This window comes from Ornithodoros turicata, chromosome 3 (genome assembly GCF_037126465.1).
Source record: "Ornithodoros turicata isolate Travis chromosome 3, ASM3712646v1, whole genome shotgun sequence".
In the NCBI taxonomy this organism is placed as follows: Eukaryota; Metazoa; Arthropoda; class Arachnida; order Ixodida; family Argasidae; genus Ornithodoros; species Ornithodoros turicata.
In genome coordinates this window covers 70568741-70712143 of record NC_088203.1, presented here as the reverse complement: position 1 = coordinate 70712143, position 143403 = coordinate 70568741, and the positions used below count along the sequence as shown (strand labels likewise).

Sequence of the window (143403 nt, the reverse complement as noted above, 5' to 3'; positions counted from 1 at the left end):
GAAAAGGATGGCATAGAGTTCCGCAGCTGTGGAGGATGTTGGATGTGAAAGGCGTCTTCCGTGCACTACGCCTACGGATGGTATGACGAATGCTGAGGCGGACTTGTTGTTTCGGGATGCGCCATCGGTATATGCTGCCGTAAACGTAGAAAACCTCTCGTCTGCCAGAGCATGAAAATGGGCTCGGAGGACTTGAGGGGGGACCTGATCTCTTCTTTCCAGAAGGTTTGGGAGGCGTACAAAAGTGGGTGGTACCGGTAGAGACCTGAGGACTTCCTGCGGTATAGTGTCCTTAGTTATGAAGCCAGTGAGAGTCTCGCGTGTCCTCTGCGCTACTCGATAGAAGTCGCTTTCAGGCCGGTATCGAATTTTCCTGAGGAGCGGGTGGCGGGGAATGTGAGCACGCAAACGGAGGTACTGCCGAGCCGTTTCCCGTTCACGGAGAACCTCAATCGGGAGCTCACCAGCTTCAGCCAGTACTTGCCGTGTTTCAGCCATTCTTGGAACTCCGAGGCATTCAGACGGCGTCATTATAGATTATAAAGATCCAAGTTGAAAAGCGTAATATATATGTGCCTTATGACTTGCGAAGTGCGCGCTTGGTGTGCCCCCCCCCCCCCCCGCCATATTACTTCTGTCATACTACCCTCACTCGTTCTGAGACCTTTGTCCTACATTTTGCAGTTGATCCGTTCACCGCATGTGCATCTGTTTGCATTTTCATCGCTTGTAGGCGTCCTGGGGTGGCCCCGACTCTGTCGCGACTCATATCCCCATTTTTTTCTGTTACCTCATCACCGCCATCATCAGGTTATATTAAAAAGGGTGTAACATAGTTACAAATGAAACCTATTGACATTGAACACGGTTAGGGATATAATGTCATGATTGTTGAGTATATGGTCCCATGTTGAAGTGTGAATTAGGAAACCCTAACCGGACTTCATAAATGAAAATGCACTACTTGATATTGCCTTTTGCTATGAGGTACACTAGAAGTCAAGAGTCTTGTGCTTCACTACTTGATCTGTTCGTGGTGCCTAACACCCTTTACTGGAAATGGGACTGCCAAGTACTTGGTTGACATTCAGATGACAAGATGGTTCTTGAGATGCACCATATAAAATTTAAGCATGACAGACCTTAAATCCAGATATTCCACGATATTCCTGGGGGAGTTCCTTGTACAATTTTAACTGGATCTGTACCATCTCGAGAAATGTTAATATGGCCTGAAATTTTTTCACGGCCACTGTACACATGTCCACAACAAAGTTCGTGTCCAAGAAGCCTTACATGGGGGGGGGGGGGGGGAGTTACAAAACTCGACGCTTTGCAACAGAATGGAAGAGACTTCGCATTTGCTTTATGTAATAACCTATGTAAGAGTTGTACATTTTAGAAACCCCGCGAATATTGTGCATTTCAAACTCAGTGCAATAGCCACCCGACAGAGACTCTGGGAGGGCACGTTGGACGGGGGACACTTGACGTCTCAGGGGGTCTTCGCGACCAGATGCTCGCTGGCAATAAATCAGTAGAGTGGGCCAAGGAAGATGCACTGTCCAAAGTTGCATGGTGCACGGGTTGACAGCTTGGTCCGTTACCCATAAATACCGAGTAGTGGGCGGACAATTAGGAGGTGCCTGGTTCGGTCTAAATTCAAACTAGGCCAACCATGAGTTGGAGATGTTTGTGTGGTGTCAGGACCACTAGGAAGAGACGACTGAGTCCGAAGAAGGTCGGGATGAGAATGAATGTTTAATTCCCGCGCTCTCGCGGTTGTCGAGCGGACGATACCGATGAGACTGCGGAGGATGAAGAAGATGAAGACTGTGCGCTACAGGTGTCCCCCCGCCGTCAGATGCGACGGAGGCGCATCGCTGGAGCTGGTCCCCAGGAAACGCGCTTGGGCTTAGGGGAAGGCGGCGAAATGTCGACGGTCTGGAGGGCAAGAGGGAAGTCTTCGTTCTCCACGAAGGCCGGCTTGACGCGGTCGACCGAAACTGTGTCCTGGCGGCCGCCTAGGTCAAGTACCATGGTCTTGTCGGACCGGGAGATGACACGGTAGGGTCCTGTGTAGGGGGGGGTCTAGGGACTTGCGAGGTGCTGGAGCCCGGAGAAAAACGTGTGTGGCCTCGGCGAGAGCGGCTGGAACGTAAGAGTTCCGGCCAGAAGGGAACCGTGGGGAAGCAGGCCTAAGGGTCCTGAAGACGTCACGGAGGAGCGAGACGTACTCAGAGTGGCTTGTGGCTTGCGGCTGGGTTTCAGAAGAGGCGGGAGGTTGCTGGGTGACGAGGTCGGCCGGAAGGCGTAGGGGCGTGCCGAAAACGAGCTCGGCGGCAGAGCAGCCCAGGTCCGGCTTGAGGCATGCTCGTACGTGGAGCAAAATGAGTGGGAGAGCGCTGGCCCACTTTTCGGGATGGCGAAGGGCACGGAAGCAGCTTTTCATCTGCCGGTGAAAACGTTCTACCAGACCATTGGCACAAGGATGGTAGGCGGTAGTGCGTGTGCGCGTCGTGCCAAGAAGACTGCAGAGCTCATGGAAGAGGGAAGACTCGAATTGAGCCCCGCGGTCGGTGACGATTTGGTCAGGGGTCCCGTATCGGCAGATCCAGGCGGCGAGAAGAGCGCGGGCAACGGTCTCGGCACGCATGTCGATGATGGGCACCGCTTCTGGCCACCTGGTGAAACGATCCACCATGGTGAGGATGTAGCGGAAACCCGATGAGTGAGGTAGAGGACCGACAAGGTCGATGTGGATGATCTGGAATCTGCGGTCCGGGGGAAGGAACTTGCCGGGCGGCGGGCGCGTGTGCCGGACGATCTTCGTTCGTTGGCAGGTGATACAGCGAGAGGTCCAGACCTGGATGTCCTTGGCCAAGCCCGGCCATACGTACCGGTCACCGATCAGGCGTCTGGTTGCGCGAATACCAGGATGGGAAACGTCATGCAGGGCGTGGAAGGTTTGGCGGCGGAGACTGGATGGAACGAACGGCCGCTGAACGCCGGTTGACACGTCGCATATGATGGTGGAGGCGGTGCCGGGAAGAGCGACCTCTTCCAACTGTAGCGATGTTTGCTTGGACGCACGAAGCGCCCTGAGCTCTTCGTCGGCGCGCTGTTCAGATGCGAGACGTTCAAGCGAAAAGATTTCGGGCGGAAAGGCGTTGATACGGCTGAATGCGTCAGCAGGTATGTTAGCCTGGCCGCTGATGTGGGCGAACGTCACTTGGAATTCCGCCAGGAAGGCTAGCTGCCGGATTTCCCGGAGTGAGTGGCTTTGACGGCTAGCTCGAAAGGCGTGGACGAGTGGCTTATGGTCCGTATAAAGTATAAAAGATCGGCCTTCCAGAAAGTAGCGGAAGTACTTCACGGCAGCGAACGCAGCGAGGAGTTCGCGACCGAAGGCACTGTAGCGTTGTTGGGCCGGCGAGAGTTTGACGGAAAAGAAGGAGATGGGTTGCCACTGCTGGTTGATGTGCTGCTGGAGCACGGCTCCGATGGCTGAGCCGGACGCATCCACCGCTAGTGAGGTGGGCGCATCATGCTGGGGGTAGATGAGCATGACGGCGTTGGCGAGTGCCTCTTTGGCAGCCAGGAAGGCGTCCTCGGCATGCGCCGTCCAAGCAAAACCGGCCGCATTGGGAGACTTCTTGGGAGAACGCAGGAGGGCTTCGAGCGGTGCCAACACACACGCGCAGTTCGGAATAAAGCGCCGGTAGAAATTGAGTACCCCAAGGTAGCGTCGAAGTTGGCGCAGTGTAGCCGGTCTTGGAAACTCGCGGACGGCCTGTACCTTCGAAGGAAGCGGTCTGATGCCGTTGCAATCGAGGTGATGGCCAAGGAATTCCAGGGACGCTGCTCCGAACTAGCACTTTTGCACATTGATTATGATGCCGTATTCTTCAAGGCGCGCGAAGAGCTGGCGTAAATGGAGGCGATGTTGTTCGGGGCTTTCGCTTGCGACGAGTAGATCATCCATATACGCAAAAACGAAGGGTAGTCCCCTTACCACCGAATCAATAAAACGCTGAAATGTTTGGGCTGCATTTTTCAATCCGAAAGGCATCCTAACGAACTCGAAGAGGCCGAATGGAGTCGTTACTGCTGTTTTATGGATGTCCTCTGGAGCCATGGGAATTTGATGGTACGCCTTTGCTAAATCGATTTTGGAGAAGGTGGTGGAGCCCTGGAGGTTAACGGCGAAGTCCTGAATGTTGGGGAGTGGATAGCGGTCAGGTAGTGTGGTAAGGTTTAGCGCGCGGTAATCACCACATGGTCTCCAGTCCCCGGTCTTCTTGGGGACCATGTGCAACGGTGACGCCCAGTTGCTCGATGATGGCCTGACTACGCCGATATCGATCATGTGTTGGAATTCGCTCTTGGCTATGGCCAGTTTTTCAGGGGCCAGTCGGCGGAACCGCGAGGAGACTGGTTGGCCAGAAGTTATGATCTTGTGGACGACATCATGCTTCACAGGCTTGGACCAATCGGTGGGCTGTGTAAGCGACGGGAAGTCCTTGAGGATGTCGGCGTACGGCGATGCAAGCGCAGACAGTGGCTCGGTGTGAAATTGAGGAGTCGCGAAAGTGCCGATTCCGTGCACTGCGAGCGATGTCGCAGAGTCCACGAGGCGACGCCGAGCAAGGTCCACCATAAGGCCAAACCGCTCGAGAAAATCTGCGCCTAGGATGGGCTGGCTGACGGAGGCGATGGTAAACAACCATGTGAACTGCCTTCGCAGGCCGAGATCGAGGGTCAGAGATTTTTGGCCGAAAACGGGAATTCCGGTGTTATTCACCGCCGTCAGGAACCAGATAGGAGCTTGACGCCTGTGAGCCCCTGTTGCAGGAAGGACGCTCACGGCTGCACCCGTGTCGACGAGCATCGTCAACTTGGAGTTTCGATCTGTTATGTAGAACAGGCGACTGGGTGCGTGGTTGAGGGTGTCGCCTGTCGCCGCTAGCGACGCCCCATGTCGTTTCCCGGCCATTGGCAAGGGGCGGTGCACTTGCGCGCCGAGGCACCGAAATTGTAATGGTAGAAACAATATGGGCAGCTCGCAGGTGGTGATGAAAGGCGACGCGTGCGAGGGGAGGACGGGCGGGGACTGCGCGGTCGAGGGCTTCGGAAGCGGGGTCGAGGTTGACGTCCTGCAGGTTGTGGAAAGGGAGACGGCTGCGAAACGCTGCATGCCAGACGGTCGTCAATAAGCTGTCGGAGTTCCTGAACTTCCGAACGAAGAAAGGCAACTGGATCTGCAGGCGAAGGAGGCACAGGGTAGGAGGGTCGCTCGGTCGCTTGGGAAACGTGGCCAGAAGTGGGGGGCGGCACAACCTCAAAAGCAGGAGATGGGGTGGGAACGTGGGCAATTGTGCCTCGTGAAACCTCAATTACCCGGTCGGCGACTTCAGCGAGTGCCTCCGCGGAAGAGTCGGGAAGTACCGCGAGTACCATTTGTGTCTGCTGAGGGAGCCGGCTCAGGAAAAGTTCTTTCAGGAGGGATCGGTCGAAGGCTGGAAGCCGAGAGTCGAGGAGGCTGTGCATACGTCGGAGCAGCTGACTGGGTCTGCGATCGCCGAGTTCTTCGGCTGCTAGCAGCTGGCGCAAGCGCTCGCGCTCCGACGTCATGATTCTGTCCGTGACGGCCTTCCGAAGGTCGTCTTGGCGTTGGGGGTGAGGGGTGCCGTCAGAATATCTGTGACTTCCACCGCGATTTCCGGAGGTAGGTTGCTGACTATGTGGTGAAACTTCGTAGCTTGCTGGGTGATGCCAGCCAGCGCGAACTGACTATCGGCCATTTTGAACCATAGGTCAGGATGGGCGGTGAAGAATGAGGGAAGCCGAACAGCAACACGGGCGATGCTTGAGGAAGAGGGAACCATGGACGTTGCCGCTGTGGCCGCCGTGGCAGGGGTGGATGCTTGGGAGCCGTCGCCTGGGAACATTGCGGTGTCCAGCTTGCGAAATTCGGGTCACCAGTTGTGGTGTCAGGACCACTAGGAAGAGACAACTGAGTCCGAAGAAGGTCGGGATGAGAATGAATGTTTAATTCCCGCGCTCTCGCGGTTGTCGAGCGGACGATACCGATGAGACTGCGGAGGATGAAGAAGATGAAGACGGTGCGCTACAGTTTGGACCGGGCTTCTGGGATTGGTGTTTGCTGGCGGGGTGTTGTGTCTCAAATCTCACCCTTTTAAGCGGAGGACACACGAAAATCCGTGTGTGGAAGCCGCAACGATTTGATGAAGACGATGCGAAAGCCCCGTGACTTCAGTCGCTATAGTATTGTCTTGTATATAGTTATGTAAATAACTATGTAAATGAAGCCCAGTTATTGTTCGAAAATACCGCCTGTCGGACGTCTCTTGGGAATATCTCCGATCTGTGAGCTACATCAACGGGCCATCTTCCAGCAACAACGGAAGAAACTTTACTGGCGCAGCCGACAGGATGCTCACCTACGGAGAGTTGAACCATCCGGACGGACGGACGATATTTCGAGCCGGAACAACAAGGGCATATCAGCGCAAGACAGCGGCAGACCATCGGAGTGTCCAGGAAACTGAAGGGACAGCTCCAGTCATCGCCAGGATCCCAGCTTTGCGAAGAAAACCAACGACCAGCAGCAACATGGAACAACTTCGAGGCAAGTTAGTCGGAGCATTGCCGGCTGCAGCCGTTGGAGCGGCTGTGACCAGAAAGCAGTGCTAGCCAAGCCCAGAAGCAGCTCCGCGACGGACAGCGGAAGCTAACTGCAACGGACTGCAGTGAAGGTGTCTGTGCCAGCGACGAGTAGCAAGGACAGCCCAGAGACCCAAGCAGCGATGACGCGACATTGTAGCGGCAGCATCACCGGGGCCAACTGTGTTCTTGGATTGTTGGACAGAATCTCAACGCATCCTCCGGAGTCAAGATACACGAGGTAGGTGTTTTGTTGCTGACATCCCGTGTGCACTATGATCGAGGCTAGTAACGAGCGTAGAGACAGGGAGATGAGGAGTAGGAAGGAGCTATAGAAGTAGATGCGGCGCTTACGGACGCCATTGTGTATGAGCGCCGCGTTCTCAGTTTCGGCGCACCAGTCGCCAAGAAGTGGAAGGTTTTGGATATGAAACTCAAGCTGGCGCAACTTAGGGCCTACAATTCTCGCCTGTCTCAGCATAACGAGCGACGGGAACAGGTCAGTGTATGTTCAAACGAAAAGTTTGTGGATATCAGGAACATGCTGAGCAGATTAAAGGAGCCGTAAACAGGCCATAAACATTTCTGAAATGATGATACCACATGAAAGAACGCATCTCATAATACCCAAATATACATTTCATTCGGCTCGTGCCAGCTCATTAACCCGTATAACTGCTTTCAAAGATGAGTAACCAGCGAGCCTCTCTCCACAACGCATACGTCACATGGCTACGTAGCGTTTTACCGTCCAATCGGGCGGCCCAGCTGCGCACATGACGTTTCAAATTACCAGCCAATAACATACTTCGTTATCAGCTGTGAGTCGGAGCGCTCAGTTTGTTTGTGTGAAACGACGTTTTGCGCTCAGTGGTTCCGAAATTCAACGACATGACATCTTCAGCATCTCCGGCTGGCGCAAATGTCAACAGCTGGGCTGCTATCACATGACGCGATTCGAACCCGGGTTCCTCCCAGTCACGACGTGACATGGCCAGCACGCTATCCACTGTAACACGCGAGCTGGTGACGCGATGCCGCGTGGATCAAATCAAAGTACGGCAGCCCAGTTGTCGGAACCATTCGAAGATGACGAAGATGTTCCACCGCGCACCTGCCTAAGATTCCGGAACTGTAGTCCGGGATATTCATTCGCGCAGGTGGTGTGCTGCGTGCTACTGCCCAGAAAACGTAGTGCGCGTATGATACCTAAATTAAACGCATTTCTTTCTCAGTTTGAGGCTGTAACTGTTTAGATTTTGAATAGAAGAGGATTCACGCTCATCTAGTCCAATTCCGCATTTGAAATAAAATCATATGTGGAACACTCAATCGTAATTGGTGGGGAAAGCGCTACGTCAAAATGACGTAAAGTTAGAGCGCGGGGCGGAGCTAAAATGCGAAAGAGTGCAGTGAATATTTCATCCGTATGCAAGCGCCTTTTGTTTTTGAGCGTTAGTAATTGCAAGGAGTTTTCACTGACTAAGTTCCAATAATATAACACAAAGAAATGTGCACCTTTTGTACCTGTTTACGGCCCCTTTAAGGGTGTCCCTTCCAAAAATGCCAGAAAATGAATCATTGGTAAGCCAATGGTTAGGAGACGTAGAAAGGACGTTTGACGACGAAGGCGTTCCTGCCCAGTGGAAAAGCGGGATTTCTGTACCCGCTTTCAAATAAACGGGCCGAGCAGCTGTTTGCGGGACTCTCATCAGACAAGGGAAGCAACTTTCCGGCATTGACACAGGCTGTAGTAAAGCGGTCGATGAACACTGATCTGGTTGTCGTTAGACAAGCCGAAAGGCGGGACACTAGTCAAAAAGAACCAGAGACAGTAGCAAAGGAAAGGCCTTGTCAAAAGCGCACTGATAGCAACGATTGTTCCGGCGCATGTAGGAGCATGCCAGAAGCAGAAACGAGGGCTGAATGCCCGGGGAATTCTGATGATCACTGTGCCTCTGTAGAGGCCAATGATCGGTACGACAACGTCACTATAAATCAGTCATCTAAAGACAACGACGTTGCGAGGACGTCCAGTGTAAACGGTACTGACAGAGTCGTCCCAATGGGAGATAATCACGGAACAGGAACCGCAGCGACACCAAAGGCAGAACATGGCATAGAATTGACCGTGGTTAACTTGGAAGGCGCTGAAGTGTCCCTAATCAGTGTGAGGAATCACAACGTGCCGCCCACAGGCCCTGAGTTTGGGAGAAGTCAGACACTGATTGACTTCGAATCACGGCCAGCTGGCGGGCGTGGCACGAGCGCATGTTGAGTTCCAAGTGGCAAACGTGCACGAGAAGTAGCTCCCTCGCGAGATTCGTGGGAGAGGAGTGTCAGTGATCATACATGTATATTACACAGGACAGTGTTCGACACAGTAGATTAGAAGCAAAGCATATATCGCCCGTGGTATTGTTGATCGTAGTGCACTTCGGGTTGGGCAATGAGGCACCTACACTGTTAAAAAAGACCGTAAATTTACGGAACGGCGCCCACGGAACCAGAGCTTCTCTTTTTCATTGCTGCTCCAATTCCGTAGCGGCGCATGAACCGTTGCTATCCCGTCGTCTTTTCCAGGAATGAGTAGAGCAATATCGCTGAAAATGAAATATTTTGTTCAGACCACGTCACGGTTATACTAGCAGAAATATGGAAGACGATACATGTCTTCAGCGAAGCACATATTTACAGTTTTTAAACGATCCAACAGTGATATCGCGATATTCGGGCGTAACTTTTTGCTCGGATGAATGTGGCAGGCTCAAGGACATGGAGGAAGGAAACACAGGAGCGGCCGTTTCGAGCAGATTTCCGTGGGACCCCTCTGGCGGTCGCTCCTGTCAAAACCGACATTACTTCCTGTCCACCACGTGATCCTCTCTAAAGTTTCGGTTTGGCAACGCTTTGTTGCTCGCGCTGCTTTTTGTGCTTTTATGCTTTTCCAAAGTCATTTACTCTTAAAATGTGAACACTACTGCAAAAACAACGTACTGTTAACGTGTTCTTACCGCGGTTGCGGCTGTGGTTCAACAGAAAACAGCTCTGCCACGGGAATAGGTTTCATTCGTAAGCACGTACTTGACCGGTTGTTTCGTACCCCTGTCTGTGAGAGAGTCATCTTGAATCGTTCCTTTGCAAGCTGCCGCTGTGCTACAGCTGCAGATTCGATTGATTTGCTCCATTGTTGTACAAATTTGATTACTGGCATGGTTTACCACTTCAGCAACAAACACACAAAACGTGCCCACGTCGCCACGCAAACATCGCTGCCACGAATGATGTTTCTAGTCCCACGTGGTTGTCCTGCAGACCCTGACACCGGTACCGGTCTTGTAGGTAAACCAAGAGTAAACCTCCGAACACACACAAATAAAGCGTGCGGCGTTCATCACAATGCAGATATCTGAGCTGCAAGACAATCATGACTCCCGTCGTCTGCTGTGACAGCTGGCCTGCGCATGCTCTTGGGGTCACGTGAGCGGTCACATGGTAGACAGGAGCATCCCAGAAAGCATTGCGAAGCTGGCACGCCCGTCTCGATGGCAAAAAGTTGGAAGGGCCGCTCCTGTGTTTCCTTCCTCCATGCTCAAGGACGCCGGCGTCTCGCCGTCAGCAAGTGCGCAACGCGGAGCAATACAGCATTGTCACCTGAGCCGCTAACTGGAAGCCCGCGAAATTCTTTCCTCGTAGACCATGTCGTAGACGCATGAGACGCTCCGTGAAGTTTTAAGTGTTTGGAAGTGCATCTAGTGTTTGGTCTTTGGCCGACTGTACCCCCCGCAAAGCAAAGGTGAGTTGAAACTCTGTTTCGTTGTTCCACTGCTATACCAGGTCAAATAAGCACCACTTGTAAGCATGGTTGAAAAAATTGTTTCGTTGCAGACGCGTTTCAGCAACGGTGTGCAACAGCAGGAGAGCAGTGTCTGTGTGCGTCACTGTGTGTGGATCATAAGTAGAAACGTAAAGAGTTGCCTAACGTTCAGTCGTTCAGGGGGAGGCTACTGAAATAATTTGTTTTGCTGTGATCTCGCACTAAAAATTGATCAATGTTGTGACTCTATTTTCCCCCTTGGAACTGGAGTAAACAGAATTCCTCTGTTGTGGAAGGTTCACCTGAAGGTGTCCCAATCTCCAAAGTGGATATCATTCCGATATGGCCTGTTATACTTTCCATTGAAATCTGTTGCATTTGCACTATAGGAAGGCCTCCTGTCTGCAAAATTGCAATCCTCTACAGTTTACAATTCATCAAAGAGGTCACATTTCACAGTCTTTCCAGACAAATGTACCTTTCACTAGTCAAAGCGGCGTCAAAATTTTCACCAGTAACAGTTTCCTGCTCGCACAGCTGAAGGCTGTACATAAATGGATCCCGTTTTTGCACTCTCTTGGTAGGTGATATACGGGTGCACTTTGTTCCTGCAGAAATTTTCATCTCGTCGAGCTCTTTTCGACCATCTGGTATCAGATGAAGATTTTGCAAGTGGTGTTCCTTGCACCATAGAGGGACGTAATGCTGCTTCTAAGGACTATAGAACCAATTCCTCCAGGTGTCATCCTGACGAAATGCCAACACATTCAACACAAAAAGTATTGTCTCAAAAGTTTTTCTCTCTGCCTTCTTGCAGCCAGCAGTGTGGACAGTGAGGAAGCACATATTGCACGCTGAAAACGTCACCTCATCACAGATGCATCGTGCACTGTGAGTTGACAGCCCCTTCTTGTGTGCTTCGACAGTCACTATTCATGGGACTCAACATACAACAGGACACTATCTTGTGGTCTATAGAGACGAGTACAACCTGTGCTATGGGAAACTGTTACACATCTTTGTGGAAACTGGCCCGGAGGTGATGCCAATTTTTCTTTTTCGCATGACGCCATCAAGCTTCCTACTAGACCTCAGGCTATACCATCTTGAATCTCAGGTACAAGTGAATATTGTTGTGTGTGACCCTCAGAATTAATGGACAGTCATCCATATTCAGCTTATGAAGTAATAAACTCTATTGTTGTCTCCCTCAGGATATCACTGCTCAACCATGATTATGGAGGTATATATAGTCTGTTTAACCAAATTTTTGCAAAATATATACGATACTTCTGGTTTCGCTTACTAAGTTCTAGTTTTCTGACACAGAAAGTGCCATATGAGAGGTACATATATTTCCCTATGCGTGCTACAGTGATTGCTCTATATGTGTGTGGTTTTCAGAGCTTGCTCAATGCTGCTGCTTTTTCTCTTTCTTTTTTTACTAGACGTTTCTGAAGATCAGGAGTAGAGAACATGTCTTCAGGAGCGAATCAGAGTCAGACTTGTACACGTTACCGAAAAAAAAGGAACTAAATACGTTACCCGTTACCAAAGTAACAAAAGGAACGCGTTCCCGTTACTCGACAGTAACGAGTTACTTTTACGTTACCATGCTATTACAGAGCCACAACCATGTCAAAATTGACACGTGCTTTATTTGGTCCGACAATTTCCATGGAATTCACTTTGAAGAATAGTTGGTACGCGAAATGGCCATCGGTTATTTTTGGTGCGTTTGCTCGAGAGAGCCTGTGTGGCAAGACTGAAAAATTGCTGTGGAAATGCATGGTTGCATCAAATACAGCCACATTTGTTTGATGCATGTGTTGGATGCGCCTGACTAGTAGCGAGGCTGACTTTCCTTCTTTTGTTGTTCTGTGAATTCAAGGTCAACAGCTGCTTTTATTCCCTTATTTTGGCACCACGGTTAGGAGGCTACACGACGTCAGCGCGATATTGTGCGTTTATGATCAGATAAATATGTGATATATACGATATGTTCTGATAAAACTGATAAATGCTACAGCAACGTCTACAAGCCGTTGTATAAGCTGGTACTTTGCATGGCTAACCTTTCTTTTCGTTCAGTAACAACACCCCCCCCCCTCCCTCCCGTTGTTAGCCACCAAATCAACAAAGGTTCTCTGGCCTCACAACACGGCATTGGCTCCACGAGGTATTCGATTGATTCATGGAAAGCAGTGCCTTTAACGTGTAATCCTCGATACGGTAACTGCTACAGCTAACTAAAATATTCAAGACGCTTACCTGAGCACGCTCCTCCAAATTCGAATACGACGAGTGGGATGCACTCGGCCATTTTAGTTTGGGAAGGCAAAGAAGACACTAAAATACTACATTCCCGTCACCTTTTGCCGCCTTCACCCTGAACGTCTCGTCCAACCCAGGCCACACTCACGTGATTATCGTCTGTGCCATCTTATAATCCAACGAGTGATCCTCAGTGGAGCCCACAAGTGTGGAGGTGGGAGCGAAAATACGGGGACTAAGGTTTCTTCCCGGGTTACGCTGCTAGGTCAATGACGCGCGTAAGCTGCATATCATAAATCCGGGATTTTGTGGTCCACGTCCGGTGGACCCACTTTACAACAACACGGCGAATTAGCAGAGATTGACAATGCCATCTCAGGATCCGAGTTTCGGCCAGCTTAGTTACTCTAGTATATCCATTGGCAGCTGCTTGGAGATAACACCCACACACCACACCCACAAACAAATCCAGGGTATTTTTCCAAGAATGCTTTCATTGTCAATGACACGACCCGGAAGTGTTGCTGCATTCGTCATGCCGGTCACCTCAGGACTCAACAAAAGAATGACTGTCGACCAGAGGCTCCCAGGAGCTGAACATCCAGGTCAGGTCACCTCGTGTTAGAAGCGTAGAGATTTCGGGAATTTCCACATACTAACTGACCATGTCGTCCATGTTGAAGCCGAGCATAAACGAAGGAAAGGAACGAGTAACGTGAGTAACGAGTTACCGATTTTTGTAACTGAATACGTTATTAGTTACAATTTTCAGAAAAGTAACTAGGTCGTTACTTCGTTACCGAAAAAAGTAACTGGTTACTGGGTAACGAGTTACTTGTAACGAGTTACGTACAACTCTGATCAGAGTTGCTGTGGGTCAGCGAATTTGTCAGGAAGGCGACATACAGGTATGGCACTTTTGTTATAACGTTTATAATGCTCGTATGAGCTTCAATTGCATTGTTGTTCTAAAAATCTTTGTAACACCAGTTATTTGTTTCTAGGTGCATTTAATGGATGAGCTATCACTTCGCTGTGTGGTTGCTGGTGCTGAGAAATGCCTCGATGACATTTTCATTGTTAAAAATGGACTATGGAAACAAGGTATAGTGCATACATCTCCAGATGCCACTTTGCCCTCTTGCTTGGGGCTTTAAGTGCCATTTTTTGTTTTGCTTTCCTGTTTAGATCAGTCAACATGTGTGAGTGCACCTTCACCAATCCCACAAATGCCTCTGCTCTCACGAATTTATTACCCTTGGGAGAGCCTCAGCAAGACAGTACTTGATGCATTGGAAGCAGACAATGTTCTGCTTCCCTCTCAACGACAGGAAGTGGCACACATGGCAGCGTCATGGCCCTGCATATCCATTGTAGGTAGGAGGCACTCCTGATATTTATTCACAGGTATATTTGCTGTTTGCATGGCTTACCTGGATAGAGTACAGCAGATATAAAAAAAATGTTGTGACATTCATTGAAATGTTGTAGGAGAGCATATCACATACTGGTAAAATATAGCATTTTGAAACTCACGTGATGTAGTAGAGTAACAAAAAACTGGTTTGGAAGGTTAGATATTGCTCTAGCTTAGATTATCTGCGGGCCTGTCTCGCAAGAACCCTCCTTATATTATACTACATATTTACTCGGCTGGTACGATACATACTGCAGTAAATACAGCAGGTGATGTAACACATACGTATAGCAGAGGCCATATCAACTGCTAACCTTTCAGAGACATTCATATGCTCCGCATATGGTGGTGTCTCTGGCATGCTGAACTATGCTCATAAGCATGTTTCACGGATGAAAAAAAAATCCTATCTATGTGCTCAGAAATTTGTTGTGCCACTTGCAGTGGTGGACGTGTAGTGTTCTTCATAAACTTATTTGGAATAGTTGGTAGAGAAATGGAGTGATTGTCCTGATCATTACACCATGTGAAACTAAGAATATTTCATGCAATTATTTTGAATACTCATAAGGAAATTTTATTAATTGGTTGTGATTTTAGGCACCTGGTTGGTATCATTGAGAACGAAGGGAGCCAGCAGGCATAAAAAAATCAAGAGGGCTCCATACATAAATGCGTGAGGCAGTGAGGGCAGCAGATGAATATAGCAAGAAGTGGGAACATGTAAGTTGTAAATGCTTCCTACGAGCATATTACATTTCTTTATTCATCAAATAATTTAATTTGTTGTGGAAGTATTATGACTAAGGAGGCTCAGTAATACTTTCTTTTCTTTTCAGCTCATGTGATACATAGCGGTCAAATGTTCCACCACCAAAGTCATGCACAAGTTATTTGTAGTCTTTCCAGTAATTTCAAAAATAAAGGGTTATTATTGAAAAGCTATCCTCTCTGGACACACAAAACATGAGAATTGAACAATTAACAATGAAACAAAATCTCTGGACATCTCGCATTGATCATAAGGACTGTAAAGGAAAACAACAGGAAACCAGTTAGCATCATGGTCGACAGCATTTATCCCTGTTTTAAAGCGGAATCATCGTTTCATTACTGCACAGGGCCCCGTCATTATAATTAGTGAATTGCTGTCGTAATGAAGAGGCACATCACGAGTACAGTTTCCTATACTTACTGATATATAGCAGTACCTTGCCCAAACGGCACTTCGGTGATGATGTACTATTTACTGAGTGGTAGCCGTTGGCAGTTCACAACAGACTCAACACCGTTTTTCTCAGTTACGGGTGCATTCCTGTACATTCGCCATCTACCATCAGAGCCGTAACGGAAGACTATGGGGACTTGGCTGGCATCAACGGATAGCAGCATTCGTTCCCGTTTTGAAACGGAATATTTTCTTACAGTGTATAGAGTGCAAGTGTAGTGGGACTTTGCTTGTGAACTCTACCTTCAGTTACGTTTGTACTGTACAGTGTCGACGCTTTGCAACAGAATGGAAGCGACTTCGCATTTGCTTTATGTAATAACCTATGTAAGAGTTGTACATTTTAGAAACCCCGCGAATATTGTGCATTTCAAACTCAGTGCAATAGCCACCCGACAGAGACTCGGGGAGGGCACGTTGGACGGGGGACACTTGACGTCTCAGGGGGTCTTCGCGACCAGATGCTCGCTGTTAATAAATCAGTAGAGTGGGCCAAGGAAGATGCACTGTCCAAAGTTGCATGGTGCACGGGTTGACAGCTTGGTCCGTTACCCATAAGTACCGAGTAGTGGGCGGACAATTAGGAGGTGAGTGGTTCGGTCTAAATTCAAACTAGGCCAACCATGAGTTGGAGATGTTTGGACCGGGCTTCTGGGATTGGTGTTTGCTGGCGGGGGGTTGTGTCTCAAATGTCACCCTTTTAAGCGGAGGACACACGAAAATCCGTGTGTGGAAGCCACAACGATTTGATGAAGACGAGGCGAAAGCCCCGTGACTTCAGTCGCTATAGTATTGTCACGAAGCGAAATGGGTCGGCGAGTCGTCGAATAAACAGCGAACGGTTTATTAGACTACTTGGTAGCAAAACACAAGAGTGATAGCTCTCTGAACACAAGTGAGTCCAAAGAATGAATGCTCCATCTTGGAGCGCACAAGCATTTAAGCGTCGCGCCGAAAAGTCTAGAAACAGCACGTGCGTTTGCCAGAGAGCAGGCGATGTGTCTGGAAGCTTCTTGCTTCTTCAGCATGCGCCGGGATGAGATGTACCGTTTCGTGCCTGCCCTGGAAGTTTCGCGATGATGATTCGTGGCATTGCCCCCTCCGTAGACGAGGCATCGTCTCGATGCCGTTTCTTCTCCTTTTTTTTCATGTTGTTTCCTTCCAGCCAGTCTTCAGCGCTACCTGCTGTAGTACGGCTTGAGTCGAACGACGTGAACTATTTCAGTCCTCGGGGGTCGTCGAGAGGGAACGCTGCCCTCAGGTACCACTTCGTAATCCAGGTCGCCAATGCGTCGAAGTACTTTGTATAGGGACCGAAGTACCGCTTCAGTAGCTTCTAGCTCAGGCCTCGTCGTCGAATCGGCGTCCAAACCCATACCAAGTCGTCTGGACTGAAGCGTACGTCTCGTCGGCGCAAATTGTATCTTCTTTCATCGACGCGTTGTTGTTGACCAATCCGTAGTCTGGCCAGCTGGCGGGCTTCTTCTTCTCGCTGTGTGAAGTCCAGAGCGTCGTTTTCCACATCACTGGGTTCGTGGGGCAGCATCGCGTCTAGCACAGTCGATGCGTCATGGCCGTGTGCAAGGCGGAACGGTGTGAATCCCGTTGTTTCCTGGACAGCCGTGTTATAGGCGAACGTGACGTAAGGCAGTATTTCGTCCCATGTCTTGTGCTCGACGTCGACGTACATCGAAATCATGTCTGCAAGGGTTTTGTTTAGGCGTTCGGTGAGTCCATTCGTCTGCGGATGGTACGCCGTTGTCCTCCGGTGAGCGGTGTGGCTGAGTCGAAGGATTTCTTGTGTTAGCCTGCTTGTAAATGCCGTTCCCCTAACAGTGATTAAGGCGGTCGGAGCTCCGTGCCGTAGTACGATGTTCTCTATGAAAAACTTCGCCACTTCTGTTGCTGTGCCCTGTGGAAGTGCCTTAGTCTCAGCATAGCGTGTCAGGTAGTCGGTGGCGACGATTATCCAACGATTTCCGGAAGACGAACGTGGGAAGGGCCCGAGTAGATCCATCCCAATCTGCTCGAACGGCGCCGACGGCGGTGCGATTGGCTGAAGGTACCCAGAAGGTCGTACCGGCGGCGTTTTTCGTCGTTGGCATTCCCGGCACGTCCTTACGTAGTGGTGTACGGTCTTGGCCAGTTTTGGCCAGTAGTACTTTTCCCTTATTCGGGCCAGTGTCCGGCTGTATCCCAAATGACCTGATGACGGTTCGTCGTGGCAGGATTCAAGAATCTCGGTGCGCATGTCCCCAGGCACAACGAGAAGCCACGTAGCGCCTTGTGGTGCGTGGTTTTCTTTGTAGAGAACACCATTACGTAGGGAAAAACTTGGGAGTGATCTTCTGAAGATGGGAGGAACATTGTCGGCGCGGCCCTGCAGATAGTCGACGAGTGTCTTCAATTCGGGGTCGTTATACTGCTTGGTAGACATGGTAGTCGCGTTCATTAGACCGAGGAAGGCGTCGTCGTCCTCGAGGCTGTTGTCCTGTCGCTGGAGTGGTGCTCGGGACAGGCAGTCGGCGTCGTTGTGTTTTCTTCCTGACTTGTAAGTGACGGTTACGTCATACTCCTGTAATCGGAGGCTCCATCTCGCTAGGCGTCCTGAGGGGTCCCTTATACCAGCCAGCACAGAGAATGGTGGTCTGTTACCACCTTGAACGGCCGTCCGTACAGGTAGGGGCGCAACTTTGTGATGGCCCATATGAGTGCAAGGCACTCTTTTTCGGTCGTCGAATAGTTCTGCTCTGCCTTGGTTAGCCTTCTGCTTGCGTAAACGGTGACACGTTCGACGCCGTCGTAAGGTTGAAGGAGCACGGCTCCTAGACCATCGTTGCTTGCGTCGGTGTGTATTTGTGTTTCGGCTTTGGATCGAAGTGGGCAAGCACGGGTGCGGTCTGTAGACGCGTCTTCAATTCATCAAACGCCTGTTGCTGGGCTTCACTCCAGATAAACGTGGATCCGTCCTTCGTGAGGGCATTCAGGGGTGACGCAATTCTTGAAAAGTTCGCAATGAACCGTCGGTAGTAGGCGCAAAGGCCAAGAAAGCTTCAAACGTCTTTCACGTTAGAAGGAACACGGTAATTTGCGATGACCGCCGTCTTCTCGGGGTCGGGGCGTACGCCGTCGCTGCTCACGAGATGGCCGAGAAATCTGAGTTCCTTGTAGCCGAATCGACACTTCTGAGGCTTCAACGTCAGCCCTGCAGTTCTGATAGCCTCGAGGACTTGCTTTAGCCGTTCAACATGTTCTTCGAATGTTCTTGCGAAGACGACAACATCGTCGAGGTACACCAGGCAGGTTTGCCACTTCAACCCGGCGAGAACTGTATCCATAACACGCTGGAACGTCGCTGGTGCTGTGCAAAGGCCGAAAGGCATAACCTTGAATTCGTAAAGTCCATCCGGAGTGACGAAGGCAGTCTTCTCACGGTCCCGTTCGTCGACTTCAATTTGCCAGTACCCCGTCTTGAGGTCCACGGAAGAGAAATATTTTGTGTTTTGAAGGCGATCGAGCGTGTCGTCGATGCGCGGTAACGGGTAGACGTCCTTCTTCGTTATCTCATTGAGTTTCCGGTAGTCGACGCAGAACCTGAGTGTTCCGTCCTTCTTCTTCACTAGTACCACCGGCGATGCCCACGGACTGGTCGATGGCTGGATAATGTCATCTCTTAGCATCTCTTCTACTTGCGTTCGGATCGTTTCTCGCTCTTTGCAGGAGACCCGGTACGGCATGCGATGAATTGGACGGGCCTTTTTGTCGGCGATGATGCGGTGCTTCGCAATGGGCGTTTGTCTTACTTTCGACGATGCAGCGAAGCAGTCACTGAAATCGTTGAATATCTGGAGAAGGGTTTGCTTTTGAGTTGTATTGAGTTGAGGGTTGACGTCGAAATGTTCGGCCTCGTGCTCCGTGGTGACCGCGATGCGAGCAGTGTCCATCAGGCAAACATCCGTGGTGGAGTATTGGTCTACGATGACGGCTATCTTCGTGCCGTTCGCCAGGTGTTGTGGCTCCGGGCGAAAATTTGTGACCAGGAGTTCGAATATTCCGTTTCTTACGGGCACAATTCCTCTTGCAATCCCAATTCCTCGTTCGAGGAGAAGTTGCGTGTTGCCTTCAGCCAACAAACAGCCAGTCGGTGCTCTCTCGCACGTAGCGGTCACAAGGACTGACGACAAGGGAGGCAGGTTGACGTGCTGAGTTGTCACGGCGGTTACGTCCGTGTTTGCGCGTTTCTCCGGGGTTATTCGTGCCCACCACTTGTCTTCTGCTGTTTCCGGCGTTTTAAAAGAGATAACTCCATTTGTGAAGTCGATGATTGCTTCGTTTTCGACTAGAAAGTCCATTCCGAGTATTACATCCCGTGGGCAGTTCGGCAAGACGGCAAAGCTGACGACGTACTGGATGTCACGCACTTGTATGACTGCCGTGCATCGGCCAGTCGGTGTTACGACGTGTCCACCAGCAGCTAGTGCCGATGCTAGGCTCATCCCACTTCGTTTGCACCTTGCGAAGCTTTTTAGCCAACCTACCACTTATAACAGAGTCGTCGGCTCCGGTATCGATTAACGCAATCATCTCATGGCCGTCGATGTGTATTTTCAGGTTATTGGTAACTTTTCGAGCGTCGTGTTGGTGCTGCGTTGCTGTTCGTCGAGTTGGAGGAATTGTAACTTGTCGTCAGTCCGCAGCTTCACCTCCCGGAGCTGCAGTCTTCAGTTTTCCCGGTTAGGGCTGCGCCACACAGGTCGTCTTGCCGGTGACGGTGAACGTGCTCTTCCTGGCGACCTGCTGCGGTGGGGGACGCTCGGGGACAAGTCGCGTCGCGAGCCAGCAGAAGCATTCTGCTGCCGTAGATAGTCTTCAATTGCGGCGGGGCGACTACCGCGCTGGGGGCGGGGGGCGTCGGATGAAAAACCGGGAAGGCCAAGTCGTCGGTAGGGACATCGGCTATAGACGTGGTTGGCCTCTCCGCAGTGGTAGCAGAGCGGTCTGAAGTCGGGAGTCCGCCAAACGTCCGTTTTGCGAAACGGCTGAGAATGTGGCGGGACGCTCGGAGTAGGTTGGATAGGCCGAGGAGGCGTCCAACGGTTTCCGTAGTACGACGGACGAGTAGGTGGCACCTGTCTCACAGCGGCGGCGTAGGTTGGTCTCGGTACTCCGGCGTGGAGGTTGGCGGTTGACGATGTCTGGATTGCCTGCTGAACCTCGTCCTTGATGATCGCACCGATCGAAGACAAAGGGTCTCGAGCCTTCTCAGGACAGAGGAGAGCTCGTACTTCTTCGCGTACCACCTCTCGAATCAGCTGTCTGAGCGATCCGACGTCGAGGCCAGCCGTCGTGGAGAAAGCCTCGTAGCCGTGGTGTCGTTCGTTGACGGTAGCGCGAGAGAGCAGGGTCCTCTCAATGCGGACGGCTTCGTCCAGAAAAGCGTCGGCCGTGGCGGGTGGATCCCGGGACAGGGCGCGAAAAATTTCTTCTTTTACGCCCCTCATGAGTCGCTGAACCTTCTTCTCCTCGGATGCTTCGGGGTCAGCTCGCCGGAAGAGCCGCAACACATCTTCGACGAAGCCTGTAACGCTTTCGTTTGGCAGCGGGATCCGTCTCTGGAGCAGATGTTCAGCGCGTTCAGCTCGTTGTTGAAAAGCGAACGCCTCGCGGAGTTTGCTTTTGAAGACGTCCCAGGACGTGAGCGAAGTCTGTCGGTTCTCGAATCATGTCTTCGCGGTGCCTTCCAGGGAGAAATAGACGTTGACGAGGTTCTGGTCGTCACTCCAGTTGTTGAACTTGGCGATCCGCTTATAGTGGTCGACCCAATCGTCCACGTCGTCGTGATACCCCCCCTGAATGTCTTCGGCGACCGTGCAGGGGCTATGGGCGTGGCAACAGGTTGCGCCTCTTGGGTACTGGTCTCCGCAGTCATCTTCTTCTTGCGTTTAGGGGGTTCTAATGGACCGAATTCTGCAGGCAGACCAAGCTGTCTTCTGCTTTGTCGCAGTTGGTCTTCCAGGCCGTTGGACAAGGAATGCCCCGCACCTCCACCAGAAATGTCACGAAGCGAAATGGGTCGGCGAGTCGTCGAATAAACAGCGAACGGTTTATTAGACTACTTGGTAGCAAAACACAAGAGTGATAGCTCTCTGAACACAACTGAGTCTTGTATATAGTTATGTAAATAACTAAATAAAGCCCAGTTATTGTTTGAAAATACCGCCTGTCGGACGTCTCTTGGGAATATCTCCGATCTGTGAGCTACATCAACGGACCATCTTCCAGCAACAACGGAAGAAACTTTACTACCTACAAATTGAAATATTGGTTTTGCATCTCTCCAAAGCATTTGACCGTGTACGTACCCTATAGAAAGCTGACACCTAATACCAAGATCATGGATTGGCTTCGGGACTGATTCCCTGTATGATCGAACCCCATACACCTGGGGTATACGACAGGAGTCCGTCTTGAGACTTTTGATGTTTCTTGTCTATACGCACGATATGTTAAGTACGGTAACATTAATTGTAAAGCATGTTTATTCGCTGATGACTGCGTAACATATCGCGCGATATATTCCGAAAAACATAGGGCTGTCTGAACGTGCGTCCTCAATATGCCGGTCGTTCTCTCTCTCTCTCTCTTTTTCTTTTTTTCGCTTATGGCTCGCCTTACTCTCCTCATATTACGCACCTTTGCAAAGCAGTTTAGAACACATCAACGAGTGGTGTTACAAATTGCAAATCAATTTGAACACTGACAAAACTGTGTCTATGCTGTTATACAGGGTGTCCCAGAAAACGAGTCATTGAATTATAATAAAAAAACTACACCAACTAGAGTCATGCGGTCAATGGCATTTGTTCTTACTTGGTTTTTGCCACCTCCTCATATGAATGTCGTATAACGTAAGTTTAATTATGTAAATTTTTGCGAGCTTAAGTCGGAAATTTGCCTAGTAAAGGTCACTTTTTTACCCCTCCAATGTGAAGAGCGTGTCTAATTTAGTCAAATTAATGATAATTGACAGGGATATTCAGGAGCTATCCCATCGGAAAAAATAGCCGAACATCATACTATACGGAGGTCGCACAGAATAACGCACTATGAATTTTTCAGCGCAATCTTTGTCAGTCCGACGAAAGGAGGTTGGAAACCCAGCCCTCTCCGACATCGCAGAAAGAGATAAAACGTCCGGCTTAAAAAAAACGGCTTATCGCGTCCGACTTTCGCTGGGATTTTGCTTTCCCTCTCCCAATTTTAGGAACTGTTACTTTTTCTACTATCACTCTGTGGGCTGGCTTCGGAACCTCCTTTCGTCGCACTAAGAGCGATTGCGCTCAAAAAGTCATCGCGCGCTATTGTCCGGTGCTCCAAAAAGCATGATATTCGGCTATTTTTTCCGATGGAATAGCTCGTGAATATTGCCACGAATCATCATCGCGAAACTTCCAGGGCAGGCACTAAACGGTACATCTCATCCCGGCGCATGCTGAAGAAGAAGCAAGAAGCTTCCAGACACATCGCCTGCTCTCTGGCAAACGCACGTGCTGTTTCTAGACTTTTCGGCGCGACGCTTAAATGCTTGTGCGCTCCAAGCTGGAGCATTCATTCTTTGACTCAGTTGTGTTCAGAGAGCTATCACTCTTGTGTTTTGCTACCAAGTAGTCTAATAAACCGTTCGCTGTTTATTCGACGACTCGCCGGCCCATTTCGCTTCGTGACAATATCACTGTGAATTATCATGAATTTGAGTGTATTCGGCACGCTCTTCATATTGGTGGGGTAAAAAAGTGACCTTTACTTGGCAAATTTCCGAGTTCAGTTCGCAAATATTGTTACATAATTAAACTTGGAGTACATGACATTCACATTAGGAGGTGGCAAAAACTAATAAGAACAAATGCTGTTGACCGCATGATTCTAGGTGGCGTAGTTTTTTTATTATAATTCAATGACACGTTTTCTGGGACACCCTGTATGTAGAACAAAGGCTTTGCCAACATCATAGTATACTTGCAAGGGAGCTTAGTACAAATATCTTGGGGTCGCCGTCCCGTCCGATTTTAGATGGAATTTTCACATGCGCTTAATAGGCATCACAGTCAAGAGAAATCCTCTGCTATCTCAGAAGAACACTTCATTATGCTACTGCTTAGGTCAGACTACCGGTATATAGAGCACTCGTGTTACCGATCGTCACGTTCGCGAAGGTAACTTGGGACCCCTTTGCTGCGTCTCTTTTGCGGGTTGCTTTCGAATTGTCGCCACTATACGAGTGTATTATGTGTATATATTATATAATTAATGTACGTTCCCTACTCCTTCCCAGGTCCCTTCTGGGACCAGTATTCTGAAATAAATGTATAAATCGTTATATTTTCGTGTCGTCCCCTTTGTCTCCGGATTCCTTCCCTCTACTGACTGCTCATATGCAGACTGTAATCAGCAATTCTATCGCTTCCGTTGGTTAGCTGCAGTTAACGTATATCTCACGCTTATAGCCCACCACCGACTTAAACATTTTTATCACAATCCCCCGCCCAAGCAGCACAATGTACTGAAAGTGGAGTGCAATAGGGGTGGACAGTATGTGTCTTATCAGTGTTCTTTAGTGTCAGGAGTCTGTTCAAGGCCTTCCACCTACCCGTCCACCCCTATTGCACTCGACTTTCAGTACATTGTGCTGCTTGGGCGTCACCGGACCTCGCAACCTGGAAGGTAAAGGTCGCTCAAATGAAGGGAACGATGAGCACATATCACGAATATCACTACCCAAAGGCAGAACCGGCTGCTCGAACACGTCTTTATCGTTATCAAAGTACACGTGTCCGAGACCCGAGTCCTGATAGGGACGCGCCGACGAACGTCAGCACTGATATCTGGGTGTGCCATTCGTTTGCTCCTGCAGGTGACACTCAAGGGGCATTTTGCATGCAGAGCAAAGAAAAGGCACGCTCATGGCTTAACGGCAGGTGTGTAATCACGTGACGAGTAGCGCTGAAATGAGCCGCGAGAGGCGATTCTGGCGCCGAGCAGAGCCGTATATTAAAAGGGAGTCTGGCCATTAATGGGTCATGCCTATACCTGAAGCTCCACCCACTTTTTCAGCTTTCCGACCAATGAAGTCTTGAAATATGGGGCGCTATCAATAAGCCTATCCTCACTATTTTCCCCCCTATCCAACATGGGCAGCGCCATTTTGGGTGGCAAGTGGATTGGATGGGATTGAAATGGATACCACTCGCAATCTGCAAAAGTAGTGAATTGTTGGTGCAAATTCGAAAAGCGCCACCTAGGGAGCGTAAGGCACGTCGGGAATTGTCGTCTGCTTCCGTCGTTGTACCGCTGCCGGCAGAACCACCTGCTGGGACACGTTCTGTTGTCGGTATGATTTTTAAACAAATCTACATGAATAGTTGGAATATAAGAGGCAAGAATGTTTATATCCATGAAATCCAGATGTTAAATATAAGATTGTACAGCACAGCACCGTTTTTGTTATGATTTCGTTGTGATCGCCGTGTTCACTAGGCCTAACACCGGTGACAAAGCGTATTATTTTCAGTTGGATAGCGATGGATGAGCATAAGTTGAAACTGATTTCCGATAAATTTATATTAGGATGTACATTTGCAGCGTAAAATCAGGTTAGTCTGTGAAATTTTTTTGTCACGAAATCCCCGCTTCACTGTGTTTGTTTTTGTCGCCATTTTGGGTGGCAGTATGGTGTCATGGCGACCCCCTTGGTAAAAAGCAAACCAATCAGAGGAACGAAACTGTGATTGACAGGTCGAACCTCTTTTTGTGACTCCTCCCAATGGCCAGACTCCCTTTTAATATATACGGAATATACGGCTCTGGCGCCGAGATACGCTTGGCGCCATCTCTCGGCAGGAACATCGGCGGGTACATATGACAACCGCCGAACGGCTCACCAGTACTTGTAGCCCACCATACTCTCCCCCATGCGCGATAGAGATCAGTGGGGCCGCTCCGGCTGGGAGACTCTTTCCGGCTGTAGTTCGAGTCACACAGGCTCCGCCTCATGGCGTGCGTCATATGTCACGTGAGGAGGGACAGAGAGAGGAAGGGAGAGGCGGGGAGGTAAGATTGGTATGTGCACGGCGGCAGAACTGTTTGCAAATAGGGCAATTTATGCGATTTTTTGGGAGTTCTAACTTCAAAAAAGGTATTAAGAGCGGTTATATGTACGTAGCCCGTCAGACTGAGAACACGATAAACATTCCGTTAAATTAACGATGAAAGATGAAAGTCACTGAAAAGGTTAGCCAGCTGTAGGACTCGAACCCACATCTTCTCTTCTCTTTCATATTCCGTTAAATGTTCCGTTGAAACAGTCAGCACTCTAGCACGTCATGAAATATTATTTACGCTGTTGCCTGTGTACTGCTGTCCGAGGCGTGTTACCCCATTACGGCTTCACGAATTCAGCATTATGTATTCGATGCACGGCGATTTTCACATTTATCTTACTTCACGAAACAGTATAGATTATCATGGCTATGTGTAACTTTTGTACGTGTAACATGTTTACTCTCATATTAGCCTCTGTTAAGTAGGGTAGGGTAGTGAGGCTACCAGGGGTAAACATCGCACATCATCATAACTTCTCTATAATTTATTATTGTTGTTGTACGTGCTTCCGAATTTCAAGATATAGATATTAACAAGAACAGATACAGAGTCACAGATACAAAAATCACATGTATATTGCTCTCAGTCTATTCTTTTGCTCTTTTATTTTATTTTATGTTTCCAGCGATTTGAGCACACATTTCAATCACACATCACAGAGACAACTGCTTGCTCATACCTGTCGCACTTAGTCTAAATTGTGTTATACTGCAGTTGTCCAGGTGTTGAGGTGACGTGACAGAAGACGAAAGTTCAGGGAGTTCAGAACAGTTCTCTTGCGATTTGTAGTTGTTGATTTCAAAATTTTCCGAAGTTCAGCAGCAGGCACTTGTGTTGCCGTTCGGCAAACACTGATCCCCATCTTGCGTTTCCTCCCCTTTTTTATTTGGTCTAATAAATATATCCCCCCACTCAAAGAACACACGCGGTCCTGAGGATGTCCCCAAAGTGTCATCGTGTCCTCGTCCTTCGATATGAATCCGCAGAGCGTCCCGAGGACGATACTCGCGGACTGTCCGCGAAGAGTCATTCAAGTACGTCCTGTGCGTGTCCCTGTGGGCAACTGACTGGATGAGAAATATTTTGTATAGTTTACCTGCGAAGATTCCCCAAATACTGAGTGATACATTTGTTTTGTTTTTGGGGTCGATCTCTGGGGCTGAATGGCATTTGTCATAAACGAAGTGCGGTCCTCTGTAAGATTCCTCATCCCAGAAAAATGTGACTGTCTACGACACATGGAGCATTTACCGCGAAAAAGACAAAAATGCGCGATTCTTTTGCACTGTTTTTGACCTCCCAAGGTCCCACCGAATGCCTCAAACCAAATGGAGTAAGAAACATAGGATTTGCATTGATGGGGAGTTAATACTCTAAGCAATTCCTCGTTTGTTGTATTATTTGTTTGCGTAATCGAATTCAACTTAGTAGTTCACCCTTCGTTTTTTGTTCGGAAGTGACTAAGGCTCTCAAATTTACGGGAGGACGCGTAACAAGCAATAAATAGTATCTGTTTCTGTTCGGAGGGAAAGTCCAGTACCTTTCGAAGTAAGTTTCTCGGACATAGTGCTCCTGGAAATCTTTGATATTTCTTTCTGCTTGCTTTTTAAACCGCCGCGCTCTTTGTCCGTTATGAGAAATACGCTAAACAAATAAAAAGCAGCAAACGGAAAGCTGGTGACTAAGGTTGAGCAAGTGCCGGAAAGAGAAGAACGGCCTTGTACTCAAAATGGGCCCCATTTCGCTAATAAATAAATACATAAATCAACACAATGAGATATCCTGTTTTGCTCCTAAAACCTTACTGGTGGTGTTTTGGGGACACTTCCTGAGGAGCTTCTGGGGATGGCCCGAGGCGTTGCATTTTAACGGTTTTCTGACAAACTGAGGACCATACGGGGATGTCCGAGGGATGTTATTCCTGTCCCAATTGAACATCCCTGGGATGACCTGAGAATATCATTGTGTTCTTGGGGTCTTGCCCGCGAAGACTAGTGAACGAGTTACTCTCCTTCTTGCAATCTGGAAAGATATGCTTGGTTTAATAAACGAACAAAAGCTTCCCTTGCCGTATGAATTATTTTGAGTGACAAATACCCAGCGCTGTCATCGTTCAGCTTTCCTACTTTACCCGGGGAAGCGGTGAAACTTCAGACACTTCCCCGTTTCGCTCGAGAGGAAGAACCACCTGTATGCACTCAGTGTAGCGAACCTCTGTCGGTTTCACACAAACTCATCTCATGTCCAGTAGTGCGCGTAAAACACATTTACCTTATAAAACTACGAGCACATGTCCACATTCCACATCTCTCCGCAGCTAGAAGAGTCCCCAGCGCGCGGGCAGAAGCAACCTTCTCACGTGACATATGACGTTCGCCGAGAGGCAGAGCCCGTGTGACTCGAACTACAGCCGAAAAGAGTCTCCCGCTACGGCTACGGCCGCTCCTGTGTTTCCTTCCTCATAGGGAGCCTCCACTCTCCAGCAGCAACCCATGGAGGCTCCCTACTTCCTCAGCCTTCCTCCATGGTATAGTATATATCTATATCACGCCGGATACTTCCAAGACCGCCACTGGCGGCGCTGTCTGTCGCGACGGAGCAGCGCGCCCCCTTTAGGTGTCGCACGGTCACAGGAAAGCGCGCTACCAATGCACAACGTTCTGGGTACCATTCTTCACACGCCCCTAATAAATACATACATTTTTCGGAATTTTAATTACACTCGTTTTAAATTTCGCCATTTAGGGGATTTAAAGGCATTGCCGACTTTGCCATTGCGAACCTTGTTCCCTCGCAATTTGAATCTCGTTTTCTGGAGCGAAAGAATATGATGGACCAAGCGACCAAGCCTTCCGGCCTTCGGGATAAAATTATGGCAGTGAGCAGCCAGAAGTCGCGGAACTATAGTGGAACTATGGCAGCCATAGTGGAACTCTATCGAAAGGATAGAAAGGAGAACATAAGATTGTCGCTCGCAGTGTGGAATATTCACGTGGTCAGTCATATGCAGTCCCGTCACAGCGCACGCGCGTTCCTGTTTGTGGTTTTGATCATTGCTCAAAGCCTATGGCTTACGTAATTTTTTTTAATTTGACGACAGAGCCAAAGTAGCTCCGTTTGCAGTTGTGAACTTCATGGAGAGCAAGGTGAGAAACTTTCCGGCAGGACGCCTCACACGTTCGGGCTACATATTTCCTTCTAATCCAGTTTGGGAACCTCGTGCAAATACATCGGTGTTTTGGTTCGGACAACTAGGAAAATTAACCATAATTTGCATACAAAGCTGACACACCGTTTCTGTAATGGTGCAGCACTGGCGACTATAGCAGAGCAGAGAGTTACAGGTGATGAAGCAGGGGCGTATGCAGACCGTCGGTTTGGGGGTTCATTTGTCCGTAGGGGGGGGGGGGGGTGCGCGGGGGAGAGAGGGGGAAATCCAATGTATAGACTGACGTTTTGATCGGGGGACGTTTCCCCCCCGGATCCGCCACTGTGCTGAGTGAAGGTGAAGATCTCCCAGTGCAAATACGCAGCTTCTCATACACAGTACCGAAAAGGTGTAACCAGTAAGACAATCATGATTATTAATGATGACGAATAGCAGCAAGAAGACAAGGACAGGGTAGAAGTAGACAGGACAACAGCAGACTCTCATCTGACATTTAATCAAGGAACACAGCATCTTAAACGCTAACATCTAGGTCACAGACTATCACCTAAAAATGTAGAGAGAGGACAAGGGCTGCCGGTTGGGAGATAGCACTCAACATCTTATCCATTCGTAGAAAATCTATTTCCATGTCTGCTGACATGACAGAAGGGGAGCTGACACATCTGTCATTACACGTGGCAATAAGAAATGCCTCCATTATCTCCCGCACCAACTGATCTTTATGAACTGCCAGCACCTCGGTCTGATTGAAAAACGGCATACACTTACAATCTCGGCAATGGACGCTCAAGTGACCGGTTCTTCCAAGTGAAGAGGCATGTTCCATAAGCCTAATGTTAAGGCATCTACATGATTGACCAACATAGCATCGGCCACACTGAAGCGGTATGCGGTAGACGATATCAAGCTTGCAATTCACGAATGGCTGTCGATGTTTCACATTACATTCTAAAGGCATTTCTGGTACATTCACTCTTGCGCAAAGAGACTGCACTTTCAACGGAGCCGTAAATACAACATTCACTCCACATCTCGTAGCCACTTTTTTCAAATTGTGAGATACCCTGTGGATATACGGGATGGCTACTGGCCTACCACTTAGCCGGTTTGCTCTAGCGGGTGACTGACGATTACTGAACTCCCTCAAGAGGACCTCCGCAGTTGACAGCAACACTTGCTCAGGGTAGCCCGCATTCCTCATTCTAGAAAGTTGCATCTGAAAACTGGAGGGGGCAGTGTGCACACAGGACTTAATGAGAGAAGATCTCGTAGCCGACTTAACTATTGCCCTCTTGACCACCTTGGAATGAGCTGACCCATAAGGAAGCAAGCCCTTTTTTTGTTCTAGGATTATACCTCCAGCATGTATGCTGTGGCATTTTCTCCAAGTGTAAGTCCCAAAACTGCAAGACATCCTCTCTAGGGAGCTCAGACGTCAACCTGAGCCCTTCGGCACAATTCCTGAACACATCCAGCACTGCCTCAGCTCCTACCTCAGCGGCTTCATCGTAAAACACTAAGAAATCATCCACGTACCTAAAGACATGGCACTGACATAAGTTGTTCAATTCTCCCTCAATGCGTTTGTCACATTTGCCAAGAAAGATTTCACAGAGTATGGGCGAAACACCTGAACCAATGGGAGTTCCGGTTTTTTGGATGTAAGACATGTCTTCATGTTTGATCACTGTGGCCACAAGGTAGGTAGACAGTAATTCAAGAAATTAACTCGCGGACATACCAGCAGCATTCTGAAAACCCACCAACCCATGTCTCTCAATTTGGGTTTCCACCGCTTGTAAAAGAGCTGCCTGTGGGATTGAATACAATAAATACTCGACATCTATAGACAAGAAGTCCCATCCTGTTGCACCATCCTGCTGAAGAAACTGCACAGCAGCGTCAGAGTTTTTTTACTACAAACGGATCTGTAAGCTTCAGGTTGTCAAGTTGTCTTTGTAAGAAGAACGACACTGACCTTTGCCACGTTTTCTTCTCAGACACTATAGTGCGGAAAGGTATACCCTCCTTGTGCGTCTTGGCAGTGAAGAATGCGGTGAGGGGCTTATCTTTCTTGCTCTTGATAGCCTTGGAGAGACGTTCTAAATTCTGAGTCTGGCAAATCCTACTAGTGGATTGAAACGCCGTTCTTTCTTGTAGCGGGCTTGTGGTCACAAAGTTCTTATGCAAAGCCTCCGTGGTCTTCTGAACATAAACCTGCTCCGGTATCACAACGAAGCCCCTTCCTTGTTGGATGTTATGAGTTTCTCCCCAGTGGACCTGAAGTATTGCGAAACCCGGGAGAGACTGTTTTGGCCCGACGTAGGGACACACATGGTTCCAACTGAACGAACCATCTGGTCAATGCATACTGCCTGCAACCTTCTTGACCACGGCAAGCAACTCGGGCTTAGTGAGTTTAGGTTGGACACAGAACTTGGGTCCAAGTCTCAGGATGTTTTCAACCCTTTCTAGTATGGTCGCGCCACCCAGGTTAAACACCTCCTGCTGGGGCGGGGGGGTTCTTTTCCGTTTTCCCGTTTGTTGTAGCAGGTGCGTCAACTTCAGGTTCCAAAAAAATTCATTCATCCGTCGACCCATGCTTGAATACATATTGTATCTTTCTGCATGAGTGTCCACTGATTCACCATCAACATGACACAACGCCCGCAGGTTGTACTGAAGGAACCTCAGGTGCTTCCAACACTCACCTCTAATCAATTTCGTAACCCTTCTCACATGATCGGTCAGTGTTAAGAACCCAAAGGCTAGTTGCACTTCATCCGGGACAATGTGTCTGTCTAGGGCAAAGGCCAAGGTCTTCGCTCGGGCGTGCGTGATAGCAGACATCATCAAACAAGAAACAATGCTTTGATGCATAGTATGTATGCTGTTAGTGACACAAAGAGGCCCCTTGATACTGGAAATATATTGCACAATAGGAACAATCCGGTGTAGTTTGTATAGCTCTTTTACAAGCGGTGGAAACCCAAATTGAGAGACAGGGGTTGGTGGGTTTTCAGAATGCTGCTGGTATGTCTGCGAGTTCATTTCTTGAATTACTGTCTGCCTACCTTGCAGCTACAGTGATCAAACATGAAGACATGTTTTGACATGAACGCATTGAGGGGGAACTGAACAACTTACATCAGTGCCATGTCTTTAGGTACGTGGATGATTTCTTAGTGTTTTACGATGAAGCCGCTGAGGTAGGAGCTGAGGCAGTGCTAGATGTGTTCAGGAATTGTGCCGAAGGGCTCAGGTTGACGTCTGAGCTCCCTAGAGAGGATGTCTTGCAGTTTTTGGACTTACACTTGGAGAAAATGCCACAGCATACATGCTGGAGGTATAATCCTAGAACAAAAAAAGGGCTTGCTTCCTTGTGGGTCAGCTCATTCCAAGGTGGTCAAGAGGGCAATAGTTAAGTCGGCTACGAGATCTTCTCTCATTAAGTCCTGTGTGCACACTGCCCCCTCCAGTTTTCAGATACAACTTTCTAGAATGAGGAATGCGGGCTACCCTGAGCAAGTGTTGCTGTCAACTGCGGAGGTCCTCTTGAGGGAGTTCAGTAATCGTCAGTCACCCACTAGAGCAAACCGGCTAAGTGGTAGGCTAGTAGCCATCCCGTATATCCACAGGGTATCTCACAATTTGAAAAAAGTGGCTACGAGATGTGGAGTGAATGTTGTATTTACGGCTCCGTTGAAAGTGCAGTCTCTTTGCGCAAGAGTGAATGTACCAAAAATGCCTTTAGAATGTAATGTGAAACATCGACAGCCATTCGTGAATTGCAAGCTTGATATCGTCTACCGCATACCGCTTCAGTGTGGCAGATGTTATGTTGGTCAATCATGTAGATACCTTAACATTAGGCTTATGGAACATGCCTCTTCACTTGGAAGAACCGGTCACTTGAGCGTCCATTGCCGAGATTGTAAGTGTATGCCGTTTTTCAATCAGACCGAGGTGCTGGCAGTTCATAAAGATCAGTTGGTGCGGGAGATAATGGAGGCATTTCTTATTGCCACGTGTAATGACAGATGTGTCAGCTCCCCTTCTGTCACGGTTGCAGACGTGGAAATAGATTTTCTACGAATGGATAAGATGTTGAGTGCTATCTCCCAGCCGGCAGCCCTTGTCCTCTCTGTACATTTTTAGGTGATAGTCGGTGACCTAGATGTTAGCGTTTAAGATGCTGTGTTCCTTGATTACATGTCAGTTGAGAGTCTGCAGTCGTCCTGTCTACTTCTACCCTGTCCTTGTCTTCTTGCTGCTATTCATCCTCATGAACCTATACCAACTACCCCGGATTGTTCCTATTGTGCTTGATTATTAAAGACGATCAGAGATATCTGGCAGCACCACCTGTTGATGCCCGTCCAACCTGACCCCACAGGTGAGATATCATATGAAAATGGTTTCTTAGCTTTTCATAAGTGCATCTCGCACTCACATTCAAACAAACTGCGAGTGCAAACAAATAAAGAAGTCGCTGCAGCAGATTTCAGAAGCAACTAGAAGATTTACTACATTAGAACCAACAGAATACCTAATGTGTAAATTTAGTCACAAGATGAGCGATTGTCGAATCATGGGACTTCGAATGCTTCACTGAGTAAAACGGATCACAACTTGGATGCAAATTTATGCAATAGTATGTGTCTTCTAAAAATGTTAGCTCTTAGCATTTTCCTGTTTCACAAACTGTACTCTTCAGCAAACGTGTGGTGATTTTGTAGGATTTACCTTCACCTGCTGGCAGTAAGAGTGGTACACCTGGTCAGGGAGGCACTGTCACTGAACAGGATTCTGTCAAAGTAAATGTAGAGGTAAAGTAAATATTGCCACTCGAAAGATAGTACTGTACACTGGAAGCAAAATGTGTCTGGGCCAGAAACTTTTTCAGGGGGGCTGAGACCTCTATGGGGGATCTGTTTCCTCACACATTAACGAGATAAAAAGGGTGGGTGAGCACCAGCCGGTGGTGATCACATTTCTTGAGCGCTTCAGTGAATCAGCACCACAGGCACCTGGGCACCACACATAACAAGTGGCCTAGGGAGGGAGGCTGTAGCCCCCTAAGTCTCCCCCTTGATACACCCCTGGTCTGGCATGTGAGTGAGAGTAGGTTGCAGATCTCTGATACCACAGATCACAAAAGGAGTTTAAAATAGCATATGGTAGAGCAGACTGGATATATGAGGGGCACTTCCTTAATTATTGATATATAATTGTTAAAGGCTGAAGCATTTGTATCGTGGTGCCAAAATCTTGAAAAAGTTGCCAATGCCTATGAGAAAATAGCCAGAAGTAGCCAGTTTCTTTCGTGTATAGCCATGTTTGTTTCGAGGTACATCCCACCGACATCAGGGCAGCTTCACTGTGGATGCAGAGCTGCTGTTTGTGCTAGACCAGTGGCTACACACAGTGAAGATTGAGTACTTAAATCTGGGTGGTAAGGCTATCTACAGTAGGTAACATGTTCTGAAACACATGACCCCTGGGAGCAGATATATTGCTGTGTTTTACTTTCGACAGGAAACATGACTAAGAAAAGGAAGTAATGAAAGGGAACATCATGTTTCTAGTTGTAACAACTTTATTTTGAGATGATGAATGGGGAGCTTGATGATCATGGGCGATACTCTACCCCATTGTCGGTGGTGATGGTGGGAATGTAGTTGTAGATGTTTGAATTCAGCTCACCAACTAGAGGAGGAGGAATATAGAAAGATGCCACAAGGACGTTGACCAAATTATATTCTGAGTAAGACATAGCGTTAAGTCAGCACAACTTGTGCTCTTGTGCCATAAAGCACCAAAGCAACATAAATGTAACTTCTGCACCATTATCTGTCACATGTCCAAGACGAAAGAGGTTTAGAGATGTAATACTACATGTTTCTCATGCCAAACAGCGTGCAGTGGACAAAAATAACCCCATGTGCTATATGGACATAAGTGCAATGGGCAGACCAGTGGGACGCATCGTGGTGGAGCTACGTGCAGACGCTGTACCTCGAACTGCGGAAAATTTCCGTCTGTTGTGCACTGGCGAGGTGGGCTTCGGCTACCACGGCTGCACCTTTCATCGTGTCGTCCGTAACTTCATCTGTCAGAGTGGGGCTTTTCTCTCGCCAACGGGCCAGAAGGGTGGCTGCTCCATCTACCACAACCATGGCTATTTTGAGGATGAAGATTTCTGCATCTTGCACTCCAAACCGGGCATCCTTTCCATGGCCAATGCAGGGCCCGATATGAATGGATCTCAGTTCTTCATCACCTTGGTGAGGGCACCATATTTGGATGGAAAGCACGTTGCTTTCGGCCATGTGTTGTCGGGCATGGAGGTAGTGAAAAAGATTGCCAGTTTTGGGACAGTTAGTGGTGTGCCTACGACGTTGGCTGTGATTGACCACTGTGGGCAGGTGGACAAGGGGTGAAGGGATGGATAGTATATGTTGATATATAGGAAGTTTCTGAACAGAGGAGCTAAAAATGCTTCTGAGAAGTGCACCGCCAGATTTTGCAAATTAAAACCTAAAAATTAGTATCAGAAACTGTTGGATGTAGGTTTCATAAGTTGGTAGAGTGAGGCAAGACAGGAAGTAGTGCATACCTCTTGGTCGTAGAAGGTGAATGGAACAGCCAAATCAAACTCAAATTCACTGAGCACCATTTCCTGACCAAGACGGCATGGAAAGCATGATGCACTTTCATGCAAAGAGGGGCAGTACACTGATATACACCTAGTCCATTTCAGTCAACTAGAATCCATATTTGTTCCACGGTCCAAACCTCCCTTGGTCCACGGTCCAAATCTTGCCAGGGCAGCCAAAAGTAAATACCAAGCTTGTTCAAGTTTCCTGCGGGGGCAGCAAAAACCGCCTCTTGGTTTAAGTTGGAACTGATTAGAAAATTTCATGCACATGCATAATTGTTGAGTTTCTCCGATTCTGTAAAATACTTGTTTCTTGTAGAAAATTTTTGATGATGATCAGATCAATCTCTTCAGTGACATCACCCCACTGTTGCACTTAGTAACAGTTCCAGTTTAGAAAACATGTTGTACGACAGTGATCGTTGATGCATGTTACGAGTACAGTTTGACGTATGTTCATCAGGAATTGTATGTCTGTTATGCAACATCAATTGATGAGGTTGAAATAATTAGGACAAATACAACACTTAAGTCTCACCAATGGCCAGGCAATGATCCAAGGGTGGCAGTTTGCATGCACCTCTGTGGTTGTAGATCAGCTGTTCTACCATTACGCTGCATTCCTCTTATCAACATACCGAGGCCTCGTCAAAGACACATCCTCACTTAGATTTTCTTCCATGTGCGATACGCGATTCCCACCACTGACTTTTCATCAACTGCTGTACTTGGATCCTCCGTAGACCACACTCTGTTGTTTATGGGCACGAATGCACACACACAAAAAAAAATCCTTCACAGCTAGTGTTTTACCACATTTACAGTTATTACCCACAAAGTTGAAGCACGGAAAAATAGGAGGACATCACCAGCCTAGCCCTATGTCTAAGGAATGAGACCCACTGTGCTGAATCTACGATTAAGTTTTGCAAAATGCCAATCATCCTAGAATATATGCACACTGCATTTGAAATGGCTCACTGTTGTTGCATACAGACACATTTTTCAAAATGAAGGGATAGTGCAGCAAAGGTGTAAAATTTGTTTGGAGCAACTTTTTGAGAAGCAGCAATTTGGCTTTCACCAGCGAACAAAGTTATGGTAAAATTATGGTATGTGAGTTCTTCATCTCGGAAACACTTATGTCCGGAGCGTATAACTGCCTGTCAACATGCAGGACACACGTATAATAAATGCCACTTTTGCCATTTGAAGTAATAGGTCCTCCTACGTGTTTTATATAACAAACATTTATTGTACAATATGCAGTTCATCAGCCACTGAGTTGTGACAGTGCAAAAAACACGCAGGAACATTAGAAATAGGTATAATCTGAAAATAAACCTAACCATTTGTGGAGCTGAGTAGAACGAAATAAATGCACAATAAACACATTACAACAAGTGCTCAATTGGTGTACTGTGCAGGGGTACTGACATCAAGTGTTCTGCAGTGATGACATTTAAGACACCCTCACAACCATGGTGGATATTCGTTCTGCACACCAGCCATTGGCTGCTTTGTCAAGCTTCACCACAGTGTCCGTAACAACTGAAGTATCGTGAACCCTTTCCAATAATGCAAATTGCTTTGCATAATTTGGAGCTGGGTGCACAGAACTCATCCAGTGCCAGATCCTTACAGTTAGTGCTCTTCAGTGACTCCAGCCTCAACATGTTCCAGCCCTGTATGTAAAGGTTTGCGAAGCTCCGTAGTGGTATGAACGTTTGATATTCTTGGCAAATGTTCTAGTTTCTCTTTGCATTGTTTCGATATGTGAAAGCTAGCTCAGCCACTAGCAAACGAAAAAATCCCAAAGAGGAGGCTAGTTTAGAACAATATTTGCAATATTTACTCTCATAATTGACTTACTTACTGGTAACTAATACGCCCCACACTTTATTTTTCCTCGTACATTTAATGCACCTTGGTTGGACGAGGGTACCGTACGGTACCACACCACATGCTCTGGAGCTGACAAGACCCCAGTCAAAGCACACAGACAGATCTGCAACAACAAACACCCTGGCATGGCACATGAACATTTTTACGTCATTTTCATTTCACCTTGGCATGACAGAACAGTATTGGTAGCACTCATCTGTGGTTGTGATCCTGGACTGCTTGCACCCATATAGAGTTGTTGAACTCGGTATTTCAGCACATTATGAAGACTCATTACTGCAGTTTTTCTTTTAAATACGGGAAGGTGCGCGACTTCACCGACGCAAAATTACTCTCGTAATATGGGTGCACAGAACTGAAAGGGGTGTTACCTCAATAGGAGCCATTTCACTAACAGAGATATAGTAACGCAAATGAAGCTGTAAGGCCAGCACCAGGAACTGAAATATTTGAGTAACGAAAATTAAAACTAATGCCGATGCTCCAGTTATCCTAACCTGCCCCTGGAAGAGCCTTTCAGAGAGTATGTTTGATCGCTGCATAGTGTGGATGGCTACCGCACAGTGCAATACCACAAGCTGTTCGTGAAGGAAGTGTTCCAAGTGTGGAGAGTGATATCTTCTGGTAGCATAATAAAAAGCTTTAAGATGACTAGGATCTCTTCAGCCCTTGACATAACAGGTGATGATCTCGTATGGGAAGATGCTGATTCGTTCCATAATGAGAAAATGCCCGTTAATTCAGGGAATGGAAACTCATATTTGGGAACAAAGTGTTTGTAATTAATGTGCTCTGTTAATGTTCAAATGGTGTGTCAATTATGTGGGAAAATACAGTAAACGTTTTGGCTCTCCTTGCCAGCGGCATACTTGCTATGGTGAAGGGCGAGCAGCAACTCACTCTCTTTTCTCACCTACATCACCATTTTTGTACCACTGCTAGTACAATACTAAGACATATGCAAAGATAGTGAAATAATGAAAATGGTTGGAGCAATTGCCAAAGTAGTCAAATCAAAAACCAGTCAAGTCCAACTGTGTAGATGTGTTCTGCTTTGGGTGTGTGTGAGCCCACTCACTCTGAAATGTTGAGGCTTATTCCCTTAATGTCCCCCATAAGTAGAGGTGTACACTTTGCGCAGTTGTATCCGCAGCATCCTCGTTTGCGGATAAGAATGGGTATAATATTTTGAAATCGGCGGGGACAAAATGCGGATAAAACTGGGCTCTTCGGAGGGCCCTGCAGATATATCCGCATTTTATCCACAAATAACCACTAATGTCTCTGCCAACATCCCCTGCTGGGAGCCATAATTGAGAGCAGGTAAAGAATACCCAAATGGCATTGAAATGTGCCATTCCTTGCCTTGCTCCTTCAACTGCGGATGACATAATGTTCATGAGAATGTTAAAAACTAAAATTGTTTGTAACATAACATTTTCATAGTAGAGAATTTTTCTTTGAAATGCGATAACCAGGGATGTGTATACATATATTCAATATCCACGCAGATGCGGTACCACTATTTCAACGAGCAGTGTTGTGGTCGCAGATCACACATGTGCAGGTATTGTGCGGATGCAAACACTGTCAATCTCATCCGGGCTCACCTCTACCCACAGCATATAACGTGTTTCTTAACCAGTTATTGTTCTCTTAGGGCTGCCTTTAAATCTTCCTTCGGCTGTTGAAATACATATTGCATGGCATAGAAAAGAGCAGTATATTTAAATGCATCATACAAAAGACTCCGTTTTTGAGCTAATCTTTGCACAAATGGGGATGACCAGGAAATGTTGATAAAGGCATCACTCCCAGCTTCGTCTACGTGCAAAAACGTGAGGCAAAATCATTCTTTATGACCTGAGCACAGAGCACGCGGCAGTAAACGCTGACCACAAAATATGAGCATGCTACACACCATTTGCGAGAAAAATGAGCTAGTATAAAGTAAAATAACACCTATTTCTTGCGGTGCATTACAATAATAAAGATAGATTTTTATGCTCCATAATAGAACCACTGAATTCATTTCTGGCAACACTAGTTACTGCCATTTCTGTGTCCTGCTTAACCACTTGTTCCACTTGCCTGCCATTGGCTCAATGTGGGCAATTTAAAATGACTTCCTTCACTCGCTGTGGTCTGCAATTTGCAACGTAAAGCGGAGTACAATTGGAGCGCAACGACAAGCGGAGTGTAATTAAATGAAGGCTCGCGGATAACTGAGCCAACTTGTTCCAGAAACTTGGTGCAAATATGCTTCATTGAAATGCTAATGTCTTGGCAGCTCTTGTGGCATCTGCTGCTAACAGGTGATAAACCTGTGCTCGCAGGTTTCCACATTTCATAGAATTTTTCTGCGTGAAATGCATAAACATTACAGCTTGTATGTTCCTTCTATCACCCGCTCTGGCTACGAAACTGGTAAAAGAATACACTGCAAAGGATTAGACATACAATGTGACACGTAAAGGAATGACAGCAGTGAAGACGAAACAACCTCTTCAAATGGAAAAACAAGGTGTACACAGGTAGTATGGTCCACACAATAGCTTGAAGAGAGACTCCGCTGGTGCTTATTCACACTGCTATCAAGTGGCAGGTTGACGGCGTACCACACACAGACACCCCGTACGAAGACATCGAGTAACTGCACTGCGGATCCGGCTGTACCAGGGCCCCGCGGCTTTGCTCAGTACGGCGTTATCTGTGAGTGCGGGAGGGTACAACAAATGATTTGAAAAAAAAACAAACAAAAAAAGAAACTGAAATTTATTATCATGGACGCTGCACCTCGAGAGAGTCAGTCTTCTGAAGCGCCAGAGCCCAGTACACATTTGGCGAGCCAGGTGATGCACCAATGTACTTGTAGTGAACGTGCATGTATACATGGTGGCAAGATGCAACATTTGTGGACATGACCATTTTCAGCAAATAGAACTGGCATGTCTTACTACTTTCTAGCAGCATTAAAATTAGAAACATTCTCCTAAGTGCATAGACAGTTAATGGGTATGTTCTATTAGAGGTGCTAATTATCTTATACATCTATCCAATGTGACTTTGGGTGTACTGGCATGACCCCAGTATTGTCTAAAAGAAAAGACTCTTTACAAACTGACTCTTGTGATACAAGACAGGTGACATATGATCGCACCAATCTAATTTAACCCTACACAAAACGTTACATGAAATTTCATATACGATACACCACATAAACGATAGCAAATATGCAAATTCTATGTTTAAAAAAGTGCATTATCGTAATTTCACGCGTATTAGCCGCGGCTTATGCACAATTTTTTTTTCTTCACAGGCGCTCTGCGGCTTATCTGATGACTACCTTTTCATGATATTTTCACCATGCCCCGGTTTTAACGAAAGGGCCGACAGTGTCTCATGTCTTCCGGATCAGCACCGCTCTGCCAATGCACAAACAATTCGTAGCAGTGTCGCGTCCACATTCGAGCAGATTGACCACCTTGGTGTTGGCAGATTCCGACTGACGAGGCTTACTGCTATGGAATTAACGACAAGTAAAACGCACGTTCAGAAGTGCTCGCCGCAAGTGACCTCGTGCCCCACTGGTGCATGCATTTATTAGCAACGTCTATGTTCACCCAAATCAAAACAACGATAACGACAACACCAACATTTTATCCGGTGCTACCAACATCCTCCCACTCGCGCTCGTGCACACGTTATGGAAAATCGAGGGTCCGAAATTTCCAGCACAAAAGAGTTCTTCATACGAGAAACGGACTTTGTCAACGAGTCCGCTACCATTTCTGTGGTTGGCACAAACGAGACATGAAAAGTTCCTTCGTGTATCTCGTGTCTTGCAAATAAATACTTAAGGCTTATATGCTTCAACCTCTGATGCTGACTTGGGTTTTTGGAGAGTCGTATTGCAGACTGGTTATCACAGCGCAGCTCTGTGGCTACACCACAGAAGTGATGTAGTCCCAGCTCTTCGAGAAACATTCTAAGCCATTTTCCTTCCTTCATGGCTTCACAAAGAGCCACGTACTCTGCCTCGCATGACGATAGTGCTATGATGTCTTGCTTCGTTGATTTCCAGAAGATTGCAGCTCCCGACATCACGAAAACGTATCCACTGTGTGACTTCCCGCTCTTCATGTCTGTGTTCCAACTTGCATCCGAGTAGCCAATAATGTGACTTCCATTTGCCTTGTAGGTCAGACATGCGTTCTTCGTTCCTTGAAGGTACCTCAACAGTCTCTTTGCCATTTTTCAGTGGTGGATGGAGAAACCTGAATTAAACTGGCTGAGGTGGTTTACTGCATACGCAATGTCTGGCCTTGTTCCTTGCACTAAGTACATAAGGCTACCAATCAAGTTTTGATAGGGAACGTCCGGTTTCTCCTGCAGTGCTTCACTGTTCTCCATGTCCTGGTGTTGGATTTCCAGCGGCATCTTCACGGGCTTACAATTATCCATGTGGTATTGATGCGATACTTCATTGATGTGTCACTCTTGGTCGATACTGATGCTCCTTTCTTTCTTGTTCCTCTGGACTTCAATTCCGACGATCCGATTTGGCTCTCCTAAGTCTCTCAAATCCACCTTAGCTTTCAGAAATTTCAAAGTCCTCCTCATGGACTTCTCGCTACTTGCTAAGAGTAGCATGTCATCGACGTAAATTCAGAGTATGATTTTTTCGCCGTCCTTTTCTTGAATGTAGACATACCTGTCCGTCTCGGGACGTCAGTAGCCAGCAGATATCAGTACGCTGTCTAAGGTTCTGTACCAAGTCCAACCTGCTTGTTTAAGCCCAAATATAGACTTGCAGAGTCGACATTCTTCCCGTTGACTTTGTTCCGGGTCAGTGCCTGGCGGTAACTCTATGTGCACCACTTCTTCAAGTTCTCCATGGAGATATGCTGCTTTTACATCGAGCCGTCTCGTTACCATATCTTCTTCGTTGGCAATCGCGAGCAGTGTTTAAAGACTGGTCAGCTTTAAAACGGGCAGAACGTCTCAAAATAGTCAATTTCTTGCTCCTGCGTGAATCCTTTAGCTACGAGTCTGCCCTTGTGCCTTTCCTTTCCTCCATTTTTTGCGTCTTTGATGCTGTAAACCCACTTGCTCTTGACTACTTTCGTGCCCTTTTCTCTTGGTACTGTGATCCAGTTTTCCATTTTTTCGTGCGATTGCAACTCTTCCTCCATTGCTGCCTTCCATTTTTCACATTCTGGTGATGACATAGCTTCCTCATAGTTTCTCGGTTCTCTGCTCTCACTAACTTGGTTACAATAGTCTGTTTTCTTCGTATCCACTTGCTGGCGTTTGGGTTGTATTCGCTCCCTCGTTGACCTTCGTGGTTTTACACTGTCGTCGGTGCTGTCACTGTCGCCAGGCTGACTATCTTCTGTGTTGATCTCGGCGTGTTCGGGCTGTTCATCGGTTGATGACGTCAGTGGAACCACACTTGACTCTCTATTTGCTTTATCTTGTTTGAGCAAATCAGACCCTCTCCTGTCCTCCAGAAACTTTGGCTTCTTGCTGTAGAAGACCTTATCATTCACAGGGCCATACAGCCTGTATCCCTTCCTGCAGTCGTTGTACCCAATGAAGGTAACTTCGCGTACATTTAAAATCCATCTTTGAACATAGCTGTGATGGAATCCATGCGTAGGCTGTGCAGCCAGACACTTTGAAGTACCGTGCGGACTGCTTTCTTCCAGTCCATATCTCTTCTGGCACCTTTCCTTGTAGAATTTTCTTGCTGCAACGATTCCGGATGTAAGCAGCAGTGTTCACTGCCTCGGCCCAGAATCTTCCCGGCAAACTAGCTTCATGTAACAGCATCCCTGCTGTTTCCACTAATGTCCTGTCTGCACGTTCGGCGATGCCATTCTGTTCGGGCGAGTAAGGTACTGTCCTCCAGTCTTGAGTAGTAACTAAGTTACTTTTTACTTGTAACTGTAACTAGTTACTTTTGGGGTTAACTAGTTACAATAACTAGTTACATTTCCAGAAAAGTAGCTTTTAACTGTAACTAGCTACTATTTCTGTGAATGTAACTGCAAAATGTAACTAGTTACTCGAACAAATGTCGACCCTTTTTTACGTACGTACACATGCCATATTTTTCCCTGTGGGAGAGCCACATATTGACTTGTACAGCTTCTGGTTAAGTGCAATAATACTTTTATCACACTTAAGTAAAATGCAAATAAATGTACGTTTTTAACGATTGTATCACTCTCTCATGGTCATTTTTATAAAAAGTAACTGCAATGTATCTAAGTTACTTTCTCTCAGTCATTGTAACTGTAACTAGTTACCTGACCAAGAAAGTAACTATAACTGAAACTCAGTTACTTTTTAGAAGTAATTTACCTAAGACTGCTGTCCCCTCATGTACGATCCTCTTCCTCTTGAAGAAATCTTGTATCTCCTGGCCAGTAAATTCCCCTCCATTGTCCGTACGCACTTTCCTTATTTTCTTCCTGGTTTGGGTTTCGGCCAGCTGTACGAAGTTGTTCACCTCTTCGGCAGCTTCATCTGTGTACTTGAGAAACCTGACTGATACCTTTCTGCTGTGGTCATCCACTATGACCAAAAAATATCTGCTTCCGCCAATTATAGTTTCCAGGAATGGCCCGCAAATGTCCATATGGATCAACTCCAGAAGCTGTTTTCGTCGCTCTTCTTTCATTTTTGGGAATGTACTTCGAGTCTGCTTTCCATGTATGCAGCTGGTATACGGGGCAGAGCTGCCGGAGAAGCTTGGCAGACCCTTTACTGCATTCTGCCGTAGCATTTCCAGCAATGTTGTATACTGTAGAAGTCGTTTTTTCTGTGCGGAAAATATTTTCGCGTTTTCGAACAAAGCTGGTTTGAGGAGTGCTTTGCTCTTGCATATCGTGCCGTCGTCAATATCGGGCATATTTCGGCATGTACTAAGACATCTGTTGTTCACGGGGATGGCGGCGTTCTAGGCCAATTCCTCACAGACATGGGAGGAAACGCCCTGTTTTTTTAATAATTGGGGGTTTACGTCACGGGACTGGAAACTCCCTGTACAATGGCCCTTGGGGACTCTGCAGGAGGCCATAGTACTGGCCGTGTGCAGGTCAGCCAGTTCATTTTAGCAGTTCTCATTCATTATCACTCAGGGCACTGGACAGTCCGGTTGAGATGTCGTTCTATCATACAAGCTGGTCTTGAGAACGCGGGGAAAGGCATGATGCGGCTTTGTGGTATAGTGGTATGCGTTTGTGGAGTAGCAAAAGCGTGATCAATTTTCATTTCTTTACATCTTGCCTGATGGGATAAAATAATCTTCTGTGGTTTGCTTAAACTGCCTACGCTGCATGGAGTAGAAAGGGTCAAGGTAGTCACGGTATAGCGTCAAACGCCGCACGATTTTCGCCCTCATATGGCCAGAGTTATTAGTGGAAACTTAAATTCGCGATTTTGGAGGAATGCGCGAAAAATGAAAAAAAAAATGTTCCCTGCAAAAAACACACTTCTACAGTAGTTGACGTGTCCCATTCTTCTGTGCCACAGACCAGCAGATTCGTCTTTGGATCGGATTGCATGTTCTGTTGTCGGAACGATGACGTTCGCAATCATCTTGTAAACTCCATACTCCGCCTGTGCTCTGAACATGAGCTCTCCCTTGCTGTAAACTTCGCAGACGTCATCTTCGAATAACACCCTTAGACCATTTTCTGTGAGCTTGGATACTGAAATTAGATTATCAGTCATCCCTGGGATGTATAGTACATTCTTCGCTGTCAGGAAGTTGATGCTCCTCCGACTTGCTGCTTCAAACTTGAAATTTCCAACTCCCACTGCCTTCAGTACTCTTTTGTCAGCCAAAGTGACATCCTTTCTTTCATCCTTATGGCTGAAAAGAACATCTGGACACCCGGTCATGTGGCTGTTCGCGCCCGAGTCAATGGTCCAACTTCCATGCGGTGGATGGTTTTCCGTTGTCCCAAATGTGTAATCCTTCGGATTCGACGAGCATTCTTTGATGTTGTCCTTGTTGGACCTGACTGTCCTTGCGCTTAGGCTTCCTCTGCCTCTGCTGGTGCCTCTTGTACCGGGCGATGCTCCTCTCCTGTCCAAGTTTTGACCGCAGCCTCTTGCAAAATGTCTTGGTTTTCCGCAATTATAGCACTTTCTTTCTGTTCCAGGACCTCCTTGATGTGCTCGTACCTTGTACCCTGTCTCGTCACTGGCGTCTGTTTGTCGACGTTGCTCCTCCTGCACAATGGCGTGCTTTACTCTCTCTCTGGTGTGAGGTCAGATGCGTTGCACACGTCGAAGCTTCTAGCCACGCCATAGTATGCCTTCGGGAGCTCTTGGATTGCTACAGAAGCGACTTCAGCATCTTCGATATTTTCTCCCAGCACACGTAGCTGCTCTGCAGGGTACTCAATTTGTTGCATGTATTCCGTGCCGCTCTCTTGAGTTTTCCATTTAGTATGCTTTAGTTCACATTTTAACGCTAGTTTTCTCTCTAGAACTCTTCCTCTATTCGTATCTTCAAGCTTTTGCCAGACTCCTCTCGCCGTGGTCTGATTAATGATGTTGCTTGTTTGAGCCGTCGCTAGTGATTGGACAATGACATTCAGGGCTTCAGAGTCCTTTTTGTCCCATTGCTGATTTAACTCCGTCGTTGCAGATGCTCCAGGAGGGTTATCTGTGATCACGTTCCACAGTCCCTTCGTATTCAGGCACACGGCCATCTTAAACTGCCACGTTGGGTTATTGTCCTTATCCAACTTCTCAAGATGGCTTACCGTTTGCATCATGCCCCTTGTAGCCGTTAACAGCGAGTCGGCGAACAACTTCTTGTAGCAGCTCGTTATGGCAATCCTGGGCCCATAACACTTTGTGTTGGCAGATTCCGACCAACAAGGCTTACTGCTATGGAATTAACGACAAGTAAAACGCACATTCAGAAGTGGTCGCCGCAAGTGACCTCGTGCCCCGCTGGCACATGCATTTATTAGCAACGTCTTTGTTTTTCACCCCAAATCAAAACGCAAACATTTTAACCGGTGCTAGAGCGCACCACCAACACTTGGTACCTTCCCCCATGCAGCTTTAACAAAGGGGTGACAGTGATTCATGTCTTCTGGAAGTGATTGGAAGTGATCTGGTTCAGTATTTCATGTCGGAGCTTGGAGGAGCATCTTATTGACACAGCTTTCAGGAAATGTTTTATGCGCCACTCTGTAATATTTCTGATGTTAGCCTCCCTTCTGTCGAATAAGTAATATCCATTTTCAGTGCATTAAAGACACTATTGATTTTGTATCTGCACCACTGGTTTACCGAACAAATGAGTCCCGTTGTATTGCCCATGGCTTATCTGCCGGAAATTTTCAAAATATTCCTAAAAATGGGTCTTGTAGCTTATCTGCGGTGCGACTTATACGTGTGAAATTACGATAACTATGTGGGTAAATGCCGTACCCTACAGTGACACCACAGTTACATGTATTACCTTGGTTGAGTGTCGCAGGCTTCACAGGTATCCTCTGCAAAAGGGGAGAAAATTGGATGAGTTGCATAATGCTGTATAGTGTACTGCATACAATTACAACGAAGGTTTCCTGTGTTTGTGTGAAATGGGCCTGGGCACTTACAAGAAAATATGAGCAGGAACCTCATGAGTCTGATTAACTAGGAGAAATGTTGCTTTGGCATAGCGGGTACAGCTTGGGACAAAAGTTTACGGAACACCGGGGTGTCGCATTTCTCCATTGGGGTGACACCCTAGCTGTAAACAAGAGCGGACACACATACAAGTAGATGGACATATGTGTAAAGACGACTTGCCTACTGATTGTTGATTGGTTGTCAACTTGCGTGAACTAATAATGGTGTCACACTGTTTGACGGACACAGTTACACATTCCTAAGGTTCTCGAATGAGGCAGATATCTGCAATGTACAACACTCTGCCCCTTGCCTCGCTGTGCCTTACGTTCCCTTACTTAGATCGTAAGACATTTCCCTCTCATTTTTAATATGGCATGGCTACTGTCGATGTTCAGCAGCACATGCATTTGCAAGCAGTTCTTTTTTCCCTCGTTAACCTCAGCAAGTCTATGTTGTAGTCGCAACCTATCTGATGTTCATCTCAGAGCACAGCTACGAATTGTCACGTCAGTGAATCTGAAACTGGACTTCAGAAGTTTGCAGAAGAAGAAGCCTCAAGTTTCATCATCCCGAAACTGGGAAAGAGTGCTTCCAGTTTGACATACCTTTATGATTGGTTCTCATTTGCAAATCCTGTAACCGAGAGTTTTGAATTTCAGTCTAGTCTCCCCATGATCATTCGTATTGTTTTGTTCATGTTCCAAATGGCCAATAACCGCATGAAACGGTAACTATAAAATGCAGAAATAACAGATGTGCAACAAATAAATTGGCAGTACCCTGAAAGCAGCTCTTCACTATGTTCACCGGGAACACAGGTTTCCTTTCTTCCTTTTGTTTCTTCGTGTCACTAATCTCCCCTGTGTGGCCCTTTCAGCCTGGCCAGAGGTAAATACGGCCCGTGATGCAATTTGAGTTTGAGGTAGCAGGGAAGAAGGGGATGTAGGTAATGTGGGTATATTTGCACTACATGCAGAGGCATTGCGGGTATACACCCACATTGTACCTGCAGTGACATTGGATTTCCACCCACACCTGCGCACATGACACGACATACCTGCGTATCTATGACACGCATGATGTCGACCACAAAATGACCTGATAGGAGTGCCAATTGCGTGTATAGGCTGCTTGCAATGCTGCTCCCATATTAAAGCAAATGCAGATGGGGCCTCTCCACAAAAGGCTCATATTTTGGGGCGTTTTCGTAAATTGAATTGCGCAGTGATAACACAGTGTTCTAACAAAAATATTTTACATTGTTTGTGATACTCCTCGATGACTAAAAGAGCGGTATGGGCTTGTTGGTAGTAATCCTGCAAATTTTCTAGCAATCCTAAATGTAATTTCCTTGCTCCTCTAAGCTTACAAGATTCTGATTTTTCCAGAATTTATCTTACTTTGATCATGCCTTACAAGCAAAGGCTATAAACATGGAACTCTAATCACACCTTGAAGGCTTACACAAATCCAAATGTTGCATGTGCTACGACAACAATGTAAGATGATCGATAAAAAAGAGCCATATCTCTAGCGAGCTAGTTGAACATCTTTGGCAATGCAGAAACTGTGAGCCCATTTTCAACGAAACCATAGTTGTGTCTAGGGAAAGGGATAAGTGGAAAAGACTTTTGAAAGAGACGGTGGCGATAACGCAATGTGGGAACAGTGTAAATAGGCCATCCTTTATCCCTCTCCCTCCCCTCCGGGAGTTGTTAGGTATTTAGGAGGCTCGGCGTTATTAAATCATTACTGTGTCTGAGAACTCTTGTGCTTGTCTTCGTGTCCCGTGTCTCTCGGTTATTCGTTCCTTCAACAACAATGTAAGCCGTGTGTAGGTGACATCTTAGTCAACATACCTCCTGAGCAAGTGCTGCAGCTTGTTCCACGATGCCCTTGATATAAGCAAAAGCGTATTCTCGTACCTGCGGATCATTTCGAAGGTCTGCGATCTGAAATGGATGGGGTAACCTTTAGCAAGATTGAAAAGCCTAGAGGAGTCAACTAGATCAGCTGGAAATGCCATGGGTTTCCTGTTCCATGCTTATATTCTGTATGTTTCCTTTTGTACATCTTGCTGCGTGAAAAGTGCACAATGTTTACAGTTAGAACATGAAGGGCATTCTTTGCAGCGGATCCAGCTTTTCCAACCTTTGACCTACAGGAATACAGTCTCTTTCAAATATTTTTACTGCAAAACCATTTAACAAAAAATGCTTGCACTCTGCTCAGTATACTGAAAATTCATTATCATCACCTTATTCTGTTCTAACTTCGGTATGAATGCGCAATGTACTTTCCCTTTGAAAGCCAGGATGCTCCTTGCGATATTTGTCTCATTTCTAAGTTCCTCCGGTTATCTATCCTCTAAGACTTGCAGTGACAGCTGAACTGGAATCGGAGAGTGTCGTCGAACAGTTTATGCTGCGCCAGAATCTAAACCCATCCATCGCAGCAGAAAGTGTTCTACAACAATGTACGACTGCAGTTCAGAACTTCAGCTTTCAGTTCCTGGGCTACAAATCACTCCTATAGCACACAAGAGACTACGTCCGTAGTGGGGCAGGCCCCCTCTGGGAAATCTACCCAGCGGACACTCAAGGTGAGCGTTTCGAGCATTATCTTAAGAACTGCATGCTTCATGCGAGTGAACATTGAAATCCTGTAAAAATAGCGCATGAATTCCAGGCCCTGTCCGATCTCTGTGCATGAGGGGTGCATGAGTTGCCGTTGTATTAGCGCTGCACATTATCTTTCTCAGCTTTTCTAACTAACCATAACTGTATTTATGTTTTGCATTCCATCTCGTGTTTGTTTTGGATATGAAACAGCAATAATGTACCTTAAACCCACAAAAGTAGCTGTAAGAAACAATTTAAATCAGTTCCAAGTTACTGAAACTCTCATAGAATTTGGATACATTTACCTACTTTACAACTAGATCCAGACAACAATTAACTAATTTAACGCAGTTTTATTTTGTTGACAGATATCAGCTGCGTGTCTCAAACCCACAGTGACAAATCATTTGTTCCTCTCACTCCTATTCAAGGAAAATGGCACTGCCAGAATTGGATCAAAGGTCCTGCTTGGTTTAGCAGTATTTTGCTGTCGAGCTGAAGTCATACTGCTCTGTACCAAATGGGAAATTGCTTTGGCTTCTTTCTTTTTCCAGCTGTACTACTACTACTACTACTACTACTACTACTACTACTGCTACTAGCATCTGACTTTTTCGGGGTAAATGCCTTCCCCAGACTCAAGTGGGAAAAATCGGGTGCTACCCTTAAACTTGCAATTCAGGATATTGGTATTGGTATTGGGATTGAGGATTCGGGTAGAATTGGAACATTTGGGTGTTATCAAGTTATTTTTGTTCTTTCTGCCCAGCAAGCAGCCTGTAGTTAAATGCACATTTATTGGTCAAATATTCTTTTCTTGTGAATTACAGTTACAAACACCTCATGTCGTAACATCAAATGTGCTTCGCATAGTTTATTGCTGCCCTAAAATAATATATACCTCAGACACACGTTTAGGTTCCCACTAAATAGTGGATGTCAGGCGTGATACATGATTGGAATTCGGGGAGAAATCAAGATTAACCCGAATTGCTCTGAAACTGATTCAGGGTACACATAGAAAACGGATTTCACTTACGTCAGCGCACGTGTCTTCTTCCGGTTCTTCTTGAATGAAGACCCTCTTTTTTGTGTATCCACTGCGAGGAGGGGGTACATAAGTGGCCACTTCCTCTGGGCTTGGGGTCCGTGACCCTACAAGGTCGATCTGGATCTCTGGTGGTGTCTGTTCAGAAAAATAGATGGCTGTTACGGCAATAGTGCAGAGAGTGAATGCCAGTAGAACAGGCTTATCACATATCTTTGCTTCATCCAGGAAACATGGACTGCATGCAAGAGAGCGCTGATGCGAGCAAGTTGGTTATTATCGAGGGACGACGGAACACAGGCAACACACACAACAGCCTGTTGTTGGTGTTGTGTCGTGTTGACTCTGTTTCGTGCCATATTGTCCCTCAACTGCATCCATTAAAAAATTGTTTTGAACAAGGGGATGCCACATCAGCTATATGCATGACAGAAGCAAAACAACTGGATGCTAGAGAGAGTACGAGAGGAAGATTGCTCAAACCCATGGAAGTTGCCCTGCAGAAACTCTACAAGGTCTGTCCAAAAAGTATTGGGACTACATTCATTTTAAAAAATTATTGGAGATATACGGAAAATGAGCTAAAATTCCTCAAAATAACATCCTTCTGCGTCAACACACCGTTGCCAGCGTTTCTGCCACGCATGGTACACCCCCTGGAGGTCTGCAACCGGAATCTTTTTCAGGCACTGCGTCGAAGCCGCTTGCACTCTTTCCACCATTCCATAATGGTATCCTTTCAGGCGTTGTTTCATCCGAGGGAAGAGAAGTGGTCTGGACCAGAGAATCAAACCAAACCTGATCGACCAAACTGGAACCGAACCGAACCGAACCGAAACAGTCGATGCCATCTTGGAGCTGAACCGGAACTGAACCGTTAAAAAAATACCGCTAACCAGTTCAAATAACGGTATGGAACGGAATAACATATGGAACTAAGGGCAGAATTTTGCACGTTGTGCATGAACGTAAAAACTATTTTTTCATCTTTTGTTCTTATTTAGCTTCATAGCCTTCCTCTTGCCAAATAAGTCGTGCCCTGCAGGAATGCTCTGCATTTTCTGGAGTCGGAAATAACAACAACAAAGATGGTAACTGAAAACTGTTATGACTACTAATGTCTAAGACATACACGTGAATATATATAAGAATTAGGGATCAACGACAGTTTTGGGTAGCATTCATTAAGTGATACATATTATAATAATATACTAATCAGCCTTAGCTATACAGGGTGCAGAAATGATCGCTGACATATAGCGCTGTCAAAGAAAAACTGACAGCTCTACTACCGTAATTTCACGCGTATAAGCCGCACCGCAGATAAGCCGCAGGACCCGTTTTTAGGAACATTCTGAAATTTTTTTTGCCGGATAAATCGCACTCTCAGACAAGCCGCGGTCAGTACGACACGACTGATTTGCGCGGTAAACCAGTGATGCAGATTCCAGGGTGGCCTGATGTATAACAAAGGAGGTCAGCTCTAGTGTCCTACTCAGATCGGATTGTGCCATTGTTGCGTGTTTTTCTTGTGGATTGACGGGTCAGTGGTCTTCCAGAAGACGTGAATCACTGTCACTCCTTTCGTTAAAGCTTCATGGGGGAAGGTACCAGGAAGGTCAGTCTACTCGAATGTGAACACGCCCCTGTTACGCATTGTTCATGCGTTGGCAGGGCGTAGCTGTTCCCGAAAACATGACACTGTCCGCCCTTTCATTAATACTGGGGTATGGGGAAAATACCACGGAAAAATAGTCATCAGATAAGCCACAGAATGCCAGTGAAAAAAAATTGCGCATAAGCCGCAGCTAATATGTGTGAAATTACAGTATATGATGCTTATGCATTGCAAGATCAACCCGTTTGTAACACAAACGTCATAGGAGAGCTGTCAGTTTTTCTTTGACAGCGCTATGTATTAGTTTCTACGGTTATCGTGGACATCACGTATATAAATGCGAGAACGCGGACCAACTGGTGGATATGTCGTCAGCTGGTGGTTTTTCTATTCTTCTTTCATTTCTTCTTCTTCTGTTCTTTTTTCTGCAGTGCATTGCGAAAGCAAACGATCTGAGCTCAACTACAATATGCGTCCTTCTGTACGACGCTGCAGGATAAACCCAACATGCGTGTGTGAACTTACATAAGCCCCTTAGAAAGTAAAGGGCCAGCCACCCTCATACTGGTCAGAATGAAAAGAACATACCAAGCTGGTTTTCTTTGTGCAACCATACTTACATCATATATGAAAATCGCTAATGGGTCGAAAATTAGTCAAACTTTCTGTTTGGTCTTGCCCGAGCTCTGTCTTAGATCCACGGACACTTCAGTGTAATGGTGACATTGTAGCATGGCTGCGGTCAGTGATGACACGATAACCGCCTTTTACATAAACTACCCGGGCTCAAGATCGCACCATTCCAATCCAACTACCATGAAGCGTCGTCTTCTGATTAATGTGTATTCGTGTCTCCTGACTGGTAATCAATAATTTCAATGACTTAAATGACTTGGGCCAAGCTAGCAGGCTTGGTTGACTGTTGTATTCCTGACGCGATTCTGCGAGCAACTCGGTGGGTTAGTTAACCATCGTGACATGAGCTACATGCGGGGACAGTCAACCCAAACCGGTAATTTATGGTTATGCTCCTTCCGTAACCACTACTAATCTTGTCTTTCATATCGTGCAAAATCTTTCAAAATATTGAACGACCGCTGATGCCTTCCTGTCCACTTCATGCACTGTACCAAACAAACGGAAGTGTGCTTTAACCTGCTTGTTGTACTTCATTTGCACCCATGGCCCCTCAACTGGTTCATGAACTGAACCGTTTGAAAAAAAAAAAAAAAAAAAACGGTTTGAACCATTATAGTTGCCTTCCGAAGCTGAACCGGAACTGAACCCTTATTGACGAACCTAAACCCGAGCCGAGCCGAGCCGAGCCGATAAACGTTTCTGTTCGACTCTTTGGTCTGGACTGCAGGGAGGCTGAGGTAGCGTTGCCACATTAGACTTCGCCAGGAACTCCCTTACGCATAGCGATGTGTCCCTGTCCAGGGAAGCCACCCTGCACCCCATCCCCTTCGCTAGCAAAAACCAGTCCCCATACTTTTTGGACAGACCCTGTATTTACAAAACTTGTCTACCTGTCTGCATTATCTTTACAAAACATACACTGCAAGAATGTACCTTGGCAGGACATAATTCTGGAATGTGTCTCAAAGGAGTGGGTGGAAGGTCCTCTTCTTCCTCATCCTCTTCATCAATACGCAACTGCTGCCTCTGTGCCATCTCCTTAGCCCGTATGATGAGGTCTGCCACAAACTGAGATGCTACGTCACGCAGTTCACCCTGAAATATGTGGAAGAGGACAGAATAATGTTCTTCGATCTGGCCGTGAATTCTTTAAAAATCCAAATTGTCTTCCAAATACTGTAACGTTGTTTTCACAAGTTTGGTTTCTTGCAATGGAGTGTATCACGTTGCATTTAGCTTGCTATTCAGTATCTGCCGTGTGGTGTGCGTGGCCGCACAGTATATTCTCAGCTAAAAAAGAATTAGAATAACACACATTGTGGTGTAATAATGTAAGCATTATTTTTGCATAGTAAAATGTTTTATGGAGATTTTTTGTGAAGTGCATGTTTCTGTATTTTTCAAAATAACGACACCTAATGACGGTCATTCAGGCGTCACATTGCAATTTTTAATATTTTATAATTTTTATCTTTTTTTTTCGTCTTATGGGCGATGTCAACAAAAAAGGATTTAACAGTTGACTGGTACTGCTCTATAATGATCCCCAGCAATATACGATTTTTTCTGGTATATTAGCAAACTGGTACGTACCGGAGAACAAGTGTGACCATTAGACCATGCTTCGTGGAAGTCTCTCTTGGTCAGTCCATCTTCTGAAGGTAAAAGAAAATTGTGTGTGTAGGTAAATCAAAAGTCGTAAATTCAACCCAGACCGCATCTTCGAAAAAGAACTTCAAAAATATTAATGCTGGTGCGTTCCTTGTTTTACGTTCTTGTTCTCTTTGCTTATAGAAATATGCATGTATATAATTAAGGGAGCACAGTTTAAGGGATTGGTTCTTCTATACAAGCTACCGAACTTCTGCACGAGGGGGTGGCTGACTGTGAAGCATGTCATGTTCCAGTGCTGTGCTGAGGAGCCCCAATTGGCGAAACAGCCATCAATAGCATAGAGGCATGCTTAATAAATAAACACATACGCGTAAATTTACACCGGCCTGGGTTGGTCGGTCGATAAGGTGTCCGCCTGTTCATTCCAAGGTTGCAGGCCAAGGACACCAACAACTTGGTGACAAGGTGCAGGTTGCTGAGGCACACTGTCTTCCTAGACGGACGTTAAATACTGTGTGCCTGGTGTGCCATGCACCGATAGTCCACATACCAACCACTGTGGTGCTGCTAATGAGTTGTCTCGCGCCATAAACCAACTATTTATCATAATCACGTAACTCGCACGTAGATGCAGCTGAGTGCAAATTGGTTGATGATGCGCAAGTAGGAGTTTGGACTGCCTGAGACAGAATTGAGCGAGTAGTCCTTCCCTGTGGAACCAGTGGGCTGCTCTCTCTCCCTCTGACTGACACAGTCACACGTCCTTCGGCTTCGGACAAGGCTTTTTGGTTCATCCTTTGCCACTGAACTGCAGTTACAAAGGCCATAGAACCACATCAGATGGCTGATGTGGACATAAGGCTAGGCGAATATAGGCAAATTGATTTCGTAATCACAACAAAAACATCAACCGCAAAGCATAGCTACTTCGTTAGAAATTGGTGAATCAAGTGAATTAACTGGTGTGTGGAGAGCTGGTGTATCCCACACCATCACAACTCTACTATCTGAAGTATTTGTCAAAACTGAAATGTGCATATTTGGGTGTTGCGCATGCACAAAAATTTTGAGCCTCCTCCGAATTTTTGGACCAACTTTTTGAATAAGTTTGATGTTCTTCAAACCCCCATGACTACTGTATTACTATTGTGTTGGCTGGACACGAATTCTTAGTTTGCATTGTAAATGTAGAATTGTTTGATATAGTTGTAGTTACGAAGTCGCATAGGCGGTTTCCACATGAGCTACACACGTCAACGACACGTGGAGAGTGGGCATGACATGCTGTGTATTCACACGATGGCATCCCCACAGAATATTCAAGTGGAAGAAAGAGCAATAAATTGCTCAGTGGAAATCGGGAAGGCATATCTTCAACACATAGCATACGACACCATCGGGCCTATAGGGTGCATTCCTAAACCTATTTGGAGTAGAATTCTACTCGAAGAGCCGCTTCAGAACTGTCAAGCCAGCCGCATGCCCTCTTTCTTCGCCCTCTTAGAAGGAACAAAACTGGGCAAAAGTACCGTGGGAATAGCTAAATCCCTTCAAGAGCACCAAGTCATGGGATGACCTATCATAACACTGTTTGAAAGCAAGCAAGCAAGCTGGCAAAGTTGCTTCAACGTGCATTATGCAGTGGCATAGCCAGTGGCGGGGGTTTCGGCGTGTCGGGGGGGATCGTCCGCCCCCCCTTCCCCCGAAATTGTACATTTGGAATGGGAAACAAGCCAGAAATCCTCCTTCTCCATGCTAAGCCCCCAAGAACCCCTCCCGAAATATTTTTCTGACTATGCGACTGGCGTCTCGTGACTTGGTTTTCACAAGCCAGACAAGCATCCCAAACTATCAGCGAAATTCACTTTCGCAGTAGCCAAAGTAATTTTTACCTTTTTTTTTCTAGTTCAGTTGTGCATTTTGTGCTTTGCCTGTTTCTTAGGTAATTCCTTCGCACAAGCTATGTAGTCGTCCAAGCAAACCTTGCGTGATACTGTGTTGTTCCTTTTTTCGTTAAACTTTCCTAAGCTGCTGGAAAAGAATCGCGATTGCTTATATTTTTACGTAATCTTGCTATGATCTTTTCAATTAAAAAAATATTGTTGTTGGCTTTATCGTGTTGTGCGATTTTTACACATGACGTAGCTATCCTGTTTGAGGCCCCTATCATCTTCCCAGCCATCAGCTACGCTAAGCTGCACGCCTCCATATTCAACTCGACCAGTTAGCTACATCTGGGTCACGTGGTACTTCCGTCACGTGAACTAGTGATTTCTCTAGCTGGAGCAGAGGTGGGTGCCTTCGCGATCAGGGGTAGAGCCCTGCACGGGCCGACTTTTCCGGACCCGACCCGGCCTGGGCGCATCGAAAAATGGCCCGGGCCCAGACCTTCATATTTTTATGCGGCCCGACCCGGCCCAGTGACTAGAGCCCGGCCCGGAATCTAAGGAATCTGACCCGGCGAGTAGATCCCGGCATAGTATTTCCAGCCGCGACGTACGCGATTCTAGCGATTATCAAACAAATTTATCAGTAAATCTATAAGGAGAGAAGACAAACATACAAGTGATGGCAGTTTAACACCATAACCGCACCAGACCAAATTAAATCCAGAACGTACACGGACATGGGCGTTATCGTTACACTGTCGAGATTTTGCGGAGGTAGAGGATGCTGTCGACAAACTCCTTCTCCTGGTCTATACCCTCTCACCAAGCTTTGCCAAGTGATTGTGAAATACGTGAGGAGTGACGAGCAATGTAAAGTGGCTTTCAGAATGTTCTAGAGGGTCGAATCATATGCCTAATGCAGTATCCCTTGCTCGTCTTTGCAAAATATGCACAGGAATGACGCAAGCGCATGATGATATGAACTAATGCATCTCCATTGTGTGGAATTAGCTGCGTGGCCCGGCCGAGCCTGACTCTCGGAAACATATTTGTCGGCCCGGGTCCCGCCCGCGGTGGTGGCGTATTTTAGCGGCCCGGGCTCGGCCCGGAGCACACAGCCAATAACAAGCCCGGCTCGGCCCGCGGGCCGGGTCGGGGGTCCGGGCCCGTGCAGGGCTCTAATCAGGGGTTCCTCCTAACGTCACCTCACCTCACCTCAATCGTTTCCTGCAAATTCTCCACACCTCAATCTTTTTCTGGAAATTTCTCCTCTCCTCACCTCACCTCAATGTCCGTGAGGTGAGGAGAAATTTGAAAGGGGGTCAGAATTAAGGTGAGGTAAAAAGTTAGGTTGAAGAAAAGGTGAGGAGAAATATCTTGTGCCTGCTCTTCAGGGTATTCCCCACAGTTAAATGAGCACGAAAAGATGTGATAAAATAGTTTAAAAGCAAGCGTCAGGGTTTTCGTCATCTCATGGGCGAAAAGATGGCCGTTCTGCACGTCTTCTAAGGTCGCATCTTGCCATCCGCTGGCCCGGGGTGTTCCGAGGAATGTCGCTCGTGTGAATGCATGGTTGAGAACGAAATGAAATGAACTGTGCTAAACAAAACAAAAAACTTTGAAAAAATATACAACACAGAAAGGGAACCGAAACTGTGATCATAGAAACGAGCCGGGCCCCATCTAGCGAGTAGGGACTAGGGAGTGCCTACAACAAATACGAAACTACGACTACGCCAGCCGCGTTTCATTCAGCTGGTGTGTCGTCTGTGCAAGGGTCGTAGAAAAGCTTGTTTTCTTTGATGGGACGTTCATCGGGAATCCCCGACCGTTGGTCGAATTATAGTTGCATCGGAGGTATTGTTCCAGGTACGCCGTTCCTAGCCTTCAAGGTGCCTCTACAAGATCGTCTATGCAGCTCTCTTCCACGTGAAGCGCAGTTTACTCCAACGGACCTTCTCAATCGGGTACACGGCCTAGGCCTAATAATCGACCTGACCTGCACAACTCGTTATTATAACCCAAGCATAATGGTAGACAACGGCATATACCACCATAAGATTGTGTGCGCTGGACAGAGGATTCCCAGCCCTTCTGTAATCCGTGCATTCTTTGATACGGTGGACTGGTTCCTGCGGAATCCCAGTAACTACGGCTTGCTAATTGGCGTGCACTGCACACACGGCGTCAATCGTACGGGGTACCTGATCTGCAAGTACATGATCGAAAGGATGGGAGTGCCTCCGTCTATAGCTGTTCACGAATTCCAAGAATCTCGAGGTCATGCCTTTGACAGGCAGGAGTACGTTCGAGATCTCTGTAGGAGGCCTTACCCGACGTAACACATCCAAAGTAAATGCGTTCTCTCTCGTCGTCGTGATTGGTTTGACGGCTGCTATTTCGCAGTGCCTTCAGGAGTTGCTTGGACAAGCTGTTTGCTTTTTTTCGTTTTATTTAAACCCGTCGGCCGGAGCTCATCTTGAGAGGTGGTTATGTGTGAACGATACATGCGAGTCGTCGCCGTATGAGACATTAAAAATTATCACATACAGTGGGTGTATCTATCTAACCGCTTTTTTTCTTCCAACCTCAATTCTTTCATCACAAAGGCGGTCAGATCTGCTGATTTTAGAGTTACTGAGTTCAGTGATATGCGCTGGCCTGAACTGCACCAGTAATGAAACACTTGTATGCCTTCCTTTTTTTATTAGTAGTGTTTGGTGTGTGTACTGCAGGAGGAAGACTCGGATATAAAGGCACTACAAACTGTTCCTGTAGATTTCTGCACTATTTATAAAAACAGTGCGTGAAATAGGATGGAGGCAGTTCTGAGCCACCTGGGGGATAATTTCTATGATTAGTCATTAAACATGTAGTTCCCAGTCTTCATGGCAAAGTTAATTCAAAATATGACGCTCCTAATCCTCTTCATGGAAGAAGAAATTGGCAAAATCTGGTTGCACTTGTCCTTCTGGTCCACTGTAATCAGGGACTGAGACAGGAAGGTAACCGCAATTCACCCTTGGCAGTTAACCGAAACCATAACATGAACCGAAAAATGTGATTTCGATTACCGGTTCACCTGAATCTGTTCAAGCGTGAACAACTTTGGGTGCGATATTTGAATCGCTTTACAACTCTGCTTAGTGATGTAATACGTGCTTCTGTTAAAGTAGATCTCCTCGTCATATGTTTTTCATTCAGAAGTTGTGTAGACAACATGCCATCTTATGCGCTTGGACCTATAATCCGATGACATGTATTGCGTACGTCCCTTACGAGTTATGACTGTATTATTGTGATCATTTAAGATGCCAAGTGTTGGACGTTGTTTATTTCCACATCTCTTTGCTTAACCGCTGAACGCATGCAGTCTTTCTTGCCTTGTAGCTTGTTACAGCACGAGCAAAATTAGTGTGAATGAGATAATAGAAACCGCAACAAATTGTTTTGTGGGGAATGTCGCAAACAGCCAAAGTGCATTGAAGAACGAGTTCACTCTTTCTTCAACCTGGCAGATGGCACTGCAACAGCCTTTCGGAATCGCAACAAATAAATGTGTTCATTTTTACCCGTTTGCACTTTGTAGCTCACTTTGCGACATCCACGCAGCCTGTAGATACATCCTAGAGAAAATCGGAAAAGATACCGGTTTAACTGTTTGGTTACCGGTAACCTCAAATATTAAAACGGCGAATCCCGCCACCGAAACCGCTTTCAGAGTTCTGACACTGAACTGTAACCGAACCGATATCAGTTTCGGTTTCAGTCCCTGACTGTAATGCCTCAGGAGGAGCTCAGACACAGTACAAACGTTACATAGTAGTGGGTGAGGCAATCCAACATAGAAGGACAAACACAATTAACCAGTGCCTCCTGACACAATAGTGACTGGCAATCATAGGCTGTGGGTTCAAATCCTACAGCCTTTTCTTCAACTGCCATCATTCAGTAGAAATGTTATCACATGTAATGCTTCTCTGCATTGACCAGAGTGCCACCAACCACCTGCCATTCATCTGCTCCTGCATTCTGCAGAAACACTGTTCCGCGCATGTGTCATGTCGATAGGGGTCTCAGCATATCATGCTTATGCGCAACTTACCTTCCCATAACGTGTACTCTGCAGAAGGTACTACAAGTCACTCCAGGGGAAGTCTTTCACTAGAGTATATGTGAGCGTACAATATTTACTGGATGGCCCCGTCTTGTGTGCAGGTGTGGACTCGTGATATAGGAAAACCAAGAGGCGCGGACAACACACACACAGATCCTCAGACGCAGCAAAGAGATAATATTAATTAATTAAGATTAATACCCCTCGGTCATCGGAGGTTGTTTTGGGAATCGTTGGAAATAGCCAGCAGAGGGAATGTGATAAGCAATGCTTCCTTTCCTCTTGCTCCTCTTTGGTTGTTTTGGGCAGTATAAATTGGTTGGCCATAATAAATCTCTTCGCTGCGTCTGAGGATCTGTGTGTGTGTTGTCCCCCTTTTTTGTCCGTGCTTCTCTGTTTTCCTACATCATGATGAAGTACCAGCTTGCTTCTCTACACTCACAGGTGTGGACTGTTTGTTTGAAAACTATGTCACCTGGAAATTTAAAATTGATCGAAGTAAATGCCACGCTAGGTTTGTCGGTGTACCGTAACGACTGGTTTCAATATCTCACAGGGGAAGAACATATGTGGTATTTTTTTGTACTGTACAGCGTGACGTACATGTTTTAGAAATGCCGGATTCAGTATATTACAAAGTTATGTGGGTGGCTGTGTTTTTATTGATCATAAACTTACATTGCATTTAAAATAAGCAAATGCCATGCAGCTTGTTGCAGTTTGCTTAGAATGGGAAAAGCTGTATGTGCCACACATGAACAGCTCAAACCTGAAGATGCTGTGACGGACCAGAATCGTCTCAAGGGGGTTAAGATGCGGTAATGTTCTGAGAAAAGCTCTATTTCTGTCAGACGTTACCCAGAACAATTCAGCTTGTGTGAGCCTGTGCCACACTTGGGTTCCTGGTAATGCTGGGCATTTCTCCCTCATCAGAAGTGTGTGAGTCAAAAAAACTCAAATGTAAAAGTGAAGACAGTGTGTTGCATGCAGGCATTTTTCAACATCTTGTCCTTGGAGATTGTTCCAGATCACTGGATGGGAAGCAACCGTGAAAGCCAAGGATGAATGGAAGTGTCAGGTTGCATGCACCTTATGCAATGTGCTTCTATTGTTCAGTGCGTAGCTTTGTGTGTGTGTGTAATGTGGAGGCTGGCATATGAGATAAATGGGGTATTGTTAGACCTCAGCACTTATTATTTGTTACCCAGCTCCTTTAAATTTGCCCACACTTCCACCTGAGGTGGGATTTAGGGGCAAGGGGTTCAGATATATTGACTTCTCCCCAATTTCTATCATCGTCGAATAGGTACCCCCCCCCCCCTTCTCTCTCTCTTTCTCTCTCAGGAAAAATCCTGGGTTCACCTCTACAGTACACCTCCAATTATTTTTCTCTTTTTCTGTAGAAAAGGAGTGCAGCCAGGATGAAGTGCTAAAATTTTGTATTACGTACTTTGCTCTCTTACTATGGACTCCTGATAAAAGAGATAGGGCGCAGTCTAACTGATGCATGATGGACTCCTGCTTGTGCATATATATGCACAAAACTGTGCAGTAAAGCACCTGCTTGGCAGTTTGATTTGTGGAATTTAAAGTTAAAAAAAAAAGCCTTTGGTGTTAAGATGTGCTGCGGGATGCTGTGGATGGTGCAAAGTGATGGCAAGTAAAGAGCTTCCCCAGGGTTTTCATCTCAAGGAGTTCCCGAGGGTATCCCGTTGAGGAGATGTGGCACATGTGTAGCTGCTGACTTTTTGGCTTCTTTTCGCCTTTCTCTGTCTTCTTTTTATCTTTTCTTTCTTTTTTTATGGGGGTGCTGAAAACATCCCTGATGGCGAAAATCTTTTTCTTCTTTTTACATATCCCTCTTATTTTAGTTCTTGTGATTCAATAATCCCCAGTGGATCGTCCTCCCGCATCACATTAAGGTCTCGGATGTACGCGCATTGTACCCACAAAAACATCTATATATTTTGCATAAAATCTGAGCAGAGCGCGAAAGTTGAGGACCTTAGGAAACAGTACAATGGTGCAGGTTCTCTGCTGAATAAAACTGTGGTGGGACCAGCGGGAGAAATCTTAAAGCAACTCGTCTGTAAGGCCGCGTAAAGTAAAGCCAAAGGGGAAAATGAAATAAAACTGCCCGAACAGTATCTGAGGGGAGTTGTCGCAGCGCGTGTTCCGTTCATTTCGGCCGCGTTTGGGGCGAATGAAAATGCGCACCGTTTGGTAGGGCTCACCTTGTTTATCTCTCATCGTTGCCTGAGACGCACTCAGGGAGAATAATCTACAGTTCCCTCACTTGGAGCAAAGCGTCAGCCATTTTCGTTGCCATGACGACAGCAGCCTCCTAAGAGAGACATCCCTCCGTGCGCTCTTTCACGCTCTCCGTTCGGCAGCGCGCTTCTCCCATTCAAATCGGTGAAGCGGAAACAAGTGGTCTCTTCGTCCTCGGGGGAGGAGTAGTCAGCTGGTATATGGATGTGTCTTCAATGCTTTTGAGATTTCTCCTTTTTTTTATTTTTTGCTCCGTTCGGGTTCGTTTGCGACATCGATTTATGGCCTGCGGGCTTTCGAATAATTTCCATATGTGGTATGACACTCCACAAGTGTGAGCACACAGATGTACTTATAATATATAGAGGAGAAAGATTCTAAATCTTAGATTAGAGAGTTTTAGGAAAATGTGAAAGTTTCAGAAAAAGTATCCGAAAACATAAGCAAATTGCCAGATTCCTTTGGAACGGGTGACATATCACGCTGCCGATTAACTGACAGCGATACGGACTCGGAATCGGAAGGCGCTTACGATTTCCTAACACTCTCTTATATTACCGTAAAGGTATTATCGCGATCGTAATATTTCCGCAAAATTACAATCCAGCAGCATTAGTAATGACTTAGGATTTGCAACAAAAGTTGCCATGCCTCACTTCACCCAATTTGCCAGCATTTGCTTTCAGCATTCGCACTATTACACACTTTTCGACACACAACATTGATTCCAAGCTCCAACCACATTTTGTCAAGTTGACGTAGAACCTACCAAGGAAGGGTTTGGCTCCTCTGGGGAGTTGAGGAAGCGCTGACCAGTGTCCAGTCCTCTGGCCCCAACTAGCTCACATCACCATCAGAATGTTCAATCAACCTCTTGCCTGCACAATTCCGTGCCCAGGACCAGGCCAAGAAGGATGCCTGTACAAAACAGCACAGTTGTGGAGGCGATTGAGCATTCCTCTGAATTTATCCCTGTTAGAGGTCGTTTTTGCATCTCAAGGTTTTCCGGGCTATCATTGTGTTGTATCCATAAATTGTTTGCTAGTTGCACATGGTCCATAGCAGTCCTTGCCCTATGCACGTTCTACCCTGATCAGTTTCAACCAAACTATGCTCTACACCTTCTAGCACCAGAAACTGAAGGTTATTATAAAAAGAGCACTTTATTTTCGTCAGTGTTTCTTAAACTGCTTGGCCTCATACTTAGACTTGCTGGTGTACCAAAGGAGGAAGGGAATTCCCAGAGATGGAAGGGTCATCACAGCAAAAGCCATCCAGTCCATCTGTAAAAGGAGCAAAGTGTGCAAGCTGGGTGCATGTGCACTGCGAGGAACACTTCAGATTTTGGCAAAAAAAAAGAAAAAAAAAAAGACAGAAGCAATTGCTATGAACTCGCGTAAAATTTTGCATTCTCTTTGCTTGCCTACTGGGACTACAATACTCTGAAAGCGACTATTTACTTCGATGCAATCAAGGCTTGCGTTTTATCTTTATTGTTGGCAGTCAGTTGTGCTGGTGTTTTTCTTTATTTAAGAGGGAATACGAGTGAGGCGGCATCTCCGAGTCACGATTTTTTTCGCGCGTAGATGGCGCCACACGAACATGCAGGTCTCAGCCTGGAGAAAGCTGTAACCATTACTCTTGGTACAAGTTACTCACTCCTCCGCAGGACTGTGTAGTCCCATAAACACGTGTGACCTCCTTGACTATTGAGGTGCAGGGATCTCAAGTCATGTTTGGGTTGCCAAGGTCAATCCAACTACAGAAAAAGAAGGAAAGAAAGAAGCAGATCCTGACGAAGGCGAACCCTTCCTTTTTGTCCCTTTGTGGACTGCATCTGTTGACTTCTTGGTGACTTTCTTGACACCACGCGAATTCCAAGTGTTATATTTTGTTCGCCGCGCTTATTTATATTCACCTGCTGATTTTTCTTTCACACAGAGTTCTCACACTAGAACATTTTGCAGGCAGAATGTTTCCGCAAAGCCAACTGCGGTTTATTGACAGAAAAAGTGTGGCTTATTCATTGATTAAACATGTGTACTCATATAAAATATTGTAAATTTACAAATCATGCCCCAGTGTAACGAACCTACGTTTGATGATAACAGGTCTTATTCCATTTCCTATGTATTTGTCCTTCATTTGAAACTGTCACAATCGGGCAGGAGGACAATACGTGGCACATTTGACAAACTCTCTCTGGTCCAATAGCTCTGGTCCTATATATTTGATGTCGGTTCCGGGACATTTCATCAAACACCGTTTGGTCGAAAGCCGTTTGATCAAACGCGGGACATTTGGTCGAAAGCCATTTGATCGAAACGGTAGCAAATGTTTGATCGATTTTATTTATTGGTTCGCCTAGAGCGCTGATGAAAAAAAGAAAGAAAAAGAGGACAACAAAGTTTAACAACGTATTTTTAACGTTTCTATTGAACTGACCATTGTATAGGAGAAAGAACAGTTTTAGTTTATTTACTTTACGCCCATGTGCAAGTGAGCAGATCTTTTAACTTTCTCTCTTTTTTTGTTCTTTCGGGTAGCGTGCATGTGTAGGAATCCCAGACGGATGGCAATCATCACGCCGAATTATCAGAAGACCGTAACTCTAAAGGCCAAAAAATTAAAACATCGAACAATCATAAGGCCGAATACCAGAAGGCCGAAAAGTCAAAACATCGAACAATCAGAAGACCGAAAAGCCACAAAACTGAATTACAGAAAGGTCGAAAAGTAAGGAACTCAAGATACGGAAACTGTTATTCCAACTGCGATAAAATATTCAAGAAAGAATTAAGTGAAAATGCTATTGATTACATTTCACATATGTGCCACAGTAAATGAGCTACAAACTTCCAAAAGTGAGAGGCCTAATTTACGCACTTTTGCATTTTTTTAAGGTTTTTAAAAACTTTCGCAATTTTTTTTGCAAATGTCTTCAATACGAATCGTTTGAAATTCGACAAGCTATCGAAGAAGGCCCTTTTTATCCAAATCGGTTCAGTATTAGCTGCAAAAAATTGCACTGTTTCTCCCATAGAGAACACATGGGGCCGCCGGAGGTCGTATCCCCTCTTAAAGTGCATGATGACCTTCTACGCATTTAATGGGTGTTTTGCAAACATGTTATGTCAGTTGCGAGTTAGCAGTAGCGTCTGTCATCTCAAGTGCCTTAGCAATCCTCTCTCCTCCTCATGCCCTACTTACCACATGTGGAGAGAATGTACGGTCAAAGTCCCGCACAGGAATGATGCCTCCCTCCCCAGGCTCAGTTGTGTGCCCAACCTGAAATGCATATGTGGCTCCATTTGGAAATCTCATCTGCGACAAAACATAACTGTGCGTGTGGTTGCGTGTGGCATGCCACACCATTCTTAGATGATGACTTTGTCCTTGCGTGTGTGTCATAGCAGTACTGTCATTCATCCTGCCTTTTTCTTTCCTCACAAAAATTCTCGAATTTTTGAATACGAGAACAACGAATTTTGAATTTTGATACAGTTTGATACGGTTTACGAATTTTGATATGGTTCACGCACACACAGTCACAGCTCTGAAAGTTACTCAGAAAAAGTAAAGAAGTTACAGACACAGTTACAGGAAAAGTTCCCACAAACGAAATGCAATTCATTTACAGGTACAGTTACTCACAAAGTGTAACTGGCTTACTCTTGAGTTACATTCAGGTTGTGCATGTTTAATGTGGCCATGGAGGAAGAGATAATGCGATGCACACAGCATCTAGGAGTCATACGCAGACGCTTCCAAAAGGTTATCGACATTTTAGTTTCTGACGAAGCAGCAGCTCAGAGAGGAAAACATGCTCCGGTGACCATGCCGGTAGGCTTCTGCATCAATGATTCGGTACAATCTTACCTTCAGGTCAAATTAAAACATATTTCATGACGAAGTTTGCACATTTGCTAGCAAATTTTGTGACTGTTCCTCCAATCGGCAACATCCGTTGTGTTTGACATCACAGCCAGTTCGCCTCGGAGGCAGGTCATAGCAGCCGCCATTCACGGCCGTGGTTAATATAGAATATTTTCGCTATTTGAACGATTTTCACCGTCATATTTCACAGGATGAATGCTTTAGTATGGAGGAACAAATTGAACATGGTCGTAGACTTGTTAAATATCCTTTCATGGTCCCTTCAAGAAACAGACTAGATCACATAGATGTTTATGTGAAGAATAAAACTAATAAGCAAAAAACAAAATGCCTGGACAGAGCAATAATGCACATCTAAAGTCATTATTATGGTAGTGCAGTTGTAACGTACTACACATGGTACTCATTATTACAACAGTGCATGCATACCACCATAAATTATAGTTATGAGAACAGAGGTAAAAAATCTACATCCTTAGCTGGGCGTCCACACGAGCAGTTAAAACCTCGTTTGAGTATGCTATTGTGCTTTTAATGAATGTAATTAAGTTAGTTACCCTTTTTTTTTCTGCATGTAAGTGCAATAATTATTTACAGTATCTCAATCTCTCATAAACACTGTCGAACAGGGCATTAGCGTTCCTTCATTGCATGCATGTGAAACGACAAGTTTTTAATAAAGGTAAGTAACCTTCATGTGGTGTGGGGAATACATTGAAAGGAAGTTGAACGCTTTTCTCAATGTGTCTGGCTTTTACTATACAGGGTGTCCACGCTAAGTGTGAACAGATTTTTTAAAAATATGTATAACACTTTTTCCAAGATGAAATCAATTGCAATATAGCATATGCTGAAGGGCGCTCCCTAGCAGGGCATTAGCAAAGTCCAAAGGCAATGTCTTAATTAACTTTCATTAATTAACTTTTTAATTATAAAAGCTACAAAGTTGTCCCAATGAGAACATCTGTTCCTTTCGGTCACCTGATATCGTAGCCGTTTTCAGAACAAAAATCCGTTCGATAGATAGCCCACAAAAAATTCGTGAAGGAACGCCATTTTTTTCTTTATTGTGTTCATTGCGCTTCTTAGAAGACGCGTATTTCCTTCATCCCCAACGGGAGAGGGGGAAGGAGCACAGTGCCGCCTCATGCGTCGAAGATGAGCTTTAACTTGCGGAAACAAAACAAAAACAAATGTATCGGGTGACTCTATCGGAACTGGCCTTATCTTGGGTTGCATTTTCCGTTTCCTTTTAGTCTTTTTCCAGGACGCGAGAGGCGATAGTGTGCTCTTTCTCCCTCTCACATTGGGAGTGAAAGAAAGATGCGTCTTCTAAGAAGCACAATGAACGAATTAAAGAAAAAAATGGCGTTCCTTCACAAATTTTTTGCGGGCGATCTATCGAACGGATTTTTGTTCTGAAAACGGCTACAATATCAGGTGAGCGAAAGGAACAGATGTTCTCATTGGGACAACTTCGTAGCTTTTATAATTAAAAATTAATTAATGAAAGTTAATTAAGACACTGCCTTTGGATTTTGCTAATGCCCTGCTAGGGAGTGCCCTTTAGCATATGCTAATTGCAATTGATTTCATCTTGGAAAAAGTGTTATATATATTTTTAAAAAATCTGTTCACACTTAGCGTGGACACCCTGTATATGTAAGACAACAATAAAGAGATTGCTCTGTACAGGGAGCGAAATGTGGGCCAGTCATTCCTTTGTCAAACTCGTTTCATATTTTGTGCTTCCAGGATGACAACACCACAAATATCTCATACAAAAGGCACTGGCTCCAGCCTAATATCCCAAATTTGTAAATGCACTGTAAGTTGCATGGTAGATGAACTGCCTCAAAGATGCCAATGACCTACTATGTTACGGTCACGTCTGCTACGAACAGTCCCGCCTTCCAAACATAATGGTCACTCACTTCGACAGCAATGCTAGCAAATTTAGGTATTGCCTGTTGTTTTATCAAGTTCCTGCACTCTATTTGGGTGACACAGAACTGCTCACCTGGATATCTTCACTCTCTTCCGAGGTTCTATAGTAAACATCTGCACTTGTGAAATTGAAACGACCAGGCTTCAGAGGCCTGATAACCACTGTGTGGCTCAGGTTAGCATTTCTGTGTAGCAGTATTGTTAAGGAATGAAGCACCATGTCAGAGTAACAACATGTGAGAATACAAGTATGCACAGACCCTCACATTTTTTTCAAAAATCGAGCAGCTAAAAATCAGGTTTTATTTGAGGAGCCGCAAAATTGGGCTATATGGGTTTATATCCGATGCAAAAAGCGTGCATCTCACAATTGAGATGAACAGTGTGTTTGCGCCAGGAGGCTGTCCTGACTGCATAGTGCTTAGCGTTCTCCAGCGCTTGTACTGGTGGATGACTTTGCACTTTGGCAAGTTCATTTTCGGGTTTTTTCCCGAAGTGACGGTGAAGCAAATCGGGGTAGAAGCGGGTTCTACCCTAAAGCATAAGGCCCTAATATGTACCATATTTGCTCACATAACTAATACATTTGCTATAACACCAAGAGGGGGGTGCTTAATTAACAAGATGGCGCTCATGCTCTCAATTGGACCTCAGTGTCGATACTCTGAAGTGAAGCTTATTTAGTGGCTCTTCTGGTGTACATTCTCCGCGTGCGTTAAAACAATGTTTTTTTTTTTCGAGGTCACACGCATGCCGAGTGTGCGCGCGTTGTTAAATCGTAAGAAAAACGTTGCGCCGCGCGTGGCTTCCAGCAGTTCTGCGTCTGGCTCACCCGTTCGGAATGGCTGTGATGTCCAGTGGCCAAAACAACGCCCAGCGCCAACCAACTTAGTAGCAATTTAGATAGTTCTGAAAAGGAAGGAGTCAGGAGCCAAAGTAAGCAGAATTGCCGATGAATCACCGAAGGTATAACAAAACTCCAACGCTCTTTTCTCCTTCTTCGATGTGGAAACAAAAACGAAAGCGTTGCTCGCATGAAGACTTGTAAGAGCATCATGTTAGGTGAAGTAGTACTTTAGTCCATGCGCATGTTTGAATTACCATGCAGATTTGAATTACCATTCAATGCAGGTTTGAGCTGCCATAGAGCTTCTAACACAGTCCTCATTTTGTTGCAGACAGTGTTATTATTGAGTTTGGAAGCTGTTTTCTTTTTACATTTGTTACACTATGTATAGCACGCCTGATAAGCCCGATTTTTACCTGTATCATATCATTCCAGAAATTTTACACCCGAATTGGATGCTGCAGACTGCCAACTGATTTTTACCCCCCAAATTTGGCAAAAAATATTTCCCAAAATCCTCCAACCCTAATTACGGTGTTACTTGAATGCAAGAGACCAGCAGATGAGTATAAACTTGAATGTCTCAGTCGATCTGCCCATAAGATTTGTTCCGTAACACTGTATGGATTGCCAAAACATTATTCATTTGCAACTGCATAGTTGTTGCACTATATAAAGTAGTAGAACACACCACAGAAGATATCACTAATGCATTCAATCAATATCAAAACTTTTGTCAACCTACTCACACCTAATCCATTCCCCTTACATTCAGCTTTCTTTTCTTTTCTTTTTTTAGTTTTTTCTATGCTGCAAATGCAAAAATCTAGTGTTCATCAAGAAATTTAGACGCTACAGCTAGAGTGCACTGTCTAAACACGGCAGTAGAGTTCTCGTCGTTTCAAATTTCAATGTTGTACTTTCCAAAACAACAGCTTATAGAAATAAAGATGGGCTCTAAATGCACAAAGTTTTGGATACAGCCGTATTTAAGTGCACGTAATTTGAATACATATACCACTAAAAAATATTGCTATTCTGGATAAGTAAAACTGTTCATGTCTCATAACTACCACACTCTTTGTAACATTATGCCAATATTACAACTAACGATGCTAGCCACGGTATAATATGCAGAGACTGGTGCACATGCAGTAATGTTGGCTCAATGAGATTCAGGCTATAACAAACGAAAGAGCAAACAGCTGCGCTATAATGAGGTACTTGGCAGATAAGTAACTTGGTACACCAAATATGCGCATTCCAAATCTACAGTGGCAGGAACAAAAAAATTTTGATGTTTCCAACGAAACTGTAGCTTCGCGGAAGCATTGTGGGAGAATCTGGTTTTCTGCAATGCTTTCACAGTCTTAGTCCAGTTTATACATTCCCTGAAGATGTGTCACAGCAGAAAATAATCAGAGTTACAGAGAGACTAGATCAAACGAGAGTGGACAAGCAGTCCCAGTGCCAAGGATACGGTGGCAGCCTGTCCACCTTCAGCTTGAGCATCCCACTGACAACCTGGAAGTCTGCTTCCCCAAATGAGTTGTCCACAATCCTGACATCAAGTGCTGCACTGAAATTGAATCATGCATTCAACTCCACAGACACTACATAATGACCATTTGCAGTAGTTACAGATGAGAGGCCGGCGAGAGGGGGATGGCGCCCACTTGATCCAAGGCCTCTTGTAATCGTATAAAGAAGAAATACTAAGACTATGTTATCGGGAATGACTCATCCCCAGGGCCAGTAGCTTCTCTCGCCGGCCCTGCATAGGTAGTAGCCCTCTCGGTCTCGCAGCGGGAGATACAGTGACAACGTTTCTGTCCAACAGAACTCTTGACAATACTCATCATATTCTGGACGAGAACAGCCTATAGGTGCGCTGTGGTACATTCCGAGAGTGTGGATGGATCGTTAGATCTACACAGCGTTCGAGAGATTGTAGAAAAATTGTCAGTTGTAATAGAAAGTCATTCTGAGGCTTGAACATGGAAGGAGGCACAGGAGGCACATTGTGACGATATGACCGCCGCTGCCGAAGCTTTCCGTGAGAAACTGGTCTGCGGAGGAATTTGTGGAACCATGTCAAAGACCGCACATTAAAGGAGCTCAGAAAGCACTTCAATCGCTACCATTTCTTTGAGCCAATGCATTAACCCGCGTATTAAAATGCACAATGCGAAGTGATTCGTTCAACAGTTGTATAAGTATCGCAGAATTTGATTTTAAAAATCCCGATCGTGCACAATGGTGGCAATGCCTGGAACGAGCCGACCAGCTGCTCACGTCATTGTGACGTCACTACGGTACAGCCTGCTGGTTAGTTTAGAGAAGCGTCGTCGGTTATATTGCACTCAGAACGACGCCGTAAGCCACAGCCGTGCAAGAAGTGTTCCTTTTGACTTTTTCTTTGATTTCTCAGATACAGTAAATGAACGTTGGCCCACAGACACTGTTTAAGGCATGGTTCAAGGTTAGACCATGAGACTGTGGAAGCACACTCATTGAGAAGTCCCCAAACAATGTTGGCTAAAATTCAGTCAACTGCCCCTGCTCAAGCTCGTTTGCTTGTCTCGTAGCTTGTCTCGCGCGACATTCCAGAGTAGGTGGATTGTGAGAATAAACTTCAGTTGCCAGTTGAATGCTGTTCTGTCTGTGTCTTCTATCGAGCTCCTTATCGTGGTGATTGTTACTGTTGCCCTGCTGTGTTGCGGCAATGAGTATAACACAGCACAACACTGACAGTTGCTTCAGTTCATGCTTCAAAATGATTGCCGCATCGCTATGTTTACTAATTCGCCCAGCGCTTCGATTTGCAACTTTGTTAGCCGTTCAGTGAATGTCTCATCTAGTTGGAGGTGTGTCCTCGTCGATACATTGTCAGACACAATCCAATGAAATCTATCGCAATGCAGTCGCTGGCGCATCGCAGCAGCAGACGTTAACCAACGATTGCCTGTTGCGAAGACCAACAGAGCATGTCATAAAAGTGCTACAATTTATGGTCAACTTACCAATCATCGAGCTAAACAACGGGAATGAGCCAAGGCAGGCTACAAACATGGACGATACAAACGTGGACGATACAAACATGCAAGTTGTTTGATTTCATCCGAGCTGTCCTGGCGCCGGTTACCACATGGTGACCGACAACGCTGGTGAAGTTTGCGTCCGCTGACATGTAAGGAATATCACCGTACAGTGCACAGCTCATCATCCTGCAGAGTTCCAATTTCCCACTCCGAAAGTGGCAACACGTGTCAATATTCCGCAGGCACTTAGGCTTCGAAAGCAACGAAAAAGAAGAAAGGTACCCCGTCAGTGCTGACCTCGATAGAAGCGTGGTCGTCCCTTTGAACTGTAATGATATCACTCATGACGTATTTTCCTCCTCCTCCTTGTTTGACCCCGTGGAGCGAGTCGAGCGGGAACGTATGCGGCGATGTTCAAGTGTGTTTTTTTCTATGAAAAATATTGCGTACAAAGAAAATTTGTGTGTTAATTGTCAAGTCAAATTGCCAGCTTTCACATGTTTGGAACTGAATTTTTTTATATGGCTTTCTGGGCTCCTTTAATAACAGATTACGACACATCTTGCATAATTACATTCAGATATATAAATTTCAAGGTGAAAATCGAGTGCCGCAGCTAAACTAGACATGGACCAAAACCTCTTCATATTATGCAGCATTTCCTTCCATTGCTGCACTTGACATAGGAAAGTTTCCGTGAACATGCAGGCCAAAATATGTTCACAAAAAATATTTCATAGATATTACAGCCTTAGACCCGTTGCCAACAGAGAAGCACTACTTCGATACCTTCCACCAACATTGTAGATGTTGTAATCTACGATGATGTCTCTCCCTTCAACAAGGAACCGGTTGAGGATCCTTTTCTGAACCAGCAACCGTGCTTCTGTGATTTCTTCCTCAGCACCCCATGCCAGACTTAGGCATGTGATCGCCAACAGTGCACGTAACATCTGAAATTTCAAGTTGAACTCTCATGAAAACCATGATCACTCAGTCGCTTTATCAGGCCGGCCGATCGACCCGCAACAAAACTTTACTTTACTTCCGTATTCGCACCTAAGTGGATCACAGTGTATAACCACAGGAATAAGCATACAGGTTATGCTATTGTAAGGTGCACTGCAATAAGATATACAGTCAAAAACAGTAAATATTAGGTGCCACCACGATACTCACACTGACAACGTGGAGGAGACACGAAAAGAGGCTTGACTTGGATTAAAAGTCAGCTCGCTTGGATTCTCCGCAGCGGCTCGTGGCTCCAGTATGGTAGCTAGAAAGGGTGGTACCCCGACCGGCGAGAGAAGCGCACGCTCCCGGGTTTAGGTTTAGGTTTAGGTTTGCCTAATCCCTTTTGAGTCAGGGCAGGTGACGTGAGGGCACCACAGGCAAAAGAAAAAGGAGAAAAAAAAGAAACAGAGTCTATGAAAGTTGAAGCGGTTGTAGGTGGGTCGGTTCCAGGAATGTCGCTGCTGTTGGCGCTTCCGGTCGCTCCGGCTCGGTCGGCAGGCTTGTTTGCCTTGGCTTGGCTCCGATGGCTATCGCTGGCGTCGCTGCTGCTTCCGGTGTTTTCGACGGCGAAGGTTTGCTCGGCTTGGTTCCTGACCTGGATTTGTGGTCGTTTCTTAGGGCACTTTTAGTCAGCCTATCCCAGTTCACGAGGTGTTGTTTACATCTTTCGGCGATGTCGCTGGGGTTTGCTGTTTCAGATGGAGTTGTCAGTCCTAGCATTGTTGCGATGTCAAGGTTTGCTGGGCGAGTCGCCTTGGTGGCTTGGCACCTCAACAGGACGTGGCTTAAGTCTTCTTTCTCCGCACCACATAGGATGCATAAGTCGTCGTTGTGGTTAAAAAGCTGGGACAGTCTCTCTCGCGTCAGGAGGGCCCCCGTTCTAGCTTGGAAATATAGGCCGCTAGCGCGGTCTCCTCTGTAGAGGTTGTATGGGCTGGGCTTGTCTCTGTATGTGGCGTAGAGGTTCATGCTCTGTTTGTTTCTTACGCGTTGTCTCCAGTAGTCGTTCTCAGTTTTCTTCATTTCTTTGTTGATTTGTTGATTCCATTCTCTGGCAGTGTTTGTTTTATGGCGACTGGTCCCCTTGCTGAATTTGGAATCTATTCGGTTTATTCGTTTTATCCAGTTCGTCTTTATGCCTGTGTATCTTACATGGTGGAAAATTATTTTTGCTAATCGATTTCGTGGTAGATGGATCAGTCTTCCCAAGTATCTTGTTTTTGACCGTGCCTCTCTGTATTCGAATGTTGACCATGCGACCTCCCCTTCTATGGCAGCATTCGCTGTGGCTAGGTTCCCTCCCAAAATCCATTTGCCGATCTCCCGTTGTTGGCGTTCAAGGATTTTCATGGTACTGGCGCTGTAGCATAATGCTTCATTTGCGTAGGTGGCACATGGAACTGATGTAGTCTTCCATAATAACTTACCGACGGAATATGGGTTGTAGGAGTGGCGGGCGAGGTGCCACACGTGTCCCTTCTTTTTGTTTGTTGTCGCTACGATTGTTTTTTCATGTTTCTCCAAGTAATTTAGTTTGTCTTCGATGAGCACCCCCAGATACCTGTAGTGGTGGGTGTGTTGGACGGTGGTATTTTGTAGTCGGAAAGTTTCGTTGCCGTTGTTGTTCCCCCCAATCTTCATCCATTGGGTCTTTGATCTGCTAAACTTCATTCCGTGGGCCTCCGCCGTCCGAGTACATATGTCAAGGAGGCGATGCAGGTCTGTTGGTGTCCTGGCGATGAGTAAAATATCGTCTGCAAAAGCCAGCGCAGGGATGTGGGTGACAGTCTCCTCGCCCAATGTGTCCCGGGTACTAATCTTGATCCCATTGTGGCAGTCTTCAAGTTTTATCAACAGCTCATTAAGGAAAATATTAAATAGCGTAGGTGACAATGGGCATCCCTGTTTCAGTCCCACCATCTGTTTCACTTTGCAAGATTTGTAGGCATCCAGTTGGTACGTGCAGTAGCAGTCAGAGTACATGTTTTGTATAATGTTGATCATGCGTTCCGGGACTCCAATCTTTCTGATTTTTTCCCAGAGTACTTCATGAGGGACGGCGTCATACGCCTTTTCCAGGTCAAGGAAAGCTAAGAATATTTCGTTGCCTGTTTTCAGGGTGAGCTCGATCAGTTGGGTAAGGATATACAAATTATCGCTTCCTCTTCTGTCTTCGCGAAAGCCATTTTGTAATTCGCTCAGCTTATCATCGAAGGTTTTCGCTATTCTTTTGTTAATGACAGCTGCAAACAATTTGGCGATGCTGTTTTGTAGCGTTATGGGTCGATACGAATTGAGATCGTCTTTTGGTTTTCCTTGACCTTTGTGTATTAGTCGGACTGTGCTTTGTTTCCACTCGTTGGGTAGTTGACCCGTCTCTAATATGTCATTAAAGATTCTTCTGAGGGCTTCTTTGGAAATGGGTTGGAGTATTTTTAGGAAATCATTTGGGATCCCATCTGGACCAGTGGCTTTACCCTTCGCAAGTCTGTTGATATGTTCTGTTAATTCCTGTTCTTCAATTGGCCTCAGGAGCTCTTCCTGCTCGTCTTGAAGTGGTTGTGTTATATATTTGGCTTGTGTACTTGTTCTTTTCTGAAGGTCGTCTTGTTGTTGATTGAAGTAGCGGGTCATGTAGTTCTCGATTTCTTCTTTACTGCTAAATCTCTTTCCTTCCTGATCGCATAATGCAGTTACAATTGTGGGGTTTTCTCTTTGATTTGTTAGGATTTCTATATAGTTCCAAAATTTTTGTCCCTTTTTCCGTCCAGCTGTATTGATATCTTCCTCTATACTTTTGTAATATTCGGCCATCTTTTTTGCTATTAATCGTTTGGTGGCTCTTTGTTGGTTTTCGTAGGACTCTTTTTCGGCTGAGCCTTCAGATTTGTTCTTGTTCGCCTCTCGCCAAAGGCGACAGAGTCTTTTTCTCTCGTTTATGGCATCGATTAATTGTTTATCGCACCACGGTTTTTGTCGGCTTTCTTTCGATCTTCCTTTTGTTTTTCCTATGTTATCGCTTGCCGTGCTTACTAACACATTCGTGAAACTTGCGTAGTCCGGCGCTTCTGTCATTTTGAGCATCTCCTCTTCCAACTTTTCGGCGAACATGTTCAACTTTTCCTCGTTTCCAACCTTCCATCTTGGTTCCCGCATGTGTTTTATGGGCTTGTTCCGATTTTTCTTCTTGTGATGCGTCATTATAGTTACTTTTATGCGGTTATGGTCACTGTCACAGCTAAATTCTTTTTCTTCGTCGATGTGGATCTTATTGATGGTCAGTGGGGATTGTTTCCAACGGGGGCAGGCGAGTGCATAGTCAATGCATGTCTCCTGAGAGCCTCTACTCCATGTCACGACGCCGGTGCATCTTTCGTGGAGATTCAGTATGTCCATGTTGTTATCTCTGACTATGCTTCGCAGGTGCTGTGCTCTGTCGCTCCCGCTGGAAGAAAGGCGCAGAGGGCGCTCCGAGCCGGAGGTATGCGTTGTTTCCCCAGTCGGCGGTTCGCATTTCGATGAGTTTCGCCAATAATTGTGTTCGGAAGCATTTTCTTGCCAGTTTATTCTTAGCCGAGACACTACGAACAGGGGCTACGTGTATTCTTGAACGATTGCGGGGCTTTCACACGAAAAAACAATAACAACAAAACGCAATTCGTACGATAGCAGCCGACGGATTCTAGCGAGCGCAAAAAGCTGCCGCGGCTGCTCCAATTACATATTATACCTTTTCGTTATCCGCCCTTTCCTCAGCAATAACGACACTTTACTGCACAAACAGGATACATTTGACTATTTATGGCTTGGACAATCATACAGCCCTGCCCTGAAGTCTTGGCGACTAGCATAGCAGCTACCGCAACGAAAATAAAATAAATATTAAATAAAATAAATAAAGCTTATTTAAATAAATAATAAATAAATAAACAAAGCGCTTGGCCTGGTCTTCCTGCGTGCTATATTAGTTTAGTCGAGACTGTTTGGGAATATTCCTGCGTACTCTTCTCTGTCGAGGTTTACGCCTTTTACGTAAAAATAAAGCCTTGTGATGAAATAAAATTTGCACTCAGCACCTGTTAGTTCATTTCTAAAAGCGATAAAACCCCGGTGCAGGGGACACAAAGAGACAACACAGACGAAGCACTGTCTTAGTTCATTTCTGTGGAGATCCCAACCAACTTGGTGTGTTGAGGCTCGAGCACTGGTGGTCAACTCATGGAGGCTGTCAGAATGTAATTTGTACATGTTGAAAAATCTAGTGAAAGCTGCTTCAAAGGAAACAGGGAAGAAGGGAAGGGTCCTTCTCTGCCGACGTATTCCCGGCGTCTACAGCTTCATCATGTCAGGGTCAGATGTATTCCTTCTTTTGCAAGGCACTGGCGACTCCACGCTGCTGTTCCTGCTGTTGCGCTGAGCGGGCAGTTTCTTGGAATTTGTCCGGAAATTTTTGGGTCCGGGAGTATTGTACGTACCGCACCATCTTTCATGGTAGGCCCGTCACGCTTCATCGGCTCGATCTTGACGTTCACGACAGGTGCGTTGGCGTAAAAGCGCAATCGTCGAAGTGTATTTCGCAAACGGCCGAATGCGTTTGGAGAGGCATGTCTGCACTTGGTGTACGCTGATTCCATTCTTGAAACCTTTCTGGGTCCTGCGGAACGGCGAAGAGCGCGAACTTTCCAGTTGCGTAACGGTATCCAGTGTTGCAGCCGGGCACAGAACAGTGTTTTACATGCTGCTTACGTTGTCCAGGCATTCAGGTGTCATCCCTGTGCGCTGAGAGAACCAAGTGGTCACTTGCTGAGAGGCACAAAACGCTAAAAAGGCAAAGAAATAGACGAGCGGGCCGGGGACGCAAGCAAAACGTACGCGCGAACGCGGCGAACATAGCATACCTCAGACTCCCAGCGCCCGCTGGCGCCGTCTTCCAGCGGCGGCGTGCTCCGATGTACGAGAGAAGCGGCGCGGTCGAAGTACCATAGCTCCAGGCTCCAATCTACCAATGGCAACCTTGGCCTTGGCGGCCCCCGCGGCTCGTCAAGCTGCGAGACAGCATTTTTTTCAGGGAATTATACAATTAAAAAATGATTCAAAGTACGAAAGCAAGAACCACAACTACATTGTCGTCAATAATATAATGTTCATGTAGACTCGTAGAGAAGACACGCACCCAAAACTAGCCCCAAACGGCCCCAAACCCAAACCACCAAAAACCAAAACTGGCCCAGTAACCATGCCAGGAACTCCACAACTCCACTGTGCCATATTGGATAACGGTAGTAACTAGCGTGCGTATTAATTCCAGGTTTATTGTAGAATGGCGGCAGTGTCGTGCATGGTGCTTGGTGGTGCCTGGCAGTAGTGACTGTGCAGTCGTATAGCATTGTTGCGTTTTGGTGAAACAATGAGTCGGAGAAGACAGTTTGAAGAAGACGATGATGACGGCAAGTAGTTTTTAAAATGAGTAGGAGAGCCTCGCATTGTTAGCGGCATGGCAATCCGAAACCGTTCTTGACTAGTCGAGATGCAGTGACTGCATCTAAAGCAAACATCAAACGCCGTGAACTTGTGTTAGGGGATGAATGTTTCTTGTAGATGAATGTTATTGTTGTTGATTGGGTGTACTTATCATGTACGGTGTTTACCCGGCCTATTAATGTCGCCATTATTTGATGTTCCAGTCTCATGAAACCTCACACGAACGTAGCTTTGTTGGCTTTATGTCGCCCAACACAGCGTAAACTCGCAAACTAACAACCATACAAGAATTCAGTTGGATACACAATAATCGTGCGGCTGATGCATTGTTTTCTAGCGTAAACTAATAAAAAAAAGAACTTGTACAAATATCCATTGAACATGCAACGTAGGAGGAGAAAGGGTCAAAGAGGGAAAGGTGATGGTGGTGCAGAAGAGGTAGAGGTGAGCATACCCTCATACCGTGGGTTTCGGATAATCCTGAGGAACAACTCACCACAGAAAACATGCAAGCATCACAGCTTTCTCACAGATATGTGTCCACAAGTAGTTGACATGGCCTCATTCATGGTGAGGGCCCTACCAACAAAGAACCTCAGCCAAGCAAAGAATACAACACAAAAAGTAGTCAAAGGCCCGTGACGGCACACAGTGTCATCACTAGGGGATGCAGTCTGTATCAGGTGACATGCTGCATCAGTACTCATGCTTCCTCCTGTTCTCTGTGACACAATGACACCAAAAACAACATGAGGAGTCCCCTGCAAGCGTCCCCTCCTGTATCATTGTCTTGCTCCTCCCCCTTTATTCCTCCTCTTCCCTGCCTCCTATTTGCACCAGACTGCTAATTTCTTGCAGACTAACTGCACTTCCCCAAACATCCTGTCTGCAAGGTCACTGGAACTCATGTGATCTGTTGAAATGCATTTGTTTACCTTCCATTTCCTTACGTTGCTCTCCCTTAGAGTTCTAGTAACTTCACTGCAGGAGGTGCATGTCTTACTGCATGCCATCAGATGCCAATTTGTGCACAACATGTGGTTCTGACTCGTCCAATTTCTTTTGAAATGAGAACAGGTATATTGAATGACACCACAGGCAAAATACCAATATGAGGTAAAACAGCAGCTGCAAGCCAAGGGCTTCACTCTCCGTGATAGGTTTCTATCTCTAACAGTTGTAAATTTTCACACTGCAACTCTAGGTGTGTGCATGTGTGTGTAGTATTTCCTTGTGCATAAAGTTAAGAGCCAATGCCTATAATGTTGTAATCGACCAAAAGTTTTGGGCGATTGGGACACCAAGCAGCCTGCTGGACCAGAATGCTGGTCCCCTGTGCATGTATGAAATCATCACGAAAGACTCCGGGGAAACATGAGTCTGGAAATAGTGTTTTACAAGGTCACAGGGGCAGGGAAACAAGAAGTACCATAATGATTGCTCAAGGGCATCTCTTCCTTCCAAGCAATGCAAACCGAAGGCTGTCAACTCCCATAGCATAGCAAATAGGATGATGGTGCAGGTTCAGGGTAGCCTCGTCCCCTTTTGCATCAGGGCAGGCACCGAAGCGGTGCCACAGGCTAAGAGAGAGAGAGAGGCGGAAAGAAGGAAGAGGAATCATGGATGAGGGGAGAAAGAAACTGAGCGAGGGAGGGTACAGGGAGAGAAGTAGTGAGGTCGGGGTGATGGAAGCAGAGGGCGTCCTCAGTGCATTACAGCAAGTGAAAGGGTTTTATCTTTGAGAGGGTGCAGGAAAAATACTGTGTAATGTGACTTTGTCGCATTTTATGAAGAAACACCCGCTTGCATTATGATAAGGTAGAGTTTCCATTGTGTGATTTTAGGCATCCTTGACATATTTTGTGCAATTGATATAAATTGTATACAGTCATGTCTCGACTATCGGACACCTCTGGAGTCGTCCCCTTTTGTCCAGATAACCGAACCAAGCGAAATTCAGGGAAACCTGAGAAATTTGGGAGACCTCTTTATACCACAGAAAAGGAAACAAAGAAAAGATCATTACTTCAAAAATTCGTGCCAAGTGAGCTGCTTGAAATTAGTAGACACATGTGTGACAAAACTTTCGTCACAGCCATGGCACCCACTGCGTCACCATGCTCTTCAAAGAAGGCTAATGTCTCAAATTTGGTCTCGCTCGCATGTTTTCGTCTGATGCAAGTGTCTTTGGCATAGGCCAAAAGACAGGTGATGCTTTCAGATGGCATGGACATTGACGTTCACATATGGATTTCTTGCACCCGGTGGATACAGGGCACCTCTTCCGTTTATCGTCTACTATTTCTACCGTATGCCCACACACCTCAAAAGGGAGTGACCTCTGAAGAGAGGGGAGTCAAACAGTACAGAATGCCCTGGTGAGATGTGACCTTTTTCCGGAATAATGTGAACAGAGCACAGCACATGCCTGGGACAGAGGATGTTGACACTTTTCCGGATAAGCGAATCAGAATGACCGAGGTCCTGGAAGATTGGTCGCCATACTTGCTGTCCGGATACGGATCACAAATTCCGGATAACCGAGATAAAACACAGTGGTAGCAGGTTTGTTCACAGTAATGTAGTCCAGGTAACAATTTTTCCGGATATCTGAACTCCGGGTAAGCGAGGCATGACTGTATGTAGGCTCAGCAACAAATGGGGCTTTTTTGTGGGGTTCAACCAAAATATCATGGCTCATGGTGGTTAAAGGGACCGTGAAAGGATATTTGACAAGCCCATGATCATTTTTAATTTGTTCCCCTGTACTAAAGCATTCACTCTGCAAAATATGAGGTTAAAAATGGTTCAAATGGCGAAGATATTCTATATTAACCACGGGCGTGAACGGCAGCTGCTACGGCCTGCATCCGAGGCGAACTGGCCGTGACATCATACACAGAACATATTGCCGATACGTGGACGGGTTTTTGCGAGCAAACTGCAAAATTTGCAAACAAGCTCGCATACTTCGCCATGAAATATGTTTTAATTTGACCAGGAGACAAAATTGTATCTCACTGTTGACACAGAATTCTACGAGAAATGTAACATAGCCGTTGACTGTCACCATGGTTACCGGAGCACGTTTTCCTCTTTGAACGTCTTCTTCGTCAGAACACACCTCCGCCGGTGACATTTTACGAGCTGCTGAGTACCGAACGATCCATAGACACTGTGTGTGTCGCATAATCTCTTCCTCCGTTGCTGACAATTTGCCTTTTGCCATATTTCAAGTGATTTCTACGGCAGATATACGACGTCGTTGTTGCCCAAACCGAAATCATGAACCCACATGGTCCAGTGGAGTGTGTCCTCCTCATCGTTCACAGTTGGCTGAGAGAATTGGATGGCGATGACGTAAGCCCGCTTCGAAGGCATATATCCAGTGGTCATGCCCTGCTAGTTTTGTCTGATAACTGCGCCCTTGTTGTACTGAATACGGTTAAAAGTCGATGTGTGTACGATAGTGAGGGATCATGAGAACGGTTTCCTGTAGTAGAGTACTCGGAATTCGTGAAAATCATTTCATGGTTCCTTTAAAGACTACCCAAGCTGAAACAAGGTACTGAAACTGTTGTAGAATTAAGTACCTTAGGCCCGGTTTCACCAATGCCAGTTAACACTTGAACAGAGATTAGACTTCTCTAAACCTGGTGTTAATCGTCAACCCTGTGTTACCAACAACTCTATCTGACCCTGTTTAATGGAAGGTCTCGCATAGGCGTAACTGGGTGGACGATTAACGCAGAGTTTAGGGAAGTCTAATCTCAGTTGAAGTATTTGTTCGTGACTTGGCAAAACGGTCCTGCATCTGAATTTTTTTTAGGGTGCACTCATTGTGAAGAAGAGAATCTAATGAGCCAACAAATAAGAAATGAGATTTTTGCTTTTCCTAAACTGGTCTGAAGTAACAGCTCTCTGAGCCTATGCCCATAGCTTTCTATCAGTATATTATGTTTATTCTGCCAGAAAAGTTTAGCCAGATTGCTGCATGCAACAAAACTGAAATGTGTTGAAGCTGATGTTATTGGCATTACGTAGTGGAAGTATACCGAACTTGCACGCCTAAAGGGACCATGAAGATATCCTCAAGACGTCTGAAAGCATGTATAATGAATTTCTGGACGCTAGTACATTCACCATGCGGAGTATAAACCGAACACAGGTTAAAATTATGGAGATACTTTTTGAAAACTGCGGCCCAAAAAACGCGACTGCTGCTGGCGTGGCGCAGAAACTGGATGCGACATCAGAAGCAGGTGACCTTCTCCACTGGTGGGCTGGCTTGGTACAACCTTAGAGTGAGCAAATGATGAAGACAGGCCACTTGTGTGTGTGCGGGGAAAGGGGAGGAGGGTTGTGGCAATACCATATAGATACAGAAAGCCTGCTTACTCATCGACATGACGTAACAACTAAGAGTCAGCCCATTAATATAGTGGCCCTAGCCAATCACGAACGTGCTTTTCAGCGGATGTAACCAGGAAGACGAGCCACCATCAGCTTCATAGGCAGCAGCGGTTGTCTGCGAGTAAACGTTCCCTCGTGCTAAATACGAAAACAAAATAAAGCAAAAAGGTCCCATATTTTTCTAAAGACTGATTAGCGCATGTTGCACTTTTAGTCTGAGGTTCAAATTTGTCAAGTTAGCTGCCAGTCTGTGTGTTTTGCGGAATCGGAGTAGCAGACAAATTCTGACTTTATATGTGGACGCAGCGAAGGAGAAAAGGGAGGTATTAAGCAGGCCCTCTGTGTCTAGGTGGAGTTGGTTGTGGGCCATCGCAAGACACTATTTTTTTTGTGTGTGAACTGTGCCTGTGTTGAATCCAAGATGACAAACATCAGACGCATTTAGGATAGAAGTCATCCTTGAGAGCTGTTCTCCACTGAGAACTCAGATTTTTTGCTAATCTCTTCATTGTCACTTTAAGCATTATCCCTACTGTAACACTTACCATTGTTGCAGCACCATGATGATAATTCTTTTCTGGTTTGTGATGAGAGTATGTCACTCAGTATTAGGAATTGAAAGTCGTGGTTGGTTGGTCGTGTAGTTGGCCATTTTTTACTTAAACATACCCAGTTTGTCCATAGTGCTTTGGTGACATTGTTTGGTGACATCAGCATTTTAGTAGAGTGGCGAGCACATGATCATTATCAGGTTGGAAGAACCAGAATTGGAATGTCATCTGTGCTCCATTGTACGCTTTGAGGACCAGGGAAATATGATTTACAGATCAGGAAAGCACTGGACATTTTCCCAAGTAGGCCTAAGAAATGGCCAAGATGACCTCATAATGCCCTTCGTGTTTGTGAGACTTCATGTTTGTGTCTATCCCTTCGTGTTCCCTAGTCTTGGGGGTTTTACATCATGCTTCATCTTCAACAGTTCGCTTGCTTCCTAGCCATTTTTTCATTGCCCTCATGTCATTGCTTAAAGCTCCAATTGGTTATCTGCCTTCTGTTGCTTATGGCCTACCAGTTTGTCCAATGATTAAATCATCCTTGCGCTCCCAGTATGGGCTCTGTCTCATGTGATGATCGCTCAGGGGCTTTGTGAAAGAGGGACAGTGTTCCGTTTCACGGAGCATGAGGACATCTGCATGGCCAAGCAACAGAGCGCAGTTCCTGTGTTGAAGCAATTTTATGTGTATCCAAATTCTGCCTTGAGGGGAAACAGAGTAGTAAAGACACATTTTGGACAAAAGTTATTCTTGAGCCATTCTCCACTGAGAACTCAGATTTTTGTGGAATCTCTTCATTGTCACTTTAAGTATTATCCCTACTCTAACACTTACCATTGTTGCAGCGCCATGATGGTAATTCTTTTTTGGCTTGTGATGAGAATATGTCACTCAGTATTAGGAATTGAAAGTCATGAGTGCAGTTGGCCGTTTTTTACTTAAACATACTCAGTTTGTCCGTAGTGCTTTGGTGACATTGTTTTCTGTACACTGTTTAACAAGTTGTCTTGACCACAGATTTTCGTCACCGGAAGAGGAGGAGGGTCAGCTCCGAACCGAAAGAAATCGAGGATCGTTTGGAATCCCTCATAATGCGCGTTGGTGAGAAGGTATGACCTTTTCTGTTATTTTAAACGTGTCGTCTCACTCATATCGTATTTCTCGAGCTCCTTGTCCAGACGGTAAAACTGGAATGCCAGGTTCTAGACTGCAGTTCTTTATTATGTTCTGGGGCCTACTTTGGTAGGCTTTGCAGCCTCGGGTGTTTGGGGGCCGACAAATACAGGATGTGCGTAAGTGACGAGAGAGGGACCTTGAGCCATTATTCTTGTAGGACAGTGGAAAGCTCCCTATGTGCCACTCTGTGGGACACTGTTAAGGGCAGTGATTCCTCAATCACTCCTCCAGAACACTCCAGATTGGATCAATAGTGTTAAGATCAGGTGACTTTGGAGACCATGATGGGTCCTCACTTTCATATCTGTCTAGCCATTGTTACTAGCCTTGCTATGTATACTGGTACATTGTTGTCCTGATACATGGCACCACCTTCTGTGTGCAATGTTCAAATCATTGGATGCATACTTAAAGATGGAGCCCTGTCATGGCAATGCGTGCACCGACAACACAGGTTCTTCTAAGCTATGATGTGTATATTGTACCATCTGTTGTATAGCGGTCGTACTACCAATTTAATTCAAGGTAAAATCCTGCCCTTTATTATCACATGCAAGATAAGAGAAGTTGGCCACCATGCAGTGCACACTTTTTAACTTGTGCTTGTGGTACTATAATTGCCAGTTTCTCAGTCTCATTGTTCAACCTGTGCATACTCCTAAACGCAAGCACAGGACAGAAAACATGCTGAAAGCACAAAGCACAACATTGCTTCACGTGGGAGCTTCACATAGCTCTGCACCATATTGTTTGGTACTAGCAGAGTGTTCAAAAGCTTTTTTAGTGAGCTCCAGGTTCCAACTATGGTAAAGTAGTGAAGCTTGGGAAGAGGGACTTGACACTGCGGAGAGTAATGGTGTAAACTGTCACACAAAATCTGCTGCCGGTGTACAGTGGTGTGGTGTTATGAGCTCCATCAAGAACAAATATAGATTACGGGTTACCCACTCCGCACTGAACATGCTTTTTGTCCTCATTGCTATCATGTCATACACACCCTTAGCTTAAACACTGCAACGCTCTAGTCTTGGCCATGAAAACAGCAAGACATCTTTGTAACCATTTAATTTGGGTATTAGAATCTGCACAGCTCCTATGATGCATATTTTACAATTTCTAGCTTTTTGTGTAGTTCAACATTCTTAAAAGAAAAGGATTTAAAACATCACCACAGTAAAATTGTTACTCCTGTGTCTATATTCATCATTGTATCTTTCTGTTTACAGTAGAATCTCTCTGTAGTGAACCTGCATGTAGTGAAGATATGGATATGGTGAAGTAAACCTGTGGTCCCAATGTGTTGAAACCTGTTTTTAACTACTGATGCAGTGAAGATACTCATATAGTAAATTTTTTTGGCAGTCAGACCAACTTCACTATACAGAGGCAATACTGTACTATGCCATTGTGATGATGTCTTTTGAGGGTGAAATTATGTAGAAATAATGAAGGCTCACAGCATTTATTTTTCATAGTTTGGTGGCACGAATACACGTGTATCAAACAGACAATTGATGATGATGTGGAATAAAAATTTAAAAAATTAAATTTCTTATTCCAGGTAATATTACTTCTTTCATGTCAGTTTTCAAACTCAACTTTCGTACGAAATATGAGCACTGGGGATGGTAGCATAAGCATGGTTTGTAAGAAAAGTTTCAGAGGATTGTCAGTGAGCTTCTGGCATCCCGTTAATGTTTTGTCACAGCATTTTTTGTGCTCATGTCTGTAGCTTGAGTAGCCCAACTGAAATTTGTTTCTTACCTTGCAGAGCACATCATCTCTGGAAAGCAACTTAGAAGGTTTGTCGGGTGTCTTGGATGCAGATCTGCCAAGCTACAAGGGAAACATTCTCAGCATTTTAGTAGAGTGGTGAGCACATGATCATTCTTAGGTTGGAAGAACTTGAATTTGAATGTCGTCTGTGCTCCATTGTCCACTTTGAGGAACAGGGAAATATGATTCACAGATAAGGAAAGCACAGGATATTTTCTACGTAGGCCCAAGAAATGGCCAAAATGACCTCATAATGCCCTCATGTCATTGCATAAAGCTCCAATTGGTTATCTGCTTTCTGTTACTTACGGCCTACCAGTTTGTCTAATGATTAAACCATCCTTGCGCTCCCAGTATGGGCTCTGTCTCATGTGATGATCGCTCAGGGGCTTCGTGAAAGAGGGACAGTGTTCCGTTTCACGGAGCATGAGGACATCTGCATGGCCAAGCAACAGAGCGCAGTTCTTGTGCTGAAGCAATTTTTTATGTATCCAAATTCTATATTGGGGAGACACAAAGTAGTAAAGGGTTTGGGATACCTCGTTAATGTTGGCTTACTCTGTGTGACGAGTGCAATATATTAGACATCAGAGTGAACAGAATTATTCTGCTACGTAACATGCCTGATGCCCTCTTGAGCTGAAAAGGAAAAATCCTGCTTCTTAAGAGGTTCTGGTGCTTCAACCCCAGTTATGCCAAATAAAGTCGTCTGCAGCGATGTCAACTTGCATTCCACATGTTTCAGTGAAGGAGGTAATAGGTGCATAGAAAATGAGCACCTCAAATACTGAAACTCCCCTTGCGAGGTGGTCGCAGGTGAGGTTACGTGCTTGCGAAAACCAATAGGAATGGGCAAAGCTCTGCATTCCACATGCAAAGCGACGCATTCTAGTGTGCAGTTGTTGCGTGTGCTTCAAAATACATAGCAGAATTCGTACTTACAATGAGTATAGGAAAAAATGAGTAGTGTTAACATGCGCGTTTGCATTCTGTTGGTAGTCATCGCTGTTCTGCAAGTCAGCTTCACCTCGTGCTCATGTGTGCTAGGTGAAGCCCACTTTGTGGTAAAGTGTTGCCCGGCTATATGCATTATTTAGTCTGAAGCATCGAAGGAGTGTATTTTTCGTTTCTCATGCAGAGATGTGTGCCAACATCACTCTTGCCTGTGGTGGTGTCGGGTCCATTTTGGGCAGGTGGCCATGACGTGATGTTGGCTTTACCGGAGGTTGCTGCATGCTCACCACAGCTGTGCTTTTCAAATGACATCTTTAGCAAAATACCGATGTACCCCATGATGGCGTTGGTGTCAGTTTCTTTCCTTAGTAGGGAGGAATATGTTGCAAAGTAACAAAAAAGAGAAGGAAGATACTCGAAACTATGCTTTAGTGAAAGACTGGTGGCAAACGTCTATAAAAAAAAAAATCAGACTGGGAACAAGAAAGACACATTTGAATAATGGTGTAGACTTGGGCAAGTTGGTGACTATCTATGAAACATGAAAACGATGCAGAAACGAGATTCAGGGTAGAAGCACACAAACCAACAAACCAACTCATATTCATAGATAATAGAAACATCATCACTAGTTACAGGTGTTATTTATCTGCTGCCTTTCTCTGATAGTTTTTGCAGTCTTGAGATGCACAGCTTGTCAGCAGCCACTGCAAGTGAATGTATAAATGGATGCATATGTAAACTGATTTAAGGTAACATCGTAGCACAAATTTGCTTTTTCAGTGCTGTAAGGATGCCAGAGAAGACAACAATTTATTCGACGCTGATAGGACTCTTAAATGCCCGGAACTACAACTTCGGCGGTGAGGTATGACTCCTGACCAAAAGATGCGGCTTTTATGGCACTAATTGTTATTAAGTTGCTTGTGCAATTTTTATTTCTTGAATCTAGTTTGTGGAGCTCTTAGTGAAGAGCTACAAAGAGTCTTTGAGGGATGGAAAATTAGAGGATGCCAGAATGACTGTAAGTTGCCTAAGCATATTCTACATTGTGGTTGCTTTTGCAAAGGCGATTACCCATGTATTATGTACTTTTCACTTCATTGCAGGTGCGATTCTTTGCTGATCTTGTGAACTGCCACGTGATCTCCGTTGGATCTGTAGTCAATTTGTTTGAAAACCTAGTGGAAGTAACCATGGAGGAGGGAATCCCACAGGTAAGTGGTGCCCAAACTCGATACTCACAACAGTCGAGCTTGTTTATTGTTACATATTGGTAACTGCGATATTCAAATTGTCCTTCCCATCAGCTTTTTCTTCCAAGTACACGTAAACATAACTTTGTTACAAACATTGTCGTGAACAAGGCAGATTCTTTCTTCTTGGGACGCAGACTACTCTACTACATTTCAAAGACTGTTTGAACTTGGTGCGACCAGAGATTTTGCTAAGACTAATGAAATCCTATTTAATGTCCCCATTAGCATGCTTATGAACAGGCTTGACTGGACTCTATACTCATTTTATTATAACCAAAATATATCAATGCTGCTTTTGCGTAATCTTTGATAGGTTCGATCGGACTGGTTTGTGTACGTTGTGCTCACGTCTCTGCCATGGGTAAGTTGTACAGGTTACTTTTATAGTGAGTGCTTGTATTGTAAAATTACTTTCTATGTGCAGTGACTGAGTGGGCAAGGACTATTTCGTGATGCCTGTACCAGAATTGAGCTTTCTATGTAAAAATGAGCTCTGAGGAAAAAGAAATATTGCTTTGTGTATATTTCCTACTCATTTGTTGAAGAACATTGCTTGACCATCTGACGTTTGTCTAAGCAGTTTCATACCTGCCAACTCTCCCGGATTATCCGGAAGACTCTCGAATTTCGTTCAGTCTCCCGATTGTACGGACACGCCCTCTAATCTCCCGGAAAATTGGGGCATTGTGCTTTTCTTCTTTATTTTTCTTTAAAAGCTTCACAAACACCTGAAGAATTAGACAGCCAGTAACACGTGTTTCGCGACATGACCATTAGTGGCTGGCGGTCGCACCAGATAGCGTGTTTCATTGTGTCCGTGTTTCTTGAGGAGACGTGCTGTCATCCTATCGTCAGTCCAGTTGCGTACGATAGTTTCGTCACCTCCGATGGTGCTCTCTAAAGAGAAGAAATACGTGCAGGTGTTCCTCATACGTGCCAAGTGCCTTTTCACGGGCTTTCTGGTTGAGCACAACCATCCGCGGAGCATAAGTGACCATGCGTGACCACCGTTCCGGAGGATGTTCCTAAAATGTGACGAAGCGAAACGCCGCTGGTGTGGACAGACAAAGACCAACAAACACTGCCATCATCAATGAAACATCTGCGGCCGTGCAAAATGCAATGTTGGAGAGCCTAGAGACGACGCGTCTTCGTAATTGTGGTAAAGGGAAGGAACGATAGGGCGTCGCAGCCCACCCCATAGTGGCTACTTATGACATAGAGCAATCGCAATACACTGGCAATGCTATTTCGGGTGCACAAAATTGATCCCCCCGTGTCACGCACTGGGCAGCCTCTCGAATTTTGAGCTCGTCAGGTTGGCAGGTATGCAGTTTTTGCAAGACCTTTACGTGTTTGCTTCAGCACAAATTTCTTTGTTTGCAGAACTCTGCAAACAAGGAAGTACTTGAGCATTTATCAGTAATTTCCTGCAAAATACCAAACAAATGGACACATATGCCGGTGACATGGTGTAAGAAAATACAGACAGGTGATGACACTCACCTCTGGGAAACGTCCAGATGATGTTCAGTGCACCTGGCAGTTCTGTCACATGGCAGCATGTGGTGCCCATATGAGGGGCCCCAATGTAGAGACTCTGCTTGCTTCAGCTCTCGCGGTACTTTCTCGCTTCTGTTTAATTGTTCCCGGTGTTATAGGTTTCCGTTATACATATTAACTAAGCATGAAATTTCTTGCAAGTGCTGAAAAAACAATGTGAAGATGAATGGGCTATGTGGAACATGCAATACAGTCGAACCTCGATATAACGAAACCCACGGGGACTGCAATTTCTTTCGTTGTATCGAACATTTCGTTGTACCGAATTGAAGGTCACGGATCGCGACCTTTGCGAGGGCGCGCGCTGTACATAAGCGTCGATAACTCCCGCTACGATGGTGAAAAGTTTTTCGTGAAAAATGTTAACAACTACAAATACAGCGCCAAAGTGCACCTACGGTATTTTATTCTTGCGTGAAATAGCCGGTTATACGTGTCTGCGTCGTGCCTAGAAGACGCGGTGTCACGCATTGTTCGTACGCCGCCGAAGCCTCCGCAGCTTTCTCCGTATCGTATTGCGATCTCCCGCAAACCTTCTACGTCTATGACAGTGCGTTTTCCGTAAGGCTCTCCGTTGCTACGGCATGTTTGTCCCCGTCAAGAAAATCATCTAGGTTGATTTCGTCACTCACGGCGACACGCGAACGAAGCGTTTCCCACGCGCGCGATGGCGCCTTGCGTCTCGTGCTCTTTTTACTTGGCTGCAACCGGACAGTTCAAAACAAGCGCGAAAAGGAGAAGCCTCGGAAGCAAATCCGTAACCTTCCAATGACTCGGACTTCCTTTTGTAGGCACCAGATTCCTCCCGACCCTAATCGCGCGTGCCATCTTTCGCCGCGGGAACAGGACGCTGCTTGCGCCCTTTGTTTTCATGACCCTATAGTCGGTTTTGGGGTCATAAGCCTTATCTCGTTTTTTCGCTGTATCGAGGCGGCGGCTAAAAAGTGTTTCGTTGTAGCGGGAGTTAAAATACATTGATCTCTATGGCCCTCCGCCGGGGAATCCAAATTATTTCACTCTATCGCGAATTTCGTTATATCGCGTTTCGTTGTAACGAGGTTTGACTGTATAAAGTCACATTCCACAGGATACAAAATGCTGGGCACAAAACCTTATTCTTCGTGACAGTGCAAGAAAAGTGTAGTGCTGCAATTGCGAGATTGCCTGAATGAGGATCGAATTTGGGAAACATTTTGATACGTACTTGAGAAGGCAGTGAAGCGGTAAACGTATAATGGAGAAGGAAATTACACATAGAAACATAGTGCACAACTTTATTCAGTCATACAGTAGCACCTTGTAATGCAGATACAGTAGAATCTTGATGATATGAACCTCATGGGGCGATAGAAAATATTCGTATAATCCAAAATTCGAACCAAAAGAAGTCAACCAAATATAAAAATTGAGGGAAGAAAATAGACCATGGCTGTTTATTTTCCATTACTCTCCGTAGAAGAGGTTGGTTTTAATGCTTTAGCATCTTCGTTTTTGGCCAACGTTGCCGAAATTCGCAAGATGATTCAAAAGGCGCAAGCGCGTGCTTTCCACTCGCGAGTTGAGCGACAGTGCCGTAAACCGAGCTTCACCTAAAGCATGCAGGCACTAGGTGAAGCTGACTTGCGGAATGGTGACGCTTACAAAAGTGCCAGAAGTTGTCCCTATGCTGATATGTTCCCTCCACATATTCTGGTCGCTCTTATCCAAAACCAGCACGATGTTACACAGCTTCGCGGCTTATTGTTGCGAAGACAAGGAGGTAAAAAGATCAAAACGACGCTGAGATGCAGAGGTTCAGGGCCGTCTAATACCTTTGATCTTATCTCGTCTACAACTAGAGGAAATGACATTGCTTGCATTGCGTATCATGATGTACCGGAGTTTGTAGTTAGGATCCCTCTTGTCAAAAGGAGGAGGAGCAGGAGTGGCGCGCACACGCTACGGGGGAACCACCTCTGTCACCTGCTGGGCTCGTTCGTATCATCCGTAAAGGCAAGATAGTGCATTCTTATCATCCGAACTGTAATACATGGCTGACTGTAATATCAGACTGGGACCGGAAATTTTTTTTATCATCCTGAAATTCATATCACCCGTCATCATATCATCGAGATTCTACTGTACAAGTGTCTTTTATGGGAACTATTTTTTTACGTGCCACCTAAGAACGCGTACCCTGATATGGCATGTAGCGTGTTTGACGTTAGGCATGGAAGGTGAGCACAGATCTATGGTGCACTCGTAGCCTGCCACAAAATGAGCTAGGTACATTGCTAGAAAGCCTTTTTACAGACAGGGCCGGCCTTATGAGTGGGTGACCTGTGCAGTCACTCAGGGTGCCATCAACAAGGGGGGGGGGGGGGTAGTTTTTCTAAGGTCTGCCTCCTAATAAGTCTGGATGTCCTTCCGAAGTGCTGATCTATAATCCTACTGACATGTCGGGTACGGAAATACCATGGCAACTCGTACCAGACAACCCATTCCACACTCAGCTCATACCAGGACAACTCATACACATACCAAGCGAACATGTACCACAATAAACTTCTTTTTCTGTCCTTCTTTCTTTTTTCCTTTTTCTTCTTTTCTTTTTTCTTTTTTTTTGTGGTAAGGTGTGTTAATTACGGAACTAGCTTTCTTTTTGTACCATTCAAATTGAAGTTACGCCGGGAAAGGCCATATCAGGAAAAAGTGTCACAGAATGTGACTTATACTGAAGGAAATGTGCGAATCCCACAGATGACATTTGCTAATGACATTTGCCTGCAGTTGTAATGGGAAATTGGGAATTTTTTCAAAGAAACCAAATCTAAAATGTCCCACATCTTCGTCGCCACATGGAGCGCACTAAGACACTAATCCTTAGAAAAGGTGATCAGTGGTTTCAGTCCGTATTCCAGCCCATTACAATACTATTCACCGGGTGAGGCACGCTTCTCTAGGCGTTGTTTTCACGATGCCCTGGTGCTACAGGCACCAGCCAGGGACTAGCAATACGTTCTTCATGATGGCCAGTCAGACTTGGTAGAACTTTAGTAGTCCGATTCTCCTGATGGCTGCTCGGCCTGGCCGCAATTAAGGTCATCGAGGGATAAGCCTCCTATTCTTGCTAGCAGCAAACTGTACTCTGAAAAACTCAGGAGTATGCCACGACGACGACGAAAACGTCGGACAATTTCGATTTAACTTCTTTTCAAGGTTCGCTATTTCCAATAACCATTGTAGTGTAGTTTAACTATACTTCAGTGCGCTTCGGTAAATATCGTTTGTAAAATTCTTACATTTCCTTCGGATAAGTGAAATTCTGTGATGTTTTTTTTTTTTTTTTCTGATATGTTCTTTCCTAACATGACTTGAGTATGAAGTTTGAAGAGCTACTTCCAAGTACAACCCTCTCCCTACAAAAAAAAAAGTTGAGTGGTAAGAGTTCGCTTGGTATGACTTGTCTTCGTATGAGCTGTGTTGCCATTGACAGTGTGATGAGCCCAGCTCCGCGGTACAAAAAGCGCCAGTTTAGCTACAAATGCCAGGTGAAGCTACAGATGCCGAAGGGAAATTCAAATGAGAGTTCTTCTACGAGGTGATGGACACTGTAAAAATGCCAAAGTGAGGAATTTTTCAGGCAAATGGAGCAGCACATTAACTTTGGGGCTTTCTCTATAACTTCACACGACTTCCAGAAAAGGAAGAACTTCTCAAACAGTGTCAAAATCTCCATAATGCCATGAGAGACCAAGCAAGTGTGGACATCAATGGTCAGGACCTTTGCGAAGAGCTTTTCTATCTACACAGCCTGCTGCCCAGGATGTCCTTCAGTTCATTTTGAACAACCTCTGGGACAACTTTCCCAGCACACCGGTGACTTTGAGGATTCTCACACTGCCGGTGTTAGTGGCGACCATGGAGACAAGTTTCTCCAAATTAAAGGGGCTGAAGACATACCTAAGGTCAACTGTGGCAGACGACAGGTTGTCATCACTTGCTATTTTGTCCATTGAAAGCAGAGGTGCGTCCAGCATCAACCCGTCCGAGGCTGTAGCTCAATTTACAAAGATAAAAGCTCGTAAGGTTCCGTTATAAGGCTTTTGTGGTTAGGCCATCATGAAATTGAACATTATGAATCATGAAATCATTGAATGTTGGTTAGCATAATTAGACTAATCACTGTTACTGTGTGGAATAAAGGTATCTTCGCAGCCAAGTGAACACAGCGCCTGCCGTAATAATGCTACAATGCTGCTCGCTTTCGGTTGGAATTTGCCACTTATGAACCGTTCAAGCAAAATTGGAGAGCGGTAAAGTCCCGAGCACCTGGAGCCGAATCGGCCGGCACTTTTCTTTTTTGCATTTGGTATGGGTCGGGAGTCAGATATGTGGGGAAAAAAAAAACGGGAAGGGGCGCCACGGCTGGACTTGGCACAGGGCACCTAATTATGTAAGGCCGGCCTTGTTCAGAGAACAGAAGTAATAGCATGCAATTGCCGAATTAGTTCAGCTTTACTCAGATTACATTCACACCCACTCCAAGCTATTCAGAGCATGACATGGTTGCGTCATGCAATGCAGATGGGAGCATGATGCCTGATGCGCGCAAGTTTGGATGGAGCATTGAATAACCCATTCTACATGGGTCAGGTAGCCCAAATTACAGCTGGGAACACATCTTCCCCGTTATGTAAATGCAACATCCTCCAATGTACATGTCAAAACTACGCACACCTGCAGAGAACTACGGCAGCACCAATCAAATAGTTTGGGCCACTAAAGTCACTGGATTGGGGAAAGAACCGCCATCCTCTGATCTTTGCCGCCACAACCTTGGAGCAACAATGGCGGGCAGCAACAACAACCGTAGCAGGCTAACACATGCTGCATCTGCCATTGGTGCTCCAAGGTGAAGGCAGGAAAAGGAAGGTATGGCGTTACTCTCCCCAATCCAGTGACTTTATGGGCCACCAGGTTGCAGTGCCCTCTACGTCGACACACATAGAGCCCTAACATAATATGTCTGCGCATCTTCCCTGCGGAGGAAACATCACCTGTTTGTATTTTCTCAAACCGTGGCCTGTGAGAAGCACTGGTGAGAATGGAGTAAACTGCCTTTGAAATGAAAAAAAAAACATTTCTTTGGCAATGGGTCAATCTGAGCAGACTATGAATTCTGCAGTGACAAACAATGGAAATGCCCTTCTGAACTCGCACACAAAGTGTACATTCACATCTGATGTATGGCCCAACGAATCATTTGCAGGTTGGCAGAGAACTGTATGAAAAGAAAGACCAAGAGCTGGATAGACTATTAAGGCACATTGATGAATACATTAGGTAAAATTTTATCAGTGTTTCGGTCCTTACTTTTTTGGCCCACATGTCCTATAAGTGTGTTGAATTGCACTTTTCAGCAAACGACAGAAGAAACATGTTCCAGCCCTACGTGTCTGGCAGTCTGATGTACCACATCCACAAGAAGAGGTTAGTTATACTTGGAGATATCACAGTACATTCAACCTATTCACTTCCGAAGCAAGCGATCTACAGGCCGTGGGGAAAAGCGACAAAGTGCACTTGCCCACCTCCAGAAAAGTGCTCGTTTTAAAAGCATTCACCATAGATGATGACACTCTAAAGGGTCCGTATTTGTCAGTGCAGACATCTGTGGCTGTGAAATCTTTGCGTTTTTTTAATAGCAATGATGATGGTGACTGATGATCCCAAATTCATGCTAGACAAAGAATGCAGCAATAGTGATTTAGATCTAAGGAGGATGGATCACGTGCCTCTATGTTTAAATTCTTTCGGGCCAGGACCATTTTTAAGAGCATTGGATTTGCCCATGTTCCGGGACAAAAATAAAGCAAAAATTATTGTCCCACGCCTTTTGCAATGGAAGTTACTCGGCTTTTTTGTCTGCGCTACAGTCAGCGGAGTGACTCGATAGAAACGGGCATTGAATGCTTCATGCGGAAGGGCAACAAAACGGAGGAAGCAAAGTAACGTAAATTGCAGGTGCTGAATCAACAACTAGGATAAACAGAGCACTCGAGCCTCATCAATGCCTACATTGCAATGATTTCCAAGAACATCAGTTTCTGAAAAGTCAGTGAGTGCCAATGGTGGGAATGAAACTCTCACCTCTCTCCTTGCAAGTCAGGTGTGCTCCCATTACACTGACCAGCAATCAGAGAGGTGTAGCTTCGATTCCCCCTACTGGGACGAGGCGACTCTCGTCAGCTGCTGACCTTGATGCAATCATTGCTATGTAGGCATAGGGTGCGGTAAGTAGCAGTTCTACCCAAAGCGCTTGGTGTACTCTGTTCCTCATACTCTGGTGCTTCTACTAAATGGTCCTTCTGAGCCACAAGCACAATACGTGCCCACGCAAAGTTTCCAAGGCTCTTCATTGGTTTTCCGGCCTCGCCTTCCTCCATACGTCATGGACCAGAGCAGCACTTACATGCTCAGACCTGCCAGCTGGAGTGCAAGAGTTCATCGAGAGCACCACACGCCAGAAAAGGAGTGACATTGTTTAATAAAAAGAAGCGCATTCCCTGCGCTCTGGAGCTGCTACTTAACTCACCCATTGATGACGCTTGAGTGCTCTGTATATCCGAGTTGTTGGTTCAGCATGTGCAATTTATGTTGCCATCTGATAAAATTACTGCTTGCCTCAGCTTGTGCATCTGGGTGCAAATGTGAGCTTCCATAGTAGAAAATGTAAGAGGATATGACCAGAGTGAATGCTTCCCTCTGTGGCACTTGCGGACTTTTTGTCATGTCTCTGTGGAGTCACTGACCATCCTTTACTGTTATTGTAACTGTTTCTGGAACACACTAGATTCGCCCTAGTTATTGAGCGATCTGTATCATGTTTACAGTGCAAATGCTGAGTGTGCGACCTCTCAAAAATGTGTGCATATCTTGCCTTTATGCATTGCATGTAGATAGTACTTAAATCGATGTAATATTGAATCTGAGGAACAATGTTGCTAGATTGTTGTGGGCTGTCACCTGAACGTTGAGTCACAAAATGAAATAATAAAATAGCTTTTTGTCCCTGTCTCTACCACTTTGTGGAAATAGAGAAACATTGAATGAAAGAAATGCAGCAACAGTGCAAATGCAACAATGCTAAAGAGATGTAGTACAAAATTGCTAGACCTGTAAGCACTTTATTTTTGTTGCACTGTGAAGCGACCCAATTTCATCACATCACGTTACAATGGGGTGGGGTAAGCACTCCCCATTCATCATCAAAATGTTGTCATTCATTTTTATTCTTGATGATGCCCGAGGGTTGTTTGGCAACGTTTGCCACCTTCTATTTACTAGTATAATAATTCAGTTCATTCAGGATTGTTTTTCTCAGCAAGGGTAATCTGTGATTAGATTAAGCAAAGGCAAAGCATAAATTGCTTACATAGCTTGTGAACTTATAAAAGCTTGAGCATATTTGAGCATACTTTGAGCATATTGATCTTGTCTAAAAAACCTGATAACCTGGAACACGCTGAATAGCTCAGTTTTAAAAGACAATATTCTGTTTTGTTCTTAATTTACACAGGGAAGGTACTTTTCTGCTGTTAACATATACTATTTTCTCTGCTTTCACAGTGCTTAGACAACCTGTGGGCTCAAGTGTGCAAGCTACGTAGTGACAAGTGGGTAGAGAGGCACATCACAAGGCCCTACCTAGCATTCGATGGAGTGTTGTGTGAAGCCCTACAGCACACCCTTCCCCCACTACCTCCCCCTGCATATAGTCCACAGGACACCTATCCCTTCCCCACAGTTATTTTTCGCCTCTTTGACTACACTGATTGTCCAGAGGTAAGTAACTAGTACATCTTCTATTGATGCAGTGCATTGGTGGCTTTGCTGTTCATTCATGGGAACATCTCTGTTCACTTGAATGTGCTTTCATGCCACACATGGCAGCTATCTGACTTCATGTGGCGCAGCCACGGTGATTTCGGGTGCTTGCTGAAAAAGTTCATGGGCCAAAAAGACATGGGCCATTGTTCTTGACCCCCAGCTCACCTTTTAAAAGGCGCACAGTATATATCTCCATGATAAGTCCGGGAATCCATATTTTGCCTTTCTGGCCTCTTAGGTTTCCTGCCAACTAGACCATCCTTTTAAATTCCAGCTCTTTATTTGTACTCACGCCGTTCTACTATGTTGATGTACCCTGGTATACCGTATTTATTCACACAGTTTGAGCACCCCTAGTTTGGCGCACAAAATGCCGATCAAAGAAAGAAAATCATGTAATTTGCGCACCCCAACTTTTGTGACTTTTTTTGTGTGCAGGAGAGTCACGCAAATTATGTGAGTAAATACGGTATGTATCTGTGTGTGTCAAGCCTGGTCCGTGCTATTGCATTTCAGTCTGTCCGTCTGCGAACTGGCGCAAGCCCCCTTGGAAGCGGTGGACGCATGCCGTATTTTCTCGAATTTAAGACGACTCCCGACTTCAGGGTAGACAATTTTGGGAGAAAAGTAACCAGAGACTGAGAGGCAATATAACAGTTGGAAGCGATGCACGATGCCATTTATTCATAACTGCTTTTTTCGCCACTGTTTTCTTTGTCACTATCTGCCCGCAGCTGATTGTGCTTCATTCCATTCAAAGCATTAGACAAACCATAGTTTTTAAAAGAGCACACAAGAATGCTGTCGGACACATCACACCAGGTGCTCAAAATCCACTGTGCTGGCACAATTTTTTCTCTCTCCCTGTTGCTTCAGCCATCTTCCAACATTTACTACTTCCGACACTTAAAGCCCCCTTGCCGCCACTAAATTGTTGCCACATTCAGTGGCGAAAGCAATGCATTCGAATGTGGCAGTGACAATGCCATGACAGTTCGTCCCCATTTGCATTGCTTTGTTTGTTTCGTGCTGACTGGTGCTGACAACCACAACACACAGTATCGGTCGCGCCGTGCTATTGGCTCGATCTCTTCTTCCGCTCCCGCCTCTTGCACGGACGGCGCGGATATTGGAATCTAAGACGACCCCCGACATTGGAACGCAGGATTTTGAAAAGAAAAAGGTCTCCTTATATACGAGATTTTACAGTAGGTTTGCTAAGTTCGATTTTTGGAGGGAGCAACACAAGAAATGCCGGTCGTTGCCTTGGTAACTGTGCCGCCGTGTGCTCCTATCTGCTTTTACTTCACTTTACATAATACGTAAGCCGTTTCTCGTAAAGTATCGTCGCAAAAGTGGGGACTCGAATTTGAAACCCGTGCGTTCGTCACACAGAGACGCTGATGAATGGACGTATTGTAATGCAATAGTGCAGACCAGGCGTATGAGACCGACTGTAGCAGAAACATGATGGTTCTGAAATCTCCAGGGCCCTGTCCTACCAGGAGCACACTCTATTGAACGGTTCCTCATAGAAGAACAGCTACATCGTACTATTGAAGAGCACCACGCGAACAGGAAGGAATGGTAGGTGTCCTGTTTTAGGCGTAGCATTTGGTACATCTAAAGTATACATATTACGAACGTACATATCCATATACAGTAGTCCCTCATTAGAACAAAATCTCTTTTTACGAATTATCGCTTATTTCAAAGTTTCACCAGGTCCCGATCGAAATGCATGTACGATAAAAGCTCATCAATTCGAATCCCGCGAGGACATGAAAGAAGTTCGAATTAAACGAAGTTTGAACTAACGAAAGACAAAGAAAGAGTCACGCGAGGCCACAAGTACATGAGGAACAGTGAAAAGATGTATTAGTGAAATAAATCTGTTATTGACTTTTGCCTTTGACTGGCATGGCCATGCTTCGTTCAAGTGCATGCGTGTGGCATAGTGCTTCGTCTTGACCTTTCTCGAAGCTGAAGAATGCGACATTCGGTGGAACCTTGACCTCAATTTTAAACGGCCGCACTGGCGCCTCCTTCCTTTCCTCATCGGTGTTGCTGTCCGTGGGATTAGGTAGCTTCTGCGTGTTTGTCTTGGACGGAAATATTATCGTCTCGTCTGTTAAAGTACCGCAGATCGCTGCAGAACTGTATGCATGAATGAAGTCTGTGAAGCTAACATCGTGGACCACGTCATGCACAGCTGCAGGAACTATCTCTTTTGCCTTGAGGACTGACTCCTGTAGGCTGTCTTCATCCACGCTCGTGCACCTTGAGGCAACAAATCCACAGTGACGAAAACGGTTTGCAATTGTTGCTGGAGTAACCTGTTCTCACATGTGCACCAGCACATGCAACGCAGTGAGCACTACCGCCGCACTCGATACTTCCCTCGTGAGCTAATAGCCGACATTGTGCACGTGAAACGATGACAGCAACACGGGCAAGATTTCGAAAAAACGCAAACTGCGTTCCTGAAAGAAGGGAAGAGGAGGAGAAGATGTAATTTGGTAGCATCTGCTGATTGGGAGAAAGGAGGAGAGGGCCCACTAGCTTGGCGCTCAGCCAAGTGCCAAGCCGCGAAGAGCCGGGGAAAGCCGAGGAAAACACCTTTCGATTGTGGTGCACAGTTTCAACATACAGTACATAGTTGGTGCAGTGTGCTTAATTGGAAGGGCAGAGCATAGAAAATGGCAACGCTGTAGACAAGTAGCGAGCAATCATAATTTTCTTGTGGGATTGTGCGCTCTTTAGTCATAGGTCGTAATGATCATGCTCAAATGTCATAATAGGAACCTCTGAACACCCGCACAGTGTGTAACATCCACGTTCAGAAAAAGATATGTGGTATGAAAGCGGGGTCCTACCCGTTTTACTTTCCCTCAGCGTAATCACAGTTAATAGGACTTTGGCGTTGCTTTTTACTTCTTGTATTGTATATCATTTGTACCCCTAATTATATTATGTACCTCAAAATATTCAATTTGATGTTACGTTTTGAAACGCCCTTGTACATTGCTATACGCAATTAATGCACAAACCCACATAAAAGAATGTATCCTATGTTCACAAGGATTTGTCAGTAATACTAAGCTGTCACCTTCTATGAACACAATTTATGTTTGACCTCAATGCTAGGAGTTTGTGTATCCTGTGTTTTGCTGTCATTAAGCACTCCTGATAATGCAACTTTCTTTTTCCTTAATTTTGGATACCTGTAACGCTTATCGTGTCGCATTCTTCTTTCTAGTGCTGCACAGTTGCTCAGTTTCCCAGCAAAGCACAAGATTCCACTGGAGTACATGATCGTTGAGGTTAGTAGAAAATGAAAACTGCTATGACAATGGGGCTACACAGAGTAAATTTTGACACTATGTAGATCTGGACACGAATAATTGAAAAAAATACAAATAATTTTGAGCATGAAGTCAGTACTAAGTGAAGAGCATAAAATAATAATAGCTAGGGAAACAAAGCCTAACTATAATGCATGTAATCAAATACAACTGTTGGGGCACAGCTGTCTTGTGCAAACACTGAATGACATATACAGTCGAGCTCGTTTTTAACAATATTGACTGGGACAACAAATCTCAACTGTTATATCACAGTATTGTCATATGCGAGTTTTCGCGAAATAGTCGCGGGTATGTGGTACAATCGGGAAACATGCGAGAACAACAGTAATGCAGATTGGCCATACCTGATTTATTGCAAAAATGAAAACGTTGTTTGCTTCAGCCTTGGACCACTGTTGCAAACACTCTTTTCTAGTTTATCCAAGCACAAAAAAAGTTTTGGTCGAGGCCGCGTGCAGCCACGAACTTCCTGAGGTCCGTGATAGCCTCCACAGTGCGCTGCACCATGACTGGGCGGTCGTCTTCATCGTTTTCACTTTCACTGTGTTCATCGTTTTGGGTCGGGCACACCTCCTGGATGATGGACGCATCTGTCGCTTCCTCACGCGTTGATGCGCAGCTGTCTGCGTTCAGGAAGTCCTCGAGAGTCACGTCGTCTATGGGCGCAAGCCGCTCCCACGCTGCCTCCACTTCTCCCTGGATTGAGGCTGCTTCCACATCCTCATCTACCAGGCCTGTGTTTTAGTCAGGAACGCGTATTCCAGCTTTAACAAAAGAGTTCCGCACTTTTGTCATCCATGCTTGTGAGTTGCTCCTGTAACGCACGGGCAGGCTGTACAGGCTTCGGAAGTCTCGTGGTTTCGCTGACTTGCCGATCACAAACAGCTTTTGGCGATCGCTGCCGTCCATATTGCAGCACAGTAGGACTGTCACTCGAACTTTGCTGTGCTTGCCACCAGCACACATCTCGTTCCTCAATGCATGTGTGTGTGACGGCAGGAGCTGAAAAAAACGAGGCAGTTTCGTCTGCGTTGAAAACATCCCGTTCGTCGTGTGAGGCGATTTTCGCGGCGTGCATGTCCATCCACTCGTCGATATTCGAGGTGTCTGCGGAGGCTGCTTCGCCGACGATTTTCTTGAATCGGATGCTGTGTCTCTCTTTAAAGCGGCGCAGCCAACCGTTTCCAGGACTGAACCCCTCGTGCTCCATCAGAAAGGCCAGTTGCTTCGCTTTTGCTGTGAGAACAGCACCACTTACGGGGATATTCCGGCCACGGACTTCCAGAAACCACTTGTAGAGAGTGGCCTCGACATCCGGGAGTGCTGCTCCCCGCATTCTCTTTCATTTCCCAAACGCACCGTCCAATGTCGCGGATGCAAGGATCTTGTCCAGGTTCCTGATGATTGTAGAAACGGTCTGCTGCGAAAGACCATATTTTGTAACCAAGGTCTTCACTAGAATCCCGGAACGATGGTCGTCGAGGATGCTGTGCTTCGTCTCGAGGCTGATAGCTTTTCTCTTCAGCTGACTTCCCGACGATGCGGACGCCATGGTTGCGAGTACCGATCAAATGTCAAGTGCAGTCGAATATCCACGTGCCTACAATGTGCAATGTGTGCTGTCGGCTCGGCAGGCACTCCCGGCGTCTAAGTGGAGGAGAAAAGAGGAAAGAGGATAATGTCTCTCCGCTACCCTCTCTGAGGTCGCGTGCGTTAGCTGCGGTTACGCAGTTATGTCCTGTGACTCACTAATCCTTCTGCTCGGGCGTCTAATCCCCAAGGACGCAAAGCGGCCTCAAAAGTGTTCCAAGAAAACTAGCTTGCATTGCTGAACGAATGGAACCCTGTTCTTGGAGTTTTTTTCTCATTTTTTCCCCAGGCTCAGAGTAAAATCTCATTGTTATACACGACCAAACGAAGTTTTGTTTGCTCATGTTTCAATGGGCTTGCTGACGGGATCCTACAATTTCATTGCATTGTATCAGAGTTATTGTTATATTGAAGATTGTAATAAACGGGCTCGACTTATCGTAATTTAACGCGTATTAGCCGTGGCTTATGCACAATTTTTTTTCTCACGGGCGCTCTGCGGCTTATCCACCGGTGCGGCTTATCTGATGACTATTTTTTCCTGGTATTTTTCCCATACGCCGGTTTTAACGAAAAGGCCGACAGTGTCTCTAGAACAGCACTACCCTGCCGATGAACGAACAGTGCGTAACAGGGAGGTCCACATTCGAATATATTGATATTCCTCGTGCATTCCCCAAAGCAGCTTCAACGAAAGTAGCGACAGTGATTCACGACTTCTGGAAGACCACTGACCCATCAATCCATGAAAAACGCCCAACAAGGGCATGATCCGTTCTTGGTAGAACTCTATAGAGCTGACCTCCTTTGTTGTACACTATGCCGCCCCCGGAGTATGGACCACAGGGTTATGGCCTTCTCTATAGTCTCCTTTGACGCACAAATCAGTCGTCTCGTATTGCCTGCGGCTTATCTGCGAGTGCGGCTTACCTGCCAGAAAATTTTCAAAACGTTCCTAAAAACGCGTCCTGCGTCTTATCTGCAGTGCGGCTTATACGCGTGAAATTATGGTAGATGCAATTTATTCACCACTGAAAGACCAAGGTATTGGTGCCAAATCAACATCCGTTAATCATACACCAAACTTGCCAGTCTGCCTCCTTTTTCTGTGCATGCAGTTGAGCCTGCTTATTACAATCTTCCATGTAATGATCAAGTTGCTGGTTCCATTCAGCTCACCCATTGAAGGGCAGTTGAACCTTGTCAATATGGCATTCGTTAATATGACATCCCCGCTTTATGACCCTTTTTCTCGTTCTTCACGTTTTTCTCGTTTACGACCGTTCCCTCGAAGAACGTAGAGGGTTGAGTAAAGATCCACCTGGCAAAAGTAACAACCCCAATGGACTCTGCATGTAACTCTTGTTTGTTAATATATGATATTTCGTTTATATGACAGTGACTGGTATTTTCAACACAACTAGGGGCGAACACGTGTATTTTACCCTTGTTACTATGACCTGTGGGCACTGAACTGGTGGTTCTCCTGACCTGTAACGGCCAAAATGCAGGCGCGTTTTTGGGTGAGTCATGATGCCCCTGTCTGACGTGCTTAGAAGAGCAGTGTCCTTGGCCACATGGTCATAGTGATCTGCTGCAGTCATACAGCATTGATCGACCATGTCTGAGAAGAAGCGCAAATGAACAGAGCTGACTGCTGGAACAAAGGAGCGGATATGCGTCGCATTGAGAATTACACTAAGCAAATGTCTTTGCCAGACATTTAAAAAAAAAAAGTGTTATTCATTCTTTCAAAATGCCTCATTATTTGGACTCATTGTTTGTATTCTGTTACCAGTTTACATATTTTTCTGCTTTTCGAAGCTTACCTAAAAATGGCATGGTATGATTTCTAACACGTGGTATTTGTTAATATGACAATTCGCTTTATGACCAAAATCTACGGGAATGGCCGTGGTCATATAAACGAGTTTCAACTGTATATCCGAACAAAAAAAAAAAGGAGACAAACAAAGAAAAAAAAAAAGGTTTCTTAACTACCCACCAACATGTATAGCAGGCAACTGCATTTCCTGTCTAACTTTGCAGCCCATTTCTGCTTTAAGTATGTTTCATCATTTCTGCAGGTGATATTTGCTGAGTTGTTCAACTTGCCCACATCGAGGTACATAGAAATCTGCTACGGCTCCTTACTGTTAGAACTGTGCAAGTTGCAACCAAGCACCATGCCTCAAGTTGTATCCTTTTTCAATGAAACACCAAGCATGAGCCATAAGTTATTCTCAAGTTTTCTTGAGCATTCCGCAGTTATGTGAGTTCAGTGAAGAACATTGCCAGAGTACAGTACAAGACCAGTGTTGTGGCCACCAAATAACCTGTGGTGTAAAAGCCTGAGAGACCTAACGTACTTTGATGGGGCTGTACGCTGTAGCCATAAAAAACGAAATAGTGGCGCTTTACACACAGGTGGTTTTGTCTCCTCAGTTCTTCCTAGAGTCAAACAGATGCACCGATGCTTCTGGAGTAATATTAATGTTCGTAATTGCATACGGTGCTGTCGCTCACCGTGAGCGGTGACTGGATTTAGCTGGTTTTTCTTAGCACATTCTGTGTAGCTCGCACAAGCTGTAGAGCTGCTTTATGAGAGATTGGACACCATGAACGTGGACTGTGTGGACAGGTGAGCTCCATCTATAATAGTAAATGAGCACTGTCCTCTAGGCTTGTTGGTGTAGATCCATACTTGGTAGAAGCGCGAAAGAAATGTAACAGGACACTAACACAATGTGAGACAACACACACAAGGTGCTTTACTTTCAGCTGAACTAGAGACAGAGGGAGTACCTAGAGTAGGTATTTAAATGAACTGTTGCTGCATGGCTAGTTCTGTTTGAAAGTAAACCACCTTGTTTGTGTTGTCTCTCGTTGTGTTTGTGTCTTATATTTCTTTCGTGCTTCTACCAAGATATGGACCTATAAAAGTAAACCTTGTTAGTCATATCATTTCTTTGAACGAACAGGTTCTGCAGCTGGTTCGCCTACCACTTGAGCAATTTCCAATTCCGTTGGACATGGGATGATTGGAGTGATGCTGCTTCCCTCGATCCTCTTCATCCCAAGGCACTGTTTCTCAGGGAGGCTCTGCACAGATGCCTTAGGTAACGTGTGTTTACATTTACGATCTATTTCATAAGTGCTCTATTTTCCTGATGTCATGCATATTTCACCGTCCACTGATGCTCTTACGAACAAGAAGGGAGAAATTAAAAGTGTCATCTTTTGTTTCTAGAGCATATTACAGTTATTACCGTAAACCTCTGTTAACTCGAAGTCATGAAAAACTGGGGAAATTTGAGATAAGCGGGGTTTCTAGATTCCAAAATTTTCAGTGTATTAATGATCATATAAATTGTAAAAATTATACATTTCAGTAAACTTTCTTTAGCAACGGAACTGCTATTGCACAAAATGGCTGCTTGGACATGAGAAAAAAAGTCGCAAATAATCTAAAACACTTGGCATAGAAAAATGTTGTGATGGATGCTTAGTGTTAAAAACATCCATTTCGGTGTCACTTCGCACTGCTTGCGACATCTGTGCTATCTTTGTAATGATTCCAGCACTTATGCTTATGAACTGATAGCGAAACGTAGTTGACAGTTGCTTACATAACACTGTGAGGAAAAATTAAAGCAATCAAAGGAAGTTACGAACATGGGATGCTTGCGAGAGAACTGCCTTCTTGGCCAGTGTTGCAACTGCTCCGTGCAACATGGCCATGCCAACCATCCCTGTCTCATCGTAGATTGAGAAGGTGGGACAACCGAACTCCGCTCCGCTGCGCACCTGATCGAACAGTAGAAAATAACTGGCGCATGCTGGCATGAGGTTGCCGTGCGATGATTATTCACATTTTCCTGTTTGCTCATTTTCCTACTCACCTTTAGAGATAAGTGGTGACAAATGCATGGCAAGTATACACACGTTTTTATTATCACATATGCTCTGAAATAACACCAATAAACCACTCTGCATCTACTAGTATACTCATTGGGTGAAATGTTTTTCTTTTTTGTTATCCCACACCATTAAATTATTGATGTATGTTATGCTGTCGCAATTCGTATGTTACCGCTGAACTGCCACAGTGTACTTTTTGTATTATAATTTAACTAAGTTTATTACATTTTCTGTATAACATTTGATATCAACGTACAAACAGAGCTGTCATTTCACGTTGTAACTAACACAGGGCCCACACTATACTGCTAGGGACCCCCCATCTGTATTGATGTTTGTACTACCTGCAAAATCAATAAAGGATTTTATTTATTGATTGATTGAAAGTACGTATACAAGATAATTCAGCAAAGCCAAAAGCATTCGTCTTAACCAATTTTTCGAGATATCAGAGTTTGAGTTAACGAGGATCTACCGTAATGTTGAAGAAAGATGGGAGCTGTACATATTGTTCACTGGATAACTCTTTCAGGTTGTCATACCACCAGCGAATTGTCGACTTTGTTCCAGATACTTTTACACCATTCATTCCTGCCAAACCACAACCAGTCTACAAATATGGTGACGAAGGAGTAGGTATGACACATTGTTTTGGGACTTCCTTGTTTTCCGTTGCATGAAATAATGTGAGTGCTAGACATTTACATCAATGGTGTAGTGTGTGTAAATTTTTGTTTGGTGTCTTTTACCATCTAGTGATGCCACGGTTGCCCCGAAAGGGATGCCTGCTTGCCTTTAATAAGATATGTACAAAAGATATGGGATTGACGCCCACAATAGATAAGAGGCATTACTTTCGGAGCAAGCCAAGAACGCGAGCAGTAAGGGCTTGATTGTGAACCCTCACCAACAAAGAGATGGAGTAGTATTTGGTGAGCAAGGAGAGACTCATACTTGCATCACTGTGACACCGATTCGATGAAATGTTGCCAACAAGTAGCCTACTCCACCTTGCTTGGATTGTGTCCCTTTGTTCTACAGAATCGGAATTTGTAAAGTGTTATGTCAGACTGACGTCCTACTCCTACTCATTCTTGGATTACCCCTCGAAGGGAGAGGAAGTGCGTTTTGTGAAGGCCACCCTTACCTCATAGTGGATGATTTTCTGTGGCTTTTACTGGTGTTGTTTCGCAAAAACAAAACTTAACAGTTGACTTTGCTACATCTCTGAGATTACCTGTTGGTGATGCTTCACTTGTGTCCATTTTGCGCCATTTTGGTTGGTGGTCATTGTGGTGGGACAATAACAGATGAAAGAATCATAAACTGTACCGGATCGTGGTAATATCAGTAGAAACTAGGACAAAAACAGACAGGGACAACACAGAACTCGTAACCAAAGCGTACTCCTATAATCTAGCATTTAAATGTACCTGCTGTCGTGCTATCTATGGTCCTTTGATATGGGTGCTTAAGCACATGTGCACGTACCATTATCTCCTGCTAAGAAACTAGTCTCTTCGGGAGGATGTATATTGATGCCCTCTACGATTTCTCCTTCTAACTTTTTTCCTACTAACACCTTTGATCAATATGAGGTCAAAGCGAAGCATAGGTTCCTATTATTCACTGTGAAAGGAAAGAGGACCAGATGGGGTGATCTGCACGGTATGGTCACGTGAGTGCATGTGGACACACCTCTCAGTTTGTCCTGTGTACACCTTCCCCCTGGATCAAAGTCCGCTATCATCTCCCGATCATCCCTACCGATAGTGAACTTGCTGAATGTTAGATTAGCCTGCAAAAATCTACTTTGATGTAGATTTTTGATGACTTGCTGAATGTATATTATTGGATTTCTCTTCAGTGGAGTGATTCGCAGGAATTTATTTATCTGTGCGCAACAATCCCGTTTCAGAATCCTTACCAGGCGGATCTTGTGTTGCGCAGCTGACAGCAGCCATCAAATCCAAGTGTACACCTGAAGAGGCCCTGGATGCTCTGACAGATGTTCCAAACCCCCTCCAGGAAGACGACAGTGAGTGCAACCTGAGGTGAACAATGGTATTGACGTGATTGTCATCTAACATTGTCATTTCAGTGGAGCCAATGCACAATCCCCTCAAGATTGACATCTTTGTCCAAACGTTGTTGCACATTGCGAGCAAGTCCTTTTCGCATGCTTTTGCAGGAATTGCAAAGTAAGTTCTGTTAGGGTGTAACAGTGTCTAGAAGCCACTACTGAGCACATTGACAAGCTCTTCATTGGTACTCTTGTCAGTGTTCTCTGTGCCACACGCACAAAATTGTTCGTAAAACGTGTCAAAATTGGGTTCTCCATTTGTGTAGATCTGTGCACAGACGACTATATGTATTAAATGCGACTCAATGAAAAATCATCCTGTGTGATGCTTAACAGTGCGCAACATCCACTGTAGTGGACAATCATTTATTCTGGCAGAGTATCACAGAAATGTACAATTCAGAACGACACATCGTGCAAGATTGTCATTTCCAAAAGGCATCAAGTCTATTGAACTTTGATGAATCGTTGCTCTTTGTGACAAAAACTGACAACCTAGTGCCACTCGCCTCACAAACATGCGGAAACTGCAGCTTCCAATGTCAGTCTCCTTTATTTGTAGGGCCTGACTTTTTCGGGTTTTATTTTTGGCCAAATTCGGGGGGTAAATATCGGGTGATATTTTTCATTTGAAAATTCAGGTGTATTCGGGTTAAATCCCGTTACGACATATTCTGTCGTCAGGAATTCGGGTGTATTCGGGTGATTTTTTTTGTTTAATAAAAATTTGTCTTAAAATGGAACTAATGTTTAGCAATGTTATCAAACTTTATTTTAATGCATGCTTATGAGTGTGCCACGCGACCCGGACGTTTTCGGGTAGATTCGGGTTAAACCCGAATTTTACAGATTTCGTTCGGGGGGTAAATATCGGGCAGATACGGGTTTAACCCTAAAAAGTCAGGCCCTATTTATTTGTATTTTTAAACGATGTTGCACCAGTGCATTTTCACTGTGCACTGCAATTTTCTGTAGAAAGTGCCTGCACGTCCAGGGTGATGGCGATATACGAATATAAAATCTTCATTAACTTGCATGACGTAGAGGTAAAGTGTCTACAAATCCAAAATACAGTTGTAGCTAAGCATCACGTGGTACTTTGTGCTGTTTTAACGCTAACATAACATTGAGGGAAGGTAAAACGGGTAGGAACACTTGATTACAATTAAGATGAACAACGCTTTCGTGCAGAGCCTGCACTTCATCAGAAGACCACCACCTTCACCTTCAGAAGAAGACCTTCACCTGATGAAGGGCAGGCTCTGCACGAAAGCCTTGTTCATCTTAATTGTAATCAAGTGTTCCTACCCGTTTTACCTTCCCTCTGTGTAATCACAGTTGATTGGACTTTGGCGTTGCTTTTTACTTTGTATTGTATTGCTAACATAACATTGTTAACAGTGTAACGGTAGAAAAACAACTGGCTGCTTTTGTAATATTCCTTAGTACCATGTAACTTTTGCACCCTTTGCATTCTTGTTCCCCAGGTGAGAATGTTTAGCCATCGCACGATTCCTCGTGAGGAACGCGCTTGTTGGGATATCGCAGATTTGAGGAAAACAAAAGTAGTAAAAGTAGTAGTAGTAGTAGTAAAGTAGTAGTAGTACATACATAGTAGTAAAGTTGAGCTTCTAGCTAGCGTAAGTTGAGCTTTACCGGTGTTGCCAACGTGAGATGCATGGTACATGTTTTGTTTTCCTCTAAGTTAGCCGGTATGGGAAGGTACGTTATGAGCCATAGGTACATCCAGCTGCAGCACCAAAGCTCAGTCAAGATTGGTAGTCCCGCAAAAAATTCCATACAAAACCCCCAGATTCTGCGATACATTCTAAATTCGGCGCATTTTTGTGAATTTGTGGAATTGCGTAGAAGTCAGAGCCTCTCACTCATTGACTGACAGGTACTAGGAAATTTAAAATTTCGGGATGTGGGGATTACTTTTAAAAACTCTCATCCTTCCAGCATGCTGCCCCCAAATTTTAGATTCAGATGGTGCGAGGCGGTGTGGAAACAAAATGGTGTCTCCTTCTGTTTGCCGGTGTGCAGTGGCCAGAGGGCAATTTTCTAGACTACAACCACTCATTCTCTACATCAGTGTTTCTCAACCAGGGCTCTGCAAAGAGGATTCTGTTCATCACCCGTAACTTGACAGGCTTGCTCTCGGACAGTCTTGTTATATCGAACAGTGCTCAACATTTGGTCATTTGCATTAGAATTGACATCGAAATCGCAGGACCAGATTGCTACGGCTGACAGTAATTGCAAACAGCGACCATCTGTGATCTTCATGGGTTGACTCATCTCGCAACTCAACCTGACAGTTTCTGCGCACCATGCTTTTGCTCTTCTCTTGTGTTTCAAAGCATTATAAGCACTTGGAACATAATAGCTACTTCGGTGAAACTTCGGAGAGTCTCTCCTGCCCACATGGACTTTGGATTTACTAGCATCAGTGGCAACTCACAACATGTTATCTGCAGAGAAGTGCTGTGAAACAGTTGAATGAATCCAGCGGACCTCAAGCGATGTCTTGCGATTAAACAGTAAATAATGATATATATTGTAATTAAACATTTATAAAATCAGTTAGACAGGATAATAATTTGCTACTTGTACGGCATCAAGTTCGCCTCACCCACTTCTATACTCAGTTGCCCCAGTGTAATAGGTTCCTTGTGGTCGTGCTTGCAGGATCAGGGGTGGGTTCCCTCGAATAACATACGATGAGAACCACTGCTTTACATGTTCACAAAATAACGAGTCGGCAAAATTCGAAAACATACATTGCGATAGTGCCGTCACAATAACCGTGTGCAGCCACACTATTGCATAGTTGTTTTACTGCCTTCTGGAGCTACTCTAAAACTTTTGAATTGACGCTCAATTCCAGAATTGTTCTTTAAAGAATTGTGTAACTGCCCTGAGGTACTTAATTAGGTGCAATATAAAAATTAACAAAATTTGTGCGGCCAATTACAGCCAATTTTGCTTTCATGTGATGTACACGTTGCTCCAGTGATGGCCAGTAGTTAACTACATGTAGTTAAACTACTAGTTAAACTACCTGATTGTAGTTAAAAAGTAGTTATCAACTACTTGCAGAAATGTAGTGGCAACTACTAGTTAAACTACTATTTTAAGTAGTTAACTACAGCAGTTAGGTTACTGAAGGCGCCAAATACTTCCGATTTTGCCGCATCCTTTACGGCACGATTGTGCTTCCGACTTTTACCTTGAGCTACTTGTTTGATGAGAACGGAGGTGCAGAGCAATAGTGTCGTGCATGTGTACTAAATCTTCACTTTTAATGCTTTAAAACAGGTTGCTTTAAAACAATGTTTAAAACAGGTTGTTGAACGTACACCATAGCTGATCTGTTCTGTTTCCCACCACTGTACTACCGCACATGCTTCATCTGTTGTTTTTTGTAACGTCCGCAGTTTGATTCGAAAGCGTAATGATTTGTGTAGTTTGTTGCAACCCTGTGAATGTGACCCTGTTGCACTTACTGAAACTTGGTTATCGCCAGATATGAGACAGTGAGCTGTTACCAGAGTGTCCTGGCTTTACCTTCTATCGCTGTGATCGCGTAAATAGGCGAGGAGGTGGTATTTTACTCGCCGTTAAAAACTTTTTTAAATCATATGCTGTTCATTTTACACTTCCTATCGAAGTAACGTGGGTATTGATTGACTGCATCACGTGTAGATTAGTAGTTGGTGCATGCTATCGACCTCCTTCAAGCAATGCATTCATCCCAGAATTACACAAAGCACTACATCATATATTTCACAAATTCCCAAATTCAAAGGTTATTCTTCTTGGTGATTTCAACTACCCCTCAATTAATTGGAGATCCACCTCAGCCTCTGGTAGTGAAGAACGTTCTTTCATTGATTTGTGTCATGTGTTTGACCTTCATCAGGTGGTTCATGAACCCACCCGTGTAACTCCCAACTCATCAAACATCCTAGACCTAACCCTCACTAACGACCCAGATATAGTAGGTTCTGTATTTTTCTCCATGCGCCTTGAGTGACCACAAAGTACTACACTTTACAATATCTGTCCCCAGCGTGCCCCGTCGTTCCTCGTGCAAACGCATAAGATTATACGATAAGGGTAACTACGACCAAATAAATTCTGAATTATCCAATTACTTGGCGAACTTTCTCGCTAATTTTGAAGTACGGACAGTCGAGGAAAACTGGTATTTATACAAATTCAAGATTAATGCACTTATTGAAGCCTATATACCCTCCATTCTCATCAAGACACATTGGCATGCCCCATGGTACAGTCATGAAATCAAACTGCTCGCCTGTAAAAAGAAACGTCTGTACAGGCTTGCTAAGTGCTCTAAGTCTGCATCATCACTGCTAAAATATCAAGAGTGCGCCCGGAAATACAAATCATTGGTGACTTCTTCAAAACGCATGTTCTATAGCGACGGCCTCGTTAACCTCTTGAAGCACAATCCCAAAGCATTCTACAAAGTTATAAACCCAAAATCTCCATCGGTAAACATCCAACTGAAAGATCGTGATGGTAATTTTGTTAGAGATACCCAATGTTCTCTTATCTTCAATAACGCATTTGCAAGCGTGTTCACCAACGAAGACGACTCCCCCTGCCGCCCCTCCCACATCCATCTTCAATAGCATGTCACCGATAGGGATATCTTCTGCTGGCATTGAAAAGATTATCTCTTCCATCAAGGTTTCCTCTTCTGCTGGTTTCGATGGAATAAACAGCAAAATTCTTAAAAACACAAAGGCTCACTCGAGTAGATTTCTTGCTGCAATATCTTTAATAGTTAATAGATGGCTAGAAATCCAGCGAACGGTAGAGATGTAGGAAGGGAGATGTTTAAAGGTTCATGCGAATTGTGGGTCAACAGCCCGGAGGGAAGAAAGGGTCAACGGACCCTTTCTTCCCTCCGGGCTGTTGACCCACAATTCGCATGAACCTTTAAACACGTCACACCTAACCCTTTAAATACCATGCCAATGATGAGGACGGTGCCCAGAAGAAGAACAGTCTCTGTTCGAAATATCGGCGGCTTCTGTCCTGAGGCAACTCCCTTCCTACTTAATAGTTCAGTTCTGCCAGAAGACTGGCGTCGGGGAATGATAATACCAGTGCATAAAAGTGGTGACACTCATTCACCGTTGAACTATAGACCAATCTCCATTACCAGCGTCCCCTGCAAAATCATGGAACACATTATATATTCGCAGGTAATCAGCTTCCTAAAGTAAAATGCTTACTTTTCCCCCTGCCAGCATGGCTTCCGTAAAAATTTCTCGTGTGAAACACAACTAGCTGGTTTTATCCACGACCTCCACTCAAATATGGACAGTTGTACTCAAACAGATGCCATGTTCCTGGACTTTGCTAAAGCCTTTGATTCTGTACCGCACGCTAGATTAATGGTAAAACTCTCACAACTAGGCCTTGATGCACATGTTCTCTCCTGGAATCATATGTTCTTAACTGACCGCCTCCAGTCCACTTTCGTCAACAACCATTCCTCGTCCTTTTGTCACATATCATCTGGTATCCCCCAGGGTACGGCCTTTGGGGTATGTGAATAAATAAATAAATAATGCTTGTCTAGTGAAGCCTCATTTGCTGTGAAATAATTCTGCAATTTAGTTTATCGCGTAGGCACAGAAAGAATTTCGCCGCAAGCTTTGTATTTGACGATCGTAGCAATGGCTTGAGCCAAAGTTTACCATTGCTTGTGATTCATATTTAGGTGTCCAAGAACACTACAAGGGATTGGTGTTGATGGACAACGTTAAGTAGTTATAGATGTAGTTAAACTACATTGCAGTAGTTAAAGAAGTAGTTTTAACTACTCCCCTGAAAAGTAGTTGAACTACTAGTTAAACTACTCAATCGCAAAGTAGTTAGTAGTTATAGTTAAACTACTGTAGAAGTAGTTAGTGGCCATCACTGCGTTGCTCAGTTAAATGTGATGGGATGATGGAAACATCTCCTTGGAAAAGACAAACATCTCCTGCGGAAAATACAAAAAAGTGTCCCTAGTCTCTGTCCCTGTGCTTACTCCTCAAACTCGAGGGAATCTTTTCATCATCGCATCCACACCAGCTAGCTTGCATCCTACTTCTCTGTTCAGCATGAGTTGTGTACAATGCTCAGATATGACAGCTATCTTGTGCTCAGCTCAGTGTTGTAGCTAACAAATTTCTAGAAGTTTTACATCATGAGTTGTATCCTTTTTGGTCCATGTGCAGATTCCACTACACATTCAAGCAGCTTGCTCCGACTGAAGAAGCGCAGATTTGTGTCCTGAGAAGCATGTATGACATTTGGCACAACCATCAACAGGTAATCCAACTGAGAACAGTAGAAAAAAGCACAGTGTATACTGAATGTATGGTAATTCAAATAGTGAGGCTTATGTTGAGGTTAATTGTGCAACGCCGTTAAAGGACCACTGATGTGCAAAATTTTCACTACGCTGTATGAAAGACTCCGCTACATTGGCAGTAATGCAAAGGGGCTCATCTGTCACTTTGTTTGTAATTGCAGCTTTCCCTCCTCCTCAAACGGCACGGAACATGACGGGAGCGTCACCCCTAACGTGTCCAATCGTCATGGGAAATTGTTTGAGGGAACCAGTGAAAGGACCCTTTACTGCATTTGTTTGTCTAATGAATGCAGCGCGAGGGGAGCTGTGACGTGCAGAGATACACATGTCGCTGGATCGCTATCGCCACGCTGATTTGTGTGATCTTCCTATAACCAGCTTTCTACCATTTGGTTGCATAAGACGGGTGAGGGAAATGAATGGTTTGGAAAAAACTATGCCTCGCAGGATAAACAGTATCTGCCGTTTTTTGTACGACTGCATACCCTCACGTTCGCTTCCAAACTTCGCAAAACGGTACTGCGAGCAGAGCATTGTAGACCACATTGCGGATTTGGGCACACCCTTTGGTGTATTGTGAAGTGTATCTCTTGTGTTGAAGTTTCTACGAAGCTGTTCCTGACAAAAATGTGGTTTCACGTCAAACAGTTGTTGGTACAAATCCAGATGTCATCTTCAATCGATGGTGGGGTGTTTTGTCATTCCGATGTATTCATTCGTCATTTTGGCATGAAGGTCACAGAAGGCCACAAGATGCAGACGAATTCACTTGCCGACAACCAACCAATTGTTCTGCTGTCCCATCCTTTGTTTGTCCTACCTTGATTCTCAAGGCTCCTCATCAGAGCAGCGCAAAACAGGACCCAGGAGCAAGTGCCCCAGAACATCACCTCGATGGATCGATTACTTTTACCGATAAAAAGTTCATCCAGAAAAGCAGACATAACCGCACTTTGTATCTGAAAAAGCAACACCCCTGATGGGTCACGATACCTCTTGGTTGTTCCTCACCACCTACAACATAACATACTGTATTTACTCACATATTTTGTGCCTTCGCATAATTTGCACACCCGTAATTTAGCACTAAAAATGAGAAGGAAACGAAAATTGGGTAATTCGTGCACCCGCGTTTTTGCGCATGGATATCTGACACGTACGTCTCAGCGACTGTGGAGACTGCTTTTCACAACGCCGTCAGTGCTACCGAAGTTATTGCGGTGCTTTTGTTTGATATGCGCACACTTTCGAGTGAAGCTCCACTCACACAATGGACCTTACCGAACAATGGCTCTTACTCGAACTACAAAATGTGGAAAGCAACTCTAGACAAACATGCTATGACAAACCTTACAGCATAACATAACAAAGTTGCCGAACATAGCGTGCTTTTCATTGTCAAGTGTGACTAGCGTCGTCTTCCAGCAGCGTTGCGACGCATTTCACGGGTACATGATGATATATATGTATACGATGAGATATTTAGCAAATTGTCTCGCATTCGGGTCTCCAACGACAAGTACTCCTCTTCTGTTGTGCTCACTTGCCACAGCTTCATATGTGGTCCCATTCAGGTCAGTCCTGTTGCCATTGGTGGTGGGCCTCCTTTTACCTCTAAAGGGTCCCCAGAATTAGCTTGTGACTTAGACTGTGTGATGGTTCCCTGTGTCCCATTTTTACCATGATCCCGGTTCCGGTCTGTTGCTGCAAATTGCACTTTACTAATCTTATCTTTCACTACCTCCTCCAGCAGTGTTTGAAGTATGAGGCATTCTTCCTGAAGTTCTTTTAGACATCCAAGGAGCGTAGAGGTAATCTCCAGGAAGCAGTTTCTGCTCAGCGTGTTCCCTTGTTAGGTATTCCTGGATTTAATTTGTGATTTCTGCTAGTCCCTGCACCCTCAGTCCGCACTTGTATTCCCTGGTCTCGTCTATGGTCTGGAAAGGTGCTTCCTCTAGATCAGCCTTGTCCCACTGTATTTCGGGACCTTCTTTGGCAGTTCTAGTTTTGATTTTGTTTCCTTTGTCACGTTCACCATGCTGGCTTCATCCTTGGCCATATGAATAGGGATTTGGTCGGGAACATTGGTGGATTGAAAATTGGTCAGCTGGGGATTTAGGGTGGGCTGTGTAGACCTAACCGTTCCAGTGGAAGAATTTAAAAATCAATTTAAATATCAATTTCCATTGTGAAGATTTAAGTTGACAGCCTACCTTGTTTGTGGAGGGATCCCCTTTCAGAGTGACTGTCTTCTCGCTTGTCAGCGATATGTGCACTGGTCTCGCAGCCCTCAGCATTTAAAAGGTGCACGTTTTGCTACATCCGACACGAGCCCGACTGCAGATTTCGTTAACAGGTGACGCTGGATTCCGATTTTCTTCACTTTTTTTTTTCTTCCTTCGTCACGAGGCACCACATCACAGGTACTCATTGGGTTTAACCCGAAACTAGCAAGTCTCAATTGGGGTGCAGATTTGGGGAATAATTGATTAAACCCGAAAACTTCATGCTCTGGTTATACACCAGAGTTTCTTCTGGAAGAGCCTTTTCTAAGATTTGATGCCTTGCAATCTAGACCCGGCCCTGATCCAGCCGCCTGACATAGTCATCGTTCATTTAAGTGTGATGTTTGGGGAACATGACAAAACATTAATGATAGATGGCGAGCACACGTAGCAGAAAGAGGTGACAGGCATGCTGAGGTAGAGATGGGTCCAAGAAGCATGCCAAGACTTCGAGGTATCAGTGATCCTGAGCTCTTATCAGAAGACTAGCATTGTTGAGAAGGCGATCGAAGTCTACTACGACAGTGACTATATCAGATAGAGCTTCAGTAGCCATGAGTAAACATTGCATCTGCTATAAATATTTGGAAAGTAGTACAGTTGAACCTCTATATAACGAATTTGTAAATGCTGACTCTTTGTTTCGTTAAATCGAGATATTCGTTAAATGGAACACGCCAAGTTAAACGAAGATGGCCGCCGCACTACCAGCGCCGCGCGTTCCGCAAAACGTCATTTGTCATGAAACAGGTACTAAGGTAAGAAGGGCACAAAATATCAAGCTTTATTCATTACATAATGCTAGGTAACACGTAATTTGTGCACAGTGTCGCTCTGAGCGTTCATTACCTTCGTAACTCCGGATGAACCTCGACTGCTTTTTCCTACGCGCTCGCGTATCGAAGTTTCTTTGGTTCACTTTCACTCATGACGTCCGGAAAGAACAATAGTACGCCGCCGAAAAGAACGAGAAATGGGTACATGTCGCGTAGACGCCTGCGCCGATGGAACCTTGAACGGCAGCGGCATCATGCCCATTTTACCACCGTCAGCATTAGCGGCGCGAACAAAAAAAAAGTAATGAAAAGGCACAAAACCACAACGTACTGTCGTCGTCATCAACACAAGCAGATAAGACTTCGCGAGGCGTGAGCAAAAAATGTCAGCAATGCGTGTTTTCTTGTCCAAAAACGGGTCCGAAGAGAGCCTCGCGCCGGTGCGACGCACCGTCGCGGCGCACAGCATCGGCGCACCGATTACCGGCAGAGGCGAAGCACACGTCGGCACGTTCGCGCCCCCAGCACGTGACAACCGAAGTAACCAACGAAAACTCGCGTAAAACCAATGGAGAAGGAAAGTTTCTCCTCCTTTTTGTGGTTAAGGGGTAAAGCCACGCGCAGGAGAGCCCGGGGACTTCGTTAAATAGAGGTGACCAAACGAACGTATTTCGTTAAATCGAGCTCAAAAATACATTGGCGTCTATGGGGACGCGCTCGTGCAACGGAAATTTTTCGTTAAGAGGGGATACGAGTGAGGCGGCATCTCCGATTCACGATTTTTTCGCTCGTAGATGGCGCCACACGAACATACGGGTCAGAGCCGTATATTAAAAGGGAGTCTGGCCATTGGGAGGAGTCACAAAAAGAGGCTCGACCTGTCAATCACAATTTCGTTCCTCTGATTGGTTTGCTTTTTACCAAGGGGGTCGCCATGACACCATACTGCCACCCAAAATGGCGACGAAGACAAACGCAGTGAAGCGGGGATTTCGTGACAAAAAAATTTCACAGACTAACCTGATTTTACGCTCCAAATGTACATCCTAATATAAGTTTCTCGGAAATCAGTTTTAACTTATGCTCATCCATCGATATCTAACTGAAAATAATACGTTTTGTCGCCGGTGTTAGGCCTAGTGAACACTGCCACCACAACGAAATCATAACAAAAACGGCGCTGTGCTGTACAATCTTATATTTAATTGCTGGATTTCATGGATATAAACATTCTTGCCTCTTATATTCCAACTATTCATGGAGATTTGTTTAAAAATCATACCGACAACAGAATGTGTCCCAGCAGGTGGTTCTGCCGGCAGCGGTACAACGACGGAAGCAGACGACAATTCCCGACGTGCCTTACGCTCCCTAGGTGGCGCTCATCAAATCTGCACCAACAATCCACTACTTTTGCAGATTGCGAGAGGTATCCATTTCAATCCCATCCAATCCACTTGCCACCCAAAATGGCGCTGCCCATGTTGGATAAGGGGGCAAATAGTGAGGATAGGCTGATTGATAGCGCCCCATATTTCAAGACTTCATTGGTCGGAAAGCTGAAAAAGTGGGTGGAGCTTCAGGAATAGGCATGACCCATTAATGGCCAGACTCCCTTTTAATATACGGCTCTGATACGGGTCTCAGCCTGGAGGAAGCTGTAACCATTACCCTTAGTACAAATAACTCACTCCTCCGCAGGATTCTGTAGTCCCAAAAACACATGTGACCTCCTTGACTATTGAGATGCAAGGATCTCACGTCATGTTTGGGTTGCCAAGGTCAACTCAGCTACAAAGAAAGAAGGAGGTCCCGACGAAAGCCAATTCTTCCCTTTTGTCCCTTTGTGGACTGCATCTGGTGACTTCTTGATGTTATGCTATCTTAGCTTGTCTGACTTTCTGGACGCAGCGCGGAGTCCAAATGTTATATTTCGTTGGCCCTCGCTTATTTATATTCACCTGCTGATTTTTCTTTGGCGCCGAGTTCTCACACTAGAATATTTTGCGGACGCATTTTGTATTTAACTGACTATTCTGATTTAGTGTATTTACCTTGCGTCTGTGTGCAAGTGAATCTAAATTTATTTGTCGCTACAAACATTAACCGAATAAGTCCTCCGAAACCTAGACAAGATAAGCCGTGGAGCAGACCTTTGCATTTTGTCTTCTTTATTTGTTTTTTTCTCGGACAGCGTGGATGTGCAGAGATCCAAGACTGCAGATGCATACTCTAAATGAGGGGAACTAATGTTTTGATTGTAGATGGGTAGAAATCCAGCGAACCGGTAGAGAGTTGCCGGAAGGGAGTTGCCTCAGGACAGAAGCCACCGATATTTCGAACAGAGATTGTTGAAGAAGAACAGTCTCTGTTCGAAATATCGGCGGCTTCTGTCCTGAGGCCACTCCCTTCCTAATGTTTTGATTGATTGATTTGTAAAAGAAAAAAATGGAGATGTTAGTCCCAAGACACTCGGAACTAATGCTTTATATGATGTTAATTTAATATGTTTTGTTGTACCATGGCGAAATTTCCTTCTTATAGTTTCCACAGACGAGCGGCTTTCGCACACATATGGATATCCGATTTCAGAACTTTCCCTTTAAATTTGCCGCCAGCAATGAGAAGGGTGCCCAGAAGAAGCACAGACTGTCGGCTGCTCCCAACGTCAGGCCATATTCTTCAATATGTGTAATTCGTCGGATTGTACCCACTTTTCTGTTCAGCTGTGTTGTTCGTAAATGTCGTCCCCTGAGGAAAATTCACTTTTGGTACGCGTGGACTGGTTGACTTCGGACGTTGACTTTTTACCATATAGGACGGTGTGAATGTTTGGATTTTTGAGCACCGAAGCGAGTAATCGTATATCCTATTCCATTTCCTAATCAAATATGGAATTCAATGTTCGAATTCCACATCGAATTGATGCTTCTACTAAACTGAATATATTTGAAGAGACCCGGCACATGGAGAACACACACACAAAAAAAGAGTAAGCGCTATACTTACGCATACATATATGTACCGTACATGTTTGTATTCCAATACACGTTGTATATGTATCCAATTACGGTTATTCAACGAGTCGCTTACTTTATTCGTATACAATTCCATTTTAAAATGACTATTCAGTATTCACACATAGCATTTCTTTGCCTAGGTAGTTGCTGTGCGTCAGTTTTGGTGAATTTACTTTTTGTGTCTTGCAACAATGCGGCCTGTACAGCCATGGGGCTCCCGAGATGTGATACCGCTAGACATATTGAAATATATTTTTGTCTGCCAATTTTGTTGCTTTCGCCCCGCATTTTATTTTCCTCTTTACTCATCACCGTGCACGTCGATCTGCACACTTCTAAAAAAGAACTTGACATGCTCCTGGTCAATCCGAATGACGTCTTCTCTCCTGATTTGTTGAAACTGGACGGCGTACTACTTTTTGTGACACTTCACATTTGTGCTAATTAGCAGAGAAAATGTTTTTTCGTGTTAGCGCTGCGAAGCAACTATTGCTGTACGCGATGTACAGGCGTGGACAGAGGACAGCAGGAGGGAGGGTGACAGGGGGTTAGTATGCGTCCTGCGCCGACTTCAGGGCTAAGTGAGCCGACATTCATCAGGAAAGTCCGACGGAAAACCCAGGGAAAACCTCAGAGAGCACACCTGGTGACAGGATTCGAACCTGTGTCACGTTGTATCAACGAACGTGAAATTGATTGCGGTGTATTCCCTACGAGAAATCGCAAGTGAAAGTAGGTCGAGCATTCAAAGTAAAAACCCTTAGTAGGTGGTTAGGAATTTTAGTATTTATTTTGAGCCGGAGGACATGAAGACCTGCAATATCGCAACCTGGGATTTCGCAAAAATTCCACGCGTACCAAGAGTGGATGTTTCTCGAGGAGACATTTTTTCCGGGGGACATATTTTCCAGGGGACATTTCTTCCGGGAACATTTTTTCCGGGAACTTTTTTTCCGGTTCCCTTACGACATACATGTATCCTTCGAAACCTAGACAAGATATCAGAAGGTCGAAACTTAAAAGGCCGAAAAATTAAAACATCGAACGATCAGAAGGCTGAAAATTCAGAAAACCGAATTATCAGCAGGCTGGAAAGCCAGAAAACCGAATTACCGTAAGGTCGAAAAGTAAGGAAGTCAAGATACGGAAATTGTTATTCCAACTGCGATAAAAAATGAGCTCTACAAAGTAAGTAGGATAGAATTGTTGAGAATTAATACAGGGAATAAATCGTTTCATCAAACTCCCCTTTAGATAACGTACTTTCGATCACTTAGGCAGAAAACAAAAAGTAAAAGTAGAGATGACTGTGTTATTGCAAGTGTTTATTGTACACGACGACAAACACGTTCGGGTTGCCAAATATATAGAGCGACACCATCTCCTCTAAAATTCATTGAGTGGGTAGTACAAGTCATTCACTGGCAATCACCCACCAGGCGCTTTCTTTCTGTAAACATGTCCCCAAGAGTCTTTGCAGCTAAGACGCTCAGACTTGTAAATGCAGGTTGCAGTACATCAGTGCAAATAGTGTTCCGTGAATTTTGGAAGCAAGCCTTTTTTTTTTCAGAACTTGCCATTTTTATATACCCAATAAGCACTACAATATACCCAATAAGCACCCTTCTTTTGGGTGTAATATGTGACACCCATCATTGGACCCCGAGCCCGAGAACTGGGGAGACTGAACTATCGAAAGCCAGAGGCCACCAAGAAAGGAAAAATATATATTCGAAAAGTTACATCTGCTACATCAGGTAGATCCACGACGCTGTGCTCAGGACAGGTATTGGGAATTAATGTGCTAAATGCTTTTTATGCAGTTAAAATAACTTTGTATGACCTTGTCCAGCGCATGCCACTTTTTCGCAGCATCCCTCGTGTACTGGGGTTGATCTTACAGCTTTGGATAGAGAAAGAGCTTCTTTTGAAAAAGTTCTGTTAAAAAGTGAATTTCTACGTGGAGTCTATTTCAACGTTTTATTCATAAATTATTTATTTCGCAGACATCCTCTTGGAATTCCTTATTTTTCGGCCTTCCCATAATCCAGTCTTTGACTGTTTGATATTACCTCATTAAAAAAAGAAAAAAAAACTGTCTTCTGTCAACGCGAATGATAACACCACTCGGTCTCACTGTGCATCACCTCCCCTAACCCTACCGTTCTTTTTACGTGCATGCGATGCGAGACGAATATTGTGTGGCTGTGTAGCAAAGCTTTCCTGGTCTATGCCGCCTATTCTCCCTATTCTCACTCAAGGCCTTCCCATTATTTTGCGACGACCTACTCAACGTGGATCTCTTCAGACAGGTTTCACGACCTCAATTTCGCGCTTCCGCTGCCGGGGAAACCCCTTCTGGGATAGGGTGCCAGAACAGTGACTGCATTCCGCGGAACGATATGAAGTTCTCTTCTGACCAGCAATGTGGCGCTACTGTACGACGGCAAGACGGGGCAGTTCACGGAGCCGTACATACCTTAAGTTTTTTCAATATTGTGAACAACTGGAGGCATGGACAGACATGACATGGACACGTAAATATTCAAGAAAGAATTCCGCGTAAATTCTACTGATTACATTTCACATATGTGCTACAGTAAACGAGCTACGAACTTCCAAAAGCGAGAGACCGAACTTATAAATTTTTTGCAGCTTTCGTAAGGTTTTAAAAACTTCTGCAAAAAAAAATTGCAAATGTCTCCAATGCGAATTTTTTGAAATTCTAAAATCTATCGAACAAGGCCATTTTGGTCCAAATCGGTTCAGTATTAGCTGCAAAAGATCGCATTGTTTCGCCCATAGAGGATACATGGGGCCGCCGGAGGTCGTATCCCCTCTTAAACGGAGGATTTCGTTAAATGGACGTTCGTTATTGAGAGGTTCAACTGTACTTGCACTCGACGCTGGGCTTTGTCTACTGTGGACACTAATGCTAATGTAGAGTTTTCATGTCCTGTGCGGTTCCTTCACCTACTGTATAAGTGTTTAAATTTCCGTACTTAATAATTTGCGAATTTGTGAGTAGCCCGGATCAGGCAGTTCTTCGCGGAACCTTGAGTTCGTGGTACTGCGGTGCGTTGACCCTGGACCAGGCGTCTTAGGGGCCCTCCACCTTGAAAATTCAGGAAGAAGTTAACAAAAGGTATCACAACAACGTAATACACAACTAAGTGATAACCCATTGCAGTTGTCTTCCTTTTGAGCCTTCTGACTGAGAGGGCTGAAGTTAGGGGTCCTTACTTGGCCGGTATCGGGATCATTGCCGAATTGCCTTGTCTCCCATCATTCCTGTCACCTCATCGAGCAGATACGATTGGCATTCAATGCAGCGTAATAGCGTAAGAAACCCCGTGCATAAGTTGCCTCGGCACCCTGGGTAAAATTTCTTACATATATCTTGTTCGCGTGTTTTTCTGTCATTGGTTCGAATATTTTGCGGCACTTTAAATTCACAAAGAAAAGAGCGCTAGCGAATTTCGCGAAAATTACTACTTATATACAGTATGCGGTTTACATTATGCATCGGTGTGCATAATACACAAAAAATACAGTACGTTAGACATGCCTGTGCATATTTAAACCTACTCTACAATGTGGATGACCATTGTCAAGATCACCAGAGGTCCTATTCAGAGTCATTGTTGAGCACCCCACTGGCAGTGTCGATAGAGGAGTATCAGTAGGGGCCGATGATGACCACCTGGTGTGATACCTGCCAGTTTTGGTATTCCCATGTCGCCTTTAACGCTGGTGCACTTGGTGTGTTGACTGTCATTCGGCTTGGCTGCACCGTTGAGACGTCTGGGTATGAGACACCATGCTCTCAGCCTATTGTGCAGCAGCAGGAGAATCATGTGGAATGTCACTTGTTTTGAAAGCAGATGACATACGCGCGTTGACCATGGGGCGAAAGTCTTGCGCTTCTCACCCAACCCACAACTCATATGAAATAATGTTGCAAACTATTCACAAGCATTTTGTGGCCGCCCTACTTGCAAATAGACAGGCAAATGGAGTGGACAGAATTAGCAACAATATTGAATGCCAGCAGAGGGACTATTGAGACAGTTGACAAGTGGAGAAACGTAAGTTTTAGGCAAACCTCTGTGTATGGTACTGAGCTCCTCAAGTAAGTGCCATGCTCCTTCCTGCGTGAGCCGAAAAATTTTCACAGGAGACATTGTCATTTAATTCAAACTCACTATGGTGCAATCTAAACATGGCTGCCGACCGTGGCGTTGTTGATAGAGCAAGGCACGCAAACAAACTTGCAGCCATCTCGACAGCTATCGCTGTGCTTAACGACAAGGTACAGGCCGTCGTTCCTGCGGGCGACAGCACTGCTCACAGGCGATGCGTTTGGAGCCCAGGAAATACCAAATCCTCATCGCTAGCGGTATGTTGCATCAAATACCACAGCGCTCACTCCCAAATGACACGTTCGCGCTACTGACACCGATCAGATTAGGGCCTCAGAGTTTTCAGGTGCAGCGTACATGTCTTAACAAAGCAACTGGTATTTCCAGATGATGATTGGCTTGGTAGACAAATTCCTGAAGACTCAAATTGTGGAATGTTCTGCTGTTGCCAACTGGATCTTCTCGAAGGAGCTCCTCGCAGATTTCACAAAGTGAGCCATTTGTGCTTTCTTGGTATGACTAGAAATACATACATTGGTGGCTCTAGTGTGCATTGCGCTCTAGTGTGGCAAACATGTTGGATGCACATGTCCATTTCGCATCCATTTCACAAAGCAACGTGTTATGCCTGCCACTGACGTCATTTTGCAGAGTAGAGTCGAAGAATTTGTTCTTATGAAAAGTAATGTTGAGCTTAAAATAAGGCAGTTGAGGCAACCATCACATCAACATATTCTGAAGTGCTAATGTTGGCAGATATGGATTGGAAGGCATAAACTCCTGCACTGTCTTTTCTTCATTTAACCAGGTCTTACATCTGGGAGATCTTGCACCTGACTATCCGAAAGATGATTAAGCACGTCAAAAAGCTTCAGGCTGAACTGGAGAGTGCAAAGAACAATTCACAGAAGGCAAGTGCTTGTATTGACTGCTTCTACATGTTATTCAGGTTCTTTTGTTTCCCTGTCACAGGAGGAAATGGATGATAGCCCTGCAGATGAGCTCGTTGAACGAATGGAAGAGAAGCTGGAGGCTACTCAGAGTGACTTAAAGAATCTTTTCCTCATCATTTTTCAGGTACTCCCATTTCTCACCTTCTCTCTCTCTTGTGTGTCTTGCATAAAAATCAAGCTTTGTGGTTCTTATTCACCACTCTTGCTTACTAGCATAAGCAAATCTTGCAAGCTACTGTACTCTTACATAAGCCTATTAACTCCTTAAGCGCCACATTGTTTTAGTGTGTAGCGACCTAAACACACAATTTTTTATTCCAGAATTGTTATATTGTACTAAAATTATTCTTTAATGAGTTTATTTCACTAAAGTACCTATATTTCTTCGTATTCATTTGTTTGTTACAATGAGCCCAGTCAGCTGGTCAAACAGCAGAACGTCGACAAATTTGAGATGACCATCGTTGATTGCAGCGTGAAATGTCTTTCCCAGAGAAATTCAGAATGGGAAGTCATGCGGGCACATTGGGGCATTGTTTACATGTAGGGGGGGGGGGGGGGGGACAATTTACGCAATTTTTGTATTTTCTTGGCATTTTTGTGCCAAACTAGGGGTGCACAAATTATGCGAGTAAATATGGTATAATTTTGCCTTTAAAGGGACTGTAAAGTGAATGGTAAAGCAGTAGAAACTGTATGTTCTTCCGAAAGCTTGTAAAGTCCATGTTTCAGACACATATAGCACTGTTGTACATTGAACATTTTTTGAACAACTGCATTTCAAAAATCGCTATACCACCAAAACTTGATCAGCACAACCTTGATCAACCAACACTAAGGCGACTTGTATGCCACTATAGAAAATGCATTCAACAACACTAGCAAGCTACAATGTATGGTATGTAGTGGTGAAACCTTAAAAAAATGTGGGAAGGGAGTTGCCTCAGGACAGAAGCCGGCTTCTGTCCTGAGGCAACTCCCTTCCTACATTCTACCGGTTCGCTGGATTTCTACCCATCTACTTAAAAAAATGTGGGTTGTTGAAAATGCATGGTTGATGCATTGTTGATGCAGTAGAAAATGCAGCCAACCAGTAAGGAAATGTTAAGGGAAGAGGCTCAGGACAAGAGTCACTGATATTTGGAACAGACTGTTCTTCTGGCACAGAAGGGGAAATATCAGCGGCTCTCGTCCTGAGTCCCTTCCATAAACATAGAGATTTGCATAGAGCAGAGACAGAAAAGCGACTTTCACCACTTTCCCCTTCTGGTCCCCTCAATCAGGTTGGGACAGTGAATGATGGCAGTTAGCAGATGATGCAAAAAGGGAGAGGCCAACAGATGGCATTGATTTCTGTACAAGTTGAAACGTTACAACTCTTTAAAACCAAACTGCTGAAGAGTTGCCATGACTCTTAAAGCAGGTTTAGTAGTAGGTAATTTGTGTCAAATGCATTACGAAGTACTTTAGTATCGTGTTGTACCATGTGTCCACCATTCCGAGGCGGCCTCCGACTGTTTCCCGCAGTGGACGTCTGTGGATGCTACTATTTGGGGGGCTGTCAATCTTTAGTATGGAAATATAAAGACTTGATATCTAATTGCATCTGGCTAGTTCCATTTCAAATCGAACAAGCTGGTACATTTGACGTCTCGAATGAACGGGAAAAAAAAGAAAAATGTGAGTTAGGAGAAATAACTGCTTTTGGAATTCTCTGCGCTACGTGGATCGCGAAATAGGCGAGGAGGAAAAAAACTACCTCTCAGAAGAGGATGTCGTCATGCACAGGTTTGAACATCCCCTGCAAGGTTATTTCTTGTCGCATCATAGTGATTTCTTGCTCTGGCTTTAGACAATCTAGGGCACAAGAGGCTCCTGCATTGGTAGTGCTGTGTCAGTTTTTGTATATCTGGAAAAAATTCTCAAAGTTGTCTCAGAGCGCCAAAAAGCACAATATTCACTGCAACTTCCCAGACAATGTACGAAATGCAGAAGATTGAGTATATAACTTGTTGCGCTACTCTGTCAAGAACGTAAGGGATACATCTCCAAGTGGCACCATACCTCCGCAAAATGGCGAAATTCCGAAGTCTTTATCGAAAAGAAACGCACCAAAAACTTTCCTCTAAAGTTTGATATATCGTCATAGACACTTAGACTACACACAGAATAAAAATAAAAATTCGGACTTGATCGATAGGTGCGCTGTGAACATTTTGCCGGCCCAATACGTGGAGTGCAATCAAGCGGTGGCACTGTGTCCCGCGTGTGGCAAAATGGAACTTTCCAAACAGACTTTCAACTTCTTTCTTCACATGCTGCACTAGCAGATATCCAGCACGTGACTGTGGACTATGTCCGACTGGAGCAAATCACTGCCGTTCAGTTCACTTTGGCGAGAGTCCTTGGGGCCCCACTATCGTGACCTGCAGATTTCCCTGGATTTTCTGCATCACCTTTATGTCCTTTAATCCTGATGTGCGTCCTTGCTATTTTCTCTCCCTCCTCGTCCCCTTATTGACATGTTACATCTCATGCAGTTCCATTGGCATTGAGGTAGTGGGCTACAACCAGGTGGCAAATTTCCCCATTCATCATCATCTGTGTATTTGTTCCTGTTGTTGTATAGCCTGATAAGCTTAAGGCTACGGTCCCACTTTCCTCCTTCCCTATCATGTCGAGAAAGCCGACACTACGGGGAGCCACCACCCTATATCCAGTTGATGTCCGGCAGCAGCGGGTTCTCTCCCTGAACAGGTTCTCTACAAAGTCCGTACTCCCAAAATAGACCTTCAGACTTGGGTTATCCCGCAAGCCTATTATCCCTTCACAAAGGCCAAAGCCAATGGTTGAGGGGTGAGAGGAATGTTTACCAGTAGGTCATATCTAGTCTTATCTCCTACGAAGCAAGCAAGCAAGACGCTTTTCAAGATCATGCAACGCGATGATCGGAGTACTTTACACACAGTCAGTTTCACAGCATGTGCCGCATGTAATGAAAAAACTTGCCTTGCCCTTTTGCCACATGTAATGTTATCGAGATCTAAAACAGTAAATTTGATCACGATCTCTATCTCTTTTGTTTTGTTTCTTTTTTTCTTGCCATAAAAAATGACTTGTCCGACACATGAAACAAGCGACATACTCCATTTCGATACTCTATTCAATGAGAAAATGCCACAGTAAGTGTGAGATTATACATACATACATACATCTGCTTTATCACTCAGAAAAATGTGTAGCACGTCGTAGCTCGAAAACGATTACCCGTCCTTTGGTGTTTTCTCTCACTGTTGTTTCGGGTACCTGTTGTTTTGTTTGTTACGTTGCTGCTTTCATCATCTGAAGTACTATAGAGGAGATGGCGAGTCTTCCTTGTTTCGTAGCTTGATACATTTTGAGGGCGGGCGACAGTTTGCACGCCTGTTTCGGTGTCACCTTTTAGCTGGGTCATTCCACAAGAACCGTCCCAAAATCGTGGCCTGACCCCCACGGACTTTAACACTTTTTTTTCCCCTACTTCGTATCATTGAATTATGAATGCCAGAAAAATATTTCAACGGAATTCCACGCGGCTTTCACGCGAGGCAGTGCCAAAGTCTGCGGGAGGGCCAAAAAGTAAGGTGCGTTTAATGGCTTCTCCGCAGGGAACGGCTCAAGCCATTTGAGGTTTGTCACATCCATCCTGACCAGGAAGCTCTGCCCCTTAGTTCTAAGTGAAAAAATTCCGATGACAACGTGTATTTAAGGCACGCCACAGACTATAACTGTTGCGTTTTTGTCGCATGTTTAGCATTTTTCCCCCGTTCACTGGAAGCACACACAAGTATGAAATTTGGTGTCCTGATAGATGTGGACATGGTTAACATGTAGAAAAAATTTCATTCCTTCAGTTAAAGGAGAAGGCTGCAAAATATGGCGGGCAATATGCAAATTTTCGAAAATTGCCATTATTGGAAGGAATAAAAGGTGAAGTTGCCATCGTGATACCGACATGCCATCAAAGCTAAAATGAAGCTCCGCCTGTCCACTTCAAAATATAAAAAAATCTCCAGGGTACTTTTTTTTATTGTTTTGTAATAATTTTTCAAATCTGTCGCAGATGCAAGCGGGCGTACGCGCCGCGCACCCACCCTCTTCAACTTTTAAGACTTGAAACGCTACCGGTGTTTGTTTATTTGTCCGAGACGCACTGATTTTGATATTGTCCAAATCACTGCCGTTAAAAGACACCCATAAAGGACACCCATAAAGGACACCCATATGGTCAATATGTTCTGAAGGCTTTCCTCAGCCCAAAAGAATAAATCCGGTGGATTTAATATCTGACGACCAAAAGGCCTCTGCAGACTCGCCTTTGTCGCCAGCTGCTTAACAGTTCCACCAATCCCATCGCATGCACCTTTCCCGTGGGACGTACCAAAAAAGTTCTGTGTTGCCGATATTCCAAAATCCTCTTCATGAAAACAAAGGTTCACAAAATTCTTTTTGTTCTTATATTGAGAAGCAGCACCGTCTAAGAAATAGTGCAACTTTTTTATGAGTGCGTGAGCGGGTAGGAAATGCTGGAGGAACTTCTTTTGGTACAAGTGTATAGAAGTGTTGTCGTGAGTCAGGGATTCAGAAATAATGACGTAAGACAAATTGCTGCAGGATTGGGTCAGATTGGCAGCGAAAATACACCACTATGGGATGCACAGTTGCCTGGGAAGTATTCCAGTAGAACAACAGTGGTGAATTTTGTGCCAGAAAGGAGTAGTTTTCTGAATAATCCAGTTGAACAATCGCTTCACTGACGGGAAGGTCAGCCTTGAGCTGTCGAAAGTAAGCCGACTGCGACGAGCTGACAAAGTGATGTCTCGTTAGTGAATTTAGTTCAAGAATCAGCTTCTCGGAAAATTCCTCTATGGGAAGAAGTACTGTTTGAAGTGATGCTCTATCGCCAGGTACCCACGGCTGAAATGTGATGGTGTCCTGAAACTCATCAGCATGGCCGAGCTTATCAGTGAGTTTGGCGCATAGAGGTTCCAACCCCGGGCACTGGGTGCATCGTCCTAGCATGCACTCATCCTTGTCAATGGCACAGACCATTAGCCGCAAAAGGTCTTTGTAGGTTTCCTGGATTCCCGCAGCATGGAGCATCATCTTCACGTTTTGATGATAAGTGCACACACAGACTGAATGCGTGTCTGGGTCTCCAGCAAGCACGCACCAGGGGGGCCTCAAGGATGCAAATGGAGAAAATCCAGCTTTTAGAGTTGGGTTGCTTGCCTTCCATATGAGAAAGGCGTCCTTCAAGCCCGTAAGCATGAGCCTCTTCTGATGACCCTTGAGAACATCCTTTTGTCCTGGCATGTAGTAGGATATGAATCCATCTTGGTAAAACTTCTCAATTGATTCCTTGGTCACAAGGGACAACGGAGCCCTTCCTCTCGCTGAAGATGGCTCGTTCAGGACGTCCATCGTGTTTCTAATTTCTCGTGTTCAGCGAACAAGACGTTCCGAAGCTAAAAAAAACTGCATTGTTTGTTGCCTTGACCACGACGATGGGGCCAACGTTAGGATCATGACTGTTTTTTGATTGGCTCTGTTCAGCCGAATTTTTCCTCCTCAGCTCCTGAAGCAGGGATTCATAATCTTCCACCATGATAGGACATGACTCTCCTGAAGTGGATGCCATCGGTACGCCCAACGAAGTTTCCAGGGCTTTCCTGGCTTTGCACTCTATCCTACAGAGCTTCTCCTATGCGTACTTCTGTCTCTGGGGCAGAGCTCTTTTCCGTCTCAACGGAGTTTCACCAAGAAGTTCCAGTGACTCGTTGAACGACTGCAGTGTGTCCTGATCTGCGATCGCCAGGTCACGACCTGGGCTGGACAGTGGCTCCGTGTCACTCGAAGTACCAGACTGGTGCTTCATGCACAGCATGTAACATTTGGGGCACAATCTGTCCCCAGGAACTAGCCCAAGCCTTGCTGCGTTCTTTGCTAGAGTTGACGATATTATTTTAGTTCCGCGCACTCTCTTCCTGTGCTGTCCAAGGGGGTCGATGCAACACTTGGATGCCATCTTTAAGGTGTACCTTCGGACGAAGAGCGCATGGTGGTTCTTGCAAACGGCAGTGATTGTGGAAGAGGCTCGCTTTACTCGGGCAGAAATAAGGTACTGGTCCTCTTCACTTAGTTCAGTGAACTTTGTTGGAGGGGAAGTGCACTCATTGCTGCATCCATTGGGACCAAATGAACAAATTGGACTGTCACTCACATTCACTGACGTAGATGGATGTTCCATGGCCACTTTCACAACACAGTGCACCGGACCGGGCACATGCACATAGAAATTTCGACGAGTTGAAGTCAATGCCGTTTATATCAGCCGAGTTACTGAGGCTGACTCCATGGACGAAGACAGTGGCGACTGACCTGCAGCGAAGCTTGTTTCCTTTCACATATAATGACACTACCGCAGTGTCCAACCTATAGCGACAAGCCTCCTGTGGCGGCGTCAAGCAGAAACCTGGCAGCCAGTAATCAACTGAGTGTAGACTGATGTAGCCATGACAATTTTTACTACTCCCTGCATTGTATCGGAACACCCACAGAGACATCCGCTGGAGACGTCACCAGCAAAGCACCTAATTGAATTACCCTTCCCGGCTTTATTACAGGAAGACAATTTCTGAGTCGCATTAAGAATTCCTACCCACACGCTCAGACAATCTCAAAATCTGCGCGTCTCGGACAAAAAAAAAAAAAAAGCGCCGGTAGCGTTTGAAGTCTTACAAGCCGAAGAGGGTGGGCACGCGGAGCGTGTGCCCGCTTGCATCTGGGACAGATGGCTCTGCCCACGATCCCCAACCTGAGTATGACTACTCTACGTTAAATGCACAAGCAATACACAGGGGCAAGAAGGCGCATCTTGTCATGTTTTTCTTCCCTTCCTGTTTCGGATCATCCGCCAGTTACAATGCACAAGGTCAACTAGGGACTTGAAGTAAACTCCAGATTGTGTTTTCCGGTGTTCAACCATCGGTGGAATTTGCGCTGTTCTTAGCATGCTTTGCTAATGTGTATGAGAATGAGATGAAAATAAACAAAAATTTAGCCTATAGTTCGAGTCCTAGTCTGTACGAAACTGATTACTGATTCCTGTACAGAATTGATTACTTTTCTAGGCACAACCTGGTTATGCTGAAGAAGACACTCCTATTTGCTTTTTGTATTAGAAACCGATTTGACTGAGCAGTAAAATAGAAATGAAGCAAGCGCCTTCTTAGGTTCACTTAAATTTTGCAACTTCGCCATTCATTTTTAATAATGAAATGTGATCTCACCGAAATTTATTATGACAACCACCTAAGCGGCTAGACCTAGGAACATTATCGGATTGGTTGCATCTAGACAAACTATGCGCGGATTAACTTAGAGGGTGCGGACATCGAATAGAGACCTTTTACGAACAAGATACATGCACAAGGTAGGAATAAGAACACTTATATTGTGATTTTGAGGTTGGCAAGCAACACGCCCTGATTACCACTCCAAAATATAAGCCGGAAAAATGTATGCGGTCGGCAGTCTGCTTGGTGTGAACCCTTGCCGCAGTCTGCCGTTACGTACTTAATTCATCTTAATTCCAGTAAATATGCTGTTAATTGACAAGCGAATCCAACTTGTCTTTATCGAAACCAAAAGTGCACTGCAGATTTTGTGGAGAGTGAAAGTGCAAAGCGCATTGCTTGCTATGTGGATTGAGCTTACGAACTTTCAGTTCGCGAGTTTACGTGCTTTTGTATCTGCCATTTGCATTCTGTCTCCAAAATAATAATAAATAGATTAGCAAAAAATGAGAATATGGTCATGTTCCTCGCTTTATAGTAGAAAAGCTGAGCGATGTATAAACAAAAGGGCGCTGTAGTGCATTTGTATAGAAAAAATGGTTTCCTACGACATCAATACTTCCAACGTCAGACAAATAGGAGCGGCACAATCTCTTGGCAAACATGGCAGTTTTCACAAGAGGAGTAGGACCGAAGCATTAATGAATGAGAAATTAAATACCATTAAGCTCAATGTTATCCCTCTTGTACATCGTCTGGAAAGTTCCAGTGGATATGGTCTTTTTTTGGTGCTCTGAGTCAAATTTGATAATTTTTTCCAGATAAACAAAAACCGACACAGCTCTGCCAAAGCAAGAGCCTCTTATGCACTAGATGGTCTAAAGCCAGAGCAACAACTCACTATAATGCGACAAGAAATAGCCTTGCAGGGGATGCTCTACCCTGTGCGTGACGACATCCTCTTCTGAGAGGCAGTTTTTTCGTCCTCGCCTATTTTGCGGACCACGTAGCGCAAAGAATTCCAAAAGGGTTATTTCTCCTAACTCACCAACGGCTTCAACATATATTTTTTCCTCCTTCATTGGAAACATGAAATGTACCAGCTTGCTCGATTTGAGGTAGAACACACCATCTGTGTGCCATCACAAAATCCAAATTTTTTAGGCACGAAAAAAACTTGTTTTAGGTGCCTATTAAAGGTGTCTAAAATCCCGATTTAGGCACTAAAAATAGCATTATAAACACAATCAATGTTTTTTGTTTTTTTTTCATCTGTAGCGCTCAAAGTGCAAAAACAGAGTGAATAAATCAGTTCCATCTGCAAGACCAATACCGTAAATGGGAGTTATGACTTTTTTTTTTGTAATCTTTTTACTAAGCGAAATGTAAAACTTATCCATCCTATACTACAGGCACAAGGCTTCTAGCCATTACCACCGGTTCTACGACACTTCTCAGAAGGACTTGTCACTGGCAGCAAACTGGCAATATGTGAGATAGGCTTCGAGCATATCGGAGGCTTTAGTCTCACACGCAAACTTGTCAGTCCCCAAACTTTTTAGCTTTGCCTTCTAGACTTCGTTTTCTGCATTGAAAGAAGAAATTTAAAAAAGCTTCAGCGACACATCTAGATGTAAACAGCCAATAGCTCAGAGTTCTAGATTGTGACAAAACAGCTGCGAAACGTGCCTATACTGTATAAAGCGGTAACCGCGTACGACGAATTCTCGACGGAAAACCGGCCACCGTCACTGTTTTTCCGGTGAGCCGAACTTCATCGATTTCTCGATGACAGCGGTGGACAGAAAAATCTGGCGAAGAGCGGAAGCGGCCGCTCGACGGCAGACAATAGTACCGCTCCACGCGCTATCGTTCCATGAGCGGCCGTGGCGGGCATTTCGGATGCCCGTATGACCAACCTGGGAACTGGGAGGCATGCTGTCGCCCGCTCACTGCTGTCCGAGGGCGCCTTTGTAGCGGTTGCTTCGCAAATGTGCTTTGACCGCAAGAGTTTATTCTGTGTGCCACTATAACTTTTCTATGGGTAGCAAAATATCTATCAGTTAATTTGAAGTCAAAATTTGACACGGACTAACGAAACGCCCGCTAGGGCGCCACCGTTCGCAGCAGTGGAAATCTGTGCATGCGGTTCGTCCGGCCGTTTTTCCGTCGAGTTGTCGTGCCGGTGGGAAAGCCTGCAGTTTTTCCGTCGAGAAATCGTTGTATGCGCTTACCGCTTTATCGCGAATTTGCGAGGAGCCAGGATCAGGAAAATTATTCGCGGAACCTTAAATTCGCGGTACCGCAGTGCGTCGCCCCCGCACGAGGCGTCTTTGGGACTTTCCATCTTGAACTAACAAAAGGACAACATCCCTGGGCCCATTACCCATTTCCTCCCTTTTAAGCCCTCCTGACTCAAAATGCTACAATGAGGGGCCATTGCCGAATTTCTGTGTCTCCCGTGATTCTTGTGTCTGCATCGACGCAGTGAGCATCGTGACAGCTTCGTATTTTTCAACTCATTACCGCCATGTTTTTGCTCCGGTACTTGAAGCCAACGTCGCCTTGTCCTCTTCTTTCAACCAGCTACCACGTGCATAGACTGCCTGACAGTGCTGTCCTCCATACGGAAGGCGACAAACTTTTTCTGCTGCCAATGAGCATGTCTCTCGCAAAGTCGCTGATCGCCACAACCAGCAGCTTAAACATGGCAACTACAACAAAAGTCCTGAAGTCACGTGCAGAACTGAAAGTGCAGTATAAGGGTGTAATAAACCGCTTACATAAGATGCATCAGCGTCCAGGGCCTTATTTCTTTCTCGTATTTTTCATTGTTTTGAATATTTCGCGGGACTTTGAATTCGCGAAAAAAAAAGGGCGTTCGCGAATTTCGCGAAAAATAGGTCCTCGCGAAAATTACTACTTATACAGTATTTTGTAACAATGACCCACAAGACATGCTGGAAGGGAGAGAAGAACGAGTAACTGAATTTCAATTCTCATCTTACATTCCAGCGTCTTTGAGGTACCTGCTTCTTTCCAGCAGTCGATGGTTTTAGAAGGACATGCGACATGATTGAGGTCAATTTCGCTTATACAACGGAGTTTCGCCCCTAGCTTTAAGACCATTGTGGGCATTTTTCGTTGTTTAATTGGAGTTTTAGGCATCTACGCCAAAATAGGCACTATCGCCGGAATAGGCATTTATGGGCACTATCAAACCTATACCGGAGGTTCCCCAGCACCCAGTTCATGCTCTTGTATTGGAATGGCAGTATTAGAACCACACGAAAGAAATAGGCATTTGCCTAGGAATCTCTGGGGTGTAGTCACCACAAAGCCAAGTTCAACATAGTGGAACATAAACACACTGTAGTTTGACTTTACAGTTCCTTCAAAGCATATTCTGCAATTCTGTTTCAGCGTTTCATTATGATTCTAACGGAACACATCGTCCACTGTGAGTCTGAAGGCATAGACTTCAATACGCACTGGTTTCGTTGGACATTGGGAAGATTGCAAGAAGTATTCTTTCAGGTGATCCTTTTGACTTGATAATGCCTGCTGCACAGATGAGAGGATTGTGCACTCACCTTGCTTGTGCTACTCTCTTTCAGCACCATGAGCATGTATTCAAGTACGTGACAACACTCGAGTCTCTCGTGTTCACAACCGACATAGACTCTCACGTCTTGGGAGTCTTTCAGCAGTTTGCAGCTCTGCGGGCATAGGGATCCTTCCATCACCATCCTTGTACTTGTCACGGGCAATGGTAGACAATAAAGTCATCCATCATGATCTATTTAACTTTGTGCGAGTGTCAGCATTTTGTGCCTCAGACAAAGAAAGGGAAAATGTGGGCAAATAGTACTGGATATTAGTGGTGGATAAAATGAAATGAATACCTTAAGTGAATGATTATATTGAAAGAGCATTCTGAAAAAATGAGCTACTTGTTTCTGCGTACGAGCAAGGCCCTGTAACAACATCAGTGATATCTATATGCTGGAGAGCTACTATTACAATTCCTATGACACACTCGGTAATGTGTGTGTCTTACAAAATATCAGTTGTAACAAGGAATGAATCAAGTAGAAGGAATGTTGATGTGTTTTATTGTAGACCTGGTAGACTTTTGTTATATTTCAGTAAAAGTTTATGCTTATATTGCTTAGGCATACAACAACCTCACTCAGTACCACCGCCATGAAATACACATGCATCACTTCTTAGAGTGCAGTTTAATCCGTACCAGCTCCCGTGGCATAGTGGTTAGGATGATCGCTTTCCATGCCGAGACTGGGAGGTCACACGGATTCGAATCCTGTCACCGGCTGTGCTGCCTGAGGTTTTCCCTGGGTTTTCCGAAGACTTTCCAGATGAATGTCGGCACAGTTCCCCCTGAAGTTGGCCCAGGACGCATGCTAACTCCCCTGTCTCCCATTCCTTCCTGTTGTCCTCTCTCCATCTGTCCACGTCTGTACGCCGCTCATAGCCACAGTTGCTTCGCTAACTGTTGTTGTTAAAGTTGGCGCTAACACAAAATCTTTAAAGAAAATCAAAAAGTTTGATTCGTGCTACGTAATTTCTTATTGAAGTGAGCAGATCCAAAACAACGCTTTGTACAATATTGCGTTTGATAGGAACAGTGTGTTTTTCAAAATTTCTTCCATGCACGATAGGGATGTGAGCTACAAGACTAGTGCGATGGAGAGGCAGTTGCGTTGCACAGTCACTGTGTTCATAAAATGTGTCATTTATTTTTGTTATTATTTGTACAGTTTTATTTTTAGTTTTAATTGTACTTATACTTATTAGTATTTACTACTTTTATGCTATTGTTTACTATTTACTTATTGTGTACTTTTTATAACAAAGAATCAAAATGAATCAACTAAGTGGCACACAGCATTCAGCCTCATGATGGGAGTAGGGGTGTTGATATGAAAGGGAAAATTGGAATTATGCTTTTGAATTTAAGCCTTATGTAAATCCTCGAGACACTATATAAGGCTCGCACAGGGTTTCCACCCTGCTTGCTGGCTGCCAGATGGAAGGTATTACTGGCAGAGTTTTGCCGATATTCCATCACAGATGGCATTTCCTGGAGAAGTACGCGAGGTATACTTTAAAAAAAAAGTGATTTGTTGTAGTGCTTTCCTTTTTCCTTGTTGTTTTCTGTTGATATGATACAAGTTTATTGGTGCTCAAGAAAAGCCACAAGGGCCTTGATGCGTGCACCGTCAAACTATAGGGTATAGTCTACCGTACATAGAACACACTATTTCATCAGTTATACACACTAATATATAACAAACATGTAGTAAATGCACACGTAATACAACAGCTACAGCAAAATTTGTACGCTAAAACTTGTACATGACAACAGAAAGGTGATAGTGAAGATATGGTATGAAGTTACATTGTAATAGTGTGGATCTAACAAACAGTATGTTTTTGTGCATATTGTTAAATGAGCCTGTTCTAAGTTGACGTCCTACTCTCTCAGCCTCCCCAATCCACAATCCTGCATTTCTTGTTCCCAGTGGGATAGTATATTTTTGAGCCAAGCTGTGTTGGGCAATCTGAGAAATTTCAGGGGACGTATTGCAAAAAAAAATATGTACACCTCACAGAGGGCTGTACAACCACCCACCCACCCACCTGGGGGTGATGTTCATGGATTTAATCCGTGCCCTCCCATTCCTCATCTCCTCTCATCCCTTTTGGTCACAGTGTGTATTTTGCATGGCAAAAGGTGGCATCCCTAGGCTCACAGGAAAATTAGTATGCACCAAAAATGTCCCAACTATACAATGTGGCCCTACCAGGCACAAGAATGATAACAGGGCACAGAAACATATCGTGAATTACCAAATGCATGATAGAAACATACATGCACATTATTCAGCAGACAGGGTAATTTGTGAAGTGAAAAACTTTCTTACCATTTCCTGATTAAAATTGAAATAGCCAGTTATTGCAACTGTATGTGAGAGTACTTTCTAGTGAATGATCTGCTTCACAGAAGATTCATCGAATAATTGTCTCAAATGGATTGGCCTTGTGTCTGCACGGAACGGATCTGCTGATGTTATTGAAAGCATTATCTTGCACTACGAATTGGCAGTTGGTCTCTTATCTTAACATATTTGCATGTCTGACATGTTGATGACACTTGTGTTTATGGCACAAAGGCAACTCTGGCCATAATTCACCGAAGGCATTCAGTAGAACATCTTTGCAGTGAACTTGGTCTTTGAAGTGAACAGCTGCAAACTTTCACATCAACTGTACTTAATGATTTCTACCACCTATAACATATGGAGTGCTTTGTAAATCCAACCAGTTGACATTCACGGACACACTTTACACAAGTGCCATTTGAAGACCGACCTGCGCTTACAGAGCTCCGCTGTGATGGCACTGCAGGAGGCCAGCGAAGCCTACATGAAGTATGCTTTTTCTTTGATAAGCAGATGGCACACAGGAACATTTGATGCACAAGTGTGATAAAACCATTTGACAAGCGCAGCATCAACATCTTAATGTGCACCCGTCGTGACTTTTTTCAGCTTCATCATTTCCTCATTTTTTTCCAAACTGCCAATCCCAACTGAGATCCTGAAGATCGGATGTCACCATAGTGTAATTAGTAGAGCACCTGACTACAGCCTACTCAATATTTTTCATTTCTCGCCTTTGCATATCCAGTTGAAGACTTGATGGGAAAGTACTAGGGAAATTAAGTACTTAGAGCAAGAACAAAGTACAAAATTGGAATTGTACTTCAAGTAAAGTACAAGTTCTCAGAAATGTAGTTAAAGCAGTATTTGAGTACTTGGTACTTCAAGTACCGCCTGCCACTGCATTTCAGTGATGTGCATAGTTTTCCAGATATTTTCTTCGTTGAGTTATAAGAGCGTAATGGCTACTGCCCCCTCATAACATCAGACTAAGCTGCTTTTACCACATAAAGTTACAGTAAATAAATGCTCCTTAGAACTGGGGTCGTGTGTTTCAGCAATGTTCATGTCTAGTGCAGGAGGCGGTCTCTTTGTGGGAGGGGAGGGAGAGGAGGAAACCTTATGTTTAACCTAATGATTTGGGGGACCCCCCACCTCTGGATCTGTCTCTGATTTAGTGCCGCCACGGTCCCTGGACCCCATGGACCGTGGTGCCGCTTCTGTTACTGCACTATCATGCTAGATTCATTTTCAGGTTCCACTTTTGAGCTCCCCAAATAAATTGTTTGATCTCTACATGCAGGGATTTTGCGCATGATTTCCATTGTGGATTATGTTGGGATTCCGTAGTGGATATGCCTTGCTGACTTTTCTGGCCTCTTTGGCAAGTGTTTTGGAAGGTCATGAGTTTTCTCTTTTTCTTTTCTTTTTTTTTTTTTAAGGTGGAGGGGGTGTTGGGAAAACCTCTACATGTGTGCGGCTCCCCTGACTTTTTCGGTGATTTTGGCAGTTGTGTATTTTAGGGGATGGTTAACTAATCTTTGTGGAAGGGGAGGGGGGGGGATCAGTAGTTTATCTAGAACCGCGGCAAAATTGTTGAGCGCATATGTCCAGGAGGTTTTGCTGAAGCCAGGGAATCAAACTGACACGTTTATCGGTCTGGTTCGGGTTTGGACAGTAAGGGTTCAATTCCGGTTTAGCTCTGGAGGGCAACTATAATGGTTCAAACCACAGCTCACGAACTGCTTCAGGGACCACGGGTGGGAGTGGGAAAGAAGCACAACGGGCAGGCTAGAGCACACTTTCATTTGTGTGGTAGAGTGCATGAACTGGACAGGAAGACATCAATGGTTGTTCAAGATGTTGAGAGATTTTGCACGATATGAAAGACAAGATTAGTAGTAGTTACGACAGGAGCATAACCATGAATTACCAGTTTGGGTTGGCTGCCCGAGCATATAGCTCATGCCGTAGTGGTTAACTAACCCACTGGGTTGTTCGTAGAATCTCTGCAGCAATATAACAGTCAACCAAGCCTGCTACCTTGACCTAGGTCATTTATATTGATTACAAGTCAGGAGACGTGAACACACGCTATTCAGCAAACGACGGTTCATGGTAGTTTGATTGGAATATTCATGTGTATGTCTATACATAGTAGTCATAACAGTTTTCAGTTGCCATCTTTATTGCTATTTCGTGACTCCAGGAACTACAGAGCATTCCTGTAGGGCATAACTTTTTTGGCAAGCAAGTGGAAGGCTATGAAGCTAATAAAAGAAGAAAAATAAAATGGAAAAAAAAAGTTCGTGTTCATGCACAACATGCAAAGTTCCGCCCGTAGTTCCGTGTGAACCGTTAGTTGAACGGGTTACCGGTATTTTTTTTAACGGTTCAGTTTCGGTATGGTGGGCTAGTTTCGGTTCAGCTACAAGATGGCGTCGACTGGTTCGGTTCTGTTCCGGTTCGGCCAAAAATAACTATTCAGGTTCAGGTTCAGGTTCAGGTTCAGGTTCGACTCTCTGGCTGAAACTTCAAAAGAAAAACACGTTACACATAAAAGAAGTAAGAATCGTGATGTACTGCGACCACAATTTTTCTTTTCTTTGTGCTCACCAATGCCACGGCGTTATAGCTCACACTTGAACACAAAAGCAACAAAAATTTTCTGCAATTTTCTGTGCTGAATAAATTTTTTTTTCAGTGACTTCGCTGTTGATTTCCATTCCCAACCGTAAAATTGGCAGAGATGCACACGAAGGCTGGCAACACTGTCCTTTTCGTTCTTGGTTTAGTGGCGTGTTCCACGTGTGTTACACGGTGGTAAGTTTTTACAACATATTCGCAATATCATGCATTTTCAGCGAGAACTTACTGAACACGTTAATAAAGGTTGCTAATCGCATTCATTATGTGGTAATAGTTGCCTCGCTAATAGTTGAAAATTTGGCTGTTGTGTTCCTTAGGCTTACGGTGCC

At 45.0% G+C, this 143403-nt stretch overlaps 6 protein-coding genes and 2 long non-coding RNA genes across 12 annotated transcripts in view; 6 read left to right on the top strand and 2 right to left on the bottom strand.

The window, feature by feature from the left end:
* The first annotated feature begins 10227 nt into the window (after positions 1 to 10227).
* On the top strand, positions 10228 to 12008 carry LOC135387279 (uncharacterized). Its single transcript, XR_010421007.1, has 4 exons — positions 10228 to 10483; positions 11322 to 11621; positions 11719 to 11747; positions 11953 to 12008. It is a non-coding gene; the product is annotated as an uncharacterized LOC135387279 (long non-coding RNA).
* Positions 12009 to 13797: 1789 nt separating this feature from the next.
* On the top strand, positions 13798 to 14874 carry LOC135387278 (uncharacterized). The gene is made up of 3 exons (XR_010421006.1): positions 13798 to 13882; positions 13967 to 14155; positions 14796 to 14874. It is a non-coding gene; the product is annotated as an uncharacterized LOC135387278 (long non-coding RNA).
* A 13642-nt stretch (positions 14875 to 28516) lies between these two features.
* Positions 28517 to 41006, top strand: LOC135388590 (uncharacterized). Of its 4 annotated transcripts, none has more exons than XM_064618217.1 (4): positions 28521 to 28727; positions 33493 to 33582; positions 34672 to 35040; positions 40639 to 41000. In XM_064618217.1, the coding sequence occupies exons 1-4, from the start codon at positions 28716 to 28718 to the stop codon at positions 40924 to 40926; spliced, it is 759 nt and encodes a 252-aa protein (XP_064474287.1). In that variant the 5' UTR covers positions 28521 to 28715; the 3' UTR covers positions 40927 to 41000. The 4 variants fall into 4 exon arrangements, with proteins under 4 accessions (XP_064474288.1, XP_064474287.1, XP_064474290.1 ...); XM_064618221.1 differs by lacking the exon at positions 40639 to 41000 and adding an exon at positions 36842 to 37982 and having other exon boundaries at positions 28533 to 28727; XM_064618218.1 differs by lacking the exon at positions 33493 to 33582 and having other exon boundaries at positions 28517 to 28727; positions 40639 to 41006.
* LOC135388591 (uncharacterized) lies at positions 36645 to 62861 on the bottom strand. The gene is made up of 7 exons (XM_064618222.1): positions 62754 to 62861; positions 54493 to 54554; positions 53833 to 53994; positions 50634 to 50780; positions 48833 to 48925; positions 46816 to 46849; positions 36645 to 40029 (listed from the first exon to the last, which is right to left on the bottom strand). Exons 1-7 carry the CDS (start codon positions 62767 to 62769, stop codon positions 39914 to 39916), a joined length of 630 nt encoding a protein of 209 aa, XP_064474292.1. The 5' UTR covers positions 62770 to 62861; the 3' UTR covers positions 36645 to 39913.
* LOC135388592 (RNA/RNP complex-1-interacting phosphatase-like) lies at positions 58124 to 59173 on the top strand. Its single transcript, XM_064618223.1, has one exon. It carries the CDS (start codon positions 58205 to 58207, stop codon positions 58742 to 58744), a length of 540 nt encoding a protein of 179 aa, XP_064474293.1. The 5' UTR covers positions 58124 to 58204; the 3' UTR covers positions 58745 to 59173.
* A 1072-nt stretch (positions 62862 to 63933) lies between the features above and the next one.
* On the bottom strand, positions 63934 to 73804 carry LOC135388589 (translocon-associated protein subunit beta-like). 2 transcript variants are annotated; one of them, XM_064618215.1, is made up of 6 exons: positions 73702 to 73804; positions 73312 to 73475; positions 70962 to 71060; positions 68708 to 68819; positions 66001 to 66078; positions 63934 to 64073 (listed from the first exon to the last, which is right to left on the bottom strand). In XM_064618215.1, exons 2-6 carry the CDS (start codon positions 73473 to 73475, stop codon positions 63963 to 63965), a joined length of 564 nt encoding a protein of 187 aa, XP_064474285.1. In that variant the 5' UTR covers positions 73702 to 73804; the 3' UTR covers positions 63934 to 63962. The 2 variants fall into 2 exon arrangements, with proteins under 2 accessions (XP_064474285.1, XP_064474286.1); XM_064618216.1 differs by lacking the exon at positions 73702 to 73804 and adding an exon at positions 73582 to 73650.
* Positions 73805 to 78819: 5015 nt separating this feature from the next.
* On the top strand, positions 78820 to 138266 carry LOC135388587 (nuclear cap-binding protein subunit 1-like). The gene is made up of 24 exons (XM_064618214.1): positions 78820 to 78983; positions 85002 to 85093; positions 86932 to 87032; positions 88674 to 88758; positions 88843 to 88914; positions 89000 to 89107; positions 89463 to 89510; positions 95964 to 96037; positions 96115 to 96184; positions 98324 to 98539; positions 100074 to 100171; positions 101844 to 101907; positions 105630 to 105740; positions 106119 to 106183; positions 106524 to 106661; positions 107996 to 108099; positions 109382 to 109501; positions 109565 to 109664; positions 115810 to 115903; positions 126557 to 126660; positions 126978 to 127080; positions 127142 to 127246; positions 137883 to 137996; positions 138077 to 138266. The coding sequence occupies exons 1-24, from the start codon at positions 78944 to 78946 to the stop codon at positions 138188 to 138190; spliced, it is 2340 nt and encodes a 779-aa protein (XP_064474284.1). The 5' UTR covers positions 78820 to 78943; the 3' UTR covers positions 138191 to 138266.
* A 4874-nt stretch (positions 138267 to 143140) lies between these two features.
* The window catches only part of LOC135388586 (small ribosomal subunit protein uS15), a 9119-nt gene continuing 8856 nt past the window's right edge, over positions 143141 to 143403 (top strand). The window contains exon 1 of the mRNA XM_064618213.1: positions 143141 to 143248. The gene's annotated coding sequence lies outside the window, so the exon portion shown is untranslated. The remainder of the gene's footprint in view (positions 143249 to 143403) is intronic.

What these genes read in the sequence shown, in the direction of transcription:
- LOC135388590 (XM_064618217.1), top strand. An exon ending in CTGTCAAAGTAAATGTAGAG is followed by an intron (nt 33,583 to 34,671) that starts GTAAAGTAAATA and finishes CATGCCAAACAG; the next exon opens with CGTGCAGTGGACAAAAATAA. An exon ending in CTCAGTTCTTCATCACCTTG is followed by an intron (nt 35,041 to 40,638) that starts GTGAGGGCACCA and finishes TTTTCTTCACAG; the next exon opens with GCGCTCTGCGGCTTATCTGA.
- LOC135388592 (XM_064618223.1), top strand. Translation starts at nt 58,205, where the DNA reads ATGGGACGTTCATCGGGAATCCCCGACCGTTGGTCGAATTATAGTTGC.
- LOC135388591 (XM_064618222.1), bottom strand. An exon ending in CAGAATTATGTCCTGCCAAG is followed by an intron (nt 50,781 to 53,832) that starts GTACATTCTTGC and finishes TTTTCTGAACAG; the next exon opens with ACACCACCAGAGATCCAGAT. An exon ending in CTGCAGCACTTGCTCAGGAG is followed by an intron (nt 46,850 to 48,832) that starts GTATGTTGACTA and finishes CCCCTTTTGCAG; the next exon opens with AGGATACCTGTGAAGCCTGC.
- LOC135388589 (XM_064618215.1), bottom strand. Translation starts at nt 73,475, where the DNA reads ATGTTACGTGCACTGTTGGCGATCACATGCCTAAGTCTGGCATGGGGT. An exon ending in AAGAGAGTGAAGATATCCAG is followed by an intron (nt 66,079 to 68,707) that starts GTGAGCAGTTCT and finishes TATGCATTTCAG; the next exon opens with GTTGGGCACACAACTGAGCC. An exon ending in GTACATTCTCTCCACATGTG is followed by an intron (nt 64,074 to 66,000) that starts GTAAGTAGGGCA and finishes CTCCTTTTACAG; the next exon opens with ATGGACTGGATGGCTTTTGC.
- LOC135388587 (XM_064618214.1), top strand. Translation starts at nt 78,944, where the DNA reads ATGAGTCGGAGAAGACAGTTTGAAGAAGACGATGATGACG. An exon ending in TAATGCGCGTTGGTGAGAAG is followed by an intron (nt 85,094 to 86,931) that starts GTATGACCTTTT and finishes CTTACCTTGCAG; the next exon opens with AGCACATCATCTCTGGAAAG. An exon ending in CAAAGAACAATTCACAGAAG is followed by an intron (nt 127,081 to 127,141) that starts GCAAGTGCTTGT and finishes TCCCTGTCACAG; the next exon opens with GAGGAAATGGATGATAGCCC.